The sequence below is a fragment of the Heteronotia binoei genome, chromosome 3 (genome assembly GCF_032191835.1).
Source record: "Heteronotia binoei isolate CCM8104 ecotype False Entrance Well chromosome 3, APGP_CSIRO_Hbin_v1, whole genome shotgun sequence".
Taxonomy (NCBI): Eukaryota; Metazoa; Chordata; class Lepidosauria; order Squamata; family Gekkonidae; genus Heteronotia; species Heteronotia binoei.
The window spans coordinates 125,387,305-125,531,483 of NC_083225.1; positions in this window are offsets into that span (position 1 = coordinate 125,387,305).

Below are 144,179 nucleotides of genomic sequence, written 5' to 3' on the forward strand. Positions count from 1 at the left end.
TCCACTTTCAGAAACAGAGGCACTGTGAATAATAAGGAATAGACTATTAGAGGCAGAACTAGTGGAATTGTACAGCACAGCCAATAAGACGTGGTCTCCCCTCAACCATGGGATACTACCTATTTTGGGTCATTCTCCCAGTTATCTTTGCCAACTTCAGAATTCAGCATACTAGGCTTGCAGCCCAATCCTAACCTCCGTGGAGGCCAGTCATGGCATAACTGAGGCGCCACCAGTAGACTTCCTAAGGACTTTGGCACGCTTGGGTGTGGAGAGAAGAGAAGCAACGTTTGCCGTGAGGGAGACCACTGCCATGGCAACTCTGCTGGCATAGGACTCCCAGTGCGTGAGAGAGGCTGAGGCAGCCAGAGGGGAGGGCCAGCCCACCTCTTCCATATTGGCCAGTTTTGGCGCATGCACCATGGCACATGTCAGAGGTGGGAAGAGGCGGCCACGGAGAGGCTGATCGCTGCCACCAATGTGTCCCCTTACAGAGAACTGAGCCAATCATGGGCAGACAGTCGAACTCCATGCCAGCAGGGGACATAGACATTCTTCCCGGCCTCAAAGACCCTCCGTGATGCCCCCTGCAGTGTGCACAGAGCTCCTCCCCCAGGGGCCGCAGAATGCAGAGTGTGAGGCACGGGCCATATGGCCACTCCATTTGCCTCCCCCTCGTTCGCTGTAGGTTGTGCCCTGAGCACAACAGCCCTGTTGGATTGGGCAGGCTGTCGGGCCAACCAGGCTGAGGTGCAGCACCCGTCCTCCTGTGGGAGGAGTGGGGCAAAGACCCCCCTCCCCTATCCAGCCTTGCACATGCAAGGTGGCTCATTGTCTCCCCCCTACCCTCCGCCAAGGTCCAAGCGACCCCACCCCCAAGATGTTCCCTCGGAGAAGCCACTGACAAAGTGGCAAAGGGGAGGGGCATAAGGAACGTGCAGCATACAACAAGCAGGAGAGACAAAGTAGTGCACATCTCAGACTTTATTGTGCTGGAATCAAGTGCAACAGTATCCCGGGCACAACTTGGACAGTCTTGCAGGGTGTGTGGCTCCACTCAGAGAGGACGGCAGGAACAGCTGACTGGGGGGGGGGGGCGGCCTTGAACTGCCACACAAGGAAGCCTCTGTGTTGACTTCTCACCTGCAAAACAGAGACAGTGATCAAGAGCCCCGAAGGGGCATCAGCTGCAGCATGAGGCTGTGTTTTGCTGAGGGGATCTCTTAAAGGGAAAGTCCCTGACCCACCTCACCACAGGCATCGGAGCAGCTGCCAGACCTCCCTTCCCCCGGTGCCCGGCCAGTGGTGGGAATGAGATAGAGGACAGACCAAGGGGGGGGGCCTCAAGTGACATGCAGGGGCCGCAGCATGACCCCTACCTGAGCTTGCAGCCCAGGTCAAGCACCAGAGACGCTGTCACTCTGCCCAGCTGTGAGCGACCAAAGAGGGAGGGACTTTGGGGTGCGCAGTTGCACTTACCCATCCTTGTGCGACTACCTCTGCACACTGAGCCCCTGGAGGCTGGGTACCTGTTAGGAGAGGTTAGCCACAGAGGAGAGACCTCGCTCTCTTCCTCACAAGTCAAAGAGCTTGCCTTGTGCTGCCTAAGCAACCTCGCTGTGCCGTGCCCGTCACCAAAATGCCCCATCCCTTTTAAAGTTTAATAAAACTTATAAAATGGGGGGGAGTGCCCCATCCCTCGCTCTAAGTCTGTGCGGCAGGGAGCTCCCCATCATAGTACCTCGCTGTGCGGCCTTTTCTACCTAATGAGTCATGCGAGGCCGGAGTGGAAGTATTTCTAGGAGGTGGGAAATAGCAGTTGGGGAGGGGACTCGCCCAGCCCAGGATGCAAGGGGATTGGTGAGGCAATTACATGGCTCCCTAAGGGGTTTGCAAGCTCCCACAGTGGTGGCGACAATCATTGTTTCCAGTCTCCGTGAGTGCCTATAGGATAAGCCGCCATTTTCCTGGTTGTAACTTTATGCCTCTCGGGGGAGGGGGGGGGGCATGTCATGACCAAAAGTTCTTAGGGAGCCGTCTAAGCCTGGCCATGCCCCTGACTCCACCCCCTCCTGCACGGCTCGCTGCAACGGACTTCAGCCTCTGCTCGGATACAGCCCTCAGGCACCACTGCCCTCCGGTGGGGTGGAGCTCTGGTGCAGCAGCGCTCTGGTGGGCCTGCACCCACATAAATTACCTCCACCATGGCACAACTGGACTCCCACCAGCAGAAATGCAACTTGCACCAACGTAGCAGATAGTTTGCTCCCAAAGCACTTTCGCCTCCCCCCATAGGATCGTGCTCTTAATATCCTCCCCTCAGCGATCCTAAGAGGAAGAGTAAATGACGCACGTTTCCTTAATAGATTATGTCCCTGTGCAAGTGGTGCCATTGAGACAGTATCCCATGTGCTATTAGAATGCTGTCACTACATCAATGTATGGCATAGCATTTTATCACCGATTCTTGGTAGTATTTTAGATTTACCTGAGTCACACAAATTCCTTTTTCTGCTAGGCTGTGTTGATGATATTATTGAACCTGTGACAAAGTTCCTCTAAGCAGCTCTACTTATACATAGTACTATGGAAAAATAAGCTATTTTATAATGATTTAATTCATAACTTATTTTAGAATGGAACTGGAATATGGAATATGTTTTGATATACGTGTATGCTTCATTTCTGCATTTCCTTTTATCCTACTCTTATCTATGCTAACATTTTTTATAATGCCAATAAAGGAAATTGCTGTGTGCCTTCTACCTTCTCTAATCCTGGAATCCTGTTTGCAGCCCACAATTTGGAAACAGATCCACACTTTCCCCAGTGACCCCTGTGTGGCAGGTGTGACACACCCATGTCTTGAGGCATGTAAATCCCCAACACTTGTCCTCCTCCATCCTCCACAGACATGTGGAAAGAGTGCACCCAAATACGTTGCCTCCAGATGACAGAACTGTGCAGACTTCTGAAGCAGTCAGGAGCACAGCAACCTTTCCCTAACTGCTCACTTGTGGCAACCAGAGGACCTCTGTCCAGACTGCCAGGGCATGTCTTAAGAGGGATCAGTCCACCCACCTGGCTACAAAGTGGTTCTGCTCCACGCATAGGAGATGGATTCAGACTACATGGTGCAAAATTTGCTTCCATGATACAGAGTAGCCTGAGCAATTAGGTGGGTGGTGGCAACATGGCTACATAGTCATGGATGCTGGTACCAAGATGCTAGCAGCAGTCAAGACTGTTGCCACAAGAGCATCATATTCCAATGACTGGTTGACCCTGGTTGACCCTCTCTCAAATGGTGCATGTCTTCAAGCCTTTCCAGGACACTACTAACATGCTTCAAACCCATAGACCAGCCTCAGGAAAGTCATACCCCTGATTTAAGGGCTGGACCAATCGCTGGCCTCCATAAAGCAGCTGGGCCCTGAGGTGGATAGCTGTTCTCCCATGGGTCAGCACCTTGCCATCACCACCAGGCTGCATCCTATCTGCAAGGAAAGAGAGCTGGTTTGTATCTGTAACCCCTGGATAAAAGGCAACATTGTTCTTCAGAATGCAGAGCTCATGCAATGGAAATATGACCTCTGCAAAGAAGTGCAGAGGCTACAGCCCAATAGATGTGGCCAAAGGCAACAGCCCAGCACCTCTGCCTTAAAGATTCCAACTAGGGAAAAGCCCCACTACCGGTTGTCAGCAGTGAACTGGGAGGTCAGAAGCAGCAGGGGTGCCAGACATGCATTGGTGGAGGATTCAGCAGAGGTGTTGGTGAGGGGGTCTTCTGAGCTAGTCGATGCTGATCCCCTGGAGTACTGGTAATGCAAAGCTGTCATCTAGCCTAGCCTTTCTTGCATGGCCAGGAGTCTCTTCTTCTGCCTTCTCACTGGTGTGCAGAGTGAGAGTGTTCTCCCACTCAGGAAACATTCTCAGTCCTCATGACTCCCACCTGGACCTGACCATTGTAGGTGCCGTCAACATCCCCCTGCTGGGATACCCACTCTGGACCTCACAGATCCAGGCCTCGTGTTGTCCCCCTGCATGTCACGCCCCCCCCCCCATTCCTCCTCCTCTCTAGTTGATGTAGCAAGTGGCCTGTGGGTTGCTTCTTTGGTGCTTGAGTGGGAGAATGGCCTGCATGGGGATGGGCTGGCTCCATACCCAACCCTTTATCACTAAAATTCCCCCACAGTGAAAACCCCTGGATACCCCCTTTACTTTAACTATCCAAAGAAAATCTCCCTCACCCAACAGCTATTTTATGAAACAACATCTACCTTGTGGTTTCCTATTGTTTCTTTCTTGAATGAGCTGGAGATACTTCCACAAAATCCCACCTTCCACAGCTTGATTTTTTTCTAGAGTTATGTGGGGTGTGAAGGAGGAAGTGGTAGGTTTCTCATGGATGTATTTGTTTGTTTTTGCTGTTCATGTGGTAATTTGATGTAAGCAGGGCTTACAGGAATTCCTTTGCATATTAGGCCACACACCCCTAATGTAGCCAATCCCCCAAGAACTTACAGGGCTCTTAGTACAGGGCCTACTATAAGCTCTAGGAGGATTGGCTACATCAAGGTTGTGTGGCCTAATATGCAAAGGAGTTCCTGCTACAAAAAAAACCCAACCCTGGGTGTAAGGAGCTGTTAAAGGCTATTTTGGTGTTATATGTTGGGTTGTTGGGGTTTTAGTTGATATACAGTTGGTGTGTGTGTGTATTTGAGGTTACAGTTGGTATTCTTATTTTTTATCATATTTTCTATATTTTTGTATATTTTAAAGAAAAACTTTTATTTTAAAACAAAAAAACAAAGCACCACCAACAACAAAATAAAGCCCATGGTGTGGCAGAAGACTGAGAGTGGGGCATTGAGATAGCCCTGGTCTCCTTAAACCAAAAGAAGCAGCCATTTTTGGATTGACAGAAAGCCAGCAGGGGGTGGGAGCTACTGACTTGTATGGTCCATCTGCTGCCAAGCTCTAGTAGCTCCACCTCCTTGCAGATGAATTGTTTTCTTGAACTATGTGATTTTTATATGTACTTTATTTTGAATACTATTTTGATGTCTCAAATGTTTTGACTTGTTTTATTGTTTAATTGTTAAATTGTTCTTATTTTGCTGGTTGTGAGCCGCCCTGAGTCTGCTTCAGCGGTGAGGGCGGGATATAAATCCAATAAACCTTAAACCTTAATGTTGAAATGTTTTGATGTTTGCTGCCGTGGGGAACCTATTTGAGTGGAAAAGCAGCATAGATATGTTATACATACATAAATATTGTATTAGCATTGAATAATAAAAAAAATAAAAAATAAACAGCATCTACCTCACAGCAGCTACCACATAGAACACATCCTCCTCAGCAAACATTTATACAATTTCCATAACACTTGTACAATTCACAAAAGATGATATCTTAAATGTCCAATGTGTTTTGCTAATAGTGAATAACCAGAAATTTCACCTAGGGGTAGGATATGACTAGAGGGTCTGTGTTTTGGCCTAAAAGGAATTGGGAGTGGTGTGGGCACACCTTTCTGAGTTCCAGTGTTTGCAAGGACTGTTTGTCAAGCTGCTGTAGGGTTACTTTGGGGAGCCCCTGTCAAAAATCTGGGTATGTCTGCATTTCTGTCCTTCACAACCTGTCTTTGGAAACTTGTGGGTGGCCCTGTCATCTCAACATGTGTTTTCATTTCTTGGCTGTGTAGAAGAATACACCCCAGTTGATAGGTGTGCTCTGGACCTATGTGTTTCAGCCCTGGGAGCGTTGTGGGCATGCTTTCCTTGCTTGCATTGTGTGTCTTTGGTGCCTGCCAAGCTCCCAGAGGGTTACTTTGGGGACCCCCTGCCAAAGCTCTAGGGATGTCTGCCTTTCTGTCCTCCAGATCTGGCCTTTGGAGATTGGAGGGGGCTGCGAGAGTAGGGGAGATCTTCCCTTGCTTCTAGTGTCTTACTGAGGGTTCTGCCCAGGTAAAGTTTCTCTGAGTTTGGTGTGACTGGCTTGTTACTGAGTCAGTCAGTAGTCTCCTGTAACTGCAACTGTTTTTACCAGATAGAGCACTTGGGCGACCTTTTAAGGGGGCCCATAACTGGGACCCCAGAAATGTAATCTGCCCCCAAGTTGGAGATATTGTAGAGGAGTGGGCAGCAGAGTTAGGTTTTCTGTGTATTTGGTGTGTGTAGGCTGCAGGGGGTCCATTCAATACACTTTTTAAACACTTCCTGACATTTCCCCAAAAGCACTTTCCTGGGGGGCATCTTTTTAGAGGCAATAACTAGGGCCTCCTAAGAAAAATATGCACAAAACGTTGAGGTCTTATAGAGAAGCATCAGGGGGAGCTTCCCTGCAAGATTGATGTGTAAGCACACAGGGTCCATTCCATACACTCCTGAACCTCCTGAACCTTTGACTGTCATTTCCCCAGAAAACGCTTCCCTGGGGGCACCTTCTTTGGGGTGCTGTACCTCAGACCCCCAAAATCCAATCCTCACAAAACTTATAAGGCTAGTAGATGAGAGTCAGTCAGAACCCCCCTGCAAATGTTGTGTTTTTAGCATTTGGGAAGGGCCAGTATTATAATGCCCCTGTATAAATCGATGGTGCCACCTCATTTGGAACACTGTGTACAATTCTGGTCACTGCACTTCAAAAAAGATATAGCATTGAAAAAGTGCAGAAAAGGGCAACTAGAATGATTCAAGGTTTGGAACACTTTCCCTATGAAGAAAGGTTTAAACGCCTGGGGCTCTTTAGCCTGGAAAAACATCGACTGACCCCTCAGTTGATGTTTTTCCAGGCTAAAGAGCCCCAGGAGTGAGGTTTGGAGTGGAAGGACGGCTACAGGTGAACTGAAGTGTGTGTGAGAGGTGAAGGATGTGGCAGATGCTTTCAGAAAGGGCGGAGGTACGTGGTCAGGGGAAGCATCGGAGGAAGCAGCCAATGGAAAGGAAACAACAAACTGAAAGACTGTGCTGTATAAATTTGAACATTGGAGCTAACATGTAAATAGAGGACCAAACTGTTATATGAGGGAATTCACTGATTAAAGCACAAAAGTTTCTGGGGAAACATTACAGAAATGGTGGATTGACTTTCTTGCTGGTGATATTTTCTGAAAGGGGCAGCAGGGGCACACAAGATTTCAATGGTAGTGAGCAAAGTGGCTATGAAAAAGTGGCTGGAGACTGAAAAAAAGTTATAAAGGTTATATAAGAGAATATACAAGAGACAGAAACTGTGCTGAAAAGTGGGAAAAAGAATAAACAAAGAGGAAGAAGTAGAAGAAGGAAGAGAGAAGATAAAGAAGAACCATCTAGAGTTAAAAAAATCTTTGGGACTGACAAATGGTGTGGTGCAGTGTGTGTGTTATATTCAAATATGAATGGGTTTGAGTGCATACTGTGTGTGTGTAGTGAAAGAGTTCTAAAATGAAATGTAATGAGTGAAGGGTTAAGAGTGCCTTAAATTGAATTTGCAGTTGAATGATTTGGGATGAGTGAGTAGAGAAAGTGGAAGGCAAGTGGTGGAATGTGAAACAGAGTGTAAGGTATAAGTTCAAAGTAGTGTGATGGAAAAGTAATGCAAGAGTATGTGAAGTTGGAGGTGTGTAGGGAGGAAGTTTGAAACCTAAGAGGTCAGATATAAACTCAGGAGTGTATGGCAATGAATGGGAACATACAGGAATAATTTGGAGAGACTTTTGGCAAGCAGTATTTTCCATTTTTTTCTCTTTGTTCCTGTACTCTCTTTCTTTTGGATTGTAAATTTGTTTTGGATCTCTCTTGGAGAGGTGGGATAAAATAATAATATTTATATGTAAAGGGTGTGATAAAAGGTGAAGAAAGGGGGGAAAGAGGGTATAAGCGGAGAAAGGGTTGGTGTGCAATATACAGCAAATTGGGAGGGGAGTAGAGGTTTTCAAATAGAGTGGTACAGAGGTAGTTGTGAAAAGAACTTCCCATGTCAACATATTCCCCCTTTAGGATTTTGTCTCTTGTGGCAGGCAGTAGGTGATCGCCCAAAGGCAAGGCATAGCACCAAAAGGGACTGCTTTGTAAGGAGATGGGAAACCCTATCCACCAGTTAAAGCTGCAGCTGCCCCCTGCTGCCCTACCCCAGGCCAATTACCGAATGAGCCAAACTGACCATGTGGCCACATCCAATTATTCTTCTATCCCGCACCCGAAGTTGAAGGAGTCCCAGAACCACCTGAAGCAGTACCAGCCCCATTAGATGCGGCAGATCCCCAAGACTCCCAGGGCCACACAGGCCCCGTATAGGGCAAAGACCCATCCCCTAACTTACCAGGAGGTACAGCAGGCACCAATGCTGTTTCCATACCAACCGCACCGGACGACAGGCCAGATCCAGCATCCAAACCGACCAGTCCAACAGCTCCTCCATTAGCAGTCGCAGCAGACCTGCCCTCCAAAATAGACAAACGGGTCAGTATATCTGCCTGCAAAGCCAGCTTGGGAACCCGCCCTTTCCTTGGCATCTGAGAAGGGGGAATTCCAGATGCCCGTTCCAGGGCCTTCAGCCTCTGAAAAATGACTGCGTTCACCTAGTCCTCTCCCTCCTTGTCTGAAGACGAGGGGGGGCGGAGGATGCTTCTGGGGCGGCTTAGGAGCCTTATGAGCAGGCTGCTTACCCTTTGATTTTCCACCATCTTTACACCCCGACATGTTAGTCACCCTAAGGGATCATGGCACGAGACAAAATTAAAGAGCGTTTGAACTGCAGTAAAGCAGCTTTACCACTCTGTACCAGGGGCTAAGTCTCAAAAACTCCCCCCAAAACCACTCAATTTCTTCACCTGAAAAAGGCCAAAGCCCACACCTAAAATGGCTTCTGCCTCACTGGCACTTAAAATGGCCACCAAAAACAAGAGGCAAGGAGGAAGAACCAGCATAAAATGGCCGCCAAGGACCAGAGGCGAGGAGGAAGAACAAACAACCCCAGTGCCTCACAAAATGGCTGAAGCACACCACTCCCTGGCTGCCACCTCAGCCCAACTTAAAATGGCCGCCAAGGCCACAGGCCATAAGAGAGGCTCTGTAAGTAAAAAAGTGGACCTTGGAAAAATGATGCCTTCAAATGAGGCAGCCCCCCGACACCCCTACAAAGTGCCCCTGCAATCCCCCCCCGCTAAAATGCCAACAATGAGGGGAAAATGGAGGTCCTAATACAGTGCCCCTGCAATCTCCCCCCAAAAATGCCAACAATGAGGGGGAAATGGGGGTCCTAATACAGCACAACGCTGCACAGGATGCAAAGAGGGCCACCAGTAAGGAGAAAAGGAGAATGTCCTGCCACGCTAAATTGGCTCCCTGAAACCAGTCTCATGATGCGCTCTGAAACTCCCGACGCAGCAACACACTTTGCGCAAAAATGGCCTCCAAAGGCCTAATCCCCCCCCCAGTGCTGGCTACGAGCCTGATAGCATGCTCCTTCCAATCCGAGCACCACAGGAGGACTGCCGAGAGGGGAGCGGAGGCTTCAGAAGGCACGCTGAAGCCCTGCTGAAGCCCCGCCCCCTAAAGATGTGCCTAAAGCACGCTAAATCGCTTGCTCTTTCCTCCAGGAGGGGCAAAATCTCCCCGGCAGCCACGCCGCAATGCGGCGGGCTGCCGGAGGTTCCATTAGTGGAAGTCCAAAGAAGCAATAAAAGGTGTTAGTGGCAAATATATATGCTCCTAATGAAAAGCAGGAGGGTTTTTATGAAAACTTGTGACAAATTCTAAAACAATATGAATACGATGATGTATGTACAACTGGGGACTTTAATGCTGTTTTTGATGGTAAAGAAGATAGAAAAATGTCGAAACAATTGAAGAAATGAGGGCAACTCCTGCCAAAAGATTTTTTGTTATTAGCAGAGGAGTATATGCTGATGGACGCATGGCGATCTCGTAATCCAAAAATAAAGGATTTTACTTTTTTTCGGCAAGACATGAGTTATGGTCGCAAATAGGTATGGCCTGCATATCCATAACAATGATGAGAAATATGGAAAACAGAAATTCTACCCAGAACTTTTGTAGACCACAGTCCTATTCTAATGACAATGAAAGATGAAGTTAAAAGATCTAGGTGGAGACTAAACACACAGATTCTGAAGGTTGAACAATTTGTGATGGAAGGGAAAAAAAGAGCTACAAAGTTTTTTTGAATTAAATGTCAGAGGAAACACCATACCATATAATATGGGATGCCAGCAAACTGTTCTATAGAGGTCTTGCAATAAGATACACAGCATATCAGAATAAAGTTAGAAGGCGAAAGCATGAAGAGATACTTCATGCGAAAGCATGAAGAAATACATAAAGACACACTTAAAAAAATCCCTCCATCAAGAATTTAAAAATGGAAGTCAAATTGCTACAACATCAGATGAACCTATCGTACTTGGATGAGATGGCTAGGAAAATCAAATATGCCAAACAAACCAGGGAGGTGGCTAGCCTACAAAATTAGGAAAGAAAAACAAAAAACCTCAGATCTACCTCTTAAAGGATAACACAGGAGCCATTAAGTACTCAATGAGAGAAATAAAAGATATTGTAAAAAGTTACTATAAAGAACTATACAAAAAATAGATCTGGGGAAAAAAGAGCAGAAGGAGTATTTGAAGGATAAAGAGCTTCAAAAATTGAAAGACATTCAAAAAAACCTTCTAAATGATCCAATTACAATGCAGGAAATAGTGGAGGCAATGAAAAGTTTAAAGAAAGGGAAAGCTCCAGGACTTGATGGTCTTCCCTTGGAATTTTATCTAACCTTTGAAGATGTCCTATCAATGCCTTATAAAAAACTGTTAGAATATATTTGGACAACAAATAAAATACCAGCTACATGGAAAGAGGCCCACATAGCATTATTACCTAAGGGGGAGCAGGATTTAGATGAAATTAGAAACTACAGACTGATATTATTGGATGATAATTATAAGATTTATGCGGCAATCCTGTCAAAGAGACTGAAGAAGGTATTAGAACTGTTGATACATCAGGATCAATTGGGATTTTTGCCTAAACGGCAAATTAAAAACAATACCAGGACTGATCTAAATGTGTTGGAATTCTATGAGACCCACAATGAAAGAAAAATGACCATGATTTTCTTAGATGCTGAGAAGGCATTTGACAATGTAGACTGGGGGTTTATTATTGAGCAGTTAAGGAAGATGTTTGGAGAGGATTTTATCAAACAGGTTCAGTCATTTTTCTCAGAACAGAGAACTAAAATAATTGTAAACAGGGATGTAACAGATGAAATAAGGCTATCAAAGGGGACAAGACAGAGATGTCCCCTGTCACTGTTATTATTTATCTCATCACTAGAACCTTAAATATTGCAATTCGAAGTAATGCAAACATTTAAGGGCTGAAAATAAGGGGGGGGGGAAGAATTCAAACTACAGGCCTTTGCCGATGGCCTTGTTTTTATTTTAGATGACCCACTTAAATCTATTGGCTCCTTCAAGGAAAAACTCAAAAATTTCTCAAATGTAGCTGGAATGAGAGTAAACAAGGAAAAGACAAAGGTTATTATCAAAAATATTTCTAAACAAGAAAGTAGAGACCTAGAGGACAAATCTGAGTTCCAAGTAGTCAAAACAGTACAATATCTGGGTATAAGGTTAACAAACAGGTGCAGTACAATATATGAACAGAATTATCTAAAGTTAATTAAAGAAATAGAGCATGATTGTAACAAATGGCAAAGGTTGCGATTATCTTTTTTGGGCAGAATTGCTGTGGTGAAAATGAATTTTTTGCCAAAGTTCATGTTCTTGTTCCAAGTTGTACCAGTAATTCAAGGAAATGGCATAATTGGTGGTTTTGTATGGCAAGGGAAAAGACCTCAAATAAAGTGTAAAGTATTACAAGATTCCAAAGAAAGAGGAGGTTGTGCCCTACCAAACTGGGAGCTATATTACAGAGCATGTGCTCTGGTATGAGTGAAAGAGTGGAAAAGTCTTAAAAATAAAAGGCTGTTGATTTTGGAGGGGCATGAACTAAAAATGGGATGGCATGCTTTTGCTTGGTATGGAATTGAAGGGCATAAACATTTCTCTAACCACTTAATTAGGAAATCTTTACTATTCATATGGAAAAAAGTAAAGGATTTGATATATAGGAAAATACCCTATTGAGTCTCACCAATGGAAGCTTTTGCACAGCCCCATATGCTAAAATTTCAAGACGCAATTAGATATGAAGATCTCCTGAAACAAGATATGACTTTAAAATTCAGTATAGAACTGGTAGAACAAAATATCATATTAGATTGGTAGCCAATGCTGCAATTAAAGTCGAGATACAATAAAGATAAGGAGAAGGAATCTGAGTTACAGAAATGTATATTGGATAAGTTGTTGTTGAAAGTAGATGATAAGTTGATTAGTAAACTACACAGACACTTATTAGAGATTGACATGATGGATGAGGAAGTAAAAGAGACGATGATAATATGGGCTAAAAAATTTGGTTACAGTATAGAAATGGACAGATGGTTGAAACTGTGGAAAGTTAATATGAAAGCTACAAGGTCAACTGCTTTTAAAGAAAACATATACAAGATGTTTTATCACTGGCATACAACGCCGGAAAAACTTGCAAAAATGTACCCTGATCTGTCAATTTCATGTTGCAAATGCAACAAATGTGTAGGTACATATAATTTATGGTGGTCCTGTAAGAGAATAAAAGAATGTTGGATTAAGGTACATGATTTGCTTCAAAAGATATGTAATGTAATCATTCTTTTCAAACCAGAATTATTTTTACTAAATTTGACACCTGATAAGATGAGGAAACAAGTAGAGCATAACAGCTGCAAGAATATTGCACTGGAAAAAAGAGATCTACGGATGTTGGATGATTTGTTAGTAATGATCCTAGATATAGCAAAAATGGATACCTTGTCTGATATGTTAAAAGAAAAAGGAAAGTAAACAAATAGAAGGTAAATGGAATCTGTTTTATGAATGGTTATGTGAGAAAAATAAGAAGGTAGGAACTGGCAAGTTACCAAATATAGAGAAAGGGTAACAAGAAAATGTACTGGATTATTATAAATGTATAAATCTCTGCCTCCTCTTCAATTACATGTTTGTTCTTATATGTTAGTGAAGTTGGGTGAGGGAAATGGGAGTGGATATACAATGCTTTTGTGATGGTTTGTCGTGTAATGTGTATGGTTGTTATAATAAACTAAAATAAAACTGTAAAAAAAAAAAAGAACAGATAAAAGGAAGTACTTCTTCACCTAAAGGGGTTGTGGTAGATAACTCACTGAAAATGTTGAGACAGTGTGCGATTTTAATAAAAAAGGCCAACACCACGCTGGGAATTATTAGGAAGGGAATTGAAAGCAAATCAGCCAGTATCATAATGCCCCTGTATAAAGTGATGGTGTGACCTCATTTGGAACACTGTGTACAATTCTGATCACCGCACCTCAAAAAAGATACTATAGCATTAGAAAATATGCAGAAAAGGACAACTAGAATGATTCAAGGTTTGGTACACTTTCCCTATGAAGAAAGGTTAAAATGCTTGGGACTCTTTAGTTTGGAGAAATGTCGACTGAGGGGTGACATGATAGAGGTTTACAAGATTATGCATGGAATAGAGGAAGTAGAGAAAGAAGTACTTTTATCCCTTTCTCACAATACGAGAACTTGTGGACATTCAATGAAATTGCTGAGCTGTTGGGTTAGAACAGAAAAAAGTGCTACTTTACTCAAAGGGTGATTACCACATAAAATTCACTGCCACAGGAGGTGGCAGCGGCTACGAGCATAGACAGCTTCAAGAAGGGACTGGATAAGCATATGGAGCAGAGGTCCATCAGTGGCTATTAGCCACAGCATATTATTGGAACTCTCTGTCTGGGGCAGTGATGTTCTGTATTCTTGGTGTTTGGGAGACACATAGTGGGAGGGTTTCTAGTGTCCTGGCCCCACTGGTGGACCTCTTGATGGCACTATATTTTTTTTTCACTACTGTGTGACACAGAGTGTTGGACTGAAACACTGTGAAGAGGAAACTGAAAGCAAAGGTAAATACAGTCAAAACCCTTGGGGAAGCTTGGAGGCTATTTAAAACTACAATCCTAGAAGCTCAGATAAAATATATACCACAAGTTAGGAAAGGCACAAACAGGTATAAGAGAAGGCCTGCACGGTTAACAAACAAAGTAATGGAAGCTGTAAAAGATAAAAAGGACTCCTTTAAATGCTAGTCCAAGTGAGATTAAAAAAGGGAACACAGGCTGTGGCAAATCAATTGCAAGACTGTGGTCAGGCAGGCAAAAAGGGACTATGAGGAGCATATTGCGAAAAACATAAAGACCAACAATAAAAATTTCTTCAAATATATTAGAAGCAGAAAACCAGCCAGGGAGGCAGTTGCTGCCGCCAGCATCAAGATGCACCATGCCCCTCTCCTCCTGTGATCCGGGCCCTAGAGTGCACAGCACACAGAGGCAGAGGAGCACAGCCCGGAGCAGAGGGGGCACCCGGAGGCCACTTCCCTCTCCCTTTCCAGGTCTCCTGTTGGGGGAAGGAGGAGGCAGCCCTCAAAAGTTGCAGACCAATTGCGATAATTGGGGGGGGGCAGATGGGGAAGAGTTAAGGCTCCAGCACACCGCAGGGCAGGTGGGAGGTGTCACTTCCTCCCTAACATGTTGGGCATGAAGCGGGACTTCTTTCTGTCCTTCCTTGCTTTTTCTCTTCCCCCTCCCCGCTTTCTCCTGAACATGGGGGCTCTTCCCTCTCATTCCCTCTTCTTTATGTCCTTCCTTGCTTTCTCTCTCCCCGGCTCACTTTCTCCTGGACATGGGGGCTTTCCCCTCCCATTCCCTCTTCTTTCTGTCCTTCCTTGCTTTATTCTATTTTGTGATCACTGGTAAATTGATAGTGTTCACTGATCAAGGTTTAAGCACTGATCAAGATCTAGCAAGTGGAATAGTTCACTGACTTTTTCAGATGTCAGATGATGAAATCATAAAAATGTTTCCCAATTGTACAGCAATTGTCAATTCATGATTTCACTTTAAGTACAATTATACAGGTGGCTTTTCCCATCTTTTGCCTGTGCTGGTGTTTTTAATGATGGGTTTTGCAAAATTCTACTGGAGGCTGCCTATTCCACCATAAAAGCACCAGGAAGTCATGGTGACAATTCATCTGTTTTTGAACATTGATTATGAGTGAGGGGAGGGAGTGCCACAACCCAGTTTTACCCAGGGCACCAGATAGTCTAGGACAGGCCCTGTTTGAGAGCCGCAAGACGTAAACAAATATCACACATCTTTACTAAAACTTTTAATACTTAATTTGCACAGGAAAATATGAATGCATATATGTATGCACTTTACAACATGGAGACTTTGTTATAAAACAAAGCTGGGAATAACAGTTCCCATAAGGCTAGCGTAGAGAAAAGTTAGGGGATTATTTTTGGCACCAATGGGAGAAAAAGATATAAGAACATAAGAGAAGCCATGCTGGATCAGGCCAATGGCCCATCCAGTCCAACACTCTGTATCACACAGTGGCCAATACACACAAACACACACATAGAGTGGCTAATAGCCACTGATGGACCTCTGCCCCATATTTTTATCCAATCCCCTCTTGAAGCTAGCTATGCTTGTAGCCGCCACCACCTCCTGTGGCAGTGAATTCCACATGTTAATCACCCTTTGGGTGAAGAAGTACTTCCTTTTATCCATTCTAACCTGACTGCACGGCAATTTCATTGAATGCCCATGAGTTCTTGTATTGTGAGAAAGGGAAAAAAGTACTTCTTTCTCTACTTTCTCCATCCCATGCATAATCTTGTAAACCTCTATCATATCACCCCGCAGTCGATGTTTCTCCAAGCTAAAGAGCCCCAAGCGTTTTAACCTTTCTTCATAGGGAAAGTGTTCCAAACCTTTAATCATTCTAGTTGCCCTTTTCTGCACTTTTTCCAATGCTATAATATCCTTTTTGAGGTGCGGTAACCAGAATTGCACACAGTACTCCAAATGAGACCGCACCATCAATTTATACAGGGGCATTATGATACTGGCTGATTTGTTTTCAATTCCCTTCCTAATAATTCCCAGCATGGCATTGGCCTTTTTTATTGCAATCGCACACTGTCTTGACATTTTCAGGGAGTTATCTACCACAACCCCAAGATCTCTCTCTTGGTCAGTCTATGCCAGTTCACAAACCATCAACTTGTATTTGTAGCTTGGATTCTTGGCCCCAATGTGCATTACTTTGCACTTGGCCACATTGAATCTCATCTGCCATGTTGACGCCCACTCACCCAACCTCAACAGGTATCTTTGGAGTGCCTCACAATCCTCTCTGGTTCTTACCACCCTGAACAATTTAGTGTCATCTACAAACTTGGCCGCTTCACTGCTTACTAGGGGTGTTCATTTGCTTCGGCTGAACCGAATAAACCCCCGAATCACCCCTGATTCGGAAGTATTCGGCACCATATACTTCCAAATCCATTTTCAGCCCATTAAACGGGAGCTGTATATATATTCAAAAGTATTCGGAAGTCAATGCAAAAGGTGGGAAAGGAGCTTCTGCAGCCTCAGGGGAGCTGCTTGCCTCCTTTCCCGCCTTTGGAAGCCTTTTCCCGCCTCTCCCATAGCTTCCCTGGGATCAGGGAGGGAGAGGGAGAGGAGCCCCAGCAGCCAATCCAAAGCATGCATTTGCAAAATACATTGCAAATGCATGCTTTGCAGGGCTGTTGTGTAGCTGATGGCTGGGCTAATCCCCCAGCCATCAGCAACATGGTTGTTCTTTTGTTTACTTGGGTATCCAAGTAAACAGTGTTCTCTGGCCAATCACAGAGCAGTGCTATTTTTTGAAACTGCTCTGTGTAAGGCCAAAGAACATTTTTAAGGAGTCTGCCTGGCTGGACTCCATTCCATTGCTGCTGTGTTGGTGTGTGAGAGAGATTGAGCTGTGCTGGCCCTTGGCCTCAGCTGCTACTGCTCTCTTTCAGCCTTGCCTGACTTGACTGGAGTAGAGAAGATGTCTAAGGTAAGACAGTCTTGGGGTTCTTGTTTTTATTTTAGTTAATAAAGACTTTTTAAGACTCAGAGAGTCCCTTTACTTATCCAGATTTGGGTGGGTGAGTACTGGGTAGCTTATTTGGGGTTAGGGCGTTCTGCTGGGGGTGGGGGCCTAGGGTGGGGTTTTTTTGCCAATTTGCCCATATCTTACTTTAGTGAGAGGACTTTTAAAAGTGCAGTGTACTTTTACTTTTCCTGATTTGGGTGGCTTGGATTTCTTGGGGTTTGGGTGAAGGGTTTTTTTTTTTGGGGGGGGGGGTTGGTAAAGTTCCTGTATTGTTAAAAGTCAAGGCTTTTTTTACTGTTTTAAAAGGATTCTGTTTTTGATTTGTTGCTGCTGTGTTGTGCTGCTGTTGTTGCTTTTCTCTTCTGGTTCTGTTTCTTTGGGGGGGGGGCTGTTTGGCCTAATTTTCATTGTTGAAAATTGTTGTCACTTTTTTTAACAGTTGAGTTAGTTGGTTTTTTGTCAGTGATATGTTTAGATCTATTCACTGTTGCTGTGGGTTTTGCATCCTCCTGTCCTATTGTCCCTTTTCCTGTTTCTGGAGTGTTTTTTTTTTTGGGGGGGGGGGTGTTGTTGATCGATTTGGCCTGAGGTTTTTGTTGACCTTTTGTCAGTGATATGTTTGGATCTATTCACTGTTGCTGTGGGTTTTGCATCCTCCTGTCCTATTGTCCCTTTTCCTGTTTCTGGGTTTTGTTTTTTTGTTTTTTGGGGGGGGGGTATTATTGACTTATTTGGCCTGAGGTTTTTGTTGGCCTTTTTCAGTGATCTGTTCACATCTATTCAATGTTGTTATGGGTTTTGCATCCTCCTGTCCTATTGTCCCTTTTCCTTGTTCTGGTTTTTTTTTTTGGGGGGGGGGTTAAAAGTTAAGTTTCTTTCTGTCACATTTTGGGTTTTTTTAATTACCTCTGGTTGGTGTGTGGGCTGTGTAGGGTGGGTCACTTTCATGTTTTTATAGAGTTATTTTTGGAGTCTGAGGGTGCTTCGGTTTGGCTAGGGCCACTAAATAGGCTGCCCCACTAATAAGGGTGTTTTTAGAGATGGTGTTTTTTGAAATTTTAAAAAAAAATAACCCAGTTTAGGGCTTTAACTTCTTTCAAAATTCAACTAGGCCAGATAGGGGATTTTAGGTTTCTCATAAAAGGCAGTGTGACTACTAGGCCACATCAAGCTCCCTTTTAAAGAGACTAGGGTTGCAGTGCATCTTGCTTTCAGCCACTGAAAGCCGGTGCATCCTTAAATTTCCATAGGGTAAACCACAGCTTCTCTCTAGTTATAGGGGACACCTGATTTTTAGTTTGCAAGGAAATCAAGTTTGTCCCAGGATCTAGTTAGGAAAAGTTTAACTAGGAGGATATAACAAGGATTGCCTTCATCTCAAGGTAGCCTTTTAAAAACTGTAGCCAGGTAGAGACAGGATCACCTAGTCTCCTAAACTTTACCAGACTACTACTACCCCAACCCAAAGAAGGACAGGTTAGGGACCAAAAAAACAAACAAACAAACAAGTTTTGGTGGGAGGGTTTTTAAAAAGAAGTCAGGACACCTGTTGGTTCAGGGTACAGTGTAGTGAATTAGGTTTGTAAAAAACTCCACTCTCAGTTCAGGTTGTGTGAGACTGGCCAAGGGTGACATGAGTGACAGGCAACAGAAAAGGGGCCCTGGGAGCAAGGCCAAGGTGAATACTAGAGGGGTGGAGGGGAGGGGGAGGATCCAGGTTTCCCCCCCACACCTGTGCGTAGGGCCACTCCACAGCCACCTTCCAGCACTCCGACCTCTGGCCAGAGTGTGACGAAGAAGGCCCGCCTTGGGCCCTTCATTAAGGCTGCTGCTAGGGCACCCCAAGCAGAGGTGCCATTAGGTGCTGGGACTGAGCAAGGGCCTGCTGCTTGGGCAGTCTTTCCTCCAGCTGATGTCGCTCAGCCTCAGCAGCTGGAGGAGGGGCAGCAAGAGCAGCCCTATTTGGAGATGAGCCAGACTGTGATGAAGAAGAAGGCCTGCCTTGGGCCCTTCATCGAGTCTGCTGCTGGGGCGCCCCCAGCAGAGGTGCCATTAGGTGCTGGCACTGAGCAGGGGTCTGCTGCTCAGGCAGTCTCTCGGCCAGCTGACGTCTCTCAGCCTCAGCAGCTGGAGGAGGGGCAGCAAGAGCAGCCCTCCTTGGAGATGAGCTTTGGGGACAGTTTTCTGTCCAAAACAATCACCCCAAGGAGGGTGCAGAGTGTCGTGCAGGAGCTGGAGGAGAAGCTGGTTGAGGAGGACCAGCCCCCTTCTTCGGTTCCTTCGGGCACCTGCAATCCTTCAGGGGATGGCCACACAAGGTGCCTCCATATCCGCCCACTTCCCCCCGGCGGCCAGCCCCTCCTGCCACCCTGAGACACGATGTGTCTGCCCCTCACAGGAGGTTGCTGCGGACACCCAAGCTGCCAGTCAGCTTGGGCATCCGTACACCTCCAAAATCTGTAAGCATTTCCGACTTATGGAGGATCCACGCTATGCGCAGTGCCAGTTGTGGGTGGTACCCGGCCCATCTGAATCCGGCGGGGGGGGGGATGCAGAACCACCTGCAGAAGCACCACCCGGCGGTGCTTCTTAAGGGGGAGAAACAGGCTGGTGCTGGGGTGCCCAAGCAGCCAACACCACCCAGCCAGGAGGTCCATCCCATCGCGACTACCTCCGGAGCACTCCAGGAGCGTTCCGTGGGAGTGCAGGAATGCCAGCCATCTCTGCCTGAGATGTTTGGTGGGGGTGGCACCTGTGTTCCAAGAGGGGGAATCAGGTACGGCAGGAGGGTGATTGCCTGGAATCTTGCCAGGTCGATCGCCCATGGGCTTCCATTTTCAGTGTTCAAGAATCCTGGGGTGCTAGGCTTGCTCGAGTACCTGGTGCCCTGGTACAGAGTTCCTGCCAGAACCACCATTAGCAGGACCATTGTGCCAGCTGTTTTCAGGGTGACCAGATCTGTGATGAAGGCACATTTGTCCCGTGCTGCCGGGGGGACTGTTCATTTCACCTCAGATATCTGGAGCTCCCAACATGTGTTTGCGGGGTATCTCTCCCTGACTGTGCATTGGTGGTAACCCAGTGAACTGCAGAGTGGGGGTGGCAGTAGCGGCAGGCAGGGTCAGGGCCGCCAGGCCGGCTATCACTAGGCCTTGCTGCACACTGAAGCAGTCGACGCGTTGCACACAGTGGACACTCTCAGAGCCATCCTCTCACGGCAGTTAGAGGGCTGGATAGGCAGCGGAGATGTCGCCATAGGCTTCGTGGTGACTGATGGTGGCTCCAACGTCAAGGCGGCTGTCCAGCGTCAGGATCTACAATGCCTTCCTTGCGTGGCCCACCTTTTCCACCTCATGGTTAAGGATGCATTGGGCCAGATGAAAAGCCAGGATCATGGGTATCTAGCCGCGACCCATGAATACCAACTTCTGCTCCAGAAGTGTTGGCACATCACAGGTCACTTCTCATGCAGCAATACGGACTCCAGCAATACATGGCTGGAGAGCTACGTGAGAAACAGACACTGACAGGCGTGTCAGGGCACCAACTGATCAGTGACGTCAGCACACGCTGGAACTCCACCTGTGGCATGCTGGAGTGCATGATGGAGCAGAGAGCAGCCCTGATGCCTTTGTCTCTGAGACGAGGGTCTTACGGGATGAGAACCATCTCAACCAAGAGGATTGGATGGTCATTTCTTAGACTGTGGAGGTTCTTGTGCCCTTCAAGACCCACACAAAAATGCTCTTGTCTGACATGGCGAACATTGCACTGATTGTCCCCATGGTCCACATGGCCCATGAGGATCTGGCCTTGTTTCTAGTGCCAGCTCAAGGCCGTGCAGACGTTCTTCCAGTGGTGCACACTTTGGTTGTTAGGCTGCAGGAAGGGCTTGAGCTCTACTTTCAGGCTTTCACCCAGGATAAGGTCTACATGATGGCGACCATGTTAGACCCATGCCTTAAGAGCACAGTCGCTGAGCGGGCCAACGAGCTCGATTGCTGGCAAGATGAGCTCTCCCAGAAGGTTGAGCATTGCAGAGTCAAGGGGGCCCCAGTGCCGGTAACTGAGGAGGAGGGGGGTGGAAGCAGCTCATCTGCCACTTCCACTGCTGTTCATCCCGAACCTCCCCGGCTAGGCATTGTTTCCCGCCAGACTCACACCACGAAGGGTCCTGAGATGACACTCATTAGGCGGCTCATTGGCCCCTCTGGGAGTGGTAGGCCCCTGAGAGTGGAGACGGGTGCTGCGATGGTGATGGACTATCTTTCAGAGCCCAACGTGTAGCAGGAAACGTCTCCTTTGGACTACTGGATCACGAAGGAGGGGGTCTGGCCGGCCGTCTCCACCGTAGCCAAGGCGTTCCTCTCATGCCCACCAACGAACGTGCAGAGCAAGCACGTCTTTTTGCATATGGGCGACATTGTCTGCCCACATCGCAATTGCCTGCAACCCTGGACAGTTGAGCAGTTGGTCTTTCTGAAGGTCAACTTGCCTCTGTTCGGCTTCCCGAACATAGACTTTGAGAGTGAATGAAGTGAACACCTACTTATACCTGCATCCTCTCTTGGCCCGCATTTGGAAGGTGGTTGTAAAACGCTCTCCCACTAAGCAAAGCAAAGCAAAGCAAAGCAAATTTTATTTTTATATCCCGCCCTCCCCCGCCAGAAGGCGGGCTCAGGGCGGCTCACAGACATGACAAGCATGATTCGGTTAAAATAGACAGCAATGGTTTAAATAATACAATTACATGAATTAATAAAGTTTAAAAATATAAAAATAAGAGAATAGGAGATTAAAAGATATAAAAATATAAAGTAGGTAGAAATAGGTGCTATATTTCTGTCGGTCATAGTTTACATATTGTCATACATCAGTTCCAATTTCAACATAAAGTGGCTAAAATTACAATAGTTAGTCAGTTTGGTCAGGTCCTGTTCCAAATGAGAGCTGAAAAAGATGGGTTTTGCAAGCCCTGCGGAACTGATTCAGATCCCGCAGGGCTCGCACCATCTCTGGGAGTTGGTTCCACCAACGAGGGGCCATTAGTGAAAAGGCTTGCTCCCGGGTTATCTTGAGTCTGGCCTCTTTTGGCCCAGGGATTTGTAGAAGGTTTTGGGAGCTGGATCTTAGTGCTCTCTGGGGAATATATGGGGAGAGGCGGTCCCGTAGGTAGGCAGGTCCTCGGCCATATAGGGCTTTAAAGGTGATAACCAGCACCTTATAGCGAACACGGTAGACAACCGGCAGCCAATGCAGATCCCGCAGCACTAGAGTCCAAAGACAGCCTAAAAACTCACTCACAAAGTGATTGGTATTGCACCCCCCCACCCCTCATCCATCCCACAATCAAAAGTGAATGCTGCTTTTAAATCTGAAAAACAATCCAAATTTCCCCAGTCCCCATCCACACATGCCTAATAATACTGAAAGGGCCATTGCAGCCCCCAGCTGTAACCGACAGCACCCACAGGCCCAGCCAGGATAACCCAGGTTTTTTTTTTTCAGGGACAGGAGGAAGAAAGAGGGAGGTGCCAGTGATGATGACAGGCAGCCAGCAGCCATACCAATGCTGAGGTCCCTCTAATGGGACAGTGATAGCTGGTGTGTTGCTGCTGAGCTGAGAGAGAAGGAATGGTTCCCTTCCTCTCACACAATCTGAGGCCCTCCCAGTGATCTTCCACTTTTGGGGTGCAACTCTGGCTCACCTCCTCGTGGTTCACCTTGGGTAACACAAAAGAGCCTGGACCAGCCAACCATCCATCACTCAAGGTAAGTCTAAATGCTTCTTGCTTTGTGTCAGATACAGAATGATGTCGAGCTATGTGTGGTCCACTGCTTCTCTTGTTTGAGAGTTGTGTTGTTTGGAGCAGGGTTGGAGAGCTGGCATCTGTAGACTGCATATTCTGTGATAGAGAAGCTGTCATCTGGGTGAGAGACCCAGAACCAGCATTCTTGTTGTGCTTGGCCAGCTCTCCCTGTGTTGTTTGGGGCAGGGCTGGAGAGCTGGCATCTCAGTTTGCTGCAGCCAGACCTTGAGAAGATTGTGCTTTGTGTGGCAATGGCATTGGCAACTGGGTTTATATTGGTTGCAGGCCAGCAGGGTTCATAGAGTAGATAGATGGATGTAGTGAATATGGGTCCTATAGAGATTCTCTGGTGTGAAGTTAGGTTTGGCTTTGGGTGCCCCAGGAACTGGACCCCCTAGTCCAGGTTGGTTTTTTTTTGGCCTTTTGGGTTTTTTGTGGGACAGTGCCCTGAAGCTGCACAGCAGTTTGGGGGGGCTCTCCTCAAAACCCCCTGTTCCCCAGAGCCACTTTTCCCACGACAATTACAGTGGGGGAAGTGGCTCTAATTGGTTTTTTCTCACCATTGGGAACAGTGTTCCTTTTGAGGTGCCCACAGATGGGTGCAGTCTTTTTGGGCCAGGGGGGTTGCATGCGGGGGAGTCCCCTGAAGCTGCCCTGCAGTTTTGGGGCCTCTCCCTCAAACCCCACTCTGGCCAGAGCCACTTTCCTCACAGCAATTATAGTGGAGGAAGTGGCTAATTGGGCTTTCCCCAGCATTGGTGGCAATGAGCCTTTTGGAGAGCCCAAAGACAGGGACCCCCTGGCCCAATCTTTTTGGGACTTGGGGGTTTTGAAGGGGAGAGTCCCCTGCGAGCTCTTGGCAGTTTTGGGGGCCCTGTCCCCCAGTAGCCTCTAATTATGCCCTATGTTGCCTTTGATTTCAAAGGCCCATAGGGTATAATGGTGGGATAGGGGCACCCTCTTTGGGTGCCTCTGGAATGGGACCCCCTGGCCCAATCTTTTGGGGACTTGGGGGGTTTGTAGGGGAGAGTCCCCTTCAGGTCCTGTGTAAATCTGGGTGCTCTCCCTCATACCCCCTCTCCTACAGATGGCTTCCAATATACCCTATTTTGCCTTTGATTTCAAAGGCCATAGGGTATAATGGTGGCATATATTTGGAAATAGCTGCACATCTACCGTATATGAGGGTATTCCGAATACTGCTTATCGTCTTCCATTGCGAAGACTGCACATTTATAGTCACTCTCTGCTTCCTATTAATTAGCCAGTTTTTCATCCACAAGGGGACCTGTCCTTTTACTCCATAACTCTCGAGCTTACTAAGGAGCCTTTGATGAGGAACTTTATCAAAAGCTTTCTGGAAGTCAAGGTAAACAACATCTACTGGTTCCCCTTTGTCCACATGCTTGTTCACCCCCTCAAAGAACTGTAATAGGTAAGTGAGGCAAGATCTTCCCTTACAGAATCCATGCTGAGTCTTCCTCAATAACCCATGTTCATCAATGTGCCTACTCATTCTGTCCTTCATAATGGTTTCTTCCAACTTTTCCGGTATTGAAGTCAGACTGACTGGCCTGTAATTTCCCAGTTCTCCTCTGGAACTCTTTTTAAAGATGGGGGTGACATTTGCTACCTTCCAGTCCTCAGGAACGGAGGCAGATTTTAATGAAAGTTTGCATATTTTTGTCAAAAGATCCACAAGTTCAACTTTCAGTTCTTTCACAACACTTGGATGTATGCCATCCGGACCTGGTGACTTATTAGTTTTTAATTTGTCTATCAGTTGTAGGACCTCCTCTCTTGTCACCTCAATCTGACTCAGGTCTTTCAACACCCCTTCCAAAATTAGTGGTTCTGGAGCAGGCAAACACTTCTCGTCTTCCACAGTGAAGACGGAGGCAAAAAATGCATTCAGCTTCTCAGCCATTTTCCTATCCTCCTTCAGTAATCCTTTTACCCCTTGGTCATCCAAGGGCCCCACTGCCTCCGTCGCTGGTTTCCTGCTTCTAATATATTTGAAGAAATTTTTATTGTTGGTCTTTATGTTTTTTGCAATATGCTCCTCATAGTCCCTTTTTGCCTGCCTAATCAAAGTCTTGCATTTCATTTGCCACAGACTGTGTTCCCTTTTATTAACCTCACTTACACTAGCTTTCCACAGCTTAAAGGAATCCTTCTTACCTTTTACAGCTTCCATTACTTTGTTAACTATGCAGGCCTTCTCTTATACCTGTTTGTGCCTTCCCTAACTTGTGGTATATATTTTATCTGAGTTTCTAGGATTGCAGTTTTAAATAGCCTCCAAGCTTCCCCAAGGGTTTTGACTGTATTTACATTTCCTGTCAGTTTCTTCTTCACATGCCTCCTCATCTCAGAGAATTTACCCCTTTTAAAGTTAAACGTGGTTGTGCTGGTCTTTTGGGGTAACTCCCTATTTATACAAATGGTGAAATCAATAACGTTATGGCCACTGATCCCAAGTGGTGCAATCACTTTTACATCTCTCACCAAGTCTTGGGCATTACTTAGGACCAAATCCAGAATCACCTCACCCATGGCAGGTTCTGTGACCATCTGCTCCATAGCACAGTCATTGAGAGCATTTAGAAACTCAGTCTCTTTCTCTCGACCGAACACATATTGACCCAATCAATCTGCGGGTAGTTAAAATCACCCATTATGACACAGTTTTTATGTTTAGCCACTATCTTTAATCCTTCCATCACATTATAATCAGTCTCTATCTTTTGATTTGGTGGGCGATGACAAACTGCCATAATTAAATTTCCTTTTGGGCCCTCTATTACGACCCAAAGCATTTCTAGAAGGGAATCTAATTCTTTGACCTGAGTCTTACTGGACTGTATACTTTCTCTGACATACCGAGCCACCCCACCTCCATCCCTTCCCTCCCTATCCTTTCGATATAACTTATATCCAGGAATCACCATGTCCCACTGATTCTCCTCATTCCACCAAGTTTCTGAAATTCCCACAATGTCTATGTTTTCTCCCAACACTAAACATTTCAACTCACCAATTTTACTTCGAACACTTCTAGCATTTGTAAACAAACATCTATAATTTCCCAGGCAAGTTAGGCCTGCAACCTTCCTCCTGCTGCCTTGAGACTTTGGCAGGCAGCCGATACTGTTTGTCACCACCTCAGTGGAAAACTCTGCTCCATTACCCTGTAGAAAAGTAACAGCTAACCCTTCATCTCTTTGAGATGAGTCCTCCCGAACCAGAGACATTTCATCTCCTGTCAACTTTCCCCGAAGATTTAGTTTAAAAACTGTTGTGCGAGCTTTTTGATTTTAAGCGCCAGCAGCTTGGTTCCATCTGGGGACAAGTGAAGACAGTCTCTCGCTTGTTCCAGAAAGCATCCCAGAGCCTAACAAACTTATACCCTTCTTCCCTACACCATTGTCTCATCCACACATTGAGACTTCTAATTTGTGCCTGTCTCTCCAGCCCTGCACATGGAACAGGTAGCACTTCTGAGAAGGCTACCTTGGAGGTCCTGGCCTTATGTCTCCTGCCTAGCAGCCTAATTTTTTCCTCCAGGACCTCACGACTGCATTTCCCCACATCGTTGGTGCCAACATGCACCACGACCACTGGCTCCTCCCCAGCTCTGTCTATCAGCCTATCTACAACACGCATAAAGTCTGCTACCTTCGCACCAGGCAGGCACGTCTCCATACCGTCAGTACGTGGTTTTGCCACCCAGCTGTCTACTTGCCTAAGGATCAAATCACCAACTACCAAGACCCTTCCCCCTCTCCCTGTCTAGGGATGGTTCCTTGGCGTGAAAGGATACCCGCTCACCAACTGAAGAAGAGGTCCCTACTGAGGGCGCATTCCCCTTATCCTCAGCCCGGTGCCCTGTTTCCTCTTGGCCCCGCATGCTCACTGGCAGCAACGGGGCTGCCACGTTCAGAGTGGGGCTCATCTAATACGTCCCCTAGAGTCTTCTCCGAGTGCCTAACTGACTGTCTCTGCTTGTCTAGGTCAGTCACTTCGGCCTCAAGGGTACAAACTTGTTCCCTGAGGACTAGGAGCTCCTTGCATCGAGCACACACCCAAGACTTCTGTCCTGTGGGCAGATAGTCATACATGTGACACAGTGCAAAACACTGGAAAGCCCCCACCCCCCTGCTGGCATTCTACCTTCATGAAAGCTTTTTTCAAAAATATACTGTCCCCTTTTAAATCCTGTTTGTTTATGTGGCTTTCCTTCTGGAGGGTCTACTTACCTTATTGGGAACACAAGGAACACAAGAACTCGGTCTTTCACCAGTCCCGGACTAGCGGGCGGGGGGGAGGAGTGGCACTACTCATACGAGAGGCTTACTCCTTTAGGGCTCTCCCGGCCCTGGAGATCCCAGGCATCGAATGTGCTGGCCTGATGTGGGATGTTGGGGAGGGGTTGCCGATCTGGCTGGTGTACCGACCGCCTAACGCTTCAGCCGCCGTCTTACCATCCCTGGTGGAGGCCGTGGCGGGCTGGGCGTTGGAGTGCCCAAGGCTATTGGTCTTGGGTGACTTCAATGTTCATGCCGACGACACGGCCTCCAGCCAGGCAATGGATCTAGTGTCATCCATGGCGACACTAGGACTCTCCCAGGTTGTTACAACGCCCACTCATCAGGCGGGACACATGTTAGACCTGGTCTTCGCGGCGGGAGTACAAGTGAATGATATTGCAATGGAAGCAGTGCCATGGTCGGATCACTTCGCCCTCAAGGCTCGTATGGATATGTCACCCCAAACCTGTTTAGGCGGAGAGTGGATTTTGGCTCACCCGCGGAGTCTGATGGACCCGGAACGGTTCCTGACGGCCCTGCGGGATAGCTGGCCCACTGGCGACTCCCTGGATGATCTGGTAGAGTCCTGGAACGATGGACTCTCCAGGGCCATCGAGGAGATTGCGCCTAGGCGTCCTCTGCGCCCCCGCCTTAAGCCGTCTCCCTGGTTTAACCAGGAATTGCGGCAATTGAAGCGGGAGGCAATGGCGGCGTACTCGAGACGAAGTGACCCGAACATCTTATAGAGAGAGTTTGAAGACCTGTGAGATGGCAATCAAATCCGCAAAGAAGACATACTTTGCGGCTCAGATTGCGTCCGCAACTTCGCGCCCGGCACAATTGTTTGATATAATTCGGGATCTTACTACGCTGCCCCAGGGCAGACCAAATTCTATTGAATTGGAGATAGGCTGTGAGGCTTTTGCGAACTATTTTGCGGACAAGATCGCATCACTCCGCCTCGACCTCCCCGTCAACTTTGAGACAGTTAACGCAACCGAGGCTCCGAGCAGGTCTCCGGATTATATTCTGGACGGTTTCAGCCCCCTCAGCCTGGAGGAAGTTGACAGGATCCTCTCATCTGCCCACCCAACAACTTGTAAATTGGACCCATGCCCTTCCTGGCTTATTAAATCTTGCAAGGGGGATCTCAGATATCCTATACGGGATATCATAAACAGATCCCTGACGGAAGGGCTTTTTCCAGTGCCGCTTAAAGAGGCTGTGGTCCGTCCCCTCCTAAAAAACCATCGTTAGATCCGGCCCAATTGGCACACTATAGGCCGGTCTCAAATTTGCCCTTTTTGGGCAAACTTATTGAAAGGGCAGTGGCGAGGCAGCTACAGACTTTCCTGGAGGACGCTTCCATCCTTGACCCACTCCAGTCCGGCTTTCGCCCAGGTCACGGGACAGAGACGGTGTTGGTTGCCCTGGTAGATGACCTTCAACGGCATCTGGATCGGGGTGGCTCGGCAGTGCTGATGCTGTTGGACCTATCGGCGGCGTTTGATACGGTCGACCATCGGTTACTGACTTGCCGCCTCGCCGACGTGGGGATTCAGGGGCTGGCCTTGCAGTGGCTTTCCTCTTTCCTCAAAGGTCGGGGATAAAGGGTCGCAATTGGGGGGGAACTATCCTGGAGGCACACACTTAATTGTGGAGTGCCCCAGGGAGCGGTTCTCTCCCCGATGTTATTTAACATCTATATGCGACCTCTTGCCCAGATTGCCCGAAGGTATGGGCTGGGGTGTCACCAGTATGCTGATGACACCCAGCTCTATCTACTTATGGACGGCTGACCGGTCTGCACCCCAGAAAATCTAGATCGGGCACTACAGGCCGTGGCTGAGTGGCTCAGACTGAGTGGACTGAATCCGGCGAAGACAGAGGTCCTTTGTTTGGGCCATCGAGGACCGGGGGGGGGGAAATCCCCCTGCCAGCTTTTGACGGTGCGCCGCTGATGGCGGCGGACAGGGTCAAGAGCCTGGGGGTGCTACTGGAGCCGTCCCTAAAGATGGAGGCTCAGATAGCGGCCACTGCCAAGTCCGCGTTTTTTCATCTTAGACAGGCAAGGCAGTTGGCCACCTTCCTGGACCGCGACGACCTAGCAACAGTGATCCATGCTACGGTCACCTCAAGGTTGGATTACTGTAATGCCCTCTACATGGGGCTGCCCCTGTGCCGGACCCGGAAATTGCAGCTGGTGCAGAATGCCGCGGCCCGGCTGTTATTGGGCCTCCCAAGGTGGGGGCACATTTGGTCGGGTCTTTGGGCTTTGCACTGGCTCCCAATAACATACCGAGTCCGGTACAAGGTGCTGGTCATTACCTTTAAAGCCCTATATGGCCTGGGACCTGCCTACCTGAGGGACCGTCTCTCCCCACATGTTCCCCAGAGAGTACTGAGGTCTGGGACTCAAAACCTTCTCACCGTCCCCGGGCCTAAGGAAGTCCGTCTCAAGACAACTAGAGACAGAGCCTTTTCTACAATGGCCCCTACATGGTGGAACCAGCTACCAGAAGAGGTGAGGGCCCTGCGGGATCTTACTCAGTTCCGCAGGGCCTGTAAGACAACCCTCTTCCGGTTAGCCTACGCCTGACTGGATAAATGTAGCTTATTAGACTTCAGTGAATTATATTGAATAGTTTTAATGTTAAGAATTTAAGGTTTTTAGATTTTTAAATGCTTCGATTTTTAATTGTAATAATTCTGTACTTTGTTTTATTGTTTTATCGTTTGCTGTAAGCCGCCCTGAGCCATTTTATGGGAAGGGCGAGGTATAAGTTATAGAATGAATGAATGAATGAATAGATAGATAGATAGATAGATAGATAGATAGATAGATAGATAGATAGATAGATAGATAGATAGGGATCTGGGTTCCTGGTCCTTACAGAGCCCCAAGGTCAAGAGCCACAGGCCAAGAGCCCTTTAGCTCTCACCCTTTGGCTCAGCTTAATAATGCAAAGAGGGTGGGGAACACAGCCACTCCTAATCAATCAGCAACAATCACCTTCAGCCCACTCAAACCAAACAAACAGCAGTTCCCCAGCAACCACAAACTCAGAATTTTCAGCAATCACACAGTCACACAAACTCAGAAATTCTCAGCAACTTCCATAGCTGCTTAGAAAACCAAACTTCACCCTTGCAGCACTTCTTCTCTGCTCTCTCTCAGGGCTCTCTGAAATGACACACGTGTACCATATAAATCACTGACCACTGTTTGCATCATTATTCATTTCTCTTTACTAACACAAAGGTTAGTAAATACAGCTCCTACAAGAGCTATGAAACTAAGGAGGATGGCCCTCTTTAATTCCATCCCTCCTTCCAGTGGCTCCCTTGACTCTTGCACTCTCTTTCCCCACTCTAGGTCTCCAGAAGACCTTTGTGGTAGAGTAGAAGAGCTTGCAAGCCTGTTCATTTCCTTCTCCTTCCCTGCTTCACACCTACATACTTGTACGTTTCCTGCATTGTGCAGGGGGGTTGCACTAGATGACCCTGGAGGTCCCTTTCAACTCTATGATTCTACATACAGGTCAGCATTCAGAGTCTAACTGAGGCCCCAATGCTAAGCATGCTTACTTGAGAGTAAGCCTGCATTATGTTCCTCCTTGACCTTCAGGAGCCACACAATATGTGTGAAAGAGCAACAAGTGGCTCCCAAGTCACAGTTTGGCCACCCTTGGGCTACAAAGTCCATGTTTAGGAAGCAGGAACGTGGAATATTAAGAAGTTTATTTTGAATTGCACTATTTTGGTAATACTGGTTCTAGCTTTGTTCTATTATATGAAATCAGAAAATTAAAGTTTTCTATACCCATGCATCCTGACAGGGCCATTTCACACAGTTATTGGTTTAAGATCTTATATATTCAAAGGAATAACAGATGAATCCTATATTCCATAACTTTAGTGCAATAGAAGCAAGCAGTATGCCTGTATGTTTATGCATTTGACTGAGCCACTAACAAAATCTAAATCTTTTGAGCTTCAGTGACTCACTAAATTATGTTTATTATACTAGGTTTTGTTGGTCTTGTTTTAAGACTGAAAAATAAAAGCACCTGGATGGGACATACAAGTAATCACAATGGTGTACTTCCGCGTGCTCTGTCTCATATTCCAAAAAGATGCCATCTCAACAGTGTTAGTATCTCATTCTTTTGTATGCATCTTCTCTTAGGAGAGATTAATCTCTCCAGCCAACTGATAAAAGCCAACTGGCTGTAACAAAGCTCAGTCTCTAAAACGTCAAAGATAATGGAGAGAAAGGTGACTGAGAGAAAAAGAGAGAGAGGAGACCATGCTGTCTTCCACATGAGTTATGCTCTGATTCCTTGGCTCATTGACCCAACCTAGGTGACCAACACAGCATTCGTCTTCTCTCTGGTGTTTTCTTCCATAGTGACAATGTGTCAAGGATTACATAGTATCAGCACTGGCTGCCAGCCCAAGAAATATGGCTTAAATGCCGAATTGCTTGAAGGCTAGTGAGGAAATGGCAGAGTCAAAGCTTAAAAATCCACCTAGTAGAAATAATGTAACAAAGAATCATTGGTTTACTGATACTGAAAGCCCTTTGGTTGGGAAAAAAACTCATTATGTGCACAACAAGCAGAAAGAACACAAGCAGATAAGCCATAGTCTAAAGTGACCCCAGAAGAATTTTCCTTGTCATTGACGGCTCTAACTGGCCTGAAGTGAAAATGATGTGTGGCATGCCAAAGACAGCAGTCAAGCAAGGATAAGCCTGTAAATTAAATGCATGCCCATTTATACCATCTGCCACCAAAGTGTCAATAAAAATACAACAATGGCACAGCTGAGACACCATGGATAGAAATTCTGTGTCAGGATATGGTACATTGCAAGTAGTTGATGGGCATTTAACCACACAGCTATAGAGAAATGTTGTGTTGATTAACATAACATTATAAGATTTCTTCATATTGTTGCTACTATCTAATATGTCACGGCCCTAACAGGATTTGTACAAACAGTTTAAATTTAAACATCAGGAACTAAAAGATGAAAAAGTTCAAGGGGGAGAGGCAAGTTTATAATGATTAATATCTGCATTCTAGTCAAATGAGGATGTGATTGGAGGATCAATAGATAGAGACAGGTAAGGGGGTCAGAAACCTCATCATCCAATCCAGGGCACAATCTTTTCACAGTCATGAGGAAAGTTTGCTTATGTGTTCTTAGGACCCAGATACTTGGCACCTAGAAAAACCAGAGTCTTCTGAAAAAGATTTCTGCAGAGCACATTAATTTAACCTTCTTCCCTCTTCTGCTTTGCCTTTTAAGATATAAAAAACAATAGCCATGTTACAGAAGAAATCAAGCAACAAAACAAGAATACCCAAGAAGATCAAGAATTCGGCCCCCTCCCAGCCGAGCAGTCATTCGCCCGCTGAGGCTGGGGGCCGTTCTTTGCCTCCCCGGCTGGAATTGTGGCTCACCGTACATCCGGGCGGGGGCGAGGCACAGCCTTAAAAGGCTGCCCCTGCCCCCGAACACACAGCAGAAAATTTGTTCTCCGCCCACCCATCATGCAGTAAAGGCAAAGGCTGGTCTCCTGCTTTAAGGGGCCAGGTAGGAATTTTTCGCCCCTTGACAAATTGGCCGGTTAAGGAAGTGTTTTTGCCTACCCTGTGCTAAGGGCATTGGGTGCTGGCAATTGGATTGGTGGTGCCGTTAAATAGGTTGGTCACTGGCTGTTTATTGTTGGGAATATGTTGGGGATTGGTGAGCTCCCGTGGCACTGCACCATTGGTGGTGAGAGGCCTCCCTGGGTGACAGTTAAGCTGTATGGCCCAAGGTCGGCTCCAGGGAGGCCGGGAATCCCATCACATGGAGAGTGTCCACATTCCAGGCTGTATGGCTTTGGGTGGAGCTTTGTGACCGGCGATCATATTGCTGGGCTGGTCAGGTCTGAGCCATTGGGTTAGCTCATACCCAGGGCTTTGGGGGCTCGCCCATTGTCAGGTCAAGGAGGTGGTCGGGTTTTGACCCCTGGCTTGATCTGTTCCCAGGTTTCCCCCCCTTGCTGTTTAGTTAATAAAGTGGCCCTTTATTCCAATTCTGTGTCTGTCTCGTTTTTCCAACCGGGGGGGGGGGCAAATACAACAGTAGGTTTCAGCAATACAGACAAAACTGCCAATTCCAAACTAAACAAAGACAGTTCTATACAGTAAATCACTAGAGGAAGAAGAAAAAGTAGAGATAAAGCCAAAGAAAGAACTCTGGGAAGACTCAAAGAATACAATAAAAAGTCACCTGGATCATGGATGTGGAAAACAAACTGAAAGGAATGCAATTTGAAGATCTTACAATCTCCCCAGCCCACCTGCTGGAACAGCAACATGGGATGGAAAGTCCAGATGTGTCACATGGGTGCAAGTCACTGCATGGTTCCCTTGCAATCTGAAGATTAAGCCAAGCAACAGCCCCCAAGTTGGACACGTAACTGAATGGCCCTACCCACAAGATGCCTTACAGGTCCCCAGACCAGGGGAAACAAAAATATAGGCTCAGACACCCCCCCCCCCCCAATGGATATGGCTTGGTGATTAATTGCCAAAAAATATAGGCAACCATTCAACTCCTGTTAAAGTTCCTGTGACAGCACCCAAGAAAACAGTTCATTGCTAGTTCTGTGAAGTTGAATGTCCTGACTCCAGTCAGAGGGATGCATGCCATCTGCCCATAAGAGGGCCACCTGTCTAAAGGAAATATTTGGATTCCATATGAGGGAGCCACCTAAGGCCTCATTGAGCTGTCCAGCTGCCTTGCTCAGTTTCCATCCTACAACATCAGTCTTGTCCAGAGACAGGGCCCCACACCATTCATATCACTGTATCAACTCAGACTGGAATGCAAATCTGCCTCTATGGCTAACATTAGGCTCACCCCTTTTCTGCTGATGAGGTTAATTTTGCCTAGCTGGATGGTAAAAGCATCCAAAGATTCAAGCTGGGCAATGTGCCAAGTGATGGGCAATGTGCCAAATGATGGTTGATGCAAAGACTTCCCAATGCATTCCTATGCTGCTCCCCCAGTCCCAGGGCTGGACCCCATCCAAATAATGCTACATAGATCCCAGCCCAACATATGATGCTGTGGCCTATGATTCAAACTGACCTACACTGATTTGCGGGAACTAAAAGAAAAAAAGTTAGCAAATGGGTCCAGAGGTAGGGTAGATATAGGTCTTTAAGGCTGATGATCTCCAGTGCACTATAGCCTGTATGCAAGCAGGAGGGGGCCAAAGCTGTGCTGCCACTGTGGACATCCCAATCCAAAAGCATCACACCCCAATGTCCCCAAGATGGAGCCCTAGGGCAGCTAATGAACTGGAATCTGGTCAGGAAGGTCCCATCAGTGAGGAGGAGATCAGGACCTAGAGTGAAAAGCCTTTTTGTGAGGTATACCCTGCCTGCCCAGACTGGGCAGGGCTGGTCTCTGAAGGCAGGCTGTAGGCACATGCTGGACCCATGCCCCCTCTGGTTGGTTTTGGACTCCCTGTGTGATCATTTGTTGCCAAGAACTTACACCTCCTCTGGGAAGAGGTCTGGGTATTGAATCACATTGAGAAGCAGTGCTGGAATCTGTCCTCCTAAAAGCAAAACAAGACATTTTTGGTGTTGTTATCTGTAACTGCAATGTATCAGACTGAAAAGGAGATGTTAGCAGAAAGGCAGATCAGGACAAACCTATTTATCATGATCCTGGGCCTAGTGAGGCCTGCAGGCCCCAGGGAAGCCTGCTTAGGAGTTACTGGGAAAAGTCTACATCTTCCAGGATCTCCTCTGTCCCTCTGATTGGGTAGCGAGGGTTTTGGAGAGAAACAGGCCCAGAGAGGGGTGGGGCCTGGAAAGAGAATATATAAAGGCCAAGCCCAGGAAGTGGGTGTTCTTTTCCCAGGAGGCAGAGCTAAGGAAGGCTGCTGCAAGGAAGAGAAGAGACCCTCGCCCTTAGAGAAAGGGTGAGTAGGCCCAGGTTTGACTGAGACAGTAGGGACTGTATAGAGAGACACGTTAGGGCATTTGTTTATTTTTCCTTCACCCCTTTACTCTTCAATGCACCTTGTTTGTTTATATTGCACTGAACTTCCCTCTTAAAATAAAACCTTTGTGTTGTTGTTCACTCTGCCTGATCCTCACACCTATTATTTGGCCTAAGCTACAGGAGGCCTGAAGGGCTTGGGAGGGTAGTCTGGGACTGATTTTACACTCAGCTTACCCCACTGTCACGTTCCTCTTCTCCACGCAGCATTCTTTGGATTTCCCACTAACTGATCCAGAGCTGCAGCAAACATTGTAATTTTCACACGGCAAATGGAAACCGCTAAAAACCAATTTTGTTTTGCCCCGCAAAAACTGCAATGTTTGCTGCAGCTCTGGAGCAGATAGTGGGAAATCCAAAGGATGCTGCGCAGAGAAAAGGAACGTGACAGCGAGGTGAAATCAGTCTGGGCCTTCTCAAGGGGAACCCTTAACCCAGAGTGGTGGCAGCACTTGGTAAGACCCCCCTGTGTTGTGACAAGCCATATGCTTTATGCTTAACTCCTATTTATGTTAGATTCCTGTGTTGTAAGCCGCCCTGAGCCACTTGTTGGGAAGGGTGGGATAGAAGTCATAAAATAAATAAATAAATATGACCCACTCAGAACAATGAGGTAAAATGGTTAACAACACTGACCACAAACTGGTTGTTGCACCAAAAGAGCACATACCTGTTCCTGAAAAGTCCTCCTATAGGGTGATTGATTTCCATCAAGATGGAAAAAAAACTTCAAGGAAAGTGAGGTTCCTTAAAATTCCAATCCCACCCTAATGAGAAGGTCACCAGGGAGCACACCAACAGCCCGTGAGGTAAACCCAAATCCTAAGCTTCCTACAATGTTTATGTGCACCTGCAGAAAATTATGCAAGTCTGAAGGTGACTGCCAACTGAACACATATTGAATTTCAGGGGGAAGGTGAGCAGTCAGGGGGAAAGGTCAGCCTTCATGCCTTGGAAACCCTAATGTGATGATGTGGGGAGGTAGTCTCTCTGATGGACTTTGCAAGGCAAGCACAGAAGGCCCAGCCAGATAACGTCATTCTACAAGCAAAATTAAGGTGCTCAAGGAGAGCTTGGAGCTCCTTTTGGGTGTGCTTCTTGCTAACAAGGATCAGTGGAAGAAGAAGAAAAGGAGGAGGAGGAAGAGGAGAGGGAGCTTGGATTTATACCCTGCCCCTCAATACCCAAAGAAGTCTCAGAGTGGCTTACAATCTCCTTTCCCTTCCCCTCCTCACAACAGGTACCCTGAGAGGTAGGTGGGGCTGAAAGACCTCTCTCGAGAACTGCTCTTCAGCTCTGAGAGAACTGTGGCTGACTCAAGATCACATCAGCAGGTGGATGTGTAGGAGTGGGGAAGTCAAACTTGGTTTACTCAGGTAAGAGCCTGCATACTTAACCATTACAACAAACTGGCTCTCAAGGATCCTTAAGGCCCAGATAGCAGCCACTGCCAAATCCGCCTTTTTCCACCTTAGGCGGGCGAGGCAGTTGGCTCCCTTCCTGGAGCGCAGTGACCTGGCAACAGTGATCCATGCAATGGTCACCTCGAGGCTAGACTACTGTAATGCCCTCTACATGGGGCTGCCCCTGTGCCGAACCCGGAAGCTGCAGCTAGTGCAGAATGCAGCAGCCAGACTGCTATTGGGCCTACCTCGGTGGGAACATGTGCGGGCTGGGCTGCGGGAACTGCATTGGCTGCCAGTTATTTACCGAGTTCGTTACAAGGTGCTGGTTATTACCTTTAAAGCCCTATATGGCCGAGGACCTGTTTACCTTGGGGACCGCCTCTCTCCATATGTTCCCCAGAGAGCACTGCGATCCAGCTCACAAAACCTTCTGGAAGTACCTGGGCCAAAGGAGGCCAAACTAAAAATAACCAGAGAACAGGCCTTCTCTATAAAAGCACCCCAATGGTGGAACCAGCTGCCGGAAGAGGTGCGGGCCCTACGGGACATTAGCCAATTCCGTAGGGCGTGCAAAACTGCCCTCTGCCGGCTAGCCTTCCAAGATGAAACCTGAAATGAACACCATGCCATCACTAACATCAACAATTGAGTTAGCAATAAAATAAGATTATTTTAGATTGATTTTAGATTTTTATATTATGTAAATTTAATGGTAATTTTAAATGGTACTGAATGTATAATTGTTTTATTGTTTAACATGGCTTTTGCCACACTCTGTAAGCCGCCCTGAGCCTACCTCGGTGGGGAGGGCGGGGTATAAATAAAATTTTATTATTATTATTATTATTATTATTATTATTATTATTATTATTATTATTATTAAAGCATCCAGATTATTGTCTGGTAAGAGGGAGGTACCATGAACAGAATCCAATAGGATCCCCAAGGATGTTGCTTAAATGGCAGGGTCTTTGGTTTTATTTTGGGTCAGCACACCCTGAGATCAGCCCCCAAGCCTCAACTTATCCTGAAGGAAGTGTGCACATGCTTGGTTAGGGTAACAACTGGGCATTGCTTTTGTTGCAAGAGTAGGAAGGTCTGGGGTGGGGGCAAAATGGCCATCACAATTGTGCTCAAATTTACAGCAAGAATGCTGACACTTTCACTGATTATAGTCCAAACAAACTCACAGCCAGATCCCTGTTTAAATACTGCCAACCAAGCAGGCTTGGGCCTACCCTTGATGTGTGGCCCAGTTATTAACAGCAATAATGGTTCATTAATCAGGTCATACCTGACCCCCTGGCTGCCTGAAACCTTCATGAGGAATGCTTCATCATAGTCTATGGCCACAGTGTCATCTGATAAGGTCCAGGTCCTTAAAATGTTGTCCAAATGGTTGGAGACATGCCAACTGCAATCAGGGTAAGCAGACTGAACCTCCCTCATAAAGATATCCCACCATCCAATTATAAAAGGTGCATTCTGCCCCCCCCCCCCCACACACACACTTTTATTCCCTTTTTTGTCATTCTGCTACCCATGCCTGCCCTGTTCAGCTTCTGGCTTAAAGAGGCAAAATATATCCATATTGTGACTGTACAGGATATACTCACACAATTTACGAGTGAGGTGGATGCCAGGAGGGTCTTTGTGGTTGCCTTAGGTGGATGGGAGTAAAGAGGGACATTGTGGACACTTGGCCCTCCGGAACATTGGCAGTAGCCACCCAATGTCCTACCGCATCATGAATAGATTCCTTGCCTTAGGAGGATTCACCTGAAGTCTTATGGCTGTTGGATGTTTCTTTGACCTATGATACTTTATGAGCCTTGCATTGCTGTCTGTCCCTCCTTCTGGTCAGAGCACACCTTCTTGGGGCTTTATCCTCCAAGCTGCTGCAGCTGCTGGGCTCACGGGGGGGGGGGGGGGGAGCAGGCCCTTTGCATACCTGGCAACATGTGAGCTATCACACCTTTGCTGCAGAAATGCCTTAGGTTCAGTGCTGTCTTCCTGCATCTGTGGAATTGTACTCAGCTGTTCAGTATATTCAGTGAGGTGCCTCAGAGCCTGGAAAATGCCTTGCAGTTTGACTATGGTCCTCAAACCAGAGACCTTCCGGGGGTGGGGGGAGACTCTAGGGTGTCACCAGATAGGTCACTACTCAGAGAGAAGGAACTAGGTGGAACGAGGTAGAGTAGCCTGTAGGAGGTAACTCAGCCAGTCCCTTGTTGGGGAGGAGAGGTAGAATGTGCCAGGCTTAATGGGCCATGCTGTCACTCATTATGGTCAAACTGCAACCTTAAAATGGCAGGGCTAATTCTCACCAATCTTGCCCATTAGGAAGTGATCTCAGTTGCAGAGACCAGAGGGAGGTCATTTCAGAGGGTGAGAATGGAAGTCACTTCAGCTCTGTGGGAGGGGTGATTTCAGCTTGTGGGGATACAATTTTCACCTTGGGAGGGAAGAAGCAGAGTGAATTTGGCCAGAGAAAGAAAAAAGAGAAGGGGTGCATGCTATGGTAGGATGGCCACTCCTGGACTATGTGGATGGCTTGCTGCCTTGTGTCCTTAAAAATGCCATGGGAATAACCTACTGCAAATTTACCACAGCTATCAAGAGCTTCACCCCCTCCACTGCTGTCAAGCACTTTTTCTTTGCTGCCACCACTGAATTTACTGTCACTGATAGGGTTGCCAAGTCCAATTCAAGAAATATCTGGGGACTTTGGGGGTGGAGCCAGGAGACTTTGTGGTGGAGCCAGGAGACATTAGGGGCGGAGCCAGGAGCAAGGGTGTGACAAGCATAACTGAACTCCGAAGGGAGTTCTGGCTGAAGGGGGCTCGGAGCCCAGCCCGGCCCAGACGCCCCCTCCTCCCCGCGGGAGCCGCCGAAGGGGGGGGAACATAAGAACATAAGAGAAGCCATGTTGGATCAGGCCAATGGCCCATCCAGTCCAACACTCTGTGTCACACAGTGGCCAATATATGTGTGTGTGTGTGTGTGTGTGTGTGTGTATATATATATATATATATATATATATACACACACACATACAAACATATACACGCATACACACACATACAAACATACATATACATGCATACACACACACACACATATATTGTGGCTGAGGAAGCAGCACAAGCGATGCCGAACCCTCCCGGGCCTCTCACCAGCTCGAAGAGGTTGGCGACGCGCCCTGCCGCCTCTTGCTGGGGCTTCCTCCGCCTGCCGCTCACTCCATCCTGCCCAGACCGTGCCGGGAGCTGCTGCTGCTCCTCCTCCTCCTCGGCCTCCGGCAGCGCCTGCCCGTGCAGCTCCCCCCGCAACCGCCTCAAGGCCCGCCGCGATATCCCCAGGCTGTAGCAGGCCGGGCCAGAAACACCAATGGACCGGAAGCCAAGCCGGAAGAGGACCCGAAAGAAAAGAGGACCCGAAGGAGACAACTCATTCTCCTTCGCCGAGGGAGCAAGGCCAAAAGCGGCCAGAGGGCGGTCTGCCCAGGACAAACGCTGCTGGAGCGTGGCCCCTGCCACTCACCGGGCCATGCTCCTTGGCGCCGTTTCCCCCTCCCCCCGCTTCCATTTTTTTGGGGAGCGGGGGAAGAGGCTGGAAATCCTGGGGTCCCCCGCCAGGGCGGGAGGGTTGGGAAGCCTAGTCACTGAGCTTGCCACCACATTCACTCCTCAGTGCTGCCCAGATCCACTGTACTCCAAATCATGGCCAGCTGATAATACTGGCCCCAGCAACAGTCCAACAAATATAGGAGTAAAAACTCCGGCTTTCAGATCTGGAAGCTCTGCCCCTTCCATAGGACCCAGGTGCCCCATTGGCTGATCACACTTCAGCTGGACTCAAGTACCATGGTTCCTCACTCAGTCCCAGAGCCAGGAGGGGAAACATTCTCATTCTAAGTACAGCTCCAGGTTAGTCCAGTGGTCACTGCTTCATTTCAGTTATTGCAGACTATGCTCCATGTGGAACTGCTAGCATTATGCATGAAGAGCTGTACAGGTTTCATTTTCAGGTTAAGAACAGAAACTTGCACGAGGGGCATAAAGACAACACACAAAATATTGCTTTATTTTGTGGTCAAGTGATGTCTTACATGGTCTGTACTGCTGTTCACGGATCTATAAAACCACTTTGTTGGTACCATAAGGAAAATATAGTTACCCTTCCCAAATGACAATGATATAACTTTTTAATTGCCGTTATGGGATAGCTACCCCTTTCTGGCTGAAGACTTGGATTAAGATCACCCCACTGTCCTGTACTTTTTGGCTGTCATGTGATTGCCTTATATTATAGGATTCCAGCTGCCCAGGTCTCTCTGATTTTGTACTCTCTGCATTCTCTGCACTCTTTGTATTCAATTTCAGGCTATAGTTCAACACGTTCTGCTGTGGAATGCTTCCTTAATGCAGATAGCAATGAATGTCAGCAACCACAACCTAAAAACATTCCTTAAAGGTACAGAGAAATGGCTAATCTCATTTATGATAAAATTCAAGGCTAGCAAAATTTTGGATTGGCTGTAGAAGGCATAGCAGAAAATGCAAAGCCGCCAGAATCTCGTAGAGCCTGCTAAAATTATAAAGAATGTCACCAGAAGCTATAGTAGTGTTTAATGGCAGCATTCAGATGTCATTATAAATTATAACAATTGTTTGTAATTCAACCCCCCCCCCCCGACAAAAATAAATTATAACAATTTAGATTTGAGTCCAGTAACACCTTAAAAACCAACTACCATTCTAACCAAGTCCTACTAACTGACAGCTGAGCGGCACTTCAAGTGTGTGTCAGACTTCAAGACCAACCGACTTAAAAACCAACAAGTGCCGCAGGCTATAAACTACTAAAAGCTCCCTTTGTCAGACACAAGTAGGAATGGGTATCTCAAGTCCTTTGATCTCAGTCAGAAGGTGGCACTTGATCAAGTGAGCACTGGGAGAAAAATGAGGGAGGTGCTCTGATGTCACTTCTGGGTAATCAGCTAGAAGTAATGTCACACCATTAGTAATGCTTCCACCTCCAAGGCTCTACTCCTCCCCTAGGATCCATGGGTGAGGGCCTGGCAACCCTGTAATGCTTCCCCTCACAGACTGCAATTCTAAACTGGTATTAAACTGTGCTTTATAATTCTGGTTTACACTGGGAAAGAAGTCCAGTCTGCTGAGGTACATGACTCAGAACCGTATGGTGCTTGATCAAACTGAATACTTTTCAAGCAAGCTCAATTTGCTAAAGGAAAACAGATGGGAGAAAGGAGAGGCGCATAGCAAACAAGCTTTTTGGGTGCCTGATATCAACACATCTATTTAATTACAGTTCACTGAGATGCAGTCAGTAAGTCAAATTAATTGATATCAAATGTATTGTATGTATTTCAAACACAGGCAGCTAGGCTTCCCAACCCTCCCGCCCTGGCTGGGGACCCCAGGATTTCCACCCTCTTCCCCAAAAAACGGAAGCGGGGGGAGGCGGTGGAAACGGTGCCGGGGAGCATGGCGAGCCGCCACATCCCAGACCCGGCGAGGCCGCCGCGCCGCTGCTGCCCCCTCTCCTCCCACCACAGCTGCTCCTCCAAGATGAGCCCAGGCTGAGCCCATCTCAGAGGAGCAGCCAAGAGGCGGCAGCAGCGCAGGGGAGGGCGAGGCAGGCCAGGAGCATGGCGAGCCGCGAATCCGGGCCCTTCTAGGACCCGGACTCGTGGCTCGCCATGTCCCCAGCCCGCCTCCACCCCCCCTCCGCTTCTACCCCAGAAGCGGAGCGGGTGAGGCGGCAGTGGCGGCCTCTTCTCCGCTCGCCGTGGCTGCTCCTCCAAGATGGACTCAGATGAGCCCATCTTGGAGGAGCAGCCATGGCGAGCGGAGAAGAGGCCACCGCGCCACTGCCGCCTCGCCCGCTCCGCTTCTGGGGTGGAAGCGGAGGGGGGGTGGAGGCGGGCCGGGGATGTGGAGGCGGGCGAGCAGAGAAGAGGCATCAGCTGCGCGGCGGCCTCTTCTCCGCTCGCCGTGGCTGCTCCTCCGAGATGGGCTCAGGCTAAGCCCATCTTGGAGGAGCAGCCACGGTGAGCGGAGAAGAGGCCGCCGCTGCCGCCTCGCCCGCTCTGCTTCTGGGGTGGAAGCGGGGGGGGGGTGGAGGCGGGCCGTGGACATGGAGGCGGGCCGGGGCTCGTCGTTTCCCCTCCTCCCCCCTAGCTCCACCCCAGTGTCTCCTGGCTCCACCCCCAAAGTCCCCTGGCTCCACCCCCAAAGTCCCCAGATATTTCTGGGGATGGACTTGGGAACCCTACAGGCAGCCTATGTTTGCATTATATCTGTTGTATCTGCAGATCTTCATTGGTTACAAGGATGATGTACTACCATCCTAACCAAGTCCTACTAACTGACAGCTGAGCGGCACTTCAAGTGTGTGTCAGACTTCAAGACAATATAACAGTATGGAGGCCTAGGCAAAGGTTCAGTGTAGTTGTCTATGAGCCATTTGAGTAATGTAATTTCCAGATTCTGTCATATCCAAATATTCATTTATCATGGGATGTAAAATACAGCACAGTCACTCTTTTTGTTTCCTGTATCAAGGCAAAAATTGGAGGAGAGATGGACAATTTGGGGAACGTTTATGTAAGTCCTGATATGATGAGTGACACTGTGCCCACTAAACTTGCTTTATTCTCTTCTAAAATGTCCCAGAAGTTCACAGTATTTGTTGATAATCTGGAAAATGATAGGTGTAGCTTTATAGTTTGGACTGGAAATAACCTTTTGTCTGGACAGTCAAATGTATTAAAAGCGGAAGAAAAAACTTAGATGAGCAGAAGTGTTAAATGATCAGAAAAATTAAATAGGAAGAATATTTTGCCTGAAACATGGAAATAAGATGACTGCTGAAGTATGAAGCCATAAAATATTAATAAGGTAAGGTTTTCAATATGTTTTTTGGGCTGAAAGTTACAGATGTGTGGGGACCTTCTTAAACATTTCTCCATAAAACATAAATTTAGTAGAAGGCTTGTAACTTTAGTATGTGGGAGTGATTATCAATAGTATTCAGACCATAAGATGCTGTTGTGAGGAAAGACTGCTGTATTCCAACAAACCTCTCTCTGTTTCTCTCTCTCTAAATTTTGATTTGGCTCAAGACTTCTCTAGAAAAGTTAGTAATTTATCACCACTAGTAATATAACTGGCTATATGATTTGATGAATAATTCAGTCAATGGTCATGAAGAAGAGACATACTTGGGCAGATTTCCAGACTTGTAAAACTTCGCTATGTCCTTCCTAAAATGGCAGATATGTTCTGCCGGTATCATAGCTACAGGTTTCATGGAGTAGACTCCATGCAGTGAATAATCTAAATCAAATAACCACTGCAGTTTTGTGTGTTGAATGACCAACAACTATAACAAAGATTCAGTAACAAGTGTAAACATTTATTTATTAGACCAACCTAAAGGGAGATGGAAAGTAAATGCTGAGAAATAGTTAAGATGGATGGGGAAAAGTGAAACAAACCCAACCTAGCTATGAAAAAACAAAAAGAAGTGAAACTATAGAACGAAACGTCTGGAAGAAAAACTTTCTCCTGTAGAACATGGCACTTGAGCCCGAAATATTCTACAAACCCTAATGAAACTATATTGATTTATGATGTTCCAAGCCAATGAAGGTGGACATGTTATGCTCCCCTAAATTTAACAGTGGATAATTCATCACTACTCTATCACACACATACACAAACATACACAACACACTTATTTGCATTCTATTTTGGTTTTGGTAAGGAAGGAGATTTGAAATATTTGGGCAATCTCCTTAGAAATATAAATGCATGGCTAAACAGTGTTAGATGTTGCTGAAGTCAGTACACAGTCATTCTTGTGAAAAATCCAGTTACCTCACAAATGGCAACACAAGATAGCAAAGTGCAGGTTCAACTAGTTTTATATATTTATTTAAGTATTTAAATTAATTAAATGGTTGATCTGAGGAAATCTTCCTTCCTTCTTGCTAATACCTTCTCTCTTTCTTCTCCATCTTGTGACTATGAGTGCAGGGCATGGTACTCACATCACCATCCATCCTAGTTAGTCAGAGTAAATTAGAATTTTTTTCTCTATCTTGCCTAGAATGGAGTTCTTTACAGTAAAGGACTCATATTAGTTTGCTAAGATAAAAAGGCTCCATAACTTAATTTCCTCAGCAGGTCGCACCCACACCAGGTAATTCCACTGTGCCATGTACCTTGAGCACTTTGATAATATTTGTTAGAGTATTTTGCACGCAGCAGAAGAGCTGAAGGAGAGGGACAGGCAAAAACACAGGAATTAATAGACAAGAGAAACAGCTGTATTCAATGGTAGATATATTTACCAGGAAAGTATCCAATATTCAGAGTCGTTGCCAGGCCAAGGTCATACACAGTAATCAGTACACACTCCAGTAGATAACAGTATACAGCAGTAAGTATACACAGCACGATCCAAGCACAGTAGCATAGGATCCAACACCAGCAGTGATCGCTGCCACCCAGATAGCGGGCCTCACAGAACCCACAATCCTTACAGGCAGACTGAGCAGGCTCACTGAGCTTCCCTAAGTACACGTACCAATCATCAGGGTTGCATCAGCTCTGTGAGTCAGCACAAAGCCTAATTACAAGTGAGGTCATTCCACCTTACCTCAGTAACAGGTAACAGCTGGATCATGATGCAGCATGACTCAGCATGACATTGCAGAAACAACATTACTATTACTAAGATGGAGTCAGTCAGCCATTTTAGGACTGAGTTCCAACATTCTCCTCTTAATAGTTCTGTTCGTTTCTCAATCCGAGCCTTTTACAGTGCTCATTATGCTTTTCCATAGTCTGGGGTTTGGTAAACATATCTGCTGTATTGTGGCCAGTATCACAATACCTTATGTTTATCAACCCTTCCATGATACATGATCTGACATTTTGGTACCTTATGTCAGTGTATCTATTCCTTGTCTTTACTCCTTCTGCTTTTGCAATCTCAATCACAGCCTGATTGTCTTCCAGAACTTCAACAGGCTTCTCTGCCTCTATATGCAGGTCCTTTAGTAGCTGTCTAAACCATTCTACCTCAGTACAAGCGGTAGAAAGGGCGCAGAACTCTGCTTCTGTGGTGGACAAGGCAACCACACGCTGCTTTTGTGTCTTCCAGCATACTAACACCTCTCCCAAATATATGGAAAGACCTGTTGTTGACTTTCTGGTTTCACAGTCACTTGCAAAACTTGCATCTGTATAGACTTTCAGTGCTAGCTCCCCCCTAGGTTCGATATAAAGACACCAGTCAGCAGTGTTCTTTAAATATCTCAACACTCGCTTAGCAGCAATCCAGTGATTCTGCTTAGGGTTCTGGGTAGCTCTTGCCAACAGATTACAGGCTACTGATATGTCTGGCCGTGTCCAATTACTGATATAGCTCAGACTACCAATTAACGACCTGTACATTTCAACATTACATGGTGGGCTATCAGTAACATCATTTACAAAGCCAGTCACCATAGGGGTTGAAACAGTTTTGCAATCAGTCATCTTGTACTTGTCCAACAAATCTATGATTTTAGGTTTTTGTGACAGTTTAAAACCTTGTGTAGTTTTTGCAATATCTACACCCACATAGGTCTGCACAGTACCAAGATTTCTCAGTTTAAACTTCTTACTTAAGGCTGAAACAATATCATCTGTTTGTTTCTTTGTCTTGGTTAGAATCCCCAAGTCATCCACAAAAGTAAGAACAATACATCTTGTTTCACCACTTCCCTTGGTAAACACACATGGATCAGCAATGCTCTGGGTAAACCCAAGCTGTTTAAGTGTACCCACTAGGCATTTTGACCATTGATGACCACTTTGCTTTAGACCATACAAGCTCTTATTTAGCAACCAGTATCCCTTTCCAGTACCAGGAATACCTTCTGGTCTCTTTAAATAAATTTGGTGCTCCAAATTAGCATTTAGGTATGCCACACAGACATCCAAATGGGTAAAATGGAGTTTTTCTCTGGCTGCCACAGTTAACGCAGTCAGAAGTGAACTGCTCTTTAACGTTGGAGCAAACACTTCGTCATAAGTCTCATTAGTCTGTCTGCAACCTTGTGCTACAAGCCTCGCCTTATACTTTTTTCCCCCAGACTGGTCTGTTTTCACCTTGTATACCCATCTACTGCCTATGGGTTTTACACCAGCAGGTACAGTATCAGTCTCAACATAAACATTTAAACGTTTCAGGGAAGAAAGTTCATCGTCCATAGCAGCCTTCCAGTTACACTGCTCTTCCTTGGACAAAGAGAAAATGTCAGTATATTTCTCAGGCTCATGTATAGCAGACATTACAGGACTAAATCTCTCAGGAGCTCTTCTTTCACGTGTAGATCTCCTCAATGCAGGCTCATCAGTTGGCACATCCCTCCCGGATGATTCCTCACGAGTAGGCTTCTCCTCCATCTCCTCCTCGTCAGGCATCTCTTCTTTTGGGGTTAACTCAGCCGCCTCTCCCTCCTCTGGGTTGCTAGGCATCGAGCTGACTTGTAACCGGATTCCTTGGTCATCCTCAGGACAGAACGCTGGCGATTGGGTGCAGCGATCCCAGCCCTCTGATCTCTCCAGAAACGTGGCTGAAGCACTAATCACCACCTCACGACTGTCGAGTGTGCCAAAACGATAACAGCTCCCGTTTCTCTCATACCCGAGAAACCTCATACGTCTAGCCTTCAGTTGGCCTTTACGTCTGAGCTGTTGAGGAATATGAACAAAAGCTGTAACTCCAAATACATGCAAATTTGCCAAGTTAGTTACCTTGTCATGCCATAGGCTTGCTGGTATTTTGCCAGTAGATGAACACCAAACTCTGTTCAGGTTGTAGTTGGCACAGCACATAGCCTCTGCCCAAAATCTCCAGGGCATATCTGCATCACGTAACATACACTGGCACATGTCTTGCAATGTACGGCCTCTCCTCTCACAAAAAGCATTATGGGTAGGTCTGTACGGAGCAGTCAATCTGTGCTCAATCCCAAGCTCTGCAAATAAACTTTGAAAACGTTTATTAACAAATTCCGAGCCTCTATCAGAAATAATGCATGCAGGCACATTTCCAGTTTTTCTCTTAACAAACCTTAGCCAATTCTGCACATTTTGAAAGGTTTCAGTTTTAGCTTTCAACAGGTAAACAAAACCATACCTTGAATAGTGATCTTCTATACTTAAGACATATTTGGCCCCGCCCACTGACTCCTTAAAGGGCCCTATCAGGTCTAAGAACACTAGGTCAAGAGGTTTTTTACTAGTAAATTTACTTGGAGTACGCACAGGAGCTTTTGTAGACTTTACCAGCTTGCAGATTTCACAGTCAAGAAATTCCTTGCAAGGTTTAAGATTAATACCTTCTGCCTGTTCAACAGTCTTCTTTAGAGCAGGAAAACCAGCATGGCCTAATTTCCTGTGTAAAAGATGACAGCAATTATCATGCACTGGTTTATTTACACAGACGTTATTACACGTTTGTACCTTGGTATGCAAGAAGTATAAATCTTCCTTCAGCATTGCCTTTACACACACACCGTCACTGGTCCTCAGCTCACAGCACAAGGTGTCAAATTGCAGTTTGAAACCTTCCCTGCACAGAGCAGACACAGACAGCAGATTCATCTTAAGTGAAGGAACAAAACCCATTTGAAGCTCCTTCCTTAGGCTTGGCAGGAACACTTTCCCTCTGCCAAAAACAGTTGCCTTAACTCCATCTGCCAAAACAACAGACTGGTTATCAACAGGTGTGTAAGAAGTAAACAAACTCCTCTCTCTACAGAGGTTCTCCGACGCTCCGCTGTCAATTAGGAAAGATTGAGTGTGATTAGTTGACTTACCAGTAGTAACGAGATGCACATTACCACTCTTATCAGCAGACCTCATTTCAGACCGTCTCTCTTTCCCTTTCTGGCCTTGACAATTCCTAAACAGATGTCTAGATGAGCCACACCGGAAGCATTTCTTCCTTACAGCCATTACATTACCTGTTTGACAGTCAGGATCCTCCTTAACAGTAAATCCACTGCCCCTCTCTGGCTTACAGACAGGCTTTTTCTCCACACGTAGAGAGGAATTGGACTGTCTCTTGCCATATTCATCAAGAAGCCGTCCAGTTACGACGTTCATGGTTAACCCTGTCTCAGGCAAACCCTCCAGGCTCGTTATCACAGCGTCATATGATGCATCTAAAGAACTTAAAAGTATGCACACCTCCTGTGATTCAGAAAACATTTGGTTATGCTCTCTTAGCTCTAGAAACATCCTACGCATAGACTCTATATGAGATAACATATCAGCATTAGCTGCCAGCCTGGTATGCAGAAGCTTCCTCACCAAACGAATCTGAGAACCGACAGTTCCTCGGACGTAAATTTCCTTCAAAGCATTCCAGCAGTCATTAGCCGTCTCCAGTCCTGCTATATGCACCAGCTGGGAGTCGTCTAGAGAAAGACCTATTAAAGACAAAGCCTTAACATCCTTTTTACGCAAAAGGTCTACAGCTTTTCTGTCCTCAGCAGCTTCCTCTGCCTCCTCAGCAGCCTCCTCTTCACCCTCCGGGCTACTGATAGGAGCAGCCACCACCTCCCACAGCTCTTGGTGCTTTAATAACAGACTGACCTTCTGGGACCACGTAGCATAGTTAGTCCCGTTCAGCTTAGTAATGCTGAGCCCAGAGAAGGAAACAACATTTGCGGCTTCCATCTCTGCTACTTATCACTGGACACCTGGGCAACTTGGCAGTCTGCCTCCGTCTCTTCCAAAACACTGTGTTGCCTCCTCTGTCTTCAGAACAGCAGCACCTCTAGAAACACTGGGAGCTCTGGGAGCTCTGGGCCCATAACCGATGTTAGAGTATTTTGCACGCAGCAGAAGAGCTGAAGGAGAGGGACAGGCAAAAACACAGGAATTAATAGACAAGAGAAACAGCTGTATTCAATGGTAGATATATTTACCAGGAAAGTATCCAATATTCAGAGTCGTTGCCAGGCCAAGGTCATACACAGTAATCAGTACACACTCCAGTAGATAACAGTATACAGCAGTAAGTATACACAGCACGATCCAAGCACAGTAGCATAGGATCCAACACCAGCAGTGATCGCTGCCACCCAGATAGCGGGCCTCACAGAACCCACAATCCTTACAGGCAGACTGAGCAGGCTCACTGAGCTTCCCTAAGTACACGTACCAATCATCAGGGTTGCATCAGCTCTGTGAGTCAGCACAAAGCCTAATTACAAGTGAGGTCATTCCACCTTACCTCAGTAACAGGTAACAGCTGGATCATGATGCAGCATGACTCAGCATGACATTGCAGAAACAACATTACTATTACTAAGATGGAGTCAGTCAGCCATTTTAGGACTGAGTTCCAACAATATTCCATCACATAACTCTCCCCTGGTTAGTCACAAGGTTCCTACCAGGTTCAAAAGATGTCACTCAGGGCACTCTTTCAGTTTGGTATAGTGGTTAAGTGTGTGGACTCTTATCTGGGAGAGCCAGATTTGATTCTCCACTCCTTCACAAGCACCTGCTAGAGTGACCTTGGGTCAGTCATAATTCTCTCAGAGCTGTTCTACTCAAGAGCAATTCTTGGAGAGCTCTCTCAGACCCACCTACCTCACAGAGTGTCTGTTGTGGGAAGGGGAAGAAGATTGTAAAATGCTCTGAATCTCCTTTGGGTAGTGAAGGGTGGGGTATAAATCCAATCTCTTCTTCTTCACAGCACATCCAGCTGCAAGGCATGTGACAGCCTGTTCCACACCACCCCTATCATGCCAGATGCCTCAAGATGCTTGCTGCTTAACCCTACCTATCCTGAGCAATCTCAGGAGCCCTGTTAAGCTGACCTTGAATCACTAATAAATGTAACAGTGAGCCTATTATTCCAAGTTCTTTCTGCTGGCATTTTAAAATTCTCTCCCATTCCGTTTCTTTGCCCTTAGTATCCTCAGCAGTAAGGAAAAAGCTCTTCATACTCCTTCTGCTGTGTTTTTTTTTAAATTGGTGATGGACAGAAATGATAGGGTTGCCAATCCCCAGTTGTGGATGGGGGCTCCCCTAGTTTGGAGCCTATCCCTCCCTTCAGGGATATCAGAAAGTGGGGGGAGGGGCAGGGAGACTGGTCCCCATAGGGTATAATGGAGAATCTATCTGTGGGTATCTGGGGCTCGGTGGGGGGGCTGGTTTTTAAGGTAGAGGCAACAAATTTTCTGCATAGCTGTTGATGCCTCTCTTCAAAAATACCAAACCCTAAGTTTCAAAAAAGATTGAAGCAGGGGGTCCAATTCTATGAGCCTCCAAAGAAGGTGCCCCCAGACTCCATTATTTCCAATGGAGAGAAGACATTTAAAAGGAATGCAGTCCCTTTAAATGTAATGGCCAGCTCACTCAAAATTCGCTTCAGAGTTTGATTGTGCTTTTTCCTCTCCTCTCCTGGAGCTTCCTGGTAAGTCCCCTGCCAGCTTGTCAGCCTCACTTGGCAACCCCCAAAAGTAATGAACCTTCCATATACAGGACTGGCCCTGAAAACTGTTTCCCTTTGGATGGAAATGCTCCTCAAGAGCAGCCTTGTAAAATGGCAACTGCTGTTAGGTTTCTGAACTGGCAGCCACCCAAGTCACAGGAAGAAAACCTCATGCTCAGGAAGAAAATTCCCACAAGCTGCATCTGTGCAAATTGTGGCCTGTACACAGAGCTGCAAGCAGCTGCTTGAAAAAGGTGACCCATAGAAGCCCATACAGACACAAAGAGCTCAGCCCCTTAACACAATCACAATGGGGAAGGACATCAAGGAGTTTAATCCCCCCCCCCTTTACTCCCTCCCCAGAGTCTGAAAACCATGTCAAAGCACTCTCTAGCACTTAGGGTTAGCAGCCTCCAGTTGAGGCATGAAGATCTCCCAGAATTGCAATTGATCTCTAGAAAAATAGATCTGTTCCCCTGGTGGGGCTTTTATTTGGCAATATGGAAAGGAAGCAGGTAGTGCTAGTTGTCTTGGTAGGTAATTCCAAAAAAGACCAGCAGGTGGCAGTGTACTGAAGGAGAAGCATAAGAGAACCCTTCTGAGAGTTGGGTGAGACAGAAGAATGGCATGTCATCAAGTGGAGACTTGGAATGACTCTGATGCCTCATGCCTCAGAGAATCAAAACAAAGTACAGGCCCATAGGTCAGCAGGGCTGTTTTGCCACGGGGTGCAATTGTGTAAGCCTATGCATCAGCAACATTAATTGGACATGAATGCTTCAGTGTGTTCTTAAATTCCATGGGGCACAATGGGATTTAATACAGCTATGCTGTTGTTTTTTTAATTGAACCCAATATAGTTATTTATTTATTGGATCCCACACACAAAATAAGCCAAAGGAAAATAACTGCTGGCATTGTTGCAAAAATATTTGCACAAAATTTGCACAGCACTAAACAGAATTCTCACACTTCCATTTGTTTGAGAGTTTGTGCAAATTCTTATGCAATTTCTTGGCAAGCAAAAATTACAACCTTGGGGGTAATTTTCCTTTTCTCTTACAGTACTCTACTGTGAAGTATAAACAACCTTTTCATCAGTCACTTTTCCATGTGCAAAAGAACATCTTTGGGTTCAGCCCATTGTTTCTTACTGGGTAATGCTAGTTCTTTTGTGCATTTAATCCAAACTTCATTCACTCTTTAGAGTGATTTCATCCTTTTTTTCCAATCAGAGGCTACTCATTAAAATATCTCTAATTTGTTCCTTTCTTAGAAGAGGGGTTTCAATGAAGATGAAAACATTCTTTTTAAACATTTCACATATAATTGGCATATAGTAATTAAAATGCATTATGACCATTCTTGGAATTTTTTTTTCTTCCAGGATTCCAGTCCTATGCAATTCAGGAAACAGACCATTGGCAGCAATGAGCAGTATAAAATGAAATAGGAAAACATAGTAGCAGTTATATTTGATGCACTAGAAATTATACCAGTTGAGTAGCATAAACTGTGCACCTGTGCCTATTGTGACTGTACAATAAACATAAGAGTAGAATAAACATTTTGTCATATGCCCAAAGCTGAATGCAATTAGTTAATAAATCTCTATTGCATACAGAGAGAGATTTACATGGGTGCAACTAGTGAAATGTCATAATTCCCAGTATGATAACTAGATGGTCCTGTATGCTAATGTGTTCACTTCTGTTTTTCAGAACATTAGGAGACATAAGAATGAATGATAGGTACTTTATACTCTGCTAGTGTAACCTCCAGATCAGGCTACTGTAATGTACTTTATGTGAGGATTCCTTTGGAAATGTCTCAGAAGCTTCAATAGCTACAATGAGACTGCTGTTTGGGTGAAACCACTCAGAACATATCTCTCTGCTGTTGCACCAATTATACTGGTAACCTGATTTCTTCTGGGTCAAGTTTAAAGTTTTAGTTGTCACCCTTAAAGCCCATCACAGCTTGGGTTCCCCAAACTTATTGGACCAGATACCCTGACCAGCCTAGCCTAATCTTGTCAGAAAATAAGCAGGGTCAGCCTTGGCTAGTATTTGGAAGGGTAATCTCCAAGGAATACCAGGATTGTGACACAGAGGCAGGCAATGGTAAACCATCTCTGAAACATCTCTTGCCTTAAAAACAAGGATCTCTTGGCTATTCTACACACAATGCCATATGATAAATAAATAAATAAATAATTGAACTAGATCTCCCAGTATACTAACACCTGCCAGTAACAGTATCCAGACAGCTCTATCTTTGTGATGACTTCTCTTAGAATTTATATATATGTGTGTGTGTGTGTGTGTGTCCACACAGAGCAGGATCCCAAGTTGGCAAACAATCAGAACTTTAAAATAAATTTTAAAATGCATACATATAAAATAAAAACAATAGAATAAAACACAAACACATAGATACATACACAAAAACACATAAACAGGAAGGAAGGTTAATTATGGTCACTGAGGGAATGCTGAACATCTGCTGGAAGACAGAAGTAGAGGAGGACAACTAAATCTTGGGTAGGGAATTACATAATTTCAGTTCCACAGCTGAACAGGCTTGTTCTGAAGTTCCCAGCTATCTAACCTCAGATGGCAAAGGCATCTGAATCAGAACTTCCAATGATAATCATAATGGTTGGTTTCATTCATATTGGAGTGGGCAATTCTTAATGTATGCAGGCCACAAGCCATATAGGGCTTTAAAAAACAATACCAGCACCTTGAATTGAGCCTAGAAGTGAGAACCAGTGTACACAGAATAAGACTAGTTAGGCTGGTATGATTTTTAACCTGCTTCAGCCAGTATTTTGGCCAAAACATTCTGTACCAATACTAGTTTCTGAACAGGGTGCTGAAAGTCACTATGAGCACTTGAATATATGACACTATGAGCTCCCCATATGACACTGATCCAAACAAAAAAATCATAACAAAACATGAAACTATAGTAATAAAAGAATTGGCCTGTTCATCCATTGTCAATTTGTGGCAGGCACAACTCATCAGAGAATAAAGCTAGGAGACTCAGATTTGACTGTTAGCTTCGGGATGATTGTGGGAGTTCCAGAGCCCAAAATGAAAGGTATGGGAATATTCTAGCCCAGGTTATCTTGAGCTCCCCCCCCCAATACTATTTGTAAGAGTCTGTGACAGGTATAACTCATCAGAAAATAATGCTGCATGTTTGAAAACTGGCCACCAACTCCAGAATGGTGATTGAAGCAGTGCCAAAATGAAGAGAATTGGAACACCCCCAACCAGGTTATATTCATGATAGTCAACAGGTAATAAAAGAACTTTTAAGCAGCCCTCCATGTGTCTCTAATACTCTTAGTAAGGTCTACCTCACAGGGTTCTTGTGAGGATAAAATGGGGGGCAGGAGAACAATACAGCTTTGGATCCCCATTGATGGGAAAGACTGGCTATGAATTTATTATAAATCTAATTTTGCCTACAGTTTACAAAGGGGGGGGGAGATGTTAGCTAGTGCTTTTGCTTTATCAGGTATTGCTACTATGCTTTTGGCAGGTGAAAGAATTGATCATTCAGTATTCAGACTATTAAATATTGTGACCATAGTGACTGGGGCAGGGCTATCTATAGATGTAAACCAAATTGCCCTCAAAAGAGGTTGGGAGATTAGTCTGGTGGGCAAAGATGGCCAACTTAAGCAGGGTTAGAAACCTGTGTATACAGGAGGTGGACTCTCAAGAATTTCCTTTTTAAATAATGAAAATTTTGGTAAACTATAATTGGTTTTACTAGAATTCAAACATACAGGAAAATAAAATAACTCATCAATCACACAGTTCCTATGAAAAATAGAGATGAAAATTACATAGAGAAACATACATTACATAGGGAAAGACATACAGGGCTTATACTTTACCTATCTTGAAGACTGCAAATGGAATGGTCTGGCAGTGAAAACAATAAGGGGAGGGGGAACCAGAGATGACCAGCATCATTAGCTATAATAGGGCCCAATTCAGGTAATTGGGGATGGCTCAGACAGCAAAGTAGAGACACTTTAAGAGATACACCTGAGTGGTCAAGCACATGACTTTTTATACCCTAATTCCTATCCCCAGGCAGTGATATCAGGTGATCCATGACACAGAGGTCAGATGACCCATTACACTATCCCATGTGTTCCCTGATATCACAGAGAGGGAGGCTTCCAGTCATGTTTGGAAAAGGAATTAGGAGTGTTGATGAACATAACTTACTTAAAACCTGATGGGATAATAGGCCAAATTGCAACCTATGGTGACACCAGAGCTGAGCACAATGGGGACGGTCTCTGTGGCTGGAGTTGTGTTGTGTATGTAACTGCTTTGGCTGTCTGGCAATAGAAGTCTTTTGCCCAGATGAGAAGATAGCATTCACAAGTCTATGGTTTACCTAGATTTCCCCCATTTGCACCTCCCAGACATATCCTGAGTAATGGGGCTCCTGCTTGGTTCTCATGGCATCCAGAGAGGCTTGACATTGTTGTTTCAGGACAGCACAGGCATGTGACTTCTAGACTGCTTAATTGCTCCCAGGAACAGGAATGCAGTTAGGATCTGCAGGGCTGAACAGCTCAGAGAAGTATGATCTGGAGTCCTTTTTGCAGCAAGGGGAGCGTGAAGTCACAACAAGGGCAGGAACAAACAGGAGGTCTCCCTCAGCTTAGCTGGAGTGCTTGTTATATAGTCTATCAGAGTAGAACGCCCACAGGGGCTGGTGGTCACGTATTTTGGCTGGACTCAAGTATGGCTGAGAGTTCAATAGATCAGGCCACAAGTGTTTATAAGGATACATAGTCCATAAATAACTAGGAGTCCAGGGCACCTGGCACCAGGGTCAGTGTGAACATAGTTCATTAAAGATGGAGGAAGGACTTGGGCTTACATAGAAGCCATCATAACTGTAAAAGAAGCAGGAGCAGTTTTCCTCCCTCTTTCACAAGAAGCTATGCCTGCCAAAAGTGCCCTCCACATCCACTCCATTTGCACAGCCAAAGCCTCTCAGTATTATTCTCTATAGTTGTGTGTCTAATTTTGTAATTTTATACTTTCACACACTTATATATGTCTACCAATATAGGGTACATGACTTATATCTAGTGAAGTGAGCAAAAACTTCACAAAAACTTCATATCACAAAAGGATGCTTCCTTAATTCTTTATTAAGTATATCAGTAATAAATCTATCTTAGTTTTCCCATGTAACTTTACCTAGGACTAAAGCAGGAGCAAATTGGGTTATGTAGTGGTGCTGGATGAGAAGTATTGGGACCACTGGGATTGATTTTGCTGACATGAAAAAGATTACATTATTTATCGGATGGCAAAGTATCCTTTACAAAGGGCTATTAGATGTCCCACCAACACAATAATAATGATAAGAACCCAGAGCCTAAATGGGCAGATCTACCTTCTGTCCACGCATATAACTGCTAAAACAGATGAATATTCCATTATAATGTACATAAAGGGTGGAGGGAAGGAAGCATCCTTTTCCTACATTGCTAGATGGGGAAATATTAATTCCCTTTTCATAATATCAATAAAGTTTTGCTTCTATATTAATATTAAGTATATCCTAAGTTGCCAAGCAGAGTAGAGATGAGTAGGAGTTGAAACTAAGACTTAAAAATAAAGGGAGATGGAGCGGAGGGGGGGGGGGAGAGGCACAGAAAAATTAGATGGGACAGAGACATGAATGAGAAAAGTGTAAAAAGAAGGAAAGAAGTTAAGGAAAAGAGAGGGGACATTGGTTATACCTTACTGCAACATACTAACTATGGCTTTGCAAGGTCTGGATGGGCAGGCAAAACTATGGAGCTGGGTGCAAAGAAAGTAAGGGGGGAAAAATAGACTGCTGGAGACAATGGCCTAGTTAACAGGCTACAAGCTGGTAATTGCTGCAGCTGAAATCAGCTGTCCTGGCTTGTCTTGCTCCAGTGCTGGCTTGGTTGATGGGTTTAGCATGATCTGTTAGGCAAATTTGCTTCAGTCTTGCAGAAAGGCAAGTCTAGCTGATATTTAGAGTGTTTTTCACTGTGATCAGACTTCCTTGCATCCCTAGTAGCTTCAGCCAGAATTACTTTAAAATAAAAGGTTGCATGAAACATGACGCTGGTTTCAGGGCCCCTGGAATTTTATTTCCCAATCCCTCCTCCTCTGGGTGGCCCTGCTTCTGAACATTCTTCAAGGGCATTGTTATGTAGAGTGATTGCAATAACCTCATTTAGGCATGTATCACAGTGGCAAAACCTTTTTTTGTTGTTGTTCAGGAAGGGCTGAAGATAGCTCACCAACCAAGGATGTTTCTGCTGGCTCAAATGGTATGGGATTGAAGTCTGAAGCCCCTTCTCCCCTTTGAAGTTCTCCACAGCCAATTGGAACAACAGAACAATTTTAATTAATTAATTTTAATTTTTGGAAAAAATCAAACCCCTAAAACTCCAACTCAGTGATCTTTTAGTAAGCTTCGATGTCGTCTCGTTGTTTACCATGGTTCCCGTCAAAGAAACCCTTGTTCAACTACAACACATCTTTCCTGATGACATCACTGCCCTATTCCACCACGTGCTCACCACTACCTACTTTCAATGGAACAATAACTTTTATGAACAGATCAATGGAGTTGCCATGGGAAGCCCCCTTAGCCCTGTCATCGCTAACTTTTACATGGAAACCTTCGAAGATACAGCACTAAGATCTGCCCTCCTAAAACCATGTTGCTGGCTCCGATATGTGGATGATGTTTTTGCCATCTGGAGTCATGGAGAGGCTGCTTTGAATAACTTTCTCCTTCATCTGAATTCAGTCCATCCTCATATCCAGTTCACCGTGGAGAAAGAAAACAATGGTCAACTTGCCTTTCTTGACGTCCTCATTACCAGGAAAGATGACGGAAAACTCGGCCACACTGTATTCAGGAAACCCACACACACGGACCGCTATCTAAATAAGAATTCCAATCATCATCCTCGCCAAAAACGTACAGTTGTAAAAACCCTCATCCACCGAGCATCATGCATCTGTGAATCAAGCCAACTCTGGCAGGAACTACACCACCTCAACCAGTCACTGCAGGCCAATGGATACTCCCAACAAGAAATTAGAAGAGCCCTCCATCCCAGGAGACCATCCACACCAAATCCCGAGCCACACACAAATGTAGGTGCAGCCTTCCTGCCCTACATAAAATCTGTCACCGACCGCATTGGCAAAATTCTCAAACGCCACAATATTGACACAGTCTTCAAGCCCACACAACAAATCCGCCACATGCTGCGCTCGGCCAAAGATATGAGAGATCCACTTTCAACCCCTGGAGTCTACAAAATACCCTGCTCCTGTGGTGCAGTCTACATTGGCACTACCCAACGCAGTATCAACACCCGCCTCACCGAACACAAGAGACACTGTCACTTGTTTCAGCCAGAAAAATCAGCTGTAGCTGAACATGCACTTCAAGAAGGAGAGCACGTCATCCACTTTGAAAGAACTGAAGTCCTTTCTACGGTCTCACATTATCATAGCCGCCTGAACAGAGAAGCTATTGAGATTTACAAACACCAGCACAATTTTAACAGAAAGGAAGAAGGCATTTCCATTCACCAATCTTGGTATCCAGCTCTGCAAAACACCCTACAGACTATAAATTGCAGAAAGTCACAGAACAACCAGCACATTCCACAGAACAATCAGCACAGTCAACAACCATCTTCCTTATCTTCACACCCCTTCCAACCCTCCCAGCAATTAACACAGAACAATGGTCACATTCAACAGCCTGTTTCCTTATCACTACCCTTCCAGGAAGCCCCACCAAACAATGGGCACATCCACAAACCAATTGCCCTTTCACCACACCCCCTCCAGCCTAGAAATAGCAGCTCTCCAGCAGCCCTGGCCTCACTCAATGCACAGCAGCCAAGAAGGTCAGAGCGCCTGCTCCGGCTGCAATGCCACTGAGGATGTTCTCCGCAGCTGAGAACAAAACGTTTGGAAGAAAAACTTTCTCCAGTAGAACATGGCACTTGAGCCCAAAAGATTCTACAAACCCTAATTTTAAGGTCAGTTTACTAGTGCATACATGTCACTGTAAATTGGGCTTAGTCTAACTCACCAGCTGCTTATTTTAGTTGGCACAGTTGACACAGCATATTCCAGTTGATGCATCAACTTCCTCCAGCTAAATCTACAGATTCTTCCAAAACCATTAGAATAATCATGCAAAATAAGACCCGTGTCCAGAAATCCACACTCCTTTTCACACCATAGTACAATGTACAGTTAAGCATGTCAGCATATGCTTGCTAGTACGACTTCAGGCTGGAGTCTAATGCAAATGACAGTTCATGATCTGTGACAGTTCCTGACAGCTTCCCTTAGCAGGTGCATACCGGTTCTGTCCAGAGTACTCGTGCCTATGCAGGATGACTCAGCGCTGTGTGCTGATTGATGCTTGTGTACAGCTATATGTATACAACTGGGAGTAGTTTGTACAGTGTATTCTCCGCTCTCAAATGTGGTGTCTGGTGAAGCACTTTGTTGAGTGTATACCAGAACAACTATAAACTTGTATATTTGTAAATAAATGTAAATAGTTAGCACAAGTCAGTGTGCTGTTCTTAAGCCTCACACATCCAGAGCATACCAGCGAATATGCCAACCAAATACTGGTAAGGTCACTTAGAGAGCTGGGTATTTTGTTATAAAAATCTATCTAAACTAGCTATCCCTGTGAACAAAAGTTTAAGTCAATATGAAGATGTGTTTTATATTTGTGTTAGAGCTACTTAGCAGCCCCGTGGCACAGTGGTAAAGCAGCAGTACTGTAGTACTGTGGTCTGAACTCTCTGCTCACAACCTGAGTTTGATTCTGACGGAAGCTGGATTCAGGTAGCCGGCCAAGGTTGACTCAGCCTTCCATCCTTCCGAGGTCGGTAAAATGAATACCCAGCTTGCTGGGGGGAAAGTGTAAAAGACTGGGGAAGGCTATGGCAAACCACCCCATAAAAAGTCTGCCATGAAAACGTTGTGAAAGCAACGTCACCCTAGAGTTGGAAACGACTGGTGCTTGCACAGGGGACCTTTCTTTTTTTTCTAGAGCTACTTGCTGTTAGACGTTATTTCTGGAATACAACACAAGGCCCCAGTGCTGTATCTCTGCAATCTTAGCAAAAATTACAGTTTATGATGGCAAACTATGCAGATTCAGAGTCTGAAATCCATTTTGCTCAATGATGAAGGCTCTAATTGAGCTAATCTGGAGCCAAAATAACAAGTATCCCCAGTTCCGTATGTTTGAAAACTCAACAAATTTTATTGTCTAGTCATTGGAGTACCATCAGATCTTTTCTTTAAATGTTTGCTAACATTCTCCAATGAACATTTGTCTAGTAAAAAAATTAAATCATTCCAGATATCATTGTAGACTGTGTAGCTAAATGACACCACCAAAAATAATACAAAAATGCAAGTCATTAAATGATTACTCCCAGTCTTATGATGATTATGGTTAATAGGGCAATCAAATCCTGCTGTATTGTTCTCTAACTACATGGCTGTTTAGTGGGAGGCATACATTTTCATTAAATAAAGACTTATGGTAAGAAGAAGAATGCAATCAACATTAATGACCTGGAGTCTAATTGAAAATGCTGCCTCAGTCACTATTCTACCCAGCCATTAAAAAGGACAATCTCAGAATTTTTGTAGACTTATCATTTACATTTCTCCCACATGGTCACATTTTTAGTTCAATTCAAGCAGTTCAAATTTCAAATTAAAAAATACATTGTGTTGAAAGGGGGGGGGAGAGAACTTTTGTATTGGCAGTTGGTTCATACATCCTTTCACGTTTTAATTTTCATCATTTAAGATATTTAAAAATGTATTCCATTGAAAAGTATTATATTCAAGGCAACATCAAATGCTATAAAAGAAGGTGTGACAGGTTATTTATACAGGTAAGTTATAACGTAATATTACAGTCATCAGGTGATAGGCATGCAATCATATATTTCCCTTGGATTGTTGCTGTTTAGTATATAATACAGCAGTAAACTCAATAGGCTTAAACGGGAGTAACTCTTTGCAGGACTATGATTTAAATTATTTGATGAACCAAGACATTTTGGGCCTGAGGCAGACAATAATAATAATAATAATAATATATTGGATTTATATCCCGCCCTCCACTTCGAAGAGTCTCAGAGCGGCTCACAATCTCCTTTACCTTCCTCCCCCACAACAGACACCCTGTGGGGTGGGTGGGGCTGGAGAGGGCTCTCTCAGCAGCTGCCCTTTCAAGGACAACCTCTGCCAGAGCTATGGCTGACCCAAGGCCATTCCAGCAGCTGCAAGTGGAGGAGTGGGGAATCAAACCCAGTTCTCCCACTTCACCACTACACCAAACTGGCTCTCAATGTGAACAATGCCGCCCTATGGTGATAAAAGAAGATAATGGAAACTACATAATGACAATGTGCTGCCCTTTAACGATACACAAAAATCTGGCACCTGATACAGGCCATATTCTGCCTAATAGCAAGACCTGCCTAGAAATTAATGAGTTTTTGTAATTGCAACATTTTCCCCTGCTACTTTCTACCAGTTCTACAATTCAAACCTTTAATATGTCACAGCTTTATATTGGAATGAAATATTGTTCTCAAGTACATATTTTGTTTTTCTTGAAGAAAAAAAAATATAATGTTATTTTCTTCATTTTCTCATTGGTAATTTATATTTGATTCTAATTAAATCAGTTTAATTTGCTCAGTGGGCTACGACCTTAGGATGAATGGTGAGATTTATGAGCTCACTAGCCTGGGAGAAGTGGAAAAATCATAGCCTAGAACTTTAAATATTACTTCTAGTTACAGATTGAACAGTTAAACAGATTGAAAGATCAAGTATCTGAAAACATTTCTTTCAAGAGACTTAGGTTAGATAACAGGAACTTAAAATACTTGCATATCTCCATTAAAATATTTTAGTCATTTATTTTAGGCTTACATTCCTCAGACAGGATGATTTTTTCCCTTAGACATATCTGTTACTCTTATCTGTAAGAACCAACGTTGCCAGGTAGGGATGTGCAAAAAAAAAAAAAAAAATCTGAAAAAATCAGATTCGAAAATATACGGGGCCAAAAAATTTGGAATACCATATATTTCTGAAAACCGGTACTCGGAATAGCAGCATATACGGTATATGTGCGGCTATTTCCAAATATATGGCCCCATTATACCCGATGGCCATTGAAATCAATGGTAAAATAGAGTATATTGGAAACCACCTAGAGGGGAGGGGGTTTGAAGGAGAGCCCCCAAATTTGCAGGAGACCTGCAGGGGACTCTCCCCTACAAACCCTCCAAGTCCCAAAAAGATTGGCCCAGGGGGTCCCATTTCAGGGGCACCCAAAGAGGGTGCCCCTATCCCACCATTATACCCTATGGGCCATTGAAATCAATGGCAACATAGGGCATACTTAGAGGCTACTGGGGGGCAGGGGGTTTGAGGGAGAGCCCCCAAAACTGCAGGGAACCCGCAGGGGACTCTCCCTTACAAAAAGATTGGGCCAGGGGGTCCCTGTCTTTGGGCTTCCCAAAAGGCCCATTGCCACCAATGCTGGGGAAAGCCCAATTAGCCACTTCCTCCACTATAATTGCTGTGAGGAAAGTGGCTCTGGCAAGAGGGGGGTTTGAGGGAGAGGCCCTAAAACTGCAGGGCAGCTTCAGGGGACTCACCTGCATGGAACCCCCTTGGCCCCAAAAGATTGCACCCATCTGTGGACACCCCAAAAGGAACACTGTTCCCAATGGTGAGAGAAAAAAAACAATTAGAGCCACTTCCCCCACTGTAATTGTCGTGGGAAAAGTGGCTCTGGGGAACAGGGGGTTTTGAGGAGAGCCCCCAAAACTGCTGTGAAGCTTCAGGGCACTGTCCCACACAAAACCTACAAGGCCAAAAAAAAATTGGACCAGGGGGTCCAATTTCTGGGGCGCCCAAAGCCAAACCTAACTTCACACTAGAGAATCTCTATAGCACCCAAATGCACTCCATCCATCTATTTACTCTATGAACCCTGCTGGCCTGGAACCAATATAAACCCAGTTGCCAATGTCACTGCCACACAAAACACAATCTGACTGCAGCAAACCCAGAAGTCAGCTCTCTAGCCCTGCCCCAAACAACTTGGGGAGAGGTGGCCAAGCACAGAAAGCATGCTGGGTGTTCTGGGTGTCTCACCAAGATGCCAGCTTCCCTGCCACAGAGCACACAATCTCCAGATGTCAGCTCTCCAGCCCTGCTCCAAACAATGTGGGGAGAGCTGGCCAAGCACAACAAGAATGCTGATTCTGGGTCTCTCACCCAGATGCCAGCTTCCCTGCCACAGAACATGCAATCTACAGGTGCCAGCTCTCCAGCCCTGCCCCAAACAACACAACTCTCAAACAAGAGAAGCGGTGGACCACACCTAGCTCCACATCATTCTGTATTTGACACAAAGCAAGAAGCATTTAGACTTACCTTGAGTGATGGATGGTTGGCTGGTCCAGGCTCTTTTGCGTTACCCAGGGTGCACCACGAGAAGGCGAACCAGAGTTGCACCCCAAATGAGGAAGATCACTGGGAGGGCCTCAGATTGTGTGAGAGGAAGGGAACCATTCCTTCTTTCTCAGCTCAGCAGCAACACACCCGCTATCACTGTCCCATTAGAGGGACCTCAGCATTGGAATGGCTGCTGGCTGCCTGTCATCATCACTGGCACCTCCTTCTTTCTTCTTTCTTCCTCCTGCCCCTGTGGGTGCTTTCGGTTACAGTTGGGGGCTGCAATAGCCCTTTCAGTATTATTAGGCACGTGCGGATCGGGACTGGGGAAATTTGGATTGCTTTGCAGATTTTAAACCAGCATTCACTTTTGGTTTGGGGATGGATGATGGGTGGGGGGTGCACTGCCAATCAATTTGTGAGTGAGTTTTTGGGCTGTCTTTGGACTCTAGTCTATGTTTAGTGGGAGAGCGTTTTACAACCACCTTCCAAGCGTGGGCCAAGAGAGGATGCAGGCACAAGTACGTGCTCACTTCATTCACTCTCAAAGTCTACATTCGGGGAGCAGAACAGAGGCAAGTTGACCCTCAGGAAGACCAACTGCTCAACTGTTCAGGGTTGCAGGCGATTGCGATATGGGCAGACAATGTAGTCCATATGCGAAAAGACACGCTCGCTCTGCACACTCGTTGGTGGGCATGAGAGGAACAGTCGGCCAGACCCCCTCCTTCGTGACCCAGTAGTCCAAAGGAGACTTTTCTGCAACTCGTTGGGCTCCAAAAGATAGTCCCTCACCATCGCAGCACCCGGCTCTGCTCTCAGGGGCCTACCGCTTCCAGAGGGGCCAACGAGCCACCTGATGAGTGTCAACTTGGGACTCTTCATGGCGCGAGTCTGGTGGGAAACACTGCCTAGCCAGAAAGGTTAGGGATGAACAGCAGTGGAAGTGGCAGATGATCTGCTTCCACCTCCCTCCTCCTCAGCTACCGGCACTGGGCCCGCCCTGATTCTGCAGCGCTCGACCTTCTTGGAAAACTCATTTTGCCAGCGATTGAGCTCGTTGGCCCACTCAGCAATCATGCCCTTAAAGTGCGGGTCTAACATGGTCACCATCATGCAGACCTTATCCTGGGTAAAAGTCTGAAAGCGGGCCTCAAGCCCTTCCTGCAGCCTAACAACCAGGGCACGCACCACTGGAAGAACGTCTGCATGGCCTTGAGCTGGCACAAGAAACGAGGCCAGGTTCTCATGGGCCATGTGGACCATAGGGACGATCAGTGCGATGTTCGCCGTGTCAGACAAGAGCATTTCTGTGTGGGTCTTGAAGGGCCCAAGAACCTCCTCAGTCTGAGAAATGACCGCCCAATCCTCTTGGGTGAGATGGTTCTCATCCCAAAAGACCCTCGTCTCAGAGACAAAGGCATCCAGGGCTGCTAACAGAAGCAGAAGAGATCAGGAAGAGGTGGCAAGAAAACAAAGAAGAATTATACAAGAAGGCTCTCAATGTCCTTGACAACCATGACAGTGAAATCGCTGACCTTGAGTCAGACATCCTGGAGTGTGAAGTCAAATAGGCCTTAGAAAGCATTACTAACAACAAAGTGAGCAGAGATGACAGTATCCTAGTTGAGCTATTCAAAGTCCTAAAAGATGATGCTGAAGTAATGCACACATTATGTCAGCAAATTTGGAAAATGCAACAGTGGCCACAGGATTGGAAAAGGTAAGTTTATATTCCAATCCCAAAGAAGGGTAATGTCAAGGAACGTTCAAACTATTGCACCATTGCACTCATTTCACATGTCAGCAAGGTCATGTTAAAGATCCTACAAGCTAGGCTTCAGCAGTATGTAGATTGGGAACTACCAGAAGTGCAAGCTGGGTTTCGGAGAGGTAGAGGAACTAGAGATCAAATTGCCAACATTTGCTGGATTATGGAGAAAGAACGGGAGTATCAGAAAAACATCTATTTCTGTTTCATTGACTATGCTAAAGCCTTTGATTGTATGGATCACAACAAACTGTGGCAAGTCCTTAAAGAGATGGGAGTACCAGACCACCTCACATGTCTCCTGAGAAACCTGTATAAGGGTCAAGAAGCAACTGTCAGAATGGGATATGAACCAACTGATTGGTTTAGAATAGGAAAAGGAGTTCGACAAGGATGTATATTGTCACCCTGCTTATTTAATTTATATGCAGAATACATCATGCGGAATGCTGACCTGGATGAAGCAGAAGCCGGAATTAAGATTGCCGGGAAAAACATCAACAACCTCATATATGCAGATGATACCACTCTAATGGCAGAAAGTGAGGAGGACCTAAGGAACCTCTTGTTGAAGGTGAAAGAGAAGAGCACAAAAGTAGGCTTGAAACTCAACATAAAAAAAAACTAAGATCATGGCATCTGGCCCCATCACACCTTGGCAAATAGAAGGGGAAGACATGGAAGTCACGACAGACTTCACATTTCTGGGATCCAAGATCACTGCAGATGGTGACTACAGCCATGAAATTAAAAGACATTTGCTCCTTAGGAGGACAGCTATGGTGAACTTGGGCAGTATAATAAAAAGTAGAGACATCACCTTGCCAACAGTCCATATAGTCAAAGCGATGGTATTCCTGGTAGTAATGTATGGCTGTGAGAGCTGGACCATAAGGCAGGCCTAGCTCAGAAGAATAGATGCTTTTGAGCTGTGGTGCTGGAGAAGAATCTTGAGAGTCCCTTGAACTGCAAGAAGATCAAATCAGTCAGTCCTAAGGGAAATCAACCCAGACTTTTCCCTGGAAGGTCAGATGCTGAAGCTTAAGCTCAAATACTTTGGCCACCAAATGAGAAGGGAGCACTCACTGGAGAAGACCGTGATGCTGGGAAAAACAGCAGGCAAAAGAAGAAGGGGATGGCAAAAGAGGAGATGGCTGGACAGTGTTACTGATGTAATTAACACGAATTTGAGCAGACTTCGGAGAATGGTGGAAGACAGGAGGGCCTGGCATGACTTTGTCCATGGGGTCACAAAGAGTTGGACTTGACTGTGAGACTGAAGAACACCAAACAACAAACATAATTTACTGACCCATGTGAAAGATGCTTAGACAGGGAGAATAATTACATCAATAATTGTGTTTTCTTTACATGACTTTTTTCTCTTTTAATATGGATGCCCATATCTTCACTTTTTTCAGTGCTTAACCATGTTGCATTCAAACACTTTAAAGATTTAACAGAAATAATATCTAATTGATGTAGCAATAAGCATCTAGCTTACTACCTTACTACCAATTCAGAGTGGCTGAAAGTTATGTACCCCTAAAATATAAATAAATAAAACAGGACATGGAGGAAAAGTCTAAAAGGAAGCAGAATTAACTTTGCTACTTGTTTCCAAAGAGCAGGTCTCTCATGTGACTAGTTGTGCGTTCCTGTGCATACATATGCATGTATAGCAAATATTATATGTGTTTATGTATGCCAAACAAGTGTAGATGGATATACTTTCCATTGAATTCTATTTCTATATTCTATGAATTCTGTCTATATTATCTGCTATCAATTGTACATAATTTTCAAAAAAAGTTTTATACAAATTAATGTCATATTTTCTAGATTCAGGTGAGTAGATGTGTTGGTCTGAAGCAATAGAACAAAGTTTGAATTTTGATGAATTCTGCAAAGTTTGTATCTGATCAATTGTGTATGCACACAAAAGCTTATACCCTGAATTAAACTTCGTTGGTCTTATAAATGCCACTGGACTCAAACTGTTCATATTTTCTGGGATTTTAAAGTTCTATAGCATTACAATGTAATGTTGTTTGAACTGGTATAATCTGGAATTTTCAAAGCATGCATTATTTTCAAGTCTTGCCCTGTGTCTTCATTAGTCTGGGCTAGTGCCCTGATTGTTGTTAATGAAGGAACTTGTTTTGTATTGTTCATCAAGTTGTAATCATTATGCAATTTAGGACTCGGTGTCATTTATGAATTTTTGTATATTACACATATTTATAGTTATTGTATTTAAAGTGGTATTCTTTTTGATGAAATACTCTTTCATAAAATTGGGAAATGTTTGTTATATGGCATTTTAGTAATTTGATCACAATTACAAGAGTAGTTTTCCTTCAAGCCAAACTGCATTGATGAGGTAGCAACCTGGTGGTTGTAGACTTGCTGTTTCAGACTGTTTACTAGAAAGCATACAAAAGACTTCTAACAAGCTAAGCATGTCAGTAATAAGGCTGACCAGGGCAGATTGAGGGAAGTCAAGGAGAAACAGGACAGACCAAGTAAGTAAGGGGGGGCGGGAAGATGGCTTTAGGAGTAGACTCGCAGAGATCATGGGGAGGGGAAACAGGAAGACAGGATTCACATATCAATGAAAAGAGTAACCAGGAGGGAAAATCATATCATACATTGTCTGTTACTAAAGTCTGTTCTTTGTCCAAGTGTCATGACACTAAAATGTAGCATTGGGGTAAAAAGCTGAACCTATGATTGCCGGTCTAGAAACATAACTTAGTATTTTCAAAATTCTCACCTTATCAAGTGATAGTTTGGGAAGAGCAGAGGGAGTTACTGTGGGGGCTATGCTAATGGCAACAGGAGATAATTCTTACTTTGTAAATTTACTCAGGACAGTACATTGATGGCTTGGTCTTATTGCCCCCCAAGTCGGAATGAAGAGTCGGACACAATGCATTGGTATAAATAATGGGCCACTTTATTAATCATCATAATAAAATGGCAAGGGCACCCAAACTGCAGCCTGGTCAGGGCTAGGGGTCTCAACAGACCGCTCCCCTGCCATTCGCAGACAAGAGACCCAGCCCCCAGCTGGAGCTGTGTGATGCAGTTCCCACCAGGCTGGCCCAGCTGGGAGGCACGCCCCAGAGGGCCCAACCACCAGACACACGTCTCAATGGAAGGCACCCTCTAGTCGAGCCTCCGAGACAGTCTGCATTCTCCCCATCCCAGGTCATCAAACCCCAAGGTTGATCATGCCAGACCCCAAATTCCCCAAAAGAGGGATGCTTAATGGTCCTCCCCTAGCCGCATGGTACCCTAATCCAGAAAAACCTGCCAAACTAAAGTGATCAACCTATTTAACAGCACATCCCGATAGCCAAATCCACAATCCACTGTTTTGCTATGTAGGGTAGGCAAAAAACACACCCCAGCAACTGCCAATGATCTGGGGAGCAAAAAAATCCTACCCATCCTACATGAGACGACCAGCAATCACTTACATAACAAACAGGGCGGGCGGGAGGGCCGATCATTGTCAAGACTGAAGCAGGGAGCGGAGGTCTGGCCGTTACAATGACCTGGCCCCGCCCCCTCAAATACATGCCCAAACGGGCTGCAGATCCTCTCTTACCTCCCAGAGAGGCAAACCTTGCTAATGCAGCCTAGCAGCGTTGCTGCAGGCTGCAAACATCGAATTTTGGAAATTTGTAGAGTATGCTGGAATGCTTACTGCTATCTCACAAAAACAAGTCATACTATTAATGTGGTTTGGGGCTGATTACATCAAATCACAGTGCAAGCTCTTAGATGTGTGTGTGTGACTCTTGGATGCCTCATTGTGATAACCACATTTTATTCAATTTCATTTCCTCCAAGAGTTGGTTATAATGACTTTGGCCTTGTTAACTGGAATCTTTCTTCACTCGTTGAAAGATTATATTGTAGTGTTAAAGAAAGCTATAGATTAAACCCATTTATCGTTCACATACATGGAAAGCCACATGATAGTCATGCAACTAAAAGGTATATAATTCATATGACTTGCACCAAAGATTGATGTCATAAAATTTACAGAATATACTATATTTATTTCCTGTACAAATCTTAAGTCCATGAGCAAGTTGACTGGATGCTTTAAAATATGTATCTTTCATGTCAGTTTTAACAACTCTTTTTAAAATTAAAAAACTGTATAAACATACAAACATTCATTTTTGTGCAGATCACTTTGCAATCATAAGCAGATATTTCACTGTTTTTTGGAAGCTGCAATTTTCCCATTTCCCTTATCAGACAGCATGAATAACACACCTGTTCACTAACTGATTTCATGGCAGTCCCTTGTGTTACTTACTGGATCCAGAGGTTTTGTCATTGACATTTAATCTTTTTTAAAACTAAAATTTACATTTTGCTTTCAACTTCTCTTTACAGCAAACTTTCAAGCCTATGATCCTGAGCACATTTGTTTATATACAAGTTTCTTTGAAGTCAAAGGAACCTACTTCCAAGTTAAACTTCTTGAGGATTATACATTAAAATACAATAGGCTGTCCTGAAAAATAGTCCAAGGTTTCAGTTTTATACTAACTGTATTCCCCACCCCCCATGGATCTGTATAGTCAAACACGCTTTGTTTTTAAATTGGTGCTACTCTTCTTTTTTCTTTTTCCTGGATGCTACATTCATTTGGATACAAACACAGGAAATGTAAAGGAAATTAAATTGGTTAACAAATAAGAAGAAAAAAGCATGGATTATGTCAATCTGTTTGCTCCTAGTATTGCCCTTATATCAAGTGACTGTTAGGCTTTTGTGTCTGTCTGTCTGACATGTATGATGGTAGAAAGTGTTGTCAGATCATTGCCAATTTATAGTAACCCAACAGGGGTTGTATGCAGGGGTGGAATTCTAGCAGGAGCTCCTTTGCATGTTAGGCCACACACAAACTGATGTAGCCAATCCTCCTAGACCTTACAAATTTTTTTTTGTAAGCCCTTGGAGGATTGGCTACATAGGGGGTGTGGCCTAATATGCAAAGGAGCTCCTGCTAGAATTCCACCCCTGGCTGTATGTATATTGTTTGCCATTGCCTTTCTATACACAACAACCTGGACTTTCTTGGTGGTCTCCAGTCCAAGTACTAAACAGATCCAGTTCTGCTTAGCTTCTGAAATCTGATGAGATTAGGCTAGCCTGGCCACACACACGTAAATTAAGATACTTAATCTGATACTAAGGGCACAGCTAGATGTCATGACAAAAATGAAATTACTCTTAAAAGGCAGCTCCATTACAAGTTACTCCTGTAGTTTATGTAATTAAATTTACTTATGAAAATTCGGCCCCTTCCCAGCCGAGCAGTCCATCGACTGCTGAGGCTGGGGGCCGCCCATTGCCTCCCCACGCGGATTAGAGGCAATGGTTTGTTCCCTGGAGGGAGGGGGCAAGGAGCAGCCTTAAGAGGCTGCCCCCGCCCCCTAGTACGCAGTTTGAAATCGCTCTCGGCCCACCCATCAAGCAGTACAGGCAGAGGCTGGTCTAGGGGCCGGGTAGGAATTTTTCGCCCTCGGACGGATTGGCTTTGTTCGGGGGTGTTTTTGCCTACCCTGTACTGCTGATGTTTGGTGCTGGCAATTGGAATGGTGGTGCCGTTATATAGGTCGGTCACTGGCAGTTTGTGGTTGGCATTATGTTTTGGGGATTGGTGAGCTCCCGTAGCATCGCGCCATTTTGGTGCATGACTGTCCTGGGGAACCGTAAGCTGTACGGCCCAAGGTTGGCTCCAGGGAGTCTGTAGGATCCCGGTACGTGGTGAGCGTCCACATCCCAGGCTGCATGTCTGTGGGGATGGTGGAGCTCAGGTGAGCAGTGATCAAGTTGCCGGGCCGGCCGGGTCTGAGCCGTTGGGTTGGCTCACACCCGGGGCTTAGGGGGCTCGCCCAGTTTCAGGTCAAGGAGGTGGTCAGGTTGACCCCTGGCTTGATCTGTCCCCATGTTTTGCCCTTGCCGTTAAGTTAATAAAGTGGCCCTTTAACCCAACTTGGTGTCTGTCTCGTTATTCCGCCTGGGGGGGCAATAGTGCTTTCCTTTGCATATGCTCCATATAATAATGCCACAACAGGTTTCACTACACATTGCCAAAAGACAGACTTGATACGGGGCTGCCCTTTATGACAGCACCTGTGACAGACTACATTTTTAAGAGGCTTAGAAGTGCTGTACCAACAACTAAAGGACTGTAAAGAGTTAATTCTTCACAGAGTCAGAGATCCTAGAGTGTCAAGCTGTTCTAAGCAATCTGATTGGTTAGCATCAGCTGAGCAAAAAAAGATGCTGAGAAGATTCAGTCAGATTCTTGCCTTAACTGAGAAGAGAAATGTACCAAGACTGTCTGAGAATAGCCCTGACAGAAAAAGGGTTTATTGCTGACAGAGTTCATTTCCTACCTTGACTGAATGCAGTCTGAATTCAGCATTAGCTGAGAGCAGTTTGAACACAAACAGAATGGGGGGAGGGGATGGTAAGGAAGTTTGGGTAGTAGAGAAGACTCCCATTCAGGCCAAAAGAAAGGGAATAGCTCTTCTAGAGAGAGTCCAACTGGGAGAGTTATCTCTGAGGAGTGCAGAATTTCTGGTCTGGTGTGATTAGAAACTGCCTGTAGAGACCTTAAAAGTCAGTCAAAAACTCAAAAAGAGGGCTGGGGTTCCAAAGAGAAGAGGTTTGGGTAATGGGAAGAGGATACCAGTCTTCTGGGCACCAAAACAGTCAGCAATTATTCAAAGTCCACTAGAGTGTATGGAAAAACACTAACAAAAATCTCTCAATATGAAAATCTAAGTAACTGTGAGCCCCGTGGCGTAGAGTGGTAAGCTGCAGTACTGCAGTCCAAGCTCTGCTCACAACCTGAGTTCCATCCCGGCGGGAGTTGGGTTCAGGTAGCTGGCTCAAGGTTGACTCAGCCTTCCATCCTTCTGAGGTTGGTAAAATGAGTACCCAGCTTTCTGGGGGTAAAGTGTAGATAACTGGGAAAGGCAATGGCAAACCACCTTGTACTAATATTTCTCTCATTTCCTTGTAAAATTCAGCTGAAAATCCATCCAGTCCGGGAGATTTCTCTATCTTTAAACTATCTATCACTCTTTCAATCTCTTGTCTTGTTATATTGTCCTCTAATCCTCTCTGCTCTGTATCTGTCAACCTTACTCCTATCTCTTCTTCAAAATCTTTCACTCCTTTTTCGCCATATAAATCTTTATAAAAACCCTCAAATGCTCTTTTTATTTCCTCTAAATTCTGTGTTAGCTTTTTATTCACCCTAATACTTCTCACACTTTGCCTTTGTTTCTTATTTTTTAGAAAATTTGCCAGTCTCTTAGCTGAGTTAAGGTTGACTCAGCCTTCCATCCTTCTGAGGTTGGTAAAATGAGTACCCAGCTTTCTGGGGGTAAAGTGTAGATAACTGGGAAAGCCAATGGCAAACCACCTTGTAAAAATGTCTGCCACAAAAATGTTGTGATTCAACATCACCCCAGAGTCGGAAGTGACTGGTGTTTGCACAGGGGACTACCTTTACCTTTTTTAACTGTGAATTATTTAAGAACCTTACATTAGCCTGATATATAAGATCAAAAGTCTGTGCTTGTACTAGTTTTACCTTAGTAATTTCAACCCCGATTTCACCTGACCTTTCCCATTGATGTTAAATAAAACCTTTTGCTATTTTTTAATTTTAAAAGCTTCTCAAGTGCCATTTTCAAGAGTTTAACTAAATGGGTGATCTTGTATCTTCCCTCAGGTTCCTGGGCTGAGCAAATAGCCAAAATTATATGTTACTGACAGGGTGGGACAGCCAAAGTTCTTCAAATGAGAAAAGAAAACATGTTACCAGGGCTGATCTCTCAGTGAAGGAACAGAGAAACGGAGGGAAAATCCTCTGAGGGAGGGAAGTGGATGGGGTGTGTCATAGCAGCCCAGTACTTATCAGCATCTTGTTCTGCCCTAATATTCACATTATTTAAAGCAGGGATAAGAAGTATTGCCGTATATAGCAGCATAATACTGTATTCAGGAAATCAGAGGTTATACAAGATACATTTGGATCTGGTACCCTATCAATATTGATGGACTAGAGTAATGTATGAGCAAATGGCATAGATGATGATGATGATGATAATAATAATAATAATAATAATAATAATAATAATAATAATAATAATAATAATAATAAATTTTATTTATATCCCGCCCTCCCCGCCTAGGCAGGCTCAGGGCGGCTAACAACAGTTCAATAAAATTATACAATATACAATATAAGGTGATTTAAAACAACATTTAAATTATACATTAATTTAAAACAACAATCTAAAACCAGTTCCAACTGTCTGGGTCGTTCCATAGTTTAAACGGCGGTGATCTTCCTGATGTTATTCTGTACACTTTTATTATGGCAGGGGTCACTAGATAAATCGTTGGTGGATTAAATAGCCATCCTATCAACGTCTACAAAAGCCTGCTTGAAAAGAATGGTCTTACAGGCCCTGCGGAATTGGTCCAAATTCCGCAGGGCCCGTACTTCCTCCGGAAGTTGATTCCAAAGGCACGGGGCTATAACAGAGAAGGCCCGTGCCCGTGTACTCTGTAATTTTGCCTCCTTTGGCCCAGGGATAGTCAGCATGTTCTTCCCTGCTGACCTCAGTGCTCTTTGGGGCTCATAGACTATCCTGGTAAGGAAGGTTGCTTTTTATACTGTAAAGTACCACCCGTGGAGACGAGAGTAGGGCAACATGGGTTTATTCCATGGTACGATACAAGATGGAGAGAGAGAACACGCGGGCCGGCTCCCGCATATATACAGTTGCCGGACTATTCAACCTTCTGGCCGGTCCAATGTTGACCGTCCGAATTTCCCGCCACACGCTGTGATTGGCGGATTGGCGCGCCCAGCGCGGAGGCACTTGGGTGTTACTCAGTTGCCTCCGCGGCTGGGGTGGATGGGTGTTATTCTGCTATCGTGGTCTTTATGAACTGGTTGCCTTCAGTGGGCGCCATACACTACACTCCTCCCCCCTTAGTTAGTAATATAGTCCTGGAGGTAGGCGGGGGGTCGACGCTCCCGTGCAGAACACCTCGGTGTTGCTTGTGGTGCCGGGGTTGCTTCCGCCTCTGGGGTTTCCCCGGGGGTCTGAGCGTTGGTGGGTTGTGGGTCGGGGTCCGATGGTGGGTCCGCCTCTGCCGGTGTGTGTGGCCTTGGTGTCGGTGCGGGTGTCGTTGGGCTCTCCGCGGGCCTGGCCCCCTCCCTCATTTCCAGGGGTACCTCCGGGAGGGTCCGGCGACGTAACTGATCGATGTGCCGGTGTAGAATCTGGCCCCCGTCGGTGGAGACCTCGTAGTGGCGGGAGCCCATAACCCGTAATACCCGCCCGGCGACCCATTCTGGGCCTGCCGCGTAGTTGCGGGCGAACACCGGGTCTCCCGCGAAGAACCCCCTAGTCGCGTCTCTGACCTCTGGGGACCCGCGCACGTCTGGGGCTCGGTCGGGGTTTAGCCGATCTAGCCTTGTGGTGAGTTTGCGTCCCATGAGGAGCTCGGCTGGGCTAACCCCTGTGACTGGGTTGGGAATGACCCGGTTGTCAAAGAGGAACGCGGCTAGCCGGTGGTCCCAATCGCCCTGCACTATTCTGCCCAGGGCCTCTTTTGTTGTTCGGACCATCCGCTCGGCCTGGCCGTTGGTGGCCGGGTGGAAGGGCGCTGACCGGATGTGCCTAATGAGGTACCTCTGGAGGAACCCCTGGAAGTCCCCCGAGGTGAATGCTGCCCCGTTGTCCGAGACTATGGTGTCCGGAATACCGTGGGTGCACAGGACCTTACGTAATGCCCTAATGGCTGCAGCTGATGAGGTAGACCCTACGGGGATGACCTCTAACCATTTTGTGTATGCATCCACGATGATTAGGAAGATCTGTCCCTGGAACGGCCCAGCAAAATCGATGTGTAGCCTGGACCACGGTTTCCTGGTGGTCTCCCATCGTGTAGCTGGGGCACTGGGTGGGTCCGGCCGCGACTCTTGGCATGTGCCGCATCTCCGGACCCAGTCCTCTATCTCACTGTCCATCCCCGGCCACCATACGTAACTTCTGGCTAGGGCTTTCATTCTCACGATGCCTGGGTGTGTTTCGTGGAGTGATTCCAGGACCCGTTTCTGCAGAGGGGGGGGGGGGGGACTACTACCCTGCTTCCCCATAACAAGCACCCTTTGTGTGCTGCGAGTTCCTCCCTCCGCATTTTGTAGGGTTTGAACTCTTCCCCCATGTTCCCCTCTGGCCACCCCCTCACCACCCAGTCAAGCACCCGCGCTAGGGTTTTGTCTTTTCTGGTGGTTTTAGCCACCTCTGCCGCATGGAGGGGTTGCTCCGGCAGTGACTCGATTGACATGACCTGGTGAGCTGGGGCTGGATCGGGGCCTGTGTCCGGGAGCGGCAACCGGCTGAGAGCGTCCGCGTGGCCCATTGCCTTGCCCGCCCTGTGAACCAGCGTGTAGGTGTACGAGTTAAGGAATTGATTCCATCTCAACACCCTCTGGGACAGGATTTGGGGAGTTTGTCGGTCTGGGGCCAGCAGACCCAAGAGCGGCTTATGGTCCATCGCTATTGTGAACCGGCGCCCATATAAATAATCGTTGAATTTATGGACCCCCGCCACTATGGCCAGGGCCTCCTTGTCGATTTGCGCGTAGTTCCGTTCCGCCAAGGTCAGGGTGCGCGAGTAGTATGCGACCGGGACCTCCCGGCCATCCGGTAACTGGTGCCCCAGGACAGCGCCCACCCCGTATGGCGATGCATCGCAAGCCAGGATGACCGGGAGGCGCTCGTCGAAGTGATGCAGCACCGCGTTGGAGATGAGGACGTCCTTAACTGCCTGGAAGGCGGCGGCTTGCCTCTTTCCCCACACCCATGGAGCTTTTTTGTCCAGTAGACGGTGTAGGGGTTCGGCAAGGGCCGCCTTGTGGGGTATGAACGTGTGGTAAAAATTGAGGACCCCCAGGAAACTCTGGAGTTCCGCTTTACACGTGGGGGCAGGGGCTTGCACGATGGCCCTGGTCTTTTCTTCGGTCGGGTGGATTCCCTCTGCGTCCACTGCGAATCCCAGGAACTCCACCCGGGGCACCCCCAACATGCACTTCTCCCTCTTAACTTTCAGTCCAGCGGCTTGGAAACGGCGGAGCACCTCCCGGAGGCGGTTGCGGAATTCCTCCGGGTCCGGGGCGGCGATTAAAACATCGTCGAAAAACGGCTGGACTCCGGGGATCCCTTTAAGGAGAGCATCCATTATGCTCTGGAAGATTCCCGGAGCCACGCTAACCCCGAACTGTAACCTGTTCACCCTGAACGCCCCCCTGTGGGTGACTATCGTTTGTGCCTCCGCTGTTTTGGCGTCCACCGGGAGCTGCTGGTAGGCTTGGGCCAGGTCCAGCTTCCCGAAAATCTTGGACCCCGCAAGGGCTGCCAGCACGTGGCTGACCACTGGCACCGGGTATGGGTTGTCTTGGAGCGCTTTGTTAATTGTGCACTTGTAATCTGCACATATTCGCACGTCCCCGTTAGGTTTGACCGGGGTCACTATGGGGGTTTCCCACGGGGCGTAGTCGACCGGCTCCAGGACCCCTTGGGCTACAAGGCGGTCCAACTCTGCCTCGATCTTGGGCTTTAAGGCGAAGGGGACCCGCCTTGCTTTGAGCCGGATCGGTCTGACCGTCGGGTCGAGTGGTAGGGAGATGGCCGGGCCCTTGTAGCTCCCTAGCGACCCATCAAAAACGTCGGGGAATTCTCCGCACACCCCCCCGAACCCCCCAGTAGTGGCTGTGCGCGCCACCTCTACTCTGATTCCCAGGGGGCCAAACCATGCTAGCCCCAACAGGGTGGTAAGTGGCCGCTTGACCACCAGGATGTCCAGGGGGCCTCTGAAGGACCCCCGCTCCACCTGCACCCGTGCCCACCCCGCTATTTGGACCGGGTTTTGCTGGAAGTCCCGCAATATGAAATTGGCTGGTCGCAGCTGCAGCCCCTGGCCGGGCCGTAGCCTTCTCAGGGTCTCCTCCGCAATTATGGAGATGGAGGAGCCTGAGTCCACTTCCATGGTGCAGGGGGCCCCGTCTATGAGGACCGCCATAGTTATCTTGTTGGGGGTGGTGAGGGGCAAATTCAGTACCTGAAGTGAGGTGGAGGCGGTGGAGTGGGACTCTGCGGACTCGTGGTGGGCGGTCGGTCGCTGGCGGTTGGGCTTGGTGCGGCAAGCCCGCGCTATGTGGCCGGTCTTTCCGCAGCTCCGGCAGTCCCAGGTCCGGTACTGGCAGTCCCGCCGATCGTGGGGGTCGCCGCAGCTGGCACACTTGGCCCTTTCGTTGGTGCGCTGGCTTGGTCGTTCGTTGGCTCGGGGTCGCTGTGAAGCTCGGGCGACGGATCCTGGGGCGCGTCGCGTCTGGAAAGCTTCTCCCTCGTCCTGGTGCTCGGGGTCCAGCTCCTCGTGGTGGGCGGTCTCGGTCTTTGCCCGGGGAAACGTCCGGGCGGTCCTTTCGCTCGCCACTGCCTCGCTGAAGGCTCCCTGGAGGGTGAGCTCTTCTTTGGCGAAGAGCTTCTGCTGGAGCCTTTCGTCGCGGAGGCCCCACGTGAATCTGTCGGCCAGGGTTTCTTCCAGCTGGGGAAAGTTGCAGTTCCCGGCGAGTTTTCGGAGGGCCGCCAGGTAGTCGGCGGCGGACTCTCCCGCGGTCTGGTCCCGTTTGTGGAACAGGAATCTGCGAGCCACCCGTGAGGGCTGTGGTGAGAAGTGGCCCGTGAGGAGTCGGATGATCTCGTCGTAGGACTTCTCCGCCAGGCGGGCGGGCGCCGAGAGACCCTTAGCGATCTCGAACGTGGCAGGCCCGCAGACGCTTAGGAGCACATCCCGCTTCGCCCCGGCGTCGGTGATCTTGTTGGCCCGGAGATAGAACTCGACCCGTTCCGAGTAGGACTCCCAGCCCTCGGGATTGGCAGGGTCGAAGGGCTCGAGGTAGCCGGTGATCCCGCCCTGGTTGGCCATGATGGCGGCGGCGGTCGTTCGTTGCCCAGATCTCCGTCGTAGCCGATGAGGCTAGGATCCCATCCTCGTCGCCACTGTAAAGTACCACCCGTGGAGACGAGAGTAGGGCAACATGGGTTTATTCCATGGTACGATACAAGATGGAGAGAGAGAACACGCGGGCCGGCTCCCGCATATATACAGTTGCCGGACTATTCAACCTTCTGGCCGGTCCAATGTTGACCGTCCGAATTTCCCGCCACACGCTGTGATTGGCGGATTGGCGCGCCCAGCGCGGAGGCACTTGGGTGTTACTCAGTTGCCTCCGCGGCTGGGGTGGATGGGTGTTATTCTGCTATCGTGGTCTTTATGAACTGGTTGCCTTCAGTGGGCGCCATACACTACATATATTTAAACATGTGGTCTAGAGGTATCTGCAGTACCTGCATGGAGATCTTTTTTTTAAAAAAAAATGTTTTTACATCCAAGAAAAATAACAGAATTGGCATCTTAAAGGCAAAAGAAATGTCTTGAATTCCAAGATGGAAGTTCTAAAAATACTTTAAAAATATTCATAATTCATGATACTCCTGCTTTAAATAATCTCTTTAGTGACATCTCATTGTTTTATGTTAATTGTCTTTATATCTTGAATTTCTAGAGCATGCCAATTACAGTGACGCTATACAATGAGGTCTGCCAGAAAATAAGATTAGATTTCTTATTTGTTTGGAAGGTATAAAAGCAAAGAACATTTTAAAAAATGAGTATCAAGAATAGAATAACTTTTAATGCACTTAATTTTCAGCTCTAACTACATTTTATTATTTATACAGCTGTTCCAACAGATTGTTTTTGTGAACTAGCTAAGAAGGAAGATATGATCTGGACATTAGTTAAGTGAAATCCAAGTTTAATTATTCCTTAATTAAAGGAATGTTGTTCCATTAACCCAAATTGCCTTGTGATAAAATAACATGAACTGGCTGAAGAGATCAAAATAATGCATCAGAACAGATTTAAAAGAGTGATGCCAATAAAGGTAAGATTTAAATGAACAGTATTTGAAGGGGACATGACAGGTGATGAAATATATCAAGTAGAAAAGCAGTCACTTTTGTTTAATGGCATTTTGAAATTAGTTATAATTGGCAGGTCGTCTGTCAGGCTGGCTCTGTACTATCCTTGAGATTGAACATAGATTATACCATTAAAAGGGGACTGAATGGGGGAATAAAAATTGAATTGAAAGAGACAAAATCTCCATGCAAAAATTCACCTAATAAAAATAATATGAATTTACAACAAATCTGAAGTGTTCTTCTTAATGAAATATTATTAGGGATTAGCTAGAAGAAGAGTGTGAGCAATATTAGGACCTCTGTAAACATCAGCTGCATGGGGCACTTTTAGAGTTGAAATAGCCATCTAGTCATGACAGTGGGCCAGTCACTATCACTGTTTAAAATTTCTTACATAATTGTTGTCAGATGGATAAACCAAGATCACTATACATATTTCATCTCATGCTTTGTGATGCAAGGATATGAATGTGACTACTTATATTCTACTTTTCTCCCTACAAACTACACCAGTTTGGTGTAGTGGTTAAGTGTGCGGACTCTTATCTGGGAGAACTGGGTTTGATTCCGCACTCCTCCACTTGCACCTGCTGGAATGGCCTTGGGTTAGCCATGGCTTTCACAAGAGTTGTCCTTGAAAGGGCAGCTTCTGAGAGAGCTCTCTCAGCCACACCCACCTCACAGGGTGTTTGTTGTGGGGGGAGAAGACATAGGGGATTGTAAGCCGCTCTGAGTCTCTGATTCAGGGAGAAGGGCAGGGTATAAATCTGCAATTCTTCTTCTTCTAATGGGAATCCAAAATGGTTTATATCATTGTTGTCATCTCCTCCATTATATCCTCATGACAACTGAAAGAGAGAGAGAGTGATTGGCCCAGCAAACATTCAGGACAGATTAGGACAGGTAATTCAGCTGATAGTTCACTACACTTTGCTGGATTAATATATTAAACATCAGTATTAAATATATATTAAACCACAGTATGAATCAGCATACACACTACAGATAGTAACCTCTACAATATAAAATAACATTATATAATTAAATCTTTAAAATTTGATGATAATCTCACATGGGGCTTTTCAAGCCAATGGTAGAAATACTTAAGAACTGTAACTGTGACCTAGTTAAGCCATGCAAAACTGAGTAATGAAAGTCATTGTGTTTTCCCATTTTTGAAATAATATTTAGGGAATAAATGACAATATAAGATTGCACAATTTCTTTTAAATAAATTTTAGTCAACACAATGAAACCAACCTTCACTATCGAGTTGAAGTTTATTGGGTTCAGGGAAGATTTATCATAGAATTATAGATTTTAAAAGTTGTAAGAAGCCTAGAGACCATCCACCACTGAATGGTCATTATTAAAAGTTTCTTCCCTAATAGCCTGCCAATATCTGGGGAACTGTAGACCAATCATAAACAAAGAATAAAAATATCATACCATACCAAACCTTTAATGGCAAAACAGTTGAAAATAAAAATACACAGAATATAAAAATTTAAACATTGGAGATAAAATCAAAATGAAACCGAGCTTACAGAAGCATTCATACATGGTCAGATTTAAATTTAAGGATGTCAGCCAAAAATTTTGCCACAGCCTCACTAACCTCCCTTTCAGTATCATTCAATAAATAATAACAGGGTGGCAGAATAGACAAATCTGGGGAGAAAGAAAGCTTACAAAATAAATCTTTACGGGGATTATGATAAAAGGAACAGTCAAGCAATATATGCTGAATTGAGTCGGGAATATTCGCTCCACAGGAACAGAGTCTGTCGCCTAAAGGGACTCGATGATATCTCCCTTGTAAAACTTTGGAGGGAAACACATTTAGTCTAGCCAACATAATTGCCCTGTGATGACTTGAAATGGTTAAGTTTGAAAGATAATGGGGCATTTTGCCGCAGAAAGCATAAAGACCTAAGAAAGCTGGGGAGCAAATATGTTGGCCATAGTTTCGTTTCCTCCAACTCCTACAGTCTCAATTTAATACATCTGAAGATATATGACTCATCAGAAGTAAAAAAGGGATTCAATCATAAATTCCAATTCAGATGATACAATCCTTTCAGAATTCTCATTATTAATTGATTACTGTAGTGCTAAAGCTAAACCTGTGATCTTGTCTAGGTCTAGTTTCTCTAGCTGGTTCGATACAGATTGTTTAGCTTGGAAACAAGAACTGAGAACACAATTTAAAGAGGCCTGTCACTCCAAAGACCCAACAAAAATTAAAGCCTACATTGCTTGTAGACAGCCTATCTGGAGTTTATTACATCCAAAAAGAAAGTTTTCTTTCAGAATAAATGGGACCAACTTTACCACTCGATAAAATCAAATGATAATAAGAATAAAAATATTTTTTCGTAACAACCCCTTTCATTACATTAAAGAATTTTTGAAACATTATTTAAATGTTGATTATAAATGTATTCCAATTTCATAGATAATGTTTAAAAAAATCTTTAATGTAATGAAGGGGGTTGTTACGGAGAAATATTTTTATTCTTTGTTTATGATTGGTCTACAGTTCCTCAGATGATCCTTCCTTGCTTTTTTAAAAATTGAAACATTTGCTCTTCTCCAACCATCTGGTACATCATCCATTCCCCAAGAGATCTTGAAAATAACAGGTCTGCCATCTCTCCAGCTAGTTCTTGGGTAGACACTAGGGATGGGCAGGAACCAAAAATGAACCACAGCTAAAGCACAAACCAGACCAGTTCATTTTGAACTGGTTTGTTTGATTGCATCATTCCTGAACAACAACAGCAAAGCACCTTTTTTCCCTTGGAGCTTTGGAGCTTGTTTTTGCAGTTTGTTGTCCAGATAGCCAGGCACCAATTCAATCAATTCCTAGGAAACACTGGGGGTGGACTTTTGGAAGAGCCCTAGAAACAGCCAAAGCAGTTGTCCATAGCTTAATTGGCAACTTAGGGAGCCAATCACAGAGCTCCCACTCTGCTCGATGGGAGCAGATATCCTGACTCAGCTGTTTTCATTTTGCAGCATGAAGAGATAAGTGTTAGCTGTCATGAGAGCTGAAGCTGATCTTTTCTGGGGTCACCTGCTTTGGGAGTAACTCAGACGTTCCAAATCCAATCTTTGTCAAACTTGGAGGAGAGCATGCTGAAGACTCCCAGTAAGTCTGGCATCTCTAACTTGTGAGGGGGATGTTTTACCACTTCCTGAACCAAACATACCAGGAAGCAGTTTGGAAAAATGGTGTTTTGTGTTGGAACATTGGTCATTTGGTTTGCGCAAATCAAATTAACTGTGAACCAACATGAACCACCATTTTCTGTTTGTGTCCATGTCTAGTAGACACCATCTGGCCCAGGAACTTACATCCATACAAAGCATCCAGATACTTTTGAATTGCTTCTCTAACTATATTCACTTGCAAAAACAAATGCCACCATACCCAGGTGACCTCTACTGTCCTACAGAGAGGAGACTGGTCATTAAACCTCTCTGTCTTCACTTTACCTTCCATAAGTTTTTCCATTTTCACTCAGTGGCAGACCTATCACTTCCTTTCCCCTCTGTTTACTCCTTACATATTATTAAAAAAAAAAAACCCTGCTTATTTTTGTGAGCTTCCCTGACCAATCTTAATTTATTCTGAGCTTTGTCCTCCCTAGCAACCACTCTACAGTGTTTAGTAACCTGTAGATTCTCCTTCAGTTTCCTAAACATAAGCTCCCCCCACTTCAACTCGTCATAGAACTCTTTGTTCATTCATATCAGGTTCTTGGAATTACTACCATGTCATGCCAGTCATAGATGCAACAGCAGCAGACAATGAGAAGTCAATTCCCTGCCCTATTTTTTTTAGTGTGTGTGTGTGGGGGTTCCTGTTGCCACAGAGCTCAACTGGGTACAGCAATGGGTTGGCAAGGAAAAGGCTCTTTAAGCCAGCTATTGCTTCTACCTTGTAAGCCAAATTGCCCTCAAATGAGATAGGGGAATTAGTTTGGTGAGTCAAAGATAGCTAACTTATGTGGAGTCAATAAACTGTGTATACAGGAGGTGGTCTCCCAGGAGCCTAGACCCAGTAACAAGAAAGTAGTTAGCAAAAATGGATGTTTTATTGGCAAATAGTTCAAGCATACAAGGAATAAAAATCACTCAGTAATCACGCAGTTCCTAAGAAAAATAGAGGTGAAGGGTTGATAGAGGAAATAACAGACAAGATTATACTACCTCCTGAAGTCTTCAGAAATGATGTCTTCCAGAAGCAATGATGATATAGGAAAGGGGTAGCAAGCAACAACTAGCGTAGTTCACAATAAGGGGCCCAAAACTGATCAGGTTTGTGGGGGTGGCTCAAACAGCAGGGGGACTGAATGGCCAAAAATCAGCCTAGATATAGCCAAATTCATAACACCAGGCAATGGCATCAGGTGACCCATGACACTAGTACATGTGACCTGTGACATGTGACATCATTGAGATACAGGCTCCCAGGATATTTGGGAAAAAGGATTAGTGGGCACTGATGGGTTTACAATAGGTAAACCCATCAGTGTCCACTAATCCTTTTTTCCAAATATCCTGGGAGCCTGCATCTCAATGATGTCACATGTCACAGGTCACATGCTAAAACAAAGAAACATGGGTGGGGGATTTAGCGCCAAATAGCTATTAATTGTAAGACCATAGTAAACATAATGGGGATGGTCTGCATGACAGGATCAGGTCTTCAGCAACAATCTCTCTCTTGGGCTTCTTCTTTGTGTCCAAAGTTCTCCTAAATGGTTTACAGGAACAATCCTTTGTTTGGTGTGAATGTGTGACAGCAAGTCTACTGTTGACCACTGGCTTCTCCATTTGCATCTCCATGACACGAGGTATGTGTTGCTTTCACTTTGCCTTCATGAGGACAGGTAGCAGCAAAAGTTGTCGTTTAAGGATCTTTCAAAAACATGGCTTCTGAGAAAATATGTTCTTGGCATTGTCTTCTTGTGACAGGAATGCAGTTGCAGACTGCAGGGCTTGGCAGCTCCTTGGGGAAGCTCAGAGTCCTTCCTTGCAGGAGAAGCACATATATTCACACCAAGAGCAGGAAAAGGCAAGGGATTCTTTGTGGCATGGCTGGAAGCTTGCTGTCTGGGTTCACACTGGGTAAAATGTCTATTTGGGTTAGTTCTTATACCCGATTTTTCATTACTGAATGTCCCATTCAGGAAGTTTGCCTGTGCTTGTAGCAGCACAAATCGATAACATGAATCCATAATAACTAAGAGTCCTGTATGTCTGGCACTTGGCCAGAGTAAACACAGTCCATAATGGCGGGAAAGGGGGTCAAGGGCTTACAATCCATGCACCCTGTAATAATTAGTATTGAACTAGCTGATTGACATTTGAGACTAGACAAGATTATTTTTTTTTACCTAGAAGTGGGCCTTCTTGGCTGTTGTACAATGTTTTCAAGGGCATTGGGGAGCAGGAGGGTTCCCTTGGTGCCAAACCCTTAATTGTTGTAAAACTTGTTTGGGATGTGGTAGTGCTTATTATATCTGGGTGAAGATTTTCTGGATAGGCTAAAATAATTATGGCCAAAAGTGAGGTTTTCTGAGTTCGGAACCCTGGGACAAGATTGCCAGAAGAAACTGCAGCAATGGTATTGAACATATGAACATATGAAGCTGCCTTATACTGAATCAGACCCTTGGTCCATCAAAGTCAGTATTGTCTACTCAGACTGGCAGCGGCTCTCCAAGGTCTCAAGCTGAGGTTTTTCATGCCTATTTGTATTCCATACAAATTGAAGGGAAGTCTTTAATGGTATTTATACCAGCCATTACACCTTGTTTATCCCATACATTGGTGATTATTGTCTTCATTCCAACTGCAGCAGTAACGGAAGTAGTACACTTCATAAAGGAAAGTTACCAATTTAGAAGATTATCTGCCTTCTTACATCTGTGGAATCTTTTTACCATAATTATCTTCACTTCTGGTCTCCTTCATTTAATGGAACATGTAATTTTTTATTGAAATACTAAGTCAGTTAAGCCTTCAAGATTTTTTTTTAAATGAATTCTGAATATTAGCATGGCAACGACGTAGGACAGAAATTCACAACAGGAAGGCAGGCTACAATTGGAAAGGAGGGTCTAAAATTAGCCTTAAAGGCAGGTTCAAGTATTTGAATTCCTAAACCCTGAATAATCCTTCTTTGTCTCTCAATCAAAGCAACCTGAGTAATTCAACCATGAAAGGTCTCTTGTATCTACATTCTAAAAATCACAGAATATAATGAGGAACTGAGGGGACAGAGAGTAGGAGATACAAAGGCAAACAACTGATGATGAGTTTTTTTTAAAAAAAAAATAAGCTGGACTTGGAAATAGTCACTGTGACACTGGGGGCACAATCAAGTATTTGTTTGCATACATACTGTAGTCTGGTCTCATTTGCTATATCATCAGATTTCTCTTTTAAATTGGGTTGAATTTAATAAGTAATTGCAGCAGCAATTAGTGGTCCAGGCAGAGATCAGGCCACAGGCAAGTTCAGGAAAACAGCAAACTTTATTTAATGTGCACACGGACCCCCAGATCAGACTCATGTCCAAAAGAATCTGGGAGCCCCGATTTCAGGAAGGTTTACAGTTTTATAGTCACAGACAATCACTTCCAGTAAACAATCACACAGTTACAGTAAGGACCATATCCCATACATCATTACATGTGTCATATTACTAAAGTAACAAGGAGGAGACAGGGAGGGTCTTTCCATACATGGCATTATTGTTGCAAATACTTTTTAAGCAACATCCTTCGTTATAAACATTCTCTGCACTTTTGACTTGCTCTTGAGACATTTTCCTAGGTACATTTGCTCAATGCTTATTAGTGCTTATTCCAGCAAGTTTCAACCGGTTCTAGTTCCTCTTTTAGGCAGTTGCGGCGGGGCCGGTAGGTGAAGGATTAACTTCCTCTTTTACTGGAAGATTTCACATAGCTCTGTGTCCTTTATATTTGTTAATTGATCTTCTTTAATCAGACCCCCAACCCAATTTGTTTTACTTTATTTTAGCCCTGTTACATAATCTTATTTGGTGGGGAGAGCATATGAGCACTGACACAGCAGCCAACAAAGTTCTATTATCATCAAGAGCATAAATATACATAGATACAGAACTCCACCAATAGCATTGTTGGTGCTGGGTTTTCCCTCTTCATTTAGGAATTTGGTCTGATAATTCAACTCTGTCTTTAATCCCATCACTGATTATCACAAGGCTAGGCTCAAGTGTCCCTGTTCCAGTGCAAGTGAAATTTGGTAGCCAACATGAGGCATGACAAAGGTATCCCCCCATCTCTTCTTCTGTCTTAAAAGATGAAACAAAAAGCTTCTTGCACCATTTTCTCACCAGTATTTACAAGTATTTAAAAAAAAAAAGCAGAGGACTTTGCAATCACAGAAGTCATTTACTAGGAAATGTATAGTGCAATTCTATGCAGGTTTCCTCCATTCTAACCCTATCAGGCATATTGGAGCAACTCTGAATAGGACATCATTGCTAGGCACAGAAGTCAAACAAAAGAAGCATACACATACCAAAGAAAAAGGAAGCATTTGCATTAGAGATTTTGGCTTGGTCATTAGTTTCTAAGCTTAGCTAATGACATACCCTTTTGCTTGAGGAAGCTAAGCAAAACAAGCATTTTCATTTGAATAAAAGCCACATTATGAGACTTGATCCTGCAGCACCATAGCAGCTATGGATTTATAGGTCCAGACTGTATATTAATGAAGACCAGTTAGGAGTAAAGGGCATTGCAATGAACATAAATTCAGATGAAGCACTAAGAAAAAAACCTACATGACTTAGAAAAAGTAGTTAATGAAACTGGAATTTCTACTCTACTATATAGAAACATCTAGTAAACCCCCATATAATGAACTATGGGATTTATCGCATCAAACCCATTACAAATGGCACAGTTCAGACAACATACCTCTTGTCCCATACTTCACGCCAGCAGAAAGGGAATTTTAATGAATTCTAATGCAAAGCATGTGAATGATGGGAAGCTGAGATGGGTACTTGGGAAGGCAAGTAACTGTGCTCTTGCATTTTTACAACTAATTTAAGAACACTTTTTAGTTTAATCTGTAGTAAATAGGCCCAGAAGGGGAATTAACACACATTTCTGAAAAGGTTGTGGAATAGTAACTCCTGTGGTTCTGTCAGTAAAGCTTAAGTGGAAAACAGGAAAGATGATCCCCAGTGTTCCAAAGGGTCAGCTCAAAACTCCATTCAGAACTCACTGCTCTATGCAATATACTTTTCAATGCACTTGCATTCTGCTCACAGCTCAGGGGGGAAAGAAGAGAAAACCATTGTTTTTTGTTACAGTCAAGATTTCTTTCTATTCCCCTGCTTTCAAAAGTGAATTGTAACTGCTAAGTGTGTTTTTGACAGATTATTTCAAAACTGTCATGCCTGGTAGGGATCTGAATGACCTATTTTCTCATATACACAGAGGTTTTTCTCAAATAATATAAAAAGAGTGAGGGTACCATTTTCTAAAGAATCCTTAATAAAAGCAAGAGAACACAGATGGACATGAACCCCCCCCCCCCTTATGGCCATGTTTGTTTGTTTGTTAGTTATTCCAATGTATATTCTGCCTTCCCTGCAAGCAGGCTCAGGGTGTATTACAACAAGATTTAAAGCATCATTTAAATTATAATAGTTAAAAACAGCTAAAACAGCATAGTTTAGCAGATCCATACACATGGTTTCCAGCTGGCACTACTAGGCCTCTCAGATAATCTAATATGGGCCTTATAGGATAGTAACTGCAGCATTGTCAGCATGTATATATAATAAATATGCCATATTCTCTCTCTCTCTCTCTCTCTCTCTCTCTCTCTCTCTCTCTCTCTTTCTCTCTCTCTCTCTCTGTGTGTGTGTGTGTGTACCATTGAAAGATAAAATTAGGTATGTCAAATTCTGGTTGCATATATTCTTTGGTTAGCTGTTTTAAGCTTTTGCCCAGTGACTTTGTTGACAGCTCAACTCTAAGGTAATTACTAAAAAATCAAAAACTGGCATAATTTACAATAAAGTTTGTTTTCCCCAATCTGCATAAATATCTTAAGAACTTCAGAACTTTTCTGTATCTAAAGAATGTTTACCAGGAAAAAAAGGAAACAAAATAAGAATGAAATTTTTCAGCAGATAAAGCAGTAAATAAAGAAAGGTTTTAATATATGGGCTAAAAAAAATCAAAGGAATGAAAACAAAACAGACCATCAGGGCTTTTTATGAGCAGGAATGCACAGGAACGCAGTTCTGCCCGGCTTGGTACTAGAGGGTATGGCCCAATATGCAAATGAGTTCCTGCTGGGCTTTTTCTACAAAAAAAGCCCTGTACAAAACAATGGTGATGTTGGGGTGTGTGGCTTAATATGCAAATGAATTCCTGCTGGGCTTTTTCTACCCAAAAAGCTCTGCAAACAATGTAACCCTGGCATTAGCATACAGAGAAGATGCAAGGAAGGAAGGAATTACATTATATTCATAATGTAATTAAGGAGTGGCAATTATCTCAGGGGTGGATTAGGCATTAAGGCTACCTGAGAAATTCACAAACCCTGGAAACCAATGTTCCCTCTAAGCTCCACAGTGTGAGTGTGGGGAAAAAAACTAGTAGCATTAAAGTTGTGAGCGAGTCTACATTTGACTATTGTGTAAATTAGTTTTTTAGAAGATTATTTCCATAACGATATTGCTACTATAGCAGTGCCATGGTCGGATCACTATGCCCTCAAGGCTTGTGTGGAGGTGTCACCCCAAGCCTGTTTAGGCGGAGAGCGTATTTTAGGTCGCCCGTGGATCCTGATGGACCCGGAACGGTTCCTAACGGCCCTACGGGATTCCTGGCCCACTGGCGACTCCCTGGATGACCTGGTAGAGTCATGGAACGATGGACTCTCTAGGGCCATTGAGGAGGTCACAGCTAGGTGCCCTCTGCGTCCCCGTTTGAAGCCGTCACCTTGGTTTAACCAGGAGTTGCGGCAGCAAAAACGGGGACTCAGACGACTAGAGAGACAATGGCGGCGTACTCGAGACGAAGTGACTCGAACATCCTATAGAGATAATTTGAAATCCTATGAGATGGCAGTCAAAGCCGCAACGAAAACATACTTTGCAACTAAGATTGCGTCCGCAACTTCGCGCCCGGCACAATTATTTGACATAATTCGGAATCTTACAACACTGCCACAAGGCAGACCAAATTCTACTGAATTAGAGATCGGCTGTGAGGCTTTTGCGAATTTTTTTGCGGATAAGATCGCGTCACTCCGCCCCGACCCCCCCGCCATATTTGAGGCAGTTAGTGAAACCGGGGCTCCGGGCCTGTCTTCGGATTGTGTGCTGGATGGCTTTGGTCCTCTCAGCCTGGAGGAAGTTGACAGGATCCTCTTATCTGCACGCCCAACAACTTGCAATTTGGACCCTTGCCCCTCCTGGCTTATTAAATCTTGCCAGAGGGAGCTTAGATATCCTATACGGGATATCATAAACAGATCCCTGATGGAAGGGCATTTTCCAATGCCGCTCAAAGACGCAGTGGTCCGCCCCCTCTTGAAAAAACCAACCTTAGACCCGGCCCAATTGGCGCATTACCAGCCGGTCTCAAACTTGCCCTTTTTGGGCAAGCTTATCGAGAGGGCAGTGGCGATGCAGTTACAGACTTTCCTGGAGGACGCTTCCGTCCTTGACCCACTCCAGTCCGGTTTCCACCTGGGTCATGGGACTGAGACGGTGTTGGTCGCCCTGGTGGATGACCTTCAATGGTATCTGGATCGGGGTGGCTCGGCGGTGCTGATGTTGTTGGACCTGTCGGCTGCGTTCGACACGGTTGACCATCGGTTACTGACCTACCGCCTCGCCGACATGGGGATTCAGGGGTTAGCTTTACAGTGGCTTTCCTCCTTCCTTGACGGTCGGGGACAAAGGGTCGCGATTGGGGGTGAGCTATCCCAGAGGCGCACGCTTGATTGTGGAGTGCCTCAGGGGGCGGTTCTCTCCCCGATGTTATTTAACATCTATATGCGTCCCCTTGCCCAGATTGCCCGAAGGTATGGGCTGGGCTGTCACCAGTACGCTGATGACACCCAACTCTATCTACTCATGGACGGCCAACCGGTCTCAGCCCCAGAAAATCTAGACCGGGCACTACAGGAAGTGGCTGGATGGCTCAGACTGAGTGGGCTGAGGCTAAATCCGGCGAAGATAGAGGTCCTTTGTTTGAGTCGTCGGGGTCCAGGGAGGGAAATCCCCCTACCAGCTTTTGAGGGTGCGCTGCTGATAGCGGCGGACAGGGTCAAAAGCCTGGGGGTACTATTGGAGCCCTCCTTAACGATGGAGGCTCAGATAGCAGCCACCGCCAAGTCCGCCTTTTTCATCTTAGGCGGGCAAGGCAGTTGGCCCCCTTCCTGGAGCGCGACGATTTAGCAACAGTGATCCATGCTATGGTCACCTCGAGGTTGGACTACTGCAATGCTCTCTACATGGGGCTGCCTTTGTGCCGAACCCGAAAGCTACAGCTAGTGCAGAATGCCGCGGCCCGACTGCTGTTAGGACTCCCAAGACGGGATCATATCCGGCCAGGGCTCCGGGATCTGCACTGGCTGCCAATAGCTTACAGAGTCCGGTACAAGGTGCTGGTTATTACCTTTAAAGCCCTATATGGCCTAGGACCTGCCTACCTGAAGGACCGTCTCTCCCCACACGTTCCCCAGAGAGTACTGAGATCGGGAACTCGAAATCTCCTAGTTATCCCCGGGCCAAAAGAAGCCCGCTTAAAATCCACCAGGGACCGGGCCTTCTCTGTCATGGCCCCCTCCTGGTGGAACCAGCTGCCGGAAGAGGTGAGGGCCCTGCGGGACAACCCTCTTCCGGCTGGCCTATGACTAGCTGGTACAAGCAACAAGAAATAAGAAATCAGGTGTAGTTATAATAGAGGTTGCTGTCCCTAATGTCTTAAATATTTAAATGGTTTAAATGTTTTAAAATTTTAAATGTATTAATTATTTTAACTGATTTACGCTTAAACTGTATTAATTATTTTTAACTGTTTTATGCTTAAACTGTATTTATGTGGAACTCCGTGCTGTGAGCCGCCCTGAGCCACTTGTTGGGAAGGGCGGGATAGAAATTATAAAAATAAATAAATAAATAAACCTTGTAAAAATCTCAGAATAAATTCTTTTAAATTATATTTAAAATATATTTTAATAATAATTTAAACATTATAAGGGAAAACAGAATCAAGTCAAATTTTACCCATTACTTCCCATTTTATTGGTAGACCTGTCATCTGAAGAACAGTCTATCCACCCCTTTCCGTTATATAGGTAAACTTGGCCTCCAGAGAATAGGTCTACCCACTCCTTACCACTATATTCATAGATCTGACCTCTGGAGAACAGGTCTATCCACCCCTATTCACTCTATTGGATGAACTGGCCTTGACCTGTGCAGAGCCTTAGAAAACATAACAGCATGTGTGTGTGTGGGGGGGGGGGCGCTTTTGCAGCTTTGTTTTTTTTAAAAAGTGAAATATGACAACCAGCATTACAACTCAAGTATAACAGTGAAGGAACGATCACTGTCAGAACCCTGCCTAATTTAACAAAGTTGCTTAAATGTTATCAAACTACGTATTTATTCAAATATTTATATCCCACTTTCCCCTGTGACTCAAGGTAACTAAATCATACTGAAAAGCATAATATGCATGTGAAAAAGTCACATTTTTTTCAGCTCCACTGTAGCCTATAAAGCACATCATAGTCAGTGGGACCCATAGGCAATAATGAAGAATTGATCTGGAGGTATCAGGGACTCTGGAGGGGCTGTTTTTTTTTTTTTTTTGTAGATTTGTAGCACAGCTGCTGATGCCTCTCTTCAAAAACTTCCCCAAGTTTAAAAAAGTTGGACCTCAGATTGGTCTGAGAGAGAGCAGAGCAACTCTGAGATAAGCTGAGACAACTGAGGAAGTTGCTGAAAATTTCTGAGTTTGGTGACTGCTGAAAATTCTGAGTTGTGGTTGCTGGGGAACTGCTGTTTGTTTGGTTGAGTGGGCTGAAGGTGATTGAAGGTGATTGGTGCTGATTGATTAGGAGTGGCTGTGTTCCCCACCCTCTTTGTATTGTTAAGCTGCGCCTTGCCAGAGAGCTAAAGGGCTCTTGGCCTGTGGCTCTTAGCCTGGGGGGCTGTGTAAGGACCAAGAACCCAGATCCTTAATTTCCTTGTGCTCCCAATAAGGTAAGTTGACCCTCCAGAAGGGGAGCCACATAAACACAACAGATTTAAAGGGAACTGTATATTTTTGAAAAAAGCTATCATGATGGTAGAATGCCAGCAGGGGGGTAGGGGCTTTCCAGTGTTTTGCACTGTGTGTCACATGTATGACTATCTGCCCACAGGACAGAAGTCTTGGGTGTGTGCTCAATGCAAGGAGCTCCTGGTCCTCAGGGAACGAGTTCGTACCCTTGAGGCCGAGGTGACTGACCTGGAGAAGCAGAGGCAGTCAGTTAGGCACTTGGGGAAGATTCTCAGGGGTGTACTATATGAGCCCTGCTCTGAACGTGGCAGCCCCGTTGCTGCCAGGCAGCATGAGGGTCGAGAGGAAACAGGGCAGTGGGCTGAGGATAAGTGGAATGTGGCCTCAGAAGGAACCTCTTCTTCAGTTGGTGAGCGGGAATCCCTTCATGTAAAGGAACCATCCCTGGGTGGGGAGAGAGGAGGGGTCTTGGTAGTTGGTGATTTGATCCTTAGGCAAGTAGACAGCTGGGTGACAAAACCGCGTACTGACCGTATGGTGACTTGCCTGCCTGGTGCAAAGGTAGCAGACATTATGCGTCTTCTAGATAGACTGATAGACAGTGCTGGGGAGGAGCCAGTGGTCGTGGTGCATGTTGGCACCAACGATGTGGGGAAATGCAGTCGTGAGGTCCTGGAGGAAAAATTTAGGCTGCTAGACTTAAGGCCAGGACTTCCAAGGTAGCCTTCTCAGAAGTGCTGCCTGTTCCACGTGCAGGGCAGGAGAGACAGGCACAAATTAGAAGTCTCAATGTGTGGATGAGACGATGGTGCAAGGAGGAAGGGTTTAAGTTTGTTAGGCACTGGGATGCTTTCTAGAACAAGTGGGAGCTGTACAAAAGAGACAGCCTCCACTTGTCCCCAGATGGAACCAGGCTGCTGGTGCTTAAAATCAAAAAGGTGGCAGAACAGTTTTTAAACTAAATCTTGGGGGAAAGCCAACAGGAGATGAAATGTCTCCGGTTCGGGAGGACTCATCTCAAAGAGATGAAGGGTTACTTTTCTTATGGGTAATGAATTAGAGTTGTCCACTGAGATGGTGACAAACAGTATGGACTGTCTGATAAAGTCTCGAAGTGGCAGGAGTAAGGTTGCGGACCTAGCTTGTCTGGGAAATTACAGATGTTTGTATGCAAATGCAAGAAGTGTTCGAAGTAAAATTGGTGAGTTGGAATGTTTAGTGTTGGGAGAAAACATAGACATTGTGGGAATTTCAGAAACTTGGTGGAATGAGGAGAATCAGTGGGACATGGTGATTCCTGGATATAAGTTATATCGGAAGGATAGGGAGGGAAGGGTTGGAGGTGGGGTGGCTCTGTATGTCAGTGAGTGTATATGGTCCAGTAAGACTGAGGTTAGAGAATTAAACTCCCTTCTGCAAATGCTTTGGGTTGAAATAGAGGGCCCAAAAGGAAATTTAACTATGGGAGTTTGTCATCACCCACTAAATCAAAAGATAGAGGACAATTATAATATGATGGAAGGATTAAAGATAGCGGCTAAATGTAAAAACTGTGTCGTTATAGGTGATTTTAACTACCCGCAGATTGATTGGGTCAATATGTGTTCTGGTCGAGAGAAAGAGTTTGAGTTTCTTGATGCTCTCAATGACTGTGCTATGGAGCAGATGGTCTCAGAACCTACCAGGGGTGGGGTGATCCTGGATTTGGTCCTAAGTAATGCCCAAGACTTGGTGAGAGATGTAAAAGTGATCACAACACTTGGGAGCAGTGACCATAACGTTATTCATTTCACCATTTGTATAAATAGAGAGTTGCCCCAAAAGACCGGCACAACCACATTTAACTTTAAAAGGGGTAAATTCTCTGAGATGAGGAGGCATGTGAAGAGGAAACTGAAAGAAAGGTAAATACATTCAAAACCCTTGGGGAAGCTCAGAAACTATTTAAAACTACAATCCTAGAAGCTCAGATAAAATATATACCACAAGTTAGGAAAGGCACAAACAGGTATAAGAAAAGGCCTGCATGGTTAACAAAGTAATGGAAGCTGTAAAAGGTAAGAAGGACTCCTTTAAGCGGTGGAAAGCTAGTCCAAGTGAGATTAATAAAAGGAAACACAGGCTGTGGCAAATCAAATGAAAGACTGTGATCAGGCAGGCAAAAAGGGACTATGATGAGCATATTGCAAAAAACATAAAGACGAACAATAAAAATTTCTTCAAATATATTAGAAGCAGGAAACCAGCCAGGGAGGCAGTGTGGCCCTTGAAAAACCAAGGGGTAAAAGGATTACTGAAGGAGGATAGGGAAATGGTTGAGAAGCGGAATGCATTTTTTGCTTCCATCTTCACTGTGGAAGACAAAAAGTGTTTGCCCGCTACAGAACCACTTATTTTGGAAGGGGTGTTGAAAGGCCTGAGTCAGATTGAGGTGACAAGAGAGGAGGTCCTACAACTGATAGACGAATTAAAAACTAATAAGTCACCAGGTCCAGATGGCATACATCCAAGAGTTCTGAAAGAACTCAAAGTTGAACTTGTGGATCTCCTGACAAAAATATGTAATCTTTCACTGAAATCTGCCTCCGTTCCTGAGGACTGGAAGGTAGCAAATGTCACCCCCATCTTTAAAAAGAGTTTCAGAGGAGATCTGGGAAATTACAGGCCAGTCAGTCTGACTTCAATACCGGGAAAGCTGGTAGAAACCATTATCAAGGACAGAATGAGTAGGCACATTGATGAACACGGGTTATTGAGGAAGACTCAGCATGGGTTCTTTAGGGGAAGATCTTGCCTCACTAACCTGTTTCATTTCTTTGAGGGGGTGAACAAACATGTGGACAAAGGAGGCCCAATAGATGTTATTTACCTTGACTTCCAGAAAGCTTTTGATAAAGTTCCTCATCAAAGGCTCCTTAGAAAACTCGAGAGTCATGGAGTAAAAGGACAGGTCCTCTTGTGGATCAAAAACTGGCTAATTAATAGGAAGAGGAGTGAGTATAAATGGGCAGTCTTCGCAGTGGAGGACGGTAAGCAGTGAGGTACTGCAGGGCTCGGTACTGGGTCCCACTCTCTTTAACTTGTTCATAAATGATTTGGAGTTGGAAGTGAGCAGTGAAGTGGCCAAGTTTGCAGATGACACTCCAAAGGGATCTGTTGAGGCTGGGTGAGTGGGCGTCAATGTGGCAGATGAGGTTCAATGTGGCCAAGTGCAAAGTAATTCACATTGCGGCCAAGTATCCCAGCTACAAATACAAGTTGATGGGGTGTGAACTGGCAGAGACTGACCAAGAGAGAGATCTTGGGGTCGTGGTAGATAACTCAGTGAAAATGTCAAGACAGTGTGCGATTGCAATAAAAAAAGGCCAACGCCGTGCTGGGAATTATTAGGAAGGGAAATGAATACAAATCAGCCAGTATCATAATGCCCCTGTATAAATCGATGGTGCGGTCTCATTTGGAGTACTGTGTGCAATTCTGGTCACCACACCTCAAAAAGGATATAATAGAATTGGAAAAAGTGCAGAAAAGGGCAAATAGAATCATTAAAGGTTTGGAACACTTTCCCTATGGTTAAAACGCTTGGGGCTCGTTAGCTTGGAGAAACGTCAACTGCGGGGTGACATGATAGAGGTTTACAAGATAATGCATGGGATGGAGAAAGTAGAGAAAGAAGTACTTTTCTCACTTTCTCACAATGCAAGAACTCATGGCCATTTGATGAAATTGCTGAGCAGTCAGGTTAAAATGCATAAAAGGAAGTACTTCTTCACCCAAAGGGTGATTAACATGTGGAATTCACTGCCACAGGAGGTGGTGGTGGCTACAAGCATAGACAGCTTCAATAGGGGGTTAGATAAAAATATGGAGCAGAGGTCCATCAGTGGCTATTAGCCACAGTGTGTGTGTATTTATTTATTTATTTTTGGGGCACTGTCTGACACAGAGTGTTGGACTGGATGGGGCATTAGCCTGATCCAACATGGCTTCTCTTATGTTCTTATGACCAAGGAATCCAACTCTATGAAACCCAGAAGGGAGCAGAAATGCGAACAGGGAGCAGAAATGTGTGAGCAACCTGTTAAAAAAATTGTGCACCAGCAACCCCTATCACAGATTAGAGGGAACTGTGGAGAACTCTGGTTTCCTGTTGAAAATCCCTGCTGCACTCTGTAGATTTTTTCCAGCTTGATTACCTGGCTCCTTGCTCTGTTCCTTGAACCTCTGATGTGTTTGCTCCAGACTTCACCAGACCTCAAGCCCAAGGTTTTGGGTCATATGTCCCTTTCCTAAAACTTTCTAGTTTCCTTCCTCCTACCTTTTATAAGTGTGCCCTCTTGTTGGTGCGTCTGTGTGGTTACTTAGTGAATTAATTCTCTGGTTTCCAATGTATTTTCTTTACATTTTTTTTTAATTTTATTTTGTATGCAATAAAGTTGTTTGTGGTTACAATCACTCTCTTCCGAATTCTGTTTTGGGTACCCCCACAGAGCTTCACCCTAGTATAAACAGACTTACAAGATCCTGTATAATTTCTTTCTGGAACCCTTTTAAAGCTAATTTCTTCTTCTTTGGGTCTGGTTTTGGGTAACACAAACCCATTGCAAGAAATAGTAGGTCCTCAGCCTTCTTGATCCCCTAATCCCAGCCCAGATTCTGACCAGGGCAAAACACTGCTATATCCCTAGAATATTAGTATTAGTAATATCACTAGAATATTAGTATCTATCTATCTATCTATCTATCTATCTATCTATCTATCTATCTATCTATCTATCTATCTATCTATCTATCTATCTATCTATCTATCTATCATCGACCTTTCAGTCTATCCATCCATCCATCTATCATCTGTCTATCATCTCTCAGGAGTGTCGAACTCATTTGTTATGAGGGCTGCATCTGACATAAATGAGACCTTGTCAGGCTGGACCATGTCGGGTTGGGCTGGGCCATGTGTGTACCTGTTTAAGATTAGGTAGCCGAGATAAACTTTTAAAGGACACAGACAAACATGAGTAAATTAAAAAAAAATCAACTTAAAACATTAGCACTCAGTGGTTGTAAAGGTGCTTTCTTTGTATTTCTCGCATGGGATCCAGGGAACTGGGCAAAGGAAGCTCTGACTCTTTCCTTCCTTCCTTAGGGGACCAGGAAGGGGAGGAGCCTAAACTAGTGGAGAAAATCAAGGTTTTGCTCTGTAGCTCTTGTGCGATTGAGCAAGCCTTGTAAAGCAAGCTGAGATGCAGAAGGAAGCAAGAAAAAGGGAGAAGGAAAGACAATAGCCAAATGCTCAGGGGCCTGATAAGAGCCCTCTGAGGGCCTGATTCGGCCCCCTGATCTATCTAGTACTGCTCAAATGGCTATTGTCTTAAATAGAAGTTTGACTGAGTAGTGCTGGGTATCCTATTACTGGAGAACTGCTACTAGCATAGCTTTAGAAATCATTGGAAACTATAGTTTAAGACTTGGATTTTTATTTCACCATCTAACCTTATTTTATTAATGCATTTCCTTAAATACTCAGGTCATTTGAGGAAGGGAGGCTATTTGGCACCATAGAAATCTGTTTCCTATGCAGCAAATTTAGACAAAATATACTTCTTGACTCTGATACCTTCAAAAGCCATCAATGATTTAACATTCTCTTTGAGGCCTAGAGTGATAATCATTTTTTCTCAGAACATGAACTAATGCCTTTGTTGCTATTTTAGCTCAAAAAAAAAAGGAGGGGGGAGGGGTTATTTCATAGTGACTTTTCCATAGCTATATAGAACTTCATGGAACTCATAAAATGTAACTGCTGTCAATTAGAATGCCAGCTAAAGTGCCTCTCCATAACTTTCATTTTAATATAATTCAATTTTATTATATTAGTAGTTAGTCTAAAGACAGGAAACCATCAGCCACAGCAGCCATAAAAACAGAGGATTAATAACATAAAACATTTGTCTTTGTACTTCAAGTATCAGCTAAAATATAACACCCAAATGGAACATCAGATTGCCTTTTTTTTAAAAAAAGTAACAAGAATGGTAAAATGGTGCCTAAAATGAATTATTCTTAAGATTTTGAGATAAAGGCTTGCTATCACCTATATATATATTTCTTCAGTGTGGCCTCTATCTGTGGATATCCAAATCTGTATTGCTACCACACTTACACAAAACAGATTTTCCTACAAACCTGGGGAGGGGGGTTGATTTGCAAAAATATATGAAATGTTAAAAAAATACATTGGATAGTTTAAATTCCACCCAAATTGAATAAATTTATTGTTGGGAGTTGGAGTGGGACCTACTGGCAGCTGTGGTGGAGCCCAGGAGTCACTGCTGGCCCAGTGGTGGCAGGAACCCAGACATGGTAATTTTTGAGATGGCAGAGCTCAAGAGCTTACCTGCACTGGCAGAACCCAAGAGCTACTGCCAGGCACAGCTGCAGCAGTGGCAGACTCCAGAAGCCAGTCTTTCTACAAACCTGAACAATATCCAGGTCATTAAGGGAATGATAATCAACATTAGGACTTTTAAAATATTTTTTTTTGCCAATGACATGTTTCTTTCCCTCACACATCCCATGAGTTCAATCCTGTCTCTACAAAGAAAACTCCAAGACTTTGGAAACATCTATAGGTCAATTCCTCCAAAATGAAACTTTATCTGGGGCAGCTCTCAAAAGAACACCTTATGTCTACACAACGTAACGGAGCCTCCTGCAGCCCATCGCATCGCGGCGTGGCTGCAGGGGAGTTTTTGCCCCCACCAGTGGGAGAGCGGACTTCTCGGCGCGCTGTTGGGCGCGTTTGAGGGGAGGCGGAGCTTCAGCAGTGCTTGTGCTGAAGCCTCCATTTCCTGGCTCTCCAGTCCTCTCGGCTCGCTTGGACAGAAGGGAGCGTGCTAGCACGCTCTTCGTCTGAGCTGTGGGGGGGGGGGGGGATTAGGCCGGTGAGGCCGGTACATCGCAGATCTCAGCAGAGAGCTTGTCGTGGGACCTGGTTGTTTTATGAGGGCTCTGGTTTGATGTTGTTTCAGCGCGTTTTCCTGGGTTTTTTATGAGGGCTCACTAGTTATTTAGTGCCACTGAGTCCTTTCTCTGCCCCATATTTTCAGTTGGCAGGGGATCGTCGGTTGTGTGGTGGGAGGCTTCCCCTTTTACAAGGGCCCCTGTTGCCAGTGCATTTTTCCTGGGTTTTTTATGAGGGCTCTAGTCATTTAGTGCCACTGAGTCCTTTCTCTGCCCCATATTTTCAGTTGGCAGGGGATCGTCGGTTGTGTGGTGGGAGGCTTCCCTTTTAACAAGGGCCGCTATTGCCAGTGCGTTTTCGTGGGGGGCAGATCATTGGTTCTGGGTGGCCCGTGGTTTTAGGTGGCCATCTGAGCAGGGCTGACATGATTGTCAATTTTACAGGCGGCCATTTTTTATAGGCACTGGGGTGGTTGTGCTTTTCCTTCCCTCTGGTGCTCGGCAGCCATTTTAGGCTTGCTTTTGCTTCATCACACCTGGCTCTGGGGCAGCCATTTTAGGTGGTGGTGTGGCGGCGGCCATTTTAAAATGCAGTGTGGCTGTGGCCATTTTAAGGTTTTGTGGGGGCGGCGGCTATTTTGAAGATAGGCCTTGGCCCTTCTCCCCACATTCTGTAGGACATTTGAAGGGTTTGGTGGGTTGGGTGACTCACCTTTTCTTTGGGTTTAGAGTGGTTGGCTGCTTTACATCGGCCCATTCTCCCTTAATTTCGACTTGTGCTGTGCTCTTTAGCGAGCATGTCGGGGCGTAAGGGTAGTGGTAAAGCAAAGGGGAAGCAGCCTGCCCCTAAGGCTCCTAAGCCGCCCCCGAAGCGCCCTCTGCCCCCCTCGTCTTCTGATGAGGAGGGAGACGATGAAGTGAACGCAGTCATTTTCCAGCGACTGCAAGCACTGGAGCAGGCATCAGGGTTTCCACCTTCTCAGATGCCCAAGAAGAGGTGGGTTCCTAAGCAGGTGTTGCAGGCAGACATACTGACCCGCTTGTCTCTTTTAGAGGGTAGATCTGCTGCGATTGCTGCTGGAGGAGCTGTGGGGCTTGTTGGATCGGATGTTGGTGAGGGCCCGTCGTCCGGTGCGGTTGGTGCCAGGTTAGCATTGGTGCCTGCTTTACCTTCCAGTAAGTTTGGGGATGGCTCATTGCCTCGCACTGGGCCTGTGTGGCCTTGTGGGGCTTTGGGGTCTGCTGGCCCTGGTGGGGCTGGTGCTCCGTCTGGGGTTTTTCCAACTTTAGGTTTTGAGCAGCCAAGCAATTGGATGTGGCTGCATGGTCAGTGCGGTCCATTGGGACATTGGCCTGGGGTAGGGCAGCAGGGGTCAGCAGGGGCTTGGCCTGGCGGCTGGGGTTTCCCATCTCCTTACGGGGCGGTCCCCTTTGGCGCTATGCCTTTTGGTGAGATTGCCTTACCTTTGGGCGATCACCTGCTGCCTGCCACAAGGGAGAAAATCTTAAAAGGGGAATATATGGACATATTTTCCCTTTTATTTAGGGAATTGGAGAAGAAGGACAAGGAGGAGCTGGATGACAAAGAGAAGGAGAAGCTTAGGAAGAGGAAGGTTGATCGGACCTGGGCCAATTGGCTTCCAGGGTTTTTTATATATGTGGGAGTGATAGCGCGCGCGCAGCCCTGGTGGGCCGCCGCCTTGATTCAATATATGGACATCATATACAAGGGGTATACGATGTTCTGTGGCCCAGCCTGGATCCAATATGACCAGGAATTCAGGATGAGGGCCGCTTTGTACCCGTCGCTCCCGTGGGATCGGATTCACCAACAGTTGTGGCTGCAGGTGATGTCACCTGCGCGGCCCAATTTGGGGGACCGATCTGACAGTGGTCACCTTGTATCCAAGGATTCCTCTTCTCCTTCCGGTGCTTCAGTTTGGGTCCCAGGGGGCGTGCAGTCGTAAAGCTTGTCAGTTCAAGCACGAATGCCCTCTGTGCGCTGGCCCACACTCTTTCAACGACTGCTCGAGAGTCCGGCCGCGCAAGAGTCAGAAAGGAGCAGGGGGGGACCCTTCTCAATCTGAGGAAGGGCCCCAGCCCAATGAAGGTGGGTCCTCTTGAGGAAAGTTTTAGTTTCAGGTAGAGAGATTAAGTTTTCAGAGGGTAACTTTAGAATCGGCGTGGCCACTACGGCTGCTGCCCTGGGTTATCCTACTTCGTCTATTCAGCCTTGGCCGTTGGCGGTCTCAGGCTTTCAAAGTTTTATCCGCCCCCTTTGCTCCGCTAGTAGTTTTTATTAGGAGCGGGGGTGTAGTGTATGTTAGGGTTTTATAACTTGTCTGTTCTTTCATTTTAGATGCTGTTGTTCCTGGCCTGAGGAGCTGAGTTCTCATCTGCGGGCACAGTTATGTGTTGGGCAGCACATCAAGCTCGGAGAACTGCTTTGGCTCTCAGCTGGGGCTCAGCAAGCATGTTACGATGGAATGGAAGAAGAAGAAGAAGATATTGGATTTATATCCCGCCCTCCACTCCAAAGAGTCTCAGAGCGGCTCACAATCTCCTTTACCTTCCTCCCCCACAACAAACACCCTGTGAGGTGGGTGGGGCTGGAGAGGGCTCTCCCAGCAGCTGCCCTTTCAAGGACAACCTCTGCCAGAGCTATGGCTGACCCAAGGCCATTCCAGCAGGTGCAAGTGGAGGAGTGGGGAATCGAACCCGGTTCTCCCAGATAAGAGTCCACACACTTAACCACTACACCAAACTGGCTCTCCTGGAGGGCCGCGCAGGTGACATCACCTGCAGCCACAACTGTTGGTGAATCCGATCCCACGGGAGCGACGGGTACAAAGCGGCCCTCATCCTGAATTCCTGGTCATATTGGATCCAGGCTGGGCCACAGAACATCGTATACCCCTTGTATATGATGTCCATATATTGAATCAAGGCGGCGGCCCACCAGGGCTGCGCGCGCGCTATCACTCCCACATATATAAAATGGAGGGGGCCCAGGGGTCTTCAGTGGCCTGGCTTGCTCCCCCCCTTTTTATTTCTGGGGTGTTCGGGCCCTCCTCCGCAGGTATTAATTGTTCACCTGGGAGGGAATGATCTTGGGGGGGGGGGGTTAAAGGCAAGGCATTGATCTTGCAAGCCCGAGATGATTTCAAGTACATATGGAACAGATGGCCTGGTACCATTATGGTCTGGTCGGCCATGATTCCGCACTTGGTGTGGCGCAGTGCTTGGAATCCAGCTGGGATAGAGAGGGCACGTTACAGTAGTGAATAAGGAGATTCGCAAGGTTTTGGAGGGTAGTTTGGGCCACTATTTGCCTCATCCGGATATTTCTAGGGAATGTCCCGACCTCTACAGAGGGGATGGGGTGCATCTCTCAGAAAAGGGTAATATGCTTTTCCTGAGGGATCTGCGTCAAGGGCTTGTGTTGGCTTCGTGCCTTTTGGTGGGTGCTAAGCCCTAAGTAGAGACTTGGCCTTAGTAGTGGCAGGTTTTACGGGGTTTATGGCACCATGCGGCCTGGGGAGGACCGGTTAGCCTCCCCCTTTTGGGGAGTTGGGGGTCTGGCAGGATCAACCTTTGGGTGTGGCCTGAGGTGTGTGAATGCAGACTGTCCTGGAGACTCGGTTGGATGGGTGCCTTTCGCTGAGACTCGCGTCTGGTGTCTGGGCCCTCCAGTGCGAGCCTCCCTGCTGGGCCTGCTGGGCGGGAGCTGTGGCACACAGCTCCGGCTTGGGGGCTGGGTCTCTTGCCCATTCAAAAAGGCAGGGGAGCAGTCTGAGGAGACCCCTGGCCCTGACCTGGCCGCAGTTCGGTTGCCCTTGCCGTTGCTATGTTATTTAATAAAGTGGCCCATAATTTCACCAATCTAATTGTGTCCATCTCGTTATTCCGACTTGGGGGGGGGCAACGGAGCCTCCTGCAGCCCGTCGCATCGTGGCATGGCTGCAGGGGAGATTTTTCCCCCACCAGCGGGAGAGCGGACTTCTCGGCGCGCTGTTGGGTGCGTTTGAGGGGAGGCAGAGCTTCAGCAGCGCTTGTGCTGAAGCCTCCTTTTTCTGGCTCTCCAGTCCTCTCGGCTCGCTTGGCCCTCCTGCCCGCCCTGTTTGTTATGTAGGCATCTTGCTGGTCGCCTCATTTTGGAGGGGCCGGGTAGGAATTTTTTACCCCCTGGCTGTTTGGCTGGTGACTGGGGGGTGTTTTTTGCCTACCCTGCATAGCATATCAGTGGATTGAGGAATTGGCTTCGGGTTGGTGCCTTCGTATAGATTGGTCACTTTTAGGGCAGGTTTTACGGGGTTTATGGCACCTTGCAGCCTGGGGAAGACCGGTTAGCCTCCCCCTTTTGTGGAGTTGGGGGTCTGGCAGGATCAACCTTTGGGTGTGGCCTGAGGTGTGTGAATGCAAACTGTCCTGGAGACTCGGTTGGATGGGTGCCTTTCGCTGAGACTCACGTCTGGTGTCTGGGCCCTCCAGTGCGAGCCTCCCTGCTGGGCGGGAGCTGTGGCACACAGCTCCAGCTTGGGGGCCGGGTCTCTCGCCCGTTCAAAAAGGCAGGGGAGCGGTCTGAGGAGACCCCTGGCCCTGACCTGGCCGCAGTTCGGTTGCCCTTGCCGTTGCTATGTTATTTAATAAAGTGGCCCATAATTTCACCAATCTAATTGTGTCCGTCTCGTTATTCCGACTTGGGGGGGCAACTGTGGCTTTCAACAAGTAGTGGACTCTTGGAAATATCTTGGCATCTCTATTCCATTAGATTTAACTAAACTAAAAAAATACAACTAATCAAGAACACACAAGTAAATCAAAAACCTGAGTCAGTCTTGGAGAGTCCTTTCTCTTTCATGGTGTGACAGGTTAGACCTCATCAAGTCAATGTTGTTTCTGAAATTTCTCTATTTATTTTGGGCTTTACCCATATTACTTTTGAGAAAAATATTGGCGTCGTTGCTAAAAACCATCTGCATGTTGAACATTTGAAGCTGCCTTATACTGAATCAGACCCTTGGTCCATCAAAGTCAGTATTGTTTACTCAGACTGGCAGCAGCTCTCCAGGTTCTCAAGCTGAGGTTTTTCACACCTACTTGCCTGGGCCCTTTTTTAGTTGGAGATGCCGGGGATTGAACCTGGGACTTTCTGCTTCCCAAGCAGATGCTCTACCACTGAGCCACCATCCCTCCATGTTCTTATGGGCTGCCAAGAAATCTCAAGTGAGCTTCTCTTTCCTTCGGCATCCATATCACTCAGTGGGAGGACTAGATGACCCTGGTTGGACTAGATGACCCTGGAGGTCCCTTTCAACTCTATGATTCTATAATTCTTTACTACCATTCTACACAAACTAATACATATATTTGACCATGGCTTTTTTGGTAGAAAAAACCCAGCAAGAACTCATTTGCATATTGGGCCACACCCCCACATGCCACCATTGTTTCACACAGGGCTTTTATATAGAAAAGACCCAACAGGAACTCATTTGCATATTAGGCCACACCCTCTGATGCCAAGCCAGCCAGAACTGTGTTCCTGCTAAAAAAAGCCCTATGTTTGACCTGGACCTACCTATGGACTGGAGATTGATTGAACAAATCAATCAGTCCCTTTGTGGCACCGTTTGGAACCCCACTGTAGCTCAGACATTTTCTCAATACACCAACCATTTCCTCCATGATACATTATTGACATGGAATTGCCAAAGGAAATAGTTACCGAAGGATATTTCCCCACTAACATTCTTTCTCCATCAGCCTTGGTTTGCTCCAAGAAATGACCCCACCTACATCAAGTTCTGACAAAGCAAAAAAACTGACTACAGAGATTGACCTGACATACAACTATCTTCTACTGGATAAAGCCTCACTAGAAACCAAAACAGGAACCAGTGGGGACGGACGGTGGCTCAGAGGTAGAGCATCTGCTTGGTAAGCAGAAGGTCCCAGGTTCAATCCCCGGCATATCCAACTAAAAAGGGTCCAGGCAAATAGACGTGGAAAACCTCAGCTTGAGACCCTGGAGAGCCACTGCCAGTCTGAGTAGACAATACTGACTTTGATGGACCGAGGGTCTGATTCAGCATAAGGCAGCTTCATATGTTCATATGTTCAATTTGAATTGGCTCTACTACTTACAACTACAAGACATGTTTTCCAAAGCTATAGGGACAGGAACTCGAGTACTGTGTCTTGCTGACTTCAAGAAATTACTTCACTGAACCATAAATGCCTATTAAGGTCTAACTGGTAAACTCTACAAGCTTTTACTCTAACTAAACAATGCAAAACCCCTACACTGCTATGCCAAATGGAATGGTCTTTGTGAAACAAATCTTATGGGAAAAGGGTGGGTTTCTATATGGACTTCGACCTATAAGGCGCTGAAAGCCCTGAATGCCAGATTGACTTCTTATATGGTAATCATACACTGGTATCTTACTCCAGTTAAGCTACAGCATTTTGTGGACATGCCTGGTAGTCTCTGCTGGAAAGATTGCAGCTCAGAGGGCACACATTTCCACAGCTGGTGGTCCTGTCCATTGATCCACCATTTCTGGAGTCAAATTGTCTCCAAAAATAATAAAAAAAATGACAGGATACACAGTTCCTATTAAACCTGAAGTTACCTCCTCAATTGCTGGGACCAAGTGCCTATTCCATTGGCTAGCTGTTATGTCACCTGATCCTTACCATGTCAGCTGCAGCAAAATTAGCTTTGGCCAATAAATGGAAAACCAATGAAGTTCCCTCTCTTGTAGGGTTGCCAAATCCAACCCCAGAAATATCTGGGGACTTTGGGGGTGGAGCCAGGAGACACTGGGGTGGAGCTAGGGGGGAGGGGGGAAACAGCGCCGGGAAGCGTGGTGAGCCACCCCGCAGCTGCCGCCTCTGCTCCGCTCGCCGTGGCTGCTCCTCTGAGATGGGCTCAGCCTGAGCCCATCTTGGAGGAGCAGCCACGGCGAGCAGAGTAGAGGCGGCAGCGGCGCGGCGGCCTCTTCTCCGCTCGCCGTGGCTGCTCCTCCAAGATGGGCTCAGCCTGAGTCCATCTTGGAGGAGCAGCCACGGCGAGCAGAGTACAGGCGGCAGCGGCGCGGCGGCCTCTTCTCCGCTCGCCGTGGCTGCTCCTCCGAGATGGGCTCAGCCTGAGCCCATCTTGGAGGAGCAGCCACAGCGAGCAGCATAAAGGCGGCAGTGGCACGGCGGCCTCGCCCAGTCCGCCTCTGGGATGGAAGTGGAGGGGAGGTGGAGGCGGGCCGGGAGCGTGGCGAGCCGCAAGTCCGGGTCCTAGAAGGGCCCGGATTCGCGGCTCGCCATGCTCCTGGCCTGCCTCGCCCTCCCCTGCGCTGCTGCCGCCTCTTGGCTGCTCCTCCGAGATGGGCTCAGCCTGGGGCCATCTCGGAGGAGAAACTGCGGTGGGCGGGGAGGGGGCAGAGCGGCAGCCTCACCGGCTCCAGGATCCAGCGGCTCGGCGCTGTTTTCCCCCTCTCCCCCGCTTCCATTTTTGGGGGGAGCGGGGGAAGAGGGTGGAAATCCTGGGGTCCCCCACCAGGGCGGGAGGGTTGGGAAGCCTACTCTCTTGTGAACTAGAGATCCAAGCTATGGGGTTCCTTTATCATGGAAAAAATAGAAAACCAAATAACATGAGACACTGCTCCTACTGTCTCCCATTTTGTTACACAATGGCTTCCATATATTACTTACCTGCAGGGCTTTTTTGTAGAAAAAGCTCAACAGGAACTCATTTGCACAGTAGGCAACTTCCCCTGATGTCTCCATAGCTCACACAGGGCTTTTTTGTAGAAAAGCCCAGTAGGAACTCATTTGTATATTAGGTCACTCCTCCTAATGCCAGGTCAGCCAGAACTGTGTTCCTGTGTGTTCCTACTCAAAAGAAAACCCTGCTTACCTGACAGAACACAACCTACTTCTAGGCAACCCGGTCATGTTGGGGGTTTATATATTCTGATTATGTTTTTCTTTCTCATCCATCTTTTTATGCCTCTTTCATCTCTTTCCTATTCTAATTGTGCCAATGCCATTTGCTTTTTTTCCTATTTGATCAAATGTTTTATTTCATTTAATGTGCTTTTTAAAGATTTAATACATTTTTAAATTAAAAAAATGTCCCAGGTTTGCAGTTTTGCTTAAAATGATAAAATGAGCACTTATAGTTTTAACAAAGATATTCCTTTGGCTGCTATTGTTAGGAAACCACAGCATTGCAAGACTTGGTTCTGTCAGTAAAAGGCCACAGAAGTGGGCAGGCACCTTTCCAGGCCTATTTAAGGGAGGAATTATTCAGATGAGGCTTGGTTAGGGTTGCCAGTTTGGAAATTTGTGAAGATTCTGTGGTGGAGTCTGAGGAGGGCAGGGGTTGATAAAGGGACAGTTCTCAACTGGATATAATGCCATAGAGTCTACACTCCAGAGCAGTCATTTTCTCCAGGGAGGCAGATCTCTATTGTCTGCAGTTCAGTTGTAATTTTTGGAGACTGGCAACCTTACATCTGGCAGCAATCTTTGGGTGACTTGATACCACTCACTTTGTATGACTTGACTAGGTCTGGCTGCTTGCTACTGTTCAACAGTAGTCACCATATGAAAGCCAATTTGGTGAAGTGGTTAGAACTTCAGAGTAGGGTCCAGGGGACCCAAGTTTGAATTTCTTTCTTGCTATGGAAGCTCACGGGGTGATATTGAACCAGTCACATACTTTCAGACTAACCTGCCTCAAAGGGTTGTTGCTAGGGTTGCTAAATCTTTCTTTAGTTCTGGTGGGGGATAAATCTTGTGTGTGCTTTGTGTGTGCAGTGCAATGACATCACCCAGAAGTGACATCATCATGCTGGGCAGGTCACACCAGGGGTGTTCTAGCATTCAGGGTAAAAACATTATGGAGTTTTAACCTGAATGCTAGAGAATCCCCAGTGTGATGTGCCCAACATGTGATGTCACTTCTGGGTGACACCATTGCACCGGGCACATCAAGCAATGATGGAGCTCCTTGGGAGGCAGGGATCTCCCTGGCGACTCACTCCATGCTGGCAGAAGCTTGACAGCCCTAGTTGTTGTGAGGATATAAAGGAGAAAATAATGTAAGCTACTTTCGTCTCCACTGTGGAGAATGATGGGATAGAAACAAAGTCAATAAAGAATAAATATAACTGAAGATGGGAGGCTGATGAAAGGTTGGTTAGTGAATGACAGAGAATGAGAGAATGAAGGAGGGAAAGGGGAAAGAGTACGGGGTTGCTAGGAGGAGAGACAGAAGAAATAGCATTGGAGGGAGAGTGAGATACCACCCTCAATTCCTTGAGGGTTCCCTACCATGCAAGTGGACCTGGTTCAGTGTCTGTCACCACAAAAATAAGCTTGTTACCCCTTGCTGTGTTAAGTTGTTAATTTAATAAAGTGGCCCGTTTCCCAACATTTTGTGTCAGCCTTTTTATTCCAACTGGGGGGGGGGGCAATTCATCCCCGCTTCAGCCAGGCTGCAAAAGCGGCTACGCGTCGCGGGGATGTCATTTGCCTCACTGGAAGGATGAGGCTGTGGACGAGTTCCGGGCATCCGGGGCTTTCCAGTGGGTGGGGATTTGAGGCTATATATAGCCTCACCCCCGACCCAACTACACAGCATTTGTTGGCTCTCGGCCCGCCCACCCACCCTGCAGTAATACAGGTTTGACCGGTCGTCTTATTAGAGGCCAGGTAGGAATTTTTTCACTCTCACCTGATTGGCTGGTGGTGAAGTGTTTTTCGCCTACCTTGTACTACGGGCAGTGGCGTGGTAGTTAGGTAGGTAGGGTTTAGTTTGGTCACTTGGCAGAAGGAGCAAGGGGTTTATACCGTGCAGGTGAGCACCCAGGCCTCTGCACCTGTTTAGTGCAGTCGTTCCGCATCAGTGGCAGATGGGCTTTATGGCTCAGTGCTGATCGTGTTTATGCCGCCCCCAAATTTGCCTCTTTCTGGTGATTGGGGCTAAAGTTTGAGGGGAGGGCGGTTTGGCCTGGCCGGCCCGGCATGAGCCACATCCATGTGGATCATTCTGGGGCAGGGTGGCTCGCCCATTTTGGATTAGGTGGGGTCTGTGAGCTGGTCCAGTTCTAGTTACCCCTTGCCGTGTTAAGTTGTTAATTTAATAAAGTGGCCCATTTCCCAACATTTTGTGTCAGCCTTTGTATTCCGACTGGGGGGGGCAATTATCAGATGCTCAGATCTATGTGCCTCTGAATAAGATTGTTGAAAGAAAGGGACCAGACTTTCTCTATCATATCCTGTCCCCATCTGCAGCTTGACTGCCCAGGAGAAGCTCAGCTCGCCATTTTGCTGAATTTTAGGCATTCGATAAAAAATTAATTTTATTTGACTTCAGTTTTTCCAGATATTTGATGAAGTATGTGTTTGTGTACGTTATAAACTTTAATTGCTATATGATGCTGTTTCTTGATTTGTAATATTTTGATTGTGATTTTTAAAATGTTTTACAGTGATTTCTGATTTTATTGTGCATCTTTTCCAGGTCTTTTTCAATATAAGAAGCAATACATAAATAATGCATTAGTTATATACTGTGTTAAGAACATAAGAGAAGCCATGTTGTATCCGGCCAATGGCCCATCCAGTCCAACATTCTGTGTTACACAGTGGCCAAAAAAAGAGGCACCATCAGGATGTCCATCTGTGGGGCCAGCACACTAGAAGCCCTACCACTGTGCCTGCCCAAGCACCAAGAATACAGAGCATCACTGCCCCATAGAGAGATTTCCAACAATACGCTGTGGCTAATAGCCACATATGTTTATCCAATCTGCTCCATATGTTTATCCAATCCCCTCTTGAAGCTGGCTATGCTTGCAGCCACCACCACCTCCTGTGGCAGTAAATTTCATGTGTTAATCACCCTTTGGGTGAAGAAGTACTTCCTTTTATCCATTCTAACTCGATTGCTCAGCAATTACATTGAATGTCCACGAGTTCTCGTATTGTGAGAAAGAGAGAAAAGAACTTCTTTCTCTGTCTTCTCTATCTCATGCATAATCTTGTAAACCTCTACCATGTCACCCCTCAGTCGACATTTCTCCAAGCTAAAGAGCCCCAAGCGTTTTAACCTTTCTTCATAGGGAAAGTGTTCCAAACCTTTAATAACTCTAGTTGCCCTTTTCTGCACTTTTTCCAATGCGATAATATCTATTTTAGGTTTCAAATAATTTTATTAGTAACATACGTAAATTTCAATTTCTTACATCATTAATAATTACTTTTTTTATCTATCCCATATATTACTTTCTACTCACTCCTCCCCCCGTTACTTGACCCCCCACTGGTGTTATATACTTAAAATCTTAATATTAAAGGTACCCTTAATTAAGAAGAACCAAAATTAATATCCTCCACCCTCTTATACTTAGTCATTATCAAAATTTGTCCAATGTGCTTTTATTTTCCACTCTTTTTCTATGTATCTTCTGAACTTTTTCCACTCCATCTTACATATTTCTAAATCATAGCCTCGTAAGGTTCTTGTTAACTTGTCCATTTCACTCCATGTCATAACTTTTACAATCCAATCCCATTTCTCTGGTATTTTTTCTTGCTTCCACAACTGCGCATACAATGTCCTAGCAGCTGAGAGCAAGTACCAGATTAAAGTTCTATCTTCTTTTGGAAATTTTTCCATTTGTAATCCCAACAGAAAAGTCTCTGCAACTTTGTTAAATTCATATCCCAAGATCTTAGAAATCTCTTGTTGAATCATCTGCCAATACTTTTTTGCTCTTTCACAAGTCCACCACATATGGTAGAAAGAACCTTCATGTTTTTTACATTTCCAACATCTATCTGGCATCTTATTGTTCATCTTTGCCAACTTTTTAGGAGTCATATACCATCTTTACATCATCTTAAAACAATTTTCTTTATCTCCAAGCAGAACTTTATCCATTTCTGTTTGTTCTCGTCTTATTCCTTCAGTTTTAACATCGCTTTCCACCAAACTTTTTATTTGTTGCATTTGAAACCAATCATATTTATTATTCAACTCTTCAGCAGTTTTTAACTCTATTTTACCACTTTGTATTTTTAGTAATTGATTATATGACATCCCTTTATCCTCTCCTGTCTCAGCTGTTATTCTTATTACTTCTGCTGGCACTATCCATAGTGGTTTTCTCTCATCGCCATATTTCTTGTACTTCATCCAAATATTTAGTAGATTATTTCTTATATAAAGGTGAGAAAAAAACCATCCAACTTTTTCTTTCCATAGTACATATAAGCGTGCCAGCCGAATTTATTTTCATGACCTTCCAACATTAAAAGTTTTTTATTCAACAGCATCACCCAATCTTTTATCCACACTAGACAAACTGCTTCATGATATAATCTTAAATCTGGTAGTTGAAATCCTCCTCTTTCTTTAGCACTGTTAAAACTTTCATTTTAATCCTTGGTTTTTTTCACAGCCCATACAAATTCTGAAATCTTTCTTTGCCATTTATTAAATTGTTTACTGTCTTTCACAATCAGAATAGTTTGAAACAAATACATTATTCTCGGCAAAATGTTCATCTTAATTACAGCTATTCTACCAAGCAGTGACAAATTAAGCTTGTTCCATTTTATCATATCTTCTTCCATTTTACACCATAACTTTTCATAATTGTTTTTAAACAGATCAATATTCTTCATTGTTATTTCCACACCCAAATATTTTACTTTAGGGGTAACTTCACATCCCATTAATCTCTGCAATTCCTTTTTTGTTTACTTACTTGCATATTTTAACACAAAATTTTTGACTTTTCTTTATTAACATAAAGTCCCGCCAATTCTCCAAAATCTTGTATTTTGGCTAGCAACAAAGGTGTTACTTTCATAGGATTTTCATTTATAAACATTATATCATCTGCAAATGCCCTATATTTATAGGAAAGTCCTTTCATTCTCGTTCCTTCAATTTCTTCACCATCTTGTATTTGCAGCAATAAGTTTTCAAGAGTCATTATAAACAACAATGGTGAAAGCGGACAACCTTGCCTTGTACCTTTGCAGATTGTCATTTCTTCTGTAAGATCTGCATTTATACATAAACTTGCACGTTGTTCAGTATAAATTGCTTTTATCATTCTTATAAAGTTTCCCCCCGACTTTATTTTTTCCATTACTGCAAACATAAAGTCCCAATTCAAATTATCAAAAGCTTTCTCTGCGTCTGCAAAGAATAATACAACTTCCTTCTCTGGATTTCTTTCATAGTATTCTACAATATTTACAACAATTCTAATATTGTCTCTTATTTGCCTTTTAGGGAGAAAACCTGCTTGTTCTTCCTTTGTAAAGTTTATTAGATATTGTTTAAGCCGTTCTGCTAAGATTCTTGTGTATATCTTATAACCATTGTTTAATAATGAGATTGGTCTATAGTTCTTTACATTAGTAACATCTCTATCTTCCTTTGGAATCAACGAAATTACTGCTTCCTTCCATGTATTTGGTATTTTCCCATTTATTCTTATCACATTCATTAATTTTTGATATTTCGGTATTAATTCTTCTTTAAACATTTTAAAAAATGCCGTAAGTCCATCTGGTCCAGGTGCCTTTCCAATTTTCATTACATTAATCGCTACTTCAATTTCTATTTTTTCAATTGAATCATTCAAAGCTTTTTCCATATAATCAGTTAAGGGTGCTATTTTAATCTTCTGCAAATACGCTTCCATCTTTTCCCTCTTTATTTTAACACCTTTAAATAGTTTAGCATAATATTTTTAAAAATTCTCTCTTTATTCCTTCTTGATCTACCATCTCTCTTCCATCAGCCAGAATTTTATTAATAATTTTACTTTCTCTCTTTTTGCCAGGCCAAATATTTTCCAGGTTTATTTGCTCCCTCGAAAGATTTCTGTTTTAATTTCTTCAAATTCCATTCCAATTCTTTATTTAACAGATGTCTCATTTGTGCTTCAATATTGTAATCTCCATTATAATTTTCTTTTTCCCTGGACTTTTCCTCAATTCACCTTCTTTTTTCTTAATTTCATTTTGAATGTCCAACATCTATCTTTTGCCCTCTTGTCTTTATTAGTCAATGTTATTAGTAATCCTCTCATTACTGCCTTATAGGAATCCCATACCATCTGAAATTCTATATCACTCTGTCATTTACTTGGAAGTACGCTTTGGTTTCATTTTCTAGAGATGTCACTATTTCTTTATTTTGTAGTAAATCTTCATTTTATCTCCATGTTCTTGACTTTTTCGACAGTTTTGTAATCCACATTATTGTGTTATGATCAGCTCCTATTTTAGGTAATATCTCTATTTTCTTTGTTATAAATCCCAAATCTTTAGTACCCCACAACATGTCAATTCTAGAGAAAGAGCTATGTCTAGCTGAAAAGAAGGCATAGTCCCATACTTCAGGATTAAACTTCCTCCATATATCTTCCAAACTCTCCTGTTTAACCAATTCAAAAAAAGACTTTGGCAATTTCCCTTCTTTATCATTTTTTTTTCTTCCCAGATCTATCTATCGTGTTCTGAATTGTTCCGTTAAAGCCCCCCATCAATAAAATTTGCTCATAGGTCACTTCATCAAAATGTTGTGTAATATTTTTAAAGAAAATGGCTTTAGCGCCATTTGGAGCATCATGTCCCAACAACGTTTTTTTGGCATTCAAAGTAATTTCTACCACTATACACCTTCCATCTTTATCTTTAAATACCAATTTCAGCTCTAATTCTTGTTTAATATAAAAGACTACTCCTCTCTTCTTTTGTTCAGCCAATGTAAAAAATTCTAGTCCCAATTGTTTATTCCACAGAAATTTATAATCCTTTTGTCTAATATGCACTTCTTGTAAACATACTATATTACAATTTTGTTTTTTTATCCAATGAAACATTGCCTTTCTTTTTTGTGGTGAATTTAGTCCATTTACATTCCAAGATATCAATTTGTAATCCATTATGGTGCAAATTCTTTATTTTCTTCATAAAATCTACACAGTTCCTGTGTATTTGTGATCGTAATCCTTTTTTCTTGAAGTTCAAAGCTCAAACCTTCAGGTATTATCCATTTGTATCTCATTCCATTGTCACGTAATTTTTCTTTCAATTTTTTATATGCCTTTCTATCAGTTAGCACTTGTCTTGGCAGTTCTTTCACAATTCTTACTCTACTGCCTCCCACTATCAATGACTTTCCAAAGTTTTTATTCATGATCTTTCCCACCATTTCTTTTGTCATAAATCTTATGACCACATCTCTTGGCAGATTGTTCTTTTTTGCATATAGTGAATTTACTCTATACATATAGTCATACATATTTCTATTCCCTTCAGGATCTTCCTCAAAAAATTCTGCAATTATTTTTATTATGTATACTTTCAGGTCTGATTCTACATCTTCAGGTACACCTCTCAGATGGATCTGAGTTTGCATCAGTTTGCAGTCATGAATTGTCACTTTTTCTTGTAATTTTAACAAGGTGGAGTCATGTGTTTTCACTCTCTCTTCCACTTCTTGTACTTTCTTTGTTATTACCACAGTGTCATTTCTGAGATTCTCTATTTCTTTTTTAATTCTTTTTTTGAGTCCTCAATATCCTTTCTTATTTCTTTTTTAGAGGCAGTTATCATTTCTTTCACCCCCTTCATTATTCTAGCTTCCATTGCATCTATTTGGGCTTGCATTTTCTCTATTGAAGCAGACCTAGCACAAGTTTGTTTTGGGTCTGATATGTAAAAAAAGATCAAAAATTTCATCTCACCTAATTAAATATGAACCTTCAGGTTTGATAAAGTGAAGCTTGCCCTTTCCAATGCACCCAATTTCACTGTCCTCTGAGCCTCCCAGGCTCAGATATTAATATTTAAAGCTTTTATTTCTCCCAAAATGGCGGTTGCAACTTTTGCTTCAACTTTTGCTATATCTTTTTTGAGGTGTGGTGACCAGAATTGTACACAGTATTCCAAATGAGGCCACACCATTGATTTATACAGGGGCATTATGATACTGGCTGATTTGTTCTCCATTCCCTTCCTAATAATCCCCAGGTTAGAGTTGGCCTTTATTGCATCCAAGTACTGTTTTGACATTTTCTGTGAGTTATCTACCATGACTCCAAGATCTCTCCCTTGGTCAGTCTCTGCCAGTTCACACCCCATCAACTTGTATTTATAGTTAGGATTTTTGGACCCAATGTGCATTACTTTGGCCATGCTGAGCCTCATTTGCCATGTTGATGCCCATTCATCCAGCCTCAGCAGATCCCTTTGGAGGGCTTCACAATCCTCTTGGTTCTCACCACCCTGAACAATTTAGTGTCATTCACAAACTTAGCCACTTTACTGCTTATTCCCAATTCCAAATCATTAATGAACAATAATGGACCCAATAATGGACCCAATAATGAGCCTTGTGGCATCCCACTGCTTACCGCCCTCCACTGCGAAAATTACCCATTTATACTCACTCTCTATTTCCTGTTAATTGGCCAGTTTTATTAGTTAGTCAGTTGAGCTCTGGGAGAGAGCAGGAAAGGTGCACTGCTGAAAAGGTGAGAGCTTGCCTTTTCTTTCAGCCTTTTCTTAACTGCTGGAGAGAATTAGCTGGGTGCTACTCTGTGGGAGGAGAGAGTCTAAGTTTGTGTGGTTGCTGGGGAACTGCTTTTTGTTTTGAGAGGGCTGTAGGTGATTGCATCAGTTGCTGGGGAACTGCTTTTTGTTTTGAGAGGGCTGTAGGTGATTGTTGCTGATTGCGAATGTCTATGTTGCCTGGGGCTGACTGCTGGCCCCACTCTCTTTGCATTTATAAGGCTGTACCTCACCAGAGGCACAAGCCAAAGGTGGAGAACTAAAGGGCTCTTGGCCTGGGGTCTCCATAAGAAGCCAGAAGAACCAGGAAGTGGAGGCCCTAGTCTCCTTGTGTTCCCAATAAGGTAAGCTGACTTTCCACAAAGAGAGCCACATAAACAAAAATATATATTAAAGGGATGATTGTATATTTAAAAAGCAATTGTAAAGGTAGAATGCTAGCAGGGAGTTGTTTCCACTGTTTCCAGTGTTTTGCACCTAATGTCACATGAATGACTATCTGCCCACTGGGAAGAAATCTTGGCCGTGTGCCCTGGTTCCCAGGAAACAAGTTCACACCCTTGAGGCTGAGGCGGATGACATGAAGAAGTGGAGACAATCAGTTAGGCACTTGGAGAAGACTCTTGGGGACTTGTTAGATGTGTCCCACTCTAAACACGGCAGCCCTACTGCTGCCAGGGAGCATGAGGGTCAAGAGGGAACAGGGCACTGTGCTGAGAATAAGAGGAATGTGCCCTCAGAAGGGACCTCTTCTTCAGTTGGTGGGTATCCTTTTATGCCAAGGAACCATCCATGGGTGGGGTGTGTGTGTCTTGGTAGTTGGTGATTCAATCCTTAGACAAGTAGACAGCTGTGTGGCAAAACCACATACTAACCATATGGTGACTTGCCTGCCTGGTGCAAAGGTAGCAGACATTATGCATCTTCTAGATAGACTGATAGACAGTGCTGGGAGAAGTCAGTGGTCGTGGTTCATGTCGGCACCAACGATGTGGGGAAATGCAGTCATGAGGTCCTGGAAGAAAAATTTAGGCTGCTAGGCAGGAGACTCAAGACCAGAACCTCCAAGGTAGCCTTCTCAGAAGTGCTACCTGTTCCGCATGCAAGGCTGGAGAGACAAGCACAAATTAGGAATTTCAATGTGTGGATGAGACAATGATGTAGGGAGGCACCGGGGTGCTTTTTGGAACAAGCAGGAGCTGTACAAAAGAGACAGTCTCCTCTTATCCCCAGAAGGAATCAGGCTGCTGGTGCTTAAATTCAAAAAGGTGGCAGAGCAGTTTTTAAACTGAATCTTGTGGGAAAGCTAACAGGAGATGAAATGTCTCTGGTTTGAGATGACTCATCTCAAAGAGATGATGGGTTGTTGCTTTTCTACCAGGCAATAGCTTAGAGTTGTCCTCTGAGATGGTGACGAACAGTATGTACTGCTTGGCAAAGTCTCAAGGCAGCAGGAAGAAGGTTGTGGGCCTAACCTGCCTGGGAAATTATAGATGCATATAAATGCTACAAGTGACTGAGGTAAAATTGGGTAGTTGGAATGCTCAGTGTTGGGAGGAAATATAGACATTGTGGGTATTTCAGAAACTTGGTGGAATGAGGAGAATCAGTGGGACATGGTTATTCCTGGATATAAATTACAGTATATCAGAAGAATAGCGAGGGAAGAGTTGGAGGTGGAGTGTTCTGTATGTCAGAGAGGGTATACAGTCCAGTAAGACTGAAAAGGTAAGAAAATTAGATTCACTTCTAGAAATGCTCTGGATCAAAATAGTGGGCCCAAAAGGAAGCTTAACTCTGGGAGTTTGTTATCGTCCACCAAATCAAAAGATAGAGGAGGAGAAGATATTGGATTTATATCCCACCCTATACTTTGAATCTCATGGTGGTTTCACACAGGAGATTTGCCCCAAGTTAACCCTGCCTCCCATTCGGATTAAAAGTGCATGCTCACATGAACACATCTGCCCTCTGAGCTGCATCGGTACTCACCCTGTCTCCAGACGCCTCCTATCCACATCAAAAAGCTACCTGGATTTTCCCGGTAGCATCCCCCTGAATCGGATTTAGGTCGCATAATTGGCTGCTGCCGTGGGGTGACTCAAATGTGGAAGACCTGTGTGATTGTGGCTAGCGGATTTCAGCAAGGTTGGGGTGGGGGGGGGTTTCCCCAACCCCTCTCTGAGATGCGCTTGTGTGCTTCTCCAATAGAGCACACACACAGGGGCCTTTTTTAAAAAGACAACCCTTTCTGCAGGTGGTCCATGGTTCAGCCAGGCTAACAGTGTGAAGGGGCAACCACTGACTGCTGCTGGGATCCTGCCACTTCAGGAGCAGCTGTCTGATAGCCAAGAAACAGTTCAAACTGAAGCGGATTTTTTTTGCAACGGGATAAAATCATGTAAGTTTTGCAGTGGGAAACCAGCCTCAGAGTCTCAGAGCAGTCACAATCTCCTTTACCTCCCCCCACACACAACAGACACCCTGTGAGGTAGGTGGGGCTGAGAGAGCTCTTACAGCAGCTTTCCTTTCAAGGACAACTCCTACAAGAGCTATAGCTGATCCAAGGGCATTCCAGCAGTTGCAAGCAGAGGAGTGAGGATTCAAACCCGATTCTACCAGACTTAACCACTACACCAAATTGTGTCATAATAGTTGATTTTAACTACCTGCACATTGATTGGATCAATATGTGTTTCTGTCAGGAGAAAGAGACTGAGTTTCTAGACACTCTCAATGACTGTGCTATGGAGCAGATGCTCACAGAACCTAACAGGGGTGGAGTGATCCTGAACTTAGTCCTAAGTAATGCCCAAGACCTGCTGAGAGATGTAGAAGTGATTGAACTACTTGGGAGCAGTGACCATAATGTTGATTTCATCATTTGTATAAATAGGGAGTTGCCCCAAAAGACCAATACAACCAGTTTTAACTTGAAAAGAGGTAAATTCTCTGAGATGAGGAGGGATGTGAAGAGGAAACTGAAAGCAAAGGTAAATAGGGTCAAAACCCTTGGGAAAACATGGAGAGTATTTAAAACTGCAATTTTAGAAGCTCAGACAAAATATACACCACAAGTCAGGAAAGGCACAAATAGGTATATAAAAAAAGCCTGCATGGTTAGCAAAGTAATGAAAGCTGTAAAAGTAAGAAGGATTCCTTTAAGTAGTGGAAAGCTAGTCCAAGTGATGTTAATAAAAGGAAACAGAGGCTATGGCAAATAAAATGCAAGTCTGTGATCAGGAAGGGAAAAATGGACTATGAGTAACATATTGCAAAAAAACATAAAGACCAACAATAAAAATGTCTTCAAAAACATTAGAAGCAGGAAATCAGCCAGGGAAGCAGTGGGGCCCTTGGATGACTAAGGGATAAAAGGATTACTGAAGGACAATAGGGAAATGGCTGAGAAGCTGAATGCATTTTTTGCTTCCGTCTTCACTGTGGAAGACTAGAAGTGTTTGCCCACTTCAGAACTGCTGATTTTGGAAGGGGTGTTCAAAGACCTGAGTAAGATTGAGGTGATGAGAGAGGAGGTCCTATGACTGATAGGCAATTTAAAAACTGATAAGTCACCAGGCCCAGATGGCATACATCCAAGAGTTCTGAAAGAACTGAAAGGTGAAATTGTGGATCTTCTGACAAAAATATGCAATCTTTCAATGAAATCTGCCTCCATTCCTGAGGACTGGAAGGAAGCAAATGTCACCCCCATCTTTAAAAAGTGTTCCAGAGGATATCCGGGAAACTACAGGCCAGTCAGTCTGACTTCATTACTGAGAAAGTTGGTGGAAACCATTATTAAAGAGAGAATTAATAGGGACATTGATGAACAAAAGTTATTGAGGAAGACTCAATGGGTTCTGTAAGGGGAAATCTTGACTCACTAACCTGTTAGAGTTCTTTGACGGGGTGAACAAACATGTGGACAAAGGGGACCCAATAGACGTTGTTTACCTTGACTTCCAGAAAGCTTTTGATAAAGTTCTTCATCAAAGGCTCCTTCATAAGCTCGAGAGTCATGGAGTAAAAGGACAAGTCCTCTTTTAAATGTTTATTTTTTTCCCCACTCTTCTTCCAAGAAGCTCAGAAGTGACAGTTTTTTCCCATCCTCTATTTTATCCTTATAAGAACCCTAAGAGGTTAGGCTGAGAAAGATGGCAATGGTCCTGAGGACCCAGCAAGCTTATGACAGAACAGGGGTTTTAACACAGGTGTCCCAGACCCTAGTTTGCTAGTCTAACCACTTTACCCATCTCATTGTGTGAAAATGACAGAACAGAACTGCAAGGCAACAACAGAGCTAGAAAGGACCCTGCACACTGACAGAGAGGGAAAGGAAGGAGCAGGCTTCTACTCAGCTTGGGCTGACTCATATGTTTAGTCGTTTGGGTAGGTTTTTGAAGAGAGGCACCAGCAGCTATGCTGCAAATTTGGTGCCTCTGGCACTAAAAATAGCCCCCTCCAGAGCCCCAGATACCCCAGATTGATTCTCCATTATAGCCTAGGCTACAATGGAACCAAGAAAAGGTGATTTTTTTTTGCACATCCTTATTATGCTTTTCAGTATGATTTGTAAACTGCTTTGAGTCACAGGGTAATGTGGGATTGCAAATTGAGTAAATTGAGTAAAGCTGAATAAATTTCAAATTGCATAGACCAGTTCCGCAGGGCCTGCAAGACCGTCCTCTTTAAACAGGCGTTCACCAATGACTAAATTAATGTTTACCGCCGGATTAATAATGTTTACCGCCAGTATCAGATCTAGGAATGTTTTAATCATTGATTGGTTTTAATGTGAATTTAATATGAATTTATTGTTTTATTATTGTGTCGTTCACCTTAAATGTTGTTAGCCGCCCTGAGCCTGCTTCGGCGGGGGAGGGCGGGATACAAATAAAATTTTACATTTTACATTTACATATTGCAGAAAACATAAAGACCAACAATAAAAGTTTCTTCAAGTATATTAGAAGCAGGAAACCAGCCAGGGAGGCAGTGGGGCCTTGGATGACCAAGGGGTCAAAGGATTACTGAAGAAGGATAGGGAAATGGCTGAGAAGCTGAATGCATTTTTTGCCTCCGTTTTCACTATGGAAGATGAGAAGTGTTTGCCCGCTCCAGAACCACTTATTTTGGAAGGGGTCTTGAAAGACCTGAGTCAGATTGAGGTGACAAGAGAGGAGGTCCTACAACTGACAGACAAATTAAAAACTAATAAGTCACCAGGTCCAGATGGCATACATCCAAGTGTTGTGAAAGAACTCAAAGTTGAACTTGTGGATCTCCTGACAAAAATATGTAATTTTTCACTGAAATCTGCCTCCGTTCCTGAGGACTGGAAAGTAGCAAATGTCACCCCCATCTTTAAAAAGGGTTTCAGAGGAAATCTGGGAAATTACAGGCCAGTCAGTCTGACTTCAATACCGGGAAAGTTGGTAGAAACCATTATCAAGGACAAAATGTGTAGGCACATTGATGAACACAAGTTATTGAGGAAGACTCAGCATGGGTTCTATAAGGGAAGACCTTGCCTCACTAACCTGTTACATTTCTTTGAGGGGGTGAACAAACATATGGACAAAAAGAACCCAATAAATGTTGTTTACCTTGACTTCCAGAAAGCTTTTGATAAAGTTCCTCATCAAAGGCTCCTTAGTAAGCTTGAGAGTCATGGAGTAAAAGGACAGGTCCTCTTGTGGATCAAAAACTGGCTAATTAATAGGGAGCAGAGAGTGAGTAGAATTGGGCAGTCTTTGCAGTGGAAGACGGTAAGCAGTGGGGTGCTGCAGGGCTCAGTACTGGGTCCCATGCTCTTTAACTTGTTCATAAATGATTTGGAGTTGGGAGTAAGCAGTGAAGTGGCCAAGTTTGCAGATGACACTAAATTGTTCAGGGTGGTGAGAACCAGAGAGGATTGTGAGGCACTTCAAAGGGATCTGTTGAGGCTGGGTGAGTGGGCGTCAACATGGCAGATGAGATTCAATGTGGCCAAGTGCAAAGTAATGCAGATTGTGGCCAAGAATCACAGCTACAAATACAAGTTGGTGGAGTGTGAACTGGCAGAGACTGACCAAGAGAGAGACCTTGGGGTCGTGGTAGATAACTCACTGAAAATGTCAAGACAGTGTGCGATTGCAATAAAAAAGGCCAATGCCATGCTGGAAATTATTAGGAAGGGAATTGAAAACAAATCAGCCAGTATCATAATGCCCCTGTATAAATGGATGGTGCGGTCTCATTTGGAATACTGTGTGCAATTCTGGTCACCGCACCTCAAGAAGGATATTATAGCATTGGAAAAAGTGCAGAAAAGGGCAACTAGAATGTAATGTACTGAGTGACGAGACGTGTTGAAGGAAACACCTTTCTGGGCAACCTTTCTGGGCAAGGTCATAGAGCGGGCGGTAGCGATTCAGCTGCAGGGATTCCTGGAGGACACTTCCGCACTGGATCCATTCCAGTCCGGCTTCCGGCCAGGTCACGGGATGGAGACAGTTCTGGTCGCCCTCATAGATGACCTTATGCGACATCTGGACAATGGCGGTTCCGCAGTGCTGTTGTTATTAGATCTGTCAGCCACTTTTGACACGGTTGACCATCAGCTACTGACTAGCCGCCTTGCCGATGTGGGGATTCAGGGATTGGCCTTACAGTGGCTGACCTCCTTTCTCCAAGATCGGGGACAAAGGGTGGTGATAGGGGAGGAAGCATCCCAGAGGCACTCTCTTAGCTGTGGGGTGCCGCAGGGAGTGGTCCTATCCCCGATGCTATTTAATATCTATATGTGCCCCCTTGCCCAGATTGTCAGGAGGTACGGACTGGGCTGCCATCAATATGCGGATGACACCCAGCTCTATCTATTGATGGGTGGCCAGTCTGACTGTACCCTGGAAAATCTAGACCTGGCGTTACAAGCCGTGGCCTCTTGGCTCAGACTGAGTCGGCTGAAATTGAATCCGACGAAGACGGAGATTCTCTACCTGGGTCGGGGCGGTCCGGGGAGACAGATCCAGCTGCCGGCCCTTGACGGGGTACCATTGATACCGGTCCCTAAGGTCAAGAGCTTAGGCGTGCTTCTTGAGTCCTCCCTTACAATGGAGGCTCAGGTGGCAGCCACTGTTAGATCTGCCTTTTCTCATCTTCGGCAAGCGCGGCAGCTGGCCCCTTACCTGGAGCGCAACGACTTAGTGATGGTAATCCATGCTACGGTCACCTCAAGGATAGATCACTGTAATGCTCTCTACATGGGGCTACCCTTGACGCTAACCCAGAGACTACAGCTAGTGCAGAACGCTGCGGCACGGCTGCTAATGGGGCTGCCACGACGGGAGCACATTCAGCCAATGCTGAGAGAGCTGCACTGGTTGCCTGTTGTATTCTGAGTTCACTTCAAGGTGTTGGTATTAACCTTTAAAGCCCTCTATGGTCAGGGACCTGCCTATCTACGGGACCGCCTTTCCCCATATATCCCCCAGAGAGCACTGCGATCAGGGACAAAAAATCTGTTGTCCGCCCCTGGCCCAAGAGAAGCCAGGCTATGTGTAACGAGATCCAGGGCTTTTTCAGTGGCAGCGCCAGAACTTTGGAACACCCTCCCAGAAGCTATAAGGGCCCTGCGGGATTTATCTGCGTTCCGCAGGGCCTGTAAGACCGAACTGTTTAAACAGGCTTTTGTGATCTAACTGAAAAAGGGCTGCCACCGGACACCGGTGGGTCTGATCATAGTTAAGAAGTCAATACCGCCTATACTGGATTGAAATAGCGCTATAGAATTGTTTTAAAGTTGATGTAAATTATGGTTTTATGTTTTATTGGATTAATTGTTTTATAATGTTGTAAGCCACCCTGAGTCCGCTTGCGGAGAGGGCGGGATATAAATGAAAAGTAATAAATAATAAATAAATAATAAACATGCTTTATTGGTGAGTACATCACAAGGCAAGGCAACGCGGGCCGGGTCCCGATTATATACATACCTCGGAACAACCCTCATTCTGGCCAGGTCCAATCCTGACCAGTTAAACTTCCCACCACAGATCTTGATTTGTGGAGCGTATTTGCGGAGCTGCATCCATAGACCAGTGGACTTCCACTGGTCACCTCAGTAGCTTCCGCTGTGTTGTAATTTTGAGACTGAAATGCAAGACACAACACTCCTCCCCCCCCCCCAGTTCAAGACACGAAGTCTTTCAAGTAGGCTGGTGCCCTGCGTTCCCGGGTCGACCTCCTCGAGGTTATTTGGGAAGTTGGAGCGGCCGCCGTGGCTGGCGGGGCCGCTGGTTCCTCGTGGTGGGGTGACGCTGGAAAAGGGCTGTCCGTCGCCTGTTGCTATTCTGGAATCTCCTCTCTGGGGGGAGTGGTCCCTCCGCTGTGGTGCTCTTCCACCCACATAGTCGGTGCGGCCTGCATAGGCTGGGCAGCTTCTGGGGGTGTTGCTGTTAGTACTCCCCCGCTTCCTCGATTGCTGTCGGTTCTTTCGGCAATGTGCGATGGTGCAGCTGTTCAATATGCCTCCTTTAAATCTGGCCCCCCTCCGACGAGACCTCGTAGGAGCGGGACCCGGTGACCCGCAGCACCTGGGCGGCTAACCACTCCGGCCCGCTCGCAAAGTTCTTTGCGTATACCGGATCCCCTGGAAAGAATCCCCTAGTGGCTTCCCTGGTTTCGGGGGAACTGCAAAGGTCCGTAGCCCAGTCAGGATGCAACCTGTCTAGCCTCGTGATCAACTTCCTCCCATTAATAACTTGGTGACGGGGTTGGGGGTGATTCTGTTATCAAATAGTAAGGTTGCCAGGCGGCGATCCCAATCTCCCTGTACAATGCGACCCAGGACCTCTTTAGTGGTGCGCACCATGCGCTCTGCTTGGCCATTGGTGGCTGGATGGAAAGTGGTGGACCGAATGTGCTGGATGAGGTACCGATTCAAGAACTCCTGGAATTCCCGGAAGGTGAAAGCGGTCCCATTGTCCATGATGAGGGTCTCGGGAATCCCATGAGTGCAAAAGACCCTTCGCAAGGCTCTGACCACTGCCGCGGTGGAGGTTGAAGCTACAGGAATCACTTCCAACCACTTGGCGTATGCATCAACTAAGATAAAGAATATTTGGCCTTAGTATGGCCCCACAAAGTCTAGGTGTAACCGGGACCACAGCCTCCTGTTGTACTCCCAGCGGTGGACAGGGGCACTGGGCGGATCAGGTCGGGACTCTTGGCAGGGTTGGCACCTTCGAACCCACACTTCTATCTCCTCATCCATCCCTGGCCACCATACATAGCTACGTGCCAGGGCCTTCATGCACACTATCCCCGGGTGTGTTTCGTGTAGGGCTTCCAGCACTTGCTTCCGCAATGGGGGGGAACCACCACCCTGCTACCCCAGAGAAGGCACCCCTTGTGCATGGACAGTTCTTCTCTGCATGATGCGAATGCCCTGAATTCTGCATCCAGTTTGCCCATGAGCCACCCCCTTCTCACCCAGTCTAAAATGCGTGCGAGGATCCCATGGCCCTAGCTACCTCGGTGTCGTGGAAGGGCCTCTCTGGTAGAGTCTTTATAAGCATCACATGGTGGGCGGGGGTGGGATCCGGGTCCATAGAGGGCAGCGGAAGGCAGCTGACGGCGTCCGTGTGTCCCATAACTTTGCCGGGGCGGTGGACCAGGGCATATGTGTATGAGTTGAGGAACTGGTTCCACCGCAGGATGCGCTGTGACAGAATTTGTGGTGTCTGGTGGTCTGGGGCAAGGAGGCCCAGTAGTGGCTTATGGTCCGTGGTGATCATGAAACGCCTACCGTACAGGTAGTCATTGAATTTATGCACACCTGCCACTATTGCCAAGGCCTCCTTGTCTATCTGGGCATAGTTGTGCTCCGTGGGGGTCTGGGTCCTCGAATATTAGGCCATGAGAACCTCCCTCCCATCCGGGAGTTGGTGCCCCAGAACGGTGCCCTCCCCGTACAGAGAAGCATCGCAAGCCAGAATCCCTGGTAAGGATTCATCAAAATGGTGGAGCACATCATTGGAAACTAGGAGGTCCTTGACTGCCTGAAAAGCGGTGGCCTGCTTCTTTTTCCAGACCCATGGGGCGTTTTTATCGAGGAGCCTATGAAGGGTTTCTGCGATGGCCGCTTTGTAGGGCAAAAATGAATGATAAAAATTTATAATGCCAAGAAACTTTGTAACTCCATCTTGCACATGGGGGCTGGGGCATGGACAATAGCCCTGGTCTTGTCGGCCGTTGGGTGGATTCCCGCTGCGTCTACTGCAAACCCCAAGAACTATACCCTCGACACCCCAAGGGAACACTTCTCCCACTTTACTTTAAGTCCCACCGCCTGGAATTGGTGGAATACCTCACGCAGCCGGCTGCTGAACTCCTCAGCGTCCGGGGCGGCGATCAAAACGTCATCAAACAAATGTTGCACTCCAGGGATCCCTTTGAGAAGAGCATCCATTATGCTCTGAAAAATCCCTAGAGCCACACTAACCCCAAATTGCAACCGCCACACCCGAAAAGCTCCCCTGTGAGTCACAATGGTCTGGGCTTCTGCTGTCTCGGCGTCCACCGGGAGTTGCTGGTATGTCTGGGCCAAGTCCAGTTTCCCCAAAACCTTAGAGCCTGCTAGGGCTGCCAGTATGTGGCTGACCACCGGAACGGGGTATGGGTTGTCCTGAAGTGCCTTATTTATTGTGCACTTGTAATCAGCGCACATGCGCACATCTCCATTCGGCTTCACTGAAGTGACTATGGGTGTTTCCCATGCAGCATAGGATACTGCTTCTAGCACTCCCTGGGCCATGAGGCGGTCCAGCTCCGCTTCTATTTTTGGTTTAAGAACTCGCCTGGCCTTCAGCCTTATCGGTCTCACGTGGGGATCGAGGGGTAAGGTGATGCGTGGCCCCTTATTTATTTATTTATTACGTTAAGCTTATATCCCGCCCTCTCTGCAAGCGGACTCAGGGCGGCTCCCAACATCACATTACTTCCATTAAAAACCAATAAAACGTATAAAACATAATTACATATTTAAATTATTTAAAACATTTCATGGTCCTGTATTAATACAGTACAGTATAGCGGTTCTGAAAGTTAGATGGTGACCATCGGTACTCTGCATGGTGCTCTATATGATGTCCAGTGGCAGCTCTCTCTCGGTTAAATGTCGAAGGCCTGTCAGAACAATTCGGTCTTACAGGCCCTGCGGAATGTAGACAAATCCCACAGGGCCCTTATGGCCTCCGGGAGAGCATTCCAGAGTTCTGGTGCTGCCACCGAGAAGGCCCTGGCTCGTGTCATACACAACCTGGCTTCTTTTGGTCCAGGGATGGACAATAGAGAGAAAGGCGGTCCCACAGATAGACAGGTCCCTGACCATAAAGGGCTTTAAAGGTCAACACCAACACCTTGAAACGAACTCGGAACACAACAGGAAGCCAGTGCAGCTCTTTCAGCACCAGCTGTGCTCCCTTGTAGCACCCCAGGGACCCATCAAACACTTCTGGGAATTCCCGGCACACGTGCTCAAAATTTTGCGTTCGCATCTGTTGCACCCCCACTATTTGAATACCCAGCGGTCAAAACCAGGCCAGCCCCAGTAATGTGATGAGCTGGCGTTTGACCACGAGAATGTCCAGCTTGCCCATAAAGTTCTTAAACTCTACCCTTACAGTGGCCCAACCCAAAATCTGTACAGGGTTTTTTTGGAAGTCCCGCAGTATGAAGTCCGCCGGTCGCAGCCGGGGCCAGCCACGGGGACAAAGTTTTCTTAGAGACTCCTCTGAAATTATGGAGATGGAGGAGCCTGAGTCCAGCTCCATTAGGCATGGAGCACCCTCGATTAGGACCGACACCCTGACTTTATCTGGGGTGGTGAGGGGCAAGTTCATTACCTGCAGGCTAGTTGATGCGGTTGAGTAGGCATCAGTCGAGTCGTGGTTGGTGGACTGGCGTCTGCGGGTGGCCTTGGCCCAGCAAGCTCATGCTATGTGGCCCACTCTTCCGCAATTCCTGCAGTCCACATTGCGCACTTGGTGTTGGCTGGTCTCTCTGTCGCTTGTGGCTGTGACGGCGCTCTCAGCCCATTTCTGGTTGGTGACATAGCTGGTTTGCCTCCTTCTCCTCTGGGTTGCCCGGTGCTATCTCCTCCTGGTGGACAGCTTCCGCTCGCGGGTTGTTGTATCCCCCAATTTGATGCCAAAAGGCACATGACCACCAAGTATGAATTTAGATCCATGTGGGCAGCCGTGTTGGTCTGAAGCAGCTGAACAAACCCCGCACCAAAGGATAAATGGACACAAATCTGACATTAGGAATTACAGAACTGAGAAATCTGTGGGAGAACACTTTAACCTTCCAAAGCATTCAATGGATGATCTCAAGGTAGCTGTTTTGCTGCAAAGGAACTTCAAGAACAGAACGTGGAGAGAAATTGCTCAATTACAAATTATTATGAAACTTGGAACAAACACCTCCCCAGGACTGAACAGGGATATTGTTTTTTTATCTCATTACATATGCTAAACCCACTCTCAGTGAGTATAGCTATACATTTACAGTATTCCAATGTGTTTCTCTTTTATAATAGTGTATCAGAATAATGTTTTATATTGACATACTCAAATAAGGAATATTGGCTATTCATCTCATTACATATACCTAACCCAGTTTCAATTTATGTATTCTTGTTTTGTAACGGCAGACTAGAATGATGTTTATAATGTATAGATTGATGCTAAGTAAATTAGGTAGCCTACAACTAGGAAATACATGTCCTTCTGTGATTTGCAAAAACACCAATTGGCAGGGAACTTTATGGCTATCCAGACCAAATGGCCAAACCACACTGTTTCATGATGTGACCACAGCCAGTGTGCACTTTTAAACAAAAAACTGCACGTATTTCAGCTCACAAAACCTAGTCCCCTCGTCTGATGAAGTGTGCTTAGAGAGCACACAAAAGTTTACGTTCTGAATAAACCTTTGTTGGTCTTAAAGGTGCACTTGACTCCTGCTTTGTTCAACAATGAATTTTGTTAGCATGAATGCCGCACAATTTCTAACAATTTGGTTTGTTTAAGTGATGAATACATGCAAGCCTGGCTGGAGTCAGATACCACTGTGTTACAAGTTCAAAGTTTTGGATTCATATATTGATCACTTTACTTTTGCAAACATAAGAATTCCAAACTTTTTGCAAATGCTGTTCTGTGAGATTGCCCCCACAATGAATCTTCCATTGAGCTTGATAAGTCTTAGGTTTCTCCAACTGCAACTGCAGTCCTTTACAGAGCAATCCAGAGGGGAGGGGGTCCCAAAGCACTGGACTTACCGCTATGCTAGCAATCTGGAGACTTATGCCGGCAGATCCTCCTCGGCGCTGGCGGAAATGGGGCGTGCACCACTCTCCGGCTACCGCAGCATGCCCCCACCATGGACTAATGGTAGACTGCTGCAGCGCCGCACTGGGGGCGCAGGGCAGCACATCGGCGTAGGAGGGGGCTGACCCAGGGGCGTGGCCACTTCTGGTTGGCTCCCACAGAGCTTTTGGTGGGGGCACCCCCCCGCCAGGAGCAAACCTGCACCATGGAAAATGCCAACGTACCCTATAGGCAGTAGTGGAAGCAGGAAGCACATGCTGGCGGTGCTTGTCGGTGCGGACGCTAGCAGAGGGAGCGATGTGATGAGCCCGACACAGAGCTCCAGGAAAGAAATCAGCCAGACACCTGCAGCTAGTGCCAAAGTAGTGTATTTACAGAATATACAATATGTGCTCACTAGTGCAGTCCTATATATTGATCACAGGAACAGAATGCTCCGCCAGCAAATCAATTCTCAGAAAGAGACCTGTGCATTACACACACAGTTCATTTATAGTCCAGTCATCCAATCCTGGCAGTGCACTGTCATGCTGGCTCAGCAGGTTCCTTCTCTTGTCTTAGGCTGGCTCAAACCAGCCTGTTGATAAGGTCACTGTGACCTAGCATGCCGGCTATATCACCAGCTGTCATTACAGAGCTGTCAACCTGGGTCAAGATAGATTCTTTCACCAACAGTGCTGGCGCGGTAGTGCAGAAACTGCTTTGGGAGCCGTGTTATCAGCCCACCAATCCCCTCTTGCTGCAGGCTGGCCACAGCTCCCCTCCTGCACCCAATCAGTCCCCCTCCACCCTACAAAGGTTCCGACTCCCCAGGGAGGACAGGGCGCACGGCATGGCACGCTGCTCTGGAGGGCCGCGCTATACGGACTTAGCGTGAGGAGGGGTACACTTGGTGGAGGGTAATGAACTTGCCCCTCACTACCCCAGATAATGGCAGGAGGCCACAGCCGCGGGACAATGCTGGATGGCAGGGATGGAGGGGACTGTGTCCTCGGACATTGGCCATGGCAAGGCAGTCACAGGAGTGGGGTGTGAGGGTGGAGCAACTGCTCACCAATATTGGTGCCGAGGGGGTTGCTCCTGCTGTTCCTGAGGTGGGCCCCCCCTGGCGAGGTGGATGGCGCTCCATCGGGGATGACGTCCGGGGTGCTGTGCTCACTCCTGACAGGGGACCAGCCGACCCAGAGCTGCACCCTTTGGGTGGCCGCCTCTGCCCACTGCGGATGCATGTGGCTTCCTGCAAGGGGTCCGTGCAGCAGCCCCTCTGCAGCCCTGTACTTCAATAAATCTGATTCCTGCACATAGCGTCGAGTCCTTAATCGAACGGGATCTGGGGGCAGTGGGTGGTGAGTATGGCACACGTTCACTTTGACACCATCATGTGCCCCTCATGGGTATCTGATTCTTTGCTGACAGGCATGATCGGAACAATGGGGACTGCTGCCAGCACCTTTGGGGCACAGGTGCCTGCAGCGGGTGGCCTATTGTGTCCTGGCAGGGGGCCCCCATGGCATCTGGGAGGCCATCTGCCCATGCAGGCCACAGGGGGGGGGGTCACTGACGGGGGCTCAGCTTCACCCCTTTGATGGGTAGCCTGCTCCATGGAACTAGCAGTAGGTGCTGACCGAATGCTCCAAAGATTACACAGGCACACCATGGGGCTCGGTGTGTGCATGAGGTGGGTGGGGCATGCAGGAAGCCTATTGCCAGGGAGCGCTTTCTCTGGCATGTGGGCTGGCATCATGTGGGCTGGCTCCCCGGCCACCACCAGCCAATCCCTGCCATCTCCGCAGAAGCGCCCCCTCCTGTCCCCATTCTTGCGCCGCTCAGCAAGGTCACACTCTAGAGTATCTTACGTGTCTACCAGCAGCGCCGCTGTGCTCCGGCGCCCCAAACCCTTTTGGAGCCCGACTAGTGGCACCATAGATCTGCCCACACCTGAGCTGCCGCCCGCCACATATGTCTGGATCGGGCTGCCCAAGGAAGATCAACCCTCTTTCAGCAAGTCTTCAAAAGGTGTAAGTGGTCTCAAAGAGATTGTTTCACCATAGGCATACTTATCAAATGCTGCAATTGCAGATACTGATACCAAGGCAAAATACATTCTGTGCCTTCTTTCAGCTTAAGTTTGGATAATATGACTCCCTGCTTACTGATACCACATAACCCAGTCAATTATGCCTGTCTCCATACTTTATATTCACCAGATCCTAATCCTGGCTCAAACCAGTGCTGACCTAAAAAAAAGATGAGAGTAGAGAAATATAGTTCCAATTTTTCAACAAGATGAATAGAAAAGAATTATCATTAATTCTCCTGGGCTTCCCAGAGTGCTTAGCCCAAGCACAATCCTGCAGTGTTAGAGGAGAGATATAGCTCTGCTCTATATTAACCCAATCACTACAGTGCTCATTAGAAAGCAATATTATAATGCTAGCCAGCTGTGCATATTCCCTGAACAATTTCAGGTCCAGCAACCCAAAACAACCTAGTCTGGATGGCCTTTTGACTAAATAACAAATATGTGGCTTTTTATAGTTCCAAATGAAGCTTTTGGACATCTAACATTTTGTAAGATGGGCATCAGGTATGCATATTGATAATTTTCTGAATAAATTTTTTTTTTGAAAGATAAAGGGCTTGACCAGATTTAGTCTATCCATCCATGAAAGTAATAACTTATTCCACCACTGTAATTCAGAAGCTACTGACATTTCTAGCGTCAAATGATTAACTTTCAAAAGGCCTTATAGGTTCAAAGGAATATATACTTCCAAATGTCGCCAAGTGCCAGTGACCTATTTAAAATGGAAAGTTATCTTCAACAAGTCCTCAAGACAATTTGTAAGAAAATACAACTCTGATTTTTCTTTGTTTACAGTCAGACCTAACTAATTTTTCCTAAGGTGTTCTCAGTAGCTTTCAGTGATTTGAGAATATAAGTAACCTATGAAGTAATAGTGCCCATGATTTTTGTAATTTTGCACTCCTTATCTTTAATCCCCACCCCTAATATCAATAAGTGTGAGCAAAAATCATAGGCCATAGGTTCTATTGCCAGTGTTAATAACAGGGGGGAAAGAAAACAACCATGTCTTGTTCCCATATTAATTTCAAAATCTTCTAAATAAAAACCATTAATTCATAGATGTGTTCTAGGATTAGACTATAATGCATCAATTACTCTGAGAAACCCGTATCCAAACCCTATAGACCTTTTGTAGAGTTCACGTATGACATTTCCACCCTGTCAAATGCTTTTTCTATGTCTAATGACAAAATAATAACCTCAGTTTTCATTTGTTAACAGTGAGACATTATGTTAAGTGTCTTCCTGAGATTGTCAATTAAACTTCTCAATGGCATGAAGCCTGACTTGCTCACAACTTTAATGCTATTAGCTTTTTATGCTCATGAGGTAGAATTTCTGCTCACAACACTGTGGAACTTAGAGAGATCATTGGATCTGACCAGCAGAGATTCTGATCAGTAATCTGAAGAACCTTTTGCTATGGTGTAGGATCTTCAAGATGCTGCTGCTGATAATAATGATGATATTGGATTTATATCCCACCATATACTCTGAATCTCAGAGTCTTAGAGTGGTCACAATCTCCTTTATCTCTCCCCCCCCCCCCCCACAACAGACATCCTGTGAGGTAGACTGAGAGAGCTCTTACAGCAGGTGCCTTTTCAAGGACAATTCCTGTGAGAGCTATGGCTGACCCAAGGCCATTCCAGCAGCTGCAAGTGGAGGAGTGGGGAATCAAACCCGGTTTTCCCAGATAATTTATATTATTTATTTATTTTAATTTATTTTATCAAATTTATATCCCACTCTCCCCTAATGGGCTCAGGGTGGCTAATAACAGTTTAAAACCACATAGACTTTTAAAACAACATACAATCAAATCAAATCATTTTAACCATAAAATCCAAGATGCACATCAATGTTTCTGAATATCTATATTTGTCAGTGCTGTGGGACATTTTCTACCTCCACTTAACTATTGAAGGCAAGCTTAAGTATCAAAGATTTCAGGTTTTCACGGCTGGTAACATCATTAGGGTTTGTAGAATCTTTCGGGCTCAGGTGCCATGTTCTACTGGAGAAAGTTTTCCTTCCAGACGAAATGTCTGGAAGGAAAACTTTCTCCAGTAGAACACGGCACTTGAGCCCAAAAGATTCTACAAACCCTAATCAAGTTTAAGTAGTTCAGTCTTACAGGCCCGGCAGAACTGGGGCAAGTGTCCATGCACATGGATACAGATAAGAGTCCATACTCTTAACCACTACACCAAACTGGCTCTCAAAAGCTTGGGTGAGTCAAGATAGCTCATAAAACAGAAACATAAATTGTGACTTGAGTGCCCTTCTTGACTGAGTAAAAAAAGGATAAAGAGGAACCAGATGTTGGTTAATGTAATAGCAACTTCTTTGGGTTGGAAAGACACCTTTGGAGTATGTCAGGATATTCTAGTGTTGCATGAATCACTGTGACTAGATCATGGGAGGTAAGGTGGGGGACCAACTGCTGGGCCCACCTCTGATAGAAAAAGGCAATAAATTTACTGTGCACTGAGAAGTAGGCATTATTGCATTTTCCTTCATGTTCCAGAGTTGTCATAGGAAATCAAAGGAGAAATAAACTGAGTCAAAGAACTTTCCCTAGTGTCTGTAGCTTCTAGTCATGGTGAAATTATTTCCAGACCTAATCTAGGATCCATTGCTTTCCAGTTGGTTCTGTGGTTGTCTAGAAATAAATTAAAGCTCTGCACAATGTAGTATAAGATCTTTTGTTGTATATATATACACTGCTACAAGAGCATTGACAATTGTTTTGCCTGCTACAAAAGCACTGACATCCTTAGTTGCTGGTGATGCTACTGCCTCCTCAGTATGACAGAGGAATTGGAATAGAGGCAGAAATGCTTAGCCATGATAGTCCCCTTGAACTGCCTAGAGCCGACTGTGCAATCCATTCCAGATGCAGCTTTCTATTCAGGATCTTAAGCAGCGAGGAATGGCTTCATTGGCCAAACCTTCACTGACCAAACCTTTTTAAAGCGGAAACTGATGGCTCCATGCCTCCTCGTGCTGAAAAACTGTTCCTTTCCCTGACTTGCACAACATTTTGGAAAGGTCAGGATTCCATATGCAGAAAGTTTGGAAATTAGGCCAGTATCTCACTTTCTCCATTAATTATAAGTAGACAACATTGTACCTTCCCTAGGTAGGCCTCAGCAGGGATGGGTACATACTGTAGTGTAACTCGTTATTTACTGTAGGAATCCTGTATGAACTTCCCATTTATGAATTCAATTAGGCTACTCTTCCCCAGCTGCATATGTAGTAAGATAAATTTTGTCCCAAATCAAATGAAGCAGTTTAAGCAATTCTTTGTGAGAGAAGTGACCAAATCCCTTGCTGTGTTTAGAATAGCACTTTGCTTGCAGTGATGAAAATAAAATCTACCAAAACTTATATTTCTATATTTCATATTTTAAAACAATTTTAGACAATTTATCATGTGTGTATGCATGTGCATGTGCATATTCATGACCGGGGGGGGGACCCCAAAACGTTTGAAGTGGGAATTCATCAGGAGTCATTAGATTCTATTAGGTTTAAAAGTATACTTTTGCTAAGGCTGATAACATGACTTTACACTCTCTAAGTCATTATTTGCAGTCTAGAGTGTCATTAGTTATGCAATTTGGCATGTCTCTACTTATTATTTCTGCAGATTTAGCACCTGCTTGCAGGGAGGCTCCCCCCCCCCCTTTTAAACAGTGTTAGTGAGTGACAGGAAAAAATTAGCTGTGCAGTAATAGTTATGGAGAAGCATAGGTAGAAAGATAGATTTTTGAAGTATGCTAATTTCATTCAGGCAACCAGAATAATTTAATGGTCACAATCTTAAATATAGATAAGACTGTGGAGAGAGAGAGAGAGAGTGAGAGAGAGAGGGAGAGAGAGTTTAACAGGAGAGTAAAAATACACAATTATTTTGTGTTGTTGTTGTTTCTGTTTATATTGACATTGCTGTGCTGTCAGTACCAGATCTGAGCCTGCATATCCCATGTACAAATTTAGCCCTTGAACCACAAGGACCCAAGGCATAATCTGAAAGCACATGATGCAGCAGTACTGCTGAAGCTAAGGAGGTCTGGAAACCCTATGCATTCTGCTGAGTTCCTTGAAATACTGTGAGACAGAAGATAGTTTGCCTTTAGAAGCTATCTAAAAATAAAATCATTTGTTCTGAGTTAGGCTGCAGGTCTCTGGTGTTGGGTTTCAGCACTTGCAGCCAACAAGCTGGGCAAAGCCAGGGAGGGTGTTTAGGAAGATGCTGCCCGCACCCAAGAGTTCCCTTCATTATACTTTGTAGCCACAGGCATTTTATGTAGCCAGTTCCTGCAATGACTCATCATGAGTGTCAGCCAGAAGTTGGTGTTGGGCTGCAAGGCATGCACTTTCATGCCTAATATGTAAGTCCTCTCTGGACCTTTTCATGTGATGCTCCAAGGCCTCTGGCAAATTGCAGAAGTGAGAACAACTGACTGGCCTTCATCTGCCAGATTAGAGCTGGAGGGCTGAGATGGCTCTGTATCCATTCTTGGTTGCAGGTCAGGGAACAGCTGAATGTCATCCCCATGTTGCAGTACTGATGTTTGCTGTGAGCTAGCCACATTGGGCCCTTCCTCCACCAAGGATTCTTTGCTTTAACTAATGTCTGGCTGGTCCACAACATCATTACTATAAACCAAATGATTAACAACATCCTACTCATCTTGGATCTTCATGTGGTAAGGTGATCAAGTCTGTGCAGAAGAAGACTGTTATCCTTCACATTCTTGTACTGAATTTTTTTCAGAGGTTTGTAGTAATAATTATTATGATATTTCTTATGGTCACAGAAAAACACTTAAGCCTTAGAGCAAAAGGAATTTATTCAACATTACTTTGGGCCCAGGGACAAGGAAGGGTGTGAGGGTGAGGGAGGGCACCATCAGACAAACAGGTTGGGGAAAATAGACCACAGCTTTATTGGAGCATTAGCATGGAATGGGGGAGGCAAACTCACAGGCACAGCTCCCCCCCCCCCAATGGATCCATCTCAATGCCCAAACCACCACAAACCAATACCAATATGACAACACAACATATACAATCTGTAATAAAGTCAGTAATGTCCAATAGGATTGCACAGTTCACTTACACTCTTGCTGTAAGGGACAACAGTAGAAGTCCACAAGGCTTTCACAGTTCACTCCAGAAACCACTGTAAGAGGCAATAAATCTTTTCTATAGAGCTTACAAGCTTACATCAGTTCAATATCCATTGAAGCACAATTTGCTTGCACTCTTGCTGTAAAAAGCAATGATACAATTCCACAAGGTTTTCACTCCAGAACACACTGCAAGATGCAAGAAATCTTTTTCATAGACCTTACATGCTTTGCACTAGTTCAATTTACCATTGAATAATCTCAAGTAGATGTAAACTCTCAGCTGTTTGTTCTCCTGGACTTCAATTCCTCTATGCCCCTACCTGCTTGAGGACAGTGTTTCACAAAACAAAGCTTTCTCAAGAGCTGACAGTTTCCACATTTTGACAGACATAATATAGAGTCATCAAAACATAAAATACAGCATAACATAATCTACATACAATGTGTTATATACCTGTGAAGTCTCCAACTTCCTAATAGACAAGAAATTCTCAAAGGCATAAGCTCAAGCATAAGCTCATGTGCCAAGCTGCATTGCTGATTTCCACTTGGCCAGGTCTACTTTGTCTCTTAAGACAACCCCATGCCACTCACATTTCTCCAGCAGCTCAGACCACAGCAGCTTCATATCTGGGAGTCTGGAGAGTCTGGAGATGAGGATCTGAATTCAGTAGCCATGCGGATGATGAGGTCAACTGCCTTCCAGCCTGGAGGATCACGATGCCTAGTGGAGGAAGTGGCAAGGGGTGGGGGGAGGGCAGAAAGCTTAGCAAAAAATGGTAGCAAAGAGTGAGTCCCAAAACATTCTTCTCTGACACATTCAGGTGATCTTCAGGGGATTACCAAGACCCAAGGAGTCCCCCCATCCAGAGGATGCAGTATAAGTCCCTACCCAGAAAATGATTCTATGGCTGATGATCTAGACAGACATGAGATGTCCTACAGGTATATTTACTATGTGGGGCCCATTTATGGAAAACCTCATCAAATTTGAAGGTGGTGGTATCCCTGCAACAAACCTGACTCTCAAAGCATTGCCTGTGGTTAGACAAATTCCAGTCATAGTCTGGGTAACTTGATAGTACCACACCCCATCAACAAATTTTGGAAGGTGCACTTGGCACTACCGTTGGTGGCTCCATACTCTTCAGAGTGGGGCCTGTGTCTGCCCACATCCCCATGGGAGAATTCAGTTTGCTATCCTGAAAAATGAAGGGCGTTTTCTCACTGACCTTACTCAGGAGTGACGTCCCTCTTCACTGCGCAGCATCTGCGCGGATTTCGCACTAATTGCTCCACAGAACCCGGAAGAGCCGCAAAGTCCCGCGGCTTTTGCGTTGCAAATGTAAACTGGTTTTTGGCCAGTTTACATTTGCGACACAAAAGCCGCGGGACTTTGCAGCTCTTCCGGGTTCTGCGGAGCAATTAGTGCGAAATCCGCGCAGATGCTGCGCGGTGAAGAGGGACATCGCTCCCGAGTAAGGTCAGTGCGAAAACGCTCGAAGTTTTTAAGTAGGGTACTACCCCCCAGGTGGTACCTGGAGATTTCCCATTTTAATTTGATCTTCATACACACATGAACAAACATGGAGTTGCCATGTACTGAATGACACCATCATCAAGGTCAGTATAATCAAAACAAAACTAGAGAGCCCTGGGCTTTCCTCTTATTTCTTTTCCATTCCTGTCCCCATCCTTTTTTGCTTAAAGGAAGCCCAGGGAAGCAATAGTAGCCATTTAAAGGTGCTGTTTATTGTGAACCAATGCTATCTCTAAACTGTGGAGTTTTATGAGCTACTGGCATTTCAGTTGTGAGTGAGTGATTTGGTTACTGCATAAATCACCTTGCTCTGGGGCCATTCTTCCTGAGCTAAGACAAAAATGCTAAAAAAACCCTGTGAGTTAGCTCGCACTAACTCAGTTTAGAGGGGACATTGCTGTGGACCCTTAGCAAGAAGCTGTAGCATGGGATTATAGGGATTAGCAGATGTCAGGTCCAGTGGGGAGGCAAAAGGGGGGAAGTATTCCATCATCCACCAAAAATTAAGAGAAAAGAATGAAAAATAGGGAGGGGGAGAAGCTGATCAAGCCACCCAACCTTGCCATCTATTGAATTGTGTTATCTTGGTCAGATTGTCCAACTGCCTGAAAATACTTCCAGCCAGGCCAGGTTGTAACTAGCCTCCTGCCTCCCCAGATATTACTTTTGGGCCCTTCCACTGATGGGGGACCTCCTCAGTCACTGATCTGCATCAAGGGAACTGTATTGCCTCCAACAGTGTCCTGGCTACTGCTGATCCAAGCTGCTCCAAACTGGGAAGGTGATGCAGGGGCCCCTGTAGGCCTGCAGCTGTCATGGCAGACAGCCAGGGAACAACCACCACCACACTCCTGTCACAATTAAAGCCCTGATACTGTCTGCCTCCACCACTGTAGCCCAGCTGGGGTGGTAGATGCTGGAATCAAGCTGAGGAGAAGCCACCAGCATGTGATGCTGTATTATTACAGCCAGTGACTGAGTGAGGGTGAGAATCCCTTCACAGTCCACCTAAGGATCCATTCCTTGATCCATTCCAGTCTGGTTTCACCCTGACCATGGGATGGAGATAGCACTGGTTGTCCTCACAGATTACCTCAGGAGACAAGTGGATCAGTGTAGGTCAACACTACTTTTGCTCCCTGTGATACCCACTGGAATGTGGAGTGCTGTGGGGGGCGGGTTGGGCTGAGTTGAAATAAACTCTATCTGTTCTTACATGGCTGCCTGAGCTTTGTCCCATAGAACCTGGACAGGGCACTGGGGAGTGTGACTGGGTGGCTACAGCAGAGTCAGTTGAAATTAAATCCAGCAAATACAGAGGTTCTGTACTTGAGCTGGAGAGGGGGGGTTGGAAATCATGTTTGCTGCTTTGGACGGCACATCACTTGTGCTGGCCTAAATGATGAGGAGCTTAGGGGTGATCCTGGATACCTCACTTTCTATGGAGCGCAGGTACTGCTGCTGCCAGATCTGCCTTTTATCATCTTCAGAAGATCAGGCAATTGCTTCCCTACCTTTACCTCCAGGACTTGGCTACAGTAACCCATGCAATACAGTAACCTATCAGCTGATTGGTAGGGGTCTTTAAATGGGAGGGGGAGGCAGAAACAGCTCCCGTCTCCCCCCCATTTAAAGACCCCCATGGGAGGCAGGGATGTGGCATAGGCAGGGGGGCAGTGTGAGGTGGTAAATAGGTGTGAAAAACCTCAGCTTGAGACCCTGGAGAGCCGCTGCCAGTCTGAGTAGACAATACTGACTTTGATGGACCAAGGGTCTGATTCAGTATAAGGCAGCTTCATATGTCCATATGTCCATATGTCACTTTCAAGCTTGATTACTGTAACTTGCTTTATGTGAGCTTACCCTTGAGGTTGATTGGGAAACTCCAGCTAGTGCTGGTGCTAGTGTGATGGTGCACATGCTAACTCTGTTGCCTATGCAGGCACACATATGGCCATTGCTATGTCAATTGCACTGGCTACCAATTGAGCAACAGATCTGCTTCAAGGTGTTGGTACTGACCTTCAAAGCCCTGTGTGGCTAGAAACCAACATATCTGAGGGACCACCTTTCCCCATGTCAAGTCTGAGTTATGTTGTACTAGCATAGATTTTCAACTCTGGTTCAAACTTTGGTTCAGGAAATGACTCCTGGGTAAAAGCCATACTGTATTCAAGTGCTGCTAGCTCAACCTCTCCTTCCCCCCCTCCTTCCCTTTGTTATGTAGCCAAGCTCTGTAACTAGCTATGAGAAAAAGATTACTGTGCCTTCTCAAAGATAATGGGTACCAAGGAAGTGCCCAAGGCCAGCGAGGCCTGAGAACGATAAAGTAACAACGATGTGTGAATGTGCTCGCTTAGGAGGCCCCCCCCGTAGGAATTCCTCTGATCTGCACCTTAAATGTTTGCCCTCTGTATATGCTCGCCAGTTCTCTCAATCTCTGTCGACCAGTCTTGCAATATGTTACAATAAACTTGCTACTTTATCAAAAGGGACTCGTTATTGAAACATCAGACTTGACATTTTGAGAGAACTCCCTTTTGGGGGGTTTCGACTGTGCCGGCAACTTGAAAAGCCAAATGGCTGACCAGATTCCAGGCAACGGAGAACTCCCACTCGAAGCGGGCTCGGAAGGGGCTACCCCGTGGCACGTACTGGACCCCAGGAGGGCCGCGGAGTCTCCGCCCGAGTTCCAACTAGTGCTGTCCCCGAGGCAGTATCAGCCGCAGACCTCGACCACCAGCATGGACCAGGCCCCGCTGCGCAGAGACGCCATCCTAAACTGCCACGTTAGGCAGATCCAGATGGCTGAGGGTGAGGCTGCCAACCCGGGCTCCGGAGAGACGGGAGAAGCGGACAGCATCATCGTCGTCCACGTGGGGGAAAGTGGGGACGATGGAGCTGGGGCCAGGAAGGCCAAATGTGAAGAACCCCGACTCAAGGGGCAAGACGAGGAGGATTATCAATTGTTCCGCTCGATGGTCCGGAGGGAGATCAATGGCGCCATCGGGGGGCTGCGGGACGAGGTCCGGGACATGACAATCCAGCTCGGGAGAGCCTTGGGGGGAGCGACCTCCAGACGCCCGGCGGGGCCAGCTGCTCCGGCCAGAGGCCACCCCAGCCAACCGGCAGCAGTGACCACCCCTCCCCTGGCGAGGGTCGGGGCACCCCAGGCACCGGCGCCCCCGGCTGCTGGGGCCCCGGTGGGTCTCCGGCATGTGGGGAGAGAACTAGATGCCACCTTCGATGGGGACCCGGAGGAAGTGAACTACTTCGCAATACAAGCGAACAGCTTCATGCACTACTGGGGGAACTCCTTCCCGGATGAGTTTAGCCGGGTCGACTACCTGGGGTCGAAGCTGAGGGGGTCGGCCAAGCGATGGTATGTGGGCCTGTGTGAGACCAGGAGCTCGATCCTGGACGACGTGCACACTTTCCTGCAAGCCTTGCTGACCCAATATGAGGACCCACTGCAAGAGACCCGAGCGCTGGCGGCTTTACGAGACATGCAGCAGGGGCCCTGACCCATTCGCGAATACGCTGCCGACTTCCAAGCCAACGTTGTCAGAGTCTGGGGCTGGAACGAAGTAATGAAGATCGAGCAGTTCACGAATGGACTGAACGCGAGCATCCTAGACTGGGCCCTCACCCAAGCCCGTCCGGCCACCCTGGTGGGGTGGATCCAGTTAGCGGGAGAGGTGGAGAACAACCTCAAGAGAGTGGCCATGCTCCGGCAGCACCAGTCCAGGAAGACCCAGACGAAAGGGGGGACCCCGAAAGCGGAGCCGCAAAAGGGGAAGAAACCGGCGGTGGTGGTGCCGGTGGTGCCGCGCAGGTGCTTCCTCTGCGGCGACCCCAATCACTTGGCTTCCAGTTGTCTGCACCCCCCACCGCCGAAGGCAGCCTCGACCCCGCCGAAAGCCGTCGCCCAAACCCCAAAGAAGCCACCCGGCCGTCCTAAGGATGCGGCGAGGAGCAGCGCAGCGTTGGTGCAAGAGGAGCTACAGAAGGTGCTCCTCTCCGCCGAGCTCGCGGACCTGGCTTGGATCGAAGAACCGGCGGGAAACGACGCCGACCTGCTGCCCTGAAGGCTGCCCAACAGCAGGTCGATCGTGACGGGGAGCCGCTGACAGTGAGCGTGACGGGGAAATTGTACTTTGTGACTGTGGAATTGCTGAACCCCAAGCTGCGGAGGTTCATGCAGATCAGGGCCCTAATAGACTCGGGGTGTAACAGGGAACTGATGTCCCCCAGGGTGGTGGAGGCCTTGGGACTAGAAAGCTCACTCCTACCCCACCCGATGCTATTCGAACAAATGGATGGGTCGGTGATGTGTGGAGAGCCTTGTACACATGAGACGCAGCCGTGCCCGGTAGGGATCGAGGAGCATTGGGACCAAGAGCTTTTTGTGATCGCTCCCTCGTGCTCATATCCGATAGTGCTAGGGGTGGGGTGGCTAGAAAAGTATGAACCCTTAATCCGGTGGAGGGCCAAAACCATCAGGTTCCTGGACCCGGGGTGCGAATCCCATCGGTGGGACCAGGCGTGGGGGCCAAAAGCTCCCGCTGCCAAGGAAAGGGCGTGTGTGACCGTGGAGGAAGTACACTCGGTCCCCGCGCCCTACCGGGACCTCATGGAAGTCTTTAGTGAGAAGGAGGCCGACCAACTGCCCCCCCACCGAAGCACGGACTGTGCCATAGAGCTGATCCCGGGGGAAACCTTACCCAAGGCATAACTCTATCAGATGGGGTGGGCAGAAAAGAAAGAGCTACGCAAGTTCCTAGATCAGAACTTAGCAAGGGGGTTCATCCGGCCGGCCACGGCCCCCCACGCGGCCCCAGTCCTATTCAGGAAGAAGAAGGACAACTCGTTGAGACTTTGCACTGATTTTTGTGGGATAAACGCGATTTCCACGTCCAACGCTTACCCCATCCCCCTCATCCGGGACTTGTTGAGCACGGTGGCGGGGGGGGGGGGGAAATATTCACCAAACTGGACTTACGAGACGCCTACTTCCGAGTGCACATTAAAGAGGGGGACGAGTGGAAGACGGCCTTTAATACCCCCATGGGACAGTTTGAATACTTAGTGATGCCGTTCGGACTGCAGGGGGCCCCGGGGGTGTTCATGAACTTTATCAACGATGTGCTGCAGGATTACCTGTACAAGGGGGTGGTGGTGTACCTTGATGACATCATTATTTACTCGCAAGACGAGAAATCGCATGTGAAATTGGTCCGAGAGGTGCTCAGCACCCTGCTGAAAAATCAACTGTATGCTAAATTGTTTAAATGCGAGTTCCATCAGACGGAACTAGACTACCTAGGCTTCCGAGTGTCGGAACGCGGATTGGCCATGGACCCGGCGAAGGTCCAGGCAGTATTGGAATGG